The sequence below is a fragment of the Notamacropus eugenii genome, chromosome 5 (genome assembly GCF_028372415.1).
Source record: "Notamacropus eugenii isolate mMacEug1 chromosome 5, mMacEug1.pri_v2, whole genome shotgun sequence".
Taxonomy (NCBI): Eukaryota; Metazoa; Chordata; class Mammalia; order Diprotodontia; family Macropodidae; genus Notamacropus; species Notamacropus eugenii.
Genome location: NC_092876.1, coordinates 455,825,333 through 455,942,118, shown reverse-complemented (window position 1 = coordinate 455,942,118; position 116,786 = coordinate 455,825,333). Strand labels below are relative to the sequence as shown.

General features: G+C 39.9%; 1 protein-coding gene across 8 annotated transcripts; it reads left to right on the top strand.

Annotated features, from left to right (window-relative positions):
- Positions 1-24,786: 24,786 nt before the first annotated feature.
- Positions 24,787-103,236, top strand: MBTPS2 (membrane bound transcription factor peptidase, site 2). 8 transcript variants are annotated; one of them, XM_072615278.1, is made up of 11 exons: positions 24,787-25,079; positions 27,276-27,424; positions 28,008-28,146; positions 32,106-32,209; positions 32,617-32,744; positions 38,267-38,385; positions 39,308-39,488; positions 47,182-47,276; positions 49,952-50,147; positions 57,945-58,020; positions 59,469-60,591. In XM_072615278.1, exons 1-11 carry the CDS (start codon positions 25,005-25,007, stop codon positions 59,689-59,691), a joined length of 1,485 nt encoding a protein of 494 aa, XP_072471379.1. In that variant the 5' UTR covers positions 24,787-25,004; the 3' UTR covers positions 59,692-60,591. The 8 variants fall into 8 exon arrangements, with proteins under 8 accessions (XP_072471379.1, XP_072471382.1, XP_072471381.1 ...); XM_072615281.1 differs by lacking the exon at positions 59,469-60,591 and adding an exon at positions 58,518-58,664; XM_072615280.1 differs by lacking the exon at positions 59,469-60,591 and adding an exon at positions 58,326-58,469.
- Positions 103,237-116,786: the final 13,550 nt, after the last annotated feature.

Genomic DNA, 116,786 nt, shown 5'->3' with positions numbered 1-116,786 from the left:
CATTGGACTCTAAACATAAGATTGGCAGTAACTACTGAAAAAGAGCAAATCTTGGAATACAGTATTCCAAAAAGTAAAAGATAAAAGGTTGCAACCAAAAATAACTTACACTCCAAAACTGGGCATAATCCTACTGGAGAGAAAATGCATGTATAATGGAATAGAAGTCCTTCAGGTATTCCTGATTAAACAGCAAAAAGAGAAACAAAAAAGTAAACAGAGTTTAGCAGAAACTTGGAATTGCAAACACTGGAGTCAAGAGATACCTGGGAAAGTAAGTTTACATAAGCCATTGGTCAAATCTCTGCCCTTTCACCATCCAGCTGACAATGAAAGCGAAACAAAACCCTATTACAAAGATGCACATATAATCAAGCAAAACAAGTTTCTGCATTTTCTATGCCTAAAAGAAAAAAAATTATTACACATGTATGTATACATCACACACAAATATTTACATATATGTGTATGTATATATGTCTATATATGATATTTGACCAATTTAATTTTTAAAATATCATCCAATAGCTAACAATCTAAACAACCCATTTTTGAAGTCTGTTTTTTTCATTGAATAGCTGGCAAGGTTATGTCTCAAACCAAAATATAGAGGAGGAGTAGAGCTGGCATACAGCTCTAATGAACTTCATGCAGGCAACCCCAAAGACCTAGAGAAGGAAGGGACTTCAGAGGTCATCTAGTCCAACCCCTTCATTTCCTTAATTAGGAGAAAAATCACAGCGATGTTCAGCATTTATTCTAGGTGTACGCTAGCTACCTAAACAGATAACTGTGAGTTTGTCACCAAAGACACGTACAAAAGAATGCTGAAGGAAAAGTCAAAGAACCTGAGAGTGAATGCCATCCCTACTAAGTCAAACTGCCTGGGTCAAGTCACTCACTCAGCTTCTCCTGGCCTCAGGTTCTTCATCTCAAGGATGAGGATTGGGAGGGTGATAGTAGATGTCCCCTAAAGTCCCTTCCAGCTCTAAATCTATTATACTTTGTGTAACTCTGGCTACCCTGGCCCTCAAAACCTGAAGACCAGGTTGGTTAGATTTGTGCCCCTTCCCTAGGGTACTCTGGTATTCTTAAAGAGATTTGGGAGTGTCTAGGCTCTCTGACAATGGCTGCACCCCCACCTATGTTGTTCCCTCAATTGTATGGCAAACCCCAGTTTTATTAATCACTAACAGACAGATTCATATGTTATTAGAATAATTTGTTTCAGTGGCCTTGAAGGCAGCTGAAACAGGTGTTGTAGGACACTTAGAGCTTAGTCATATGTCAGAGACACCAAGGCTATCCACTGCATTCTAGGTATTGCTAGCTGACCTGACTGTTTTCCTACCATTGGACCTCAAATGATACAGGAAGAGAGAGCAAGGCTGATAGCTTTGCCCAACCCTGCCTCACTTAAATCCAGGTCACACGCAAGTCAAGACCTCACCAAAGATGTAATTGGTCTCTTCTAAAACAAAGAATGACAAGGGTAACAAAAAGATTCAGGTTTATACAGAGCAGCTGACTTCAAAAACTATAATAACAAATGCGCAAATATACTCTCCCAACCTGCAGAAGGGATGATCTCTCTCCTTCCTTCCACAGCCTTAATCTCTGAGGAGGGGAAGGGGATTAGGTTAATAGTTTACCTCAATTCCCACACAGTACAGTCCCAGTTCCAAGTCCAAAACTTACCTCTGAATAGAGTCCCAGGAACCCTGGCTTCTCCATCCCACCCATAATTCTGACTCTAAGGTTCATGGCTCGACCTCCTGGGTACTGTAGGGATCGCTGCTAACACTTAGAAACTGAGGACAAATGAGACAGAACAGAAGCAAAACCAACCCAAGCCCATTTCTTGGGGAGTAGAGGAAAGAAAGTGCTTCAGCTCTCAGGGGTTCAGTTCATGGTACCCATGCTGGGGGTGAACTATCATCTTTACACTTTGAACACAGCAGAGCAGCAGAGAGAGGCCACAGTCAGTCTTATCAGTTTTAAAGACAAAGGCAACTGATCAAAGGAGATTCCCCCTGTGCACATGGTAGGGGATGCAGAGGTCTCCATGTTAGATTTCCTGGGCATGCTTAGACCAGCCCAGGTTACACTTTGTATGATTTCATGGTACACTGTATACTTATGATTTATCTGCAAGTAGGGTCAAAATACGTATAAATAATAAATAACTGAACTATAAATAATATTTTATTATATAACAAATGATCTGAATTAATAGGCATTTACAATGATGTGGGACATTTTATTTAAACTTTAATTAAATTCTTCTGCATCCTGACATGACAATTTTAATTGTAACTGAATCTGCAGCATCTTCAAAATGTGTCAAAAAATACTATTCAAATTGATTCCAAGATTTTATCTTTGTGAAGAAAAAAATACTTTCCTTATTGGACACGTCACAGTTGAAATAATAAAAACAGTAACAATAACATTGATGGTTAACGTTGTGATCACATGTCAAGGTTCATAAAAGACTTGATATAGACTCTCTTACTATATATGTGATAACTATGTGATGTTACAAAATAAAATAAACTCAACTTACTTCAGATTTATCTTCAGTGTGGAAGAACATACTAGGTGCTTCTGGAAAAAAATCCTGACTAAAAGTATCAGAGTGAGGTAAACTGAGGGCTTTGACGCCTTACTATCTAAGCCTACGAGTCTATGTAGGATCCTATGTCTTTGCTTTGTTCCTTCTAGAAAGAAAATGTACTTGAACAATTCCAAAGGACTTCTAATGAAAAATGCTATCCACCTCCAGAGAAAAACTGATGGAATCTGAGTGGAGATCAAAGTATACTTTTTAAAGTTTTCTTTTTTTTCTTTTTCTTTTTTTTGGTCTATGTTTTCTTTTGCAACATGTCTAAAATGGAAATAAGTTCTGCATGACTGCACATCTTTATCAAAGTGCTTGGAGGGGAGAGGGGGATGGAGGGAATTTGGAACTCAAAGATTATTTTAAAAATGAATGCTAAAATTGTTTTTTCATGAATTGAGAAAAAATAAAATAAAAATATTCTTTGAAAAAATTAAAATTATAATGCAGTTGATACATTATTCATTTTTAATAGATTGGTTGATTCTAGAAGATATGACTTGATAACTCAGAGTGATAGGGAGTGTATATTTTAGGTCCCTAACTGCTTCATAGTGTGGGTGTGTTGTTGTGATTAAGAGAGCACAGAGGAGCTGACTGTTCTTTTTGTACCATGATTAATAGAGGAAATTTACTCAGTTCTGTTCTCCGGCTGTTCTTTGCCAGCTTTTCCCAGGACATCATCTCCCTTGAGTTCATTATGACTAATAACCACTGCTGTATGTACCATCTTCAGCCATAAGGTCAATTATGTTGCTTTGCACAGTTATCTGCAATACTCGCAAGTCTGAATAACAAAAATTTTAAAACTCTATTGTTTTAAAATAGCATTATTCCATTTTGAAAGTGAGGAAACAAGAACAGTTAGTCAGGAAAGAAGCAGGACTGATTTAACAAGAGTATCTGGGGAACCCACCCACAGAGCTTTTGCCACCAATGTTGGAAAGAAAATAAATTTGTGTGGAGACCTTCTTATAAAAAGGAAATGAAAAATAAAAGGAGGACAGAATGAACAAATTGTGCCAAATGGTGCAGAAGTGACTGAGAATATAGCTGTCTGGGCCTAGGATGAGGAGGAATGGTGGGCACACCATTCTCAGGGTATGGTCCTGCCCTTGAGCTCTTTCCTCTCCACTACTCTACAAATAGTAGAGAATAATAAGGATCCCATATAGCTCCGATGATGAGTCAGTCTCACCAGGAAGCAAAGGGCATCATTTGAGGTCCCAGCTACCTAGCATCAAAAGAGGAAAAGAGATCAGAGGAGGAACCAGTGGCCAAGATCCTGAGTTCCCTCCATTCATTGAGCACCAATGCCCCTGGAGATCTGGGATCAGATACCACTTTCTAGTGGGTACTTATAGGGAAATCTAAATCCAAGCATTTTAATTGTGTTTGTGGAACTTTGGAGTTTGGGACAATAGGCTGGGTAAAGGACTCAGTCTCCTTATCTGTAAAATGAGATGGAGAAATAGCAAACTACTCCAGTATCTTTGCCAAGAAAACCCTAAATGGGGTCACCAAGAGTCAGATACAACTGGAAAAACAACTACACAACTATAAAAATTTCCCAGAAGGTCTTCTGGGGTAAATGTGGAACTGTCACAGTCAGGTTCCTATGATTCAACCTGATAAGGCAAGTGGCCAGTAGCATCCCCTGGTGGTAAAAAATGAAGAAAAGATAGAGGAGTAAGAAGTATTAAACCTGAAGAAGAGAGAACAGAGGTGGTACTTAAGTATTTAACTACATTAAAAAAATGCTACATACAAAATGTTGATGAGAGTTTCCCAAATTTTACCAAAGACAAAAACAAAAGAAAAGAGCTATAAAAAAATTGGAGCATGAGAAATTTAGGTTGGATATTATAATTTCAGTAAACCTCATTTTGAAGAAATGATGTGTCCCTGAAATACTGCATATAAAAAGAATTTTTGTTTATTTTTATAGAATCATATTTTCAACATACTTAATGAGTCTCAGGTATTGCCTTCTAGTGGTGGCAGCTGCCTTTCTCAAACCTCTCAGCTTCTAGAGCCTTCCCCTTTAAGATTATCATCCATTTACTCTGTATAAATCTCATATGTACCTATGTCTTTAAATATCATCTCCCATGATATACATACATACATACATACATATATAGAGATATATAGATAGATATGACTATAAGCTCCTTGAGAGCAGAAAAGGGTAATGTAAGGGGGTAGTAGGGTTGCTGGACCCACGCTGGCCAGTGTCCCCATTATACTTAGACCTCTAACACTTCGCACTATGTCTGGCATATAATCAGTAATTATAAAATGCTTATTGGTTGATTTACTTAAGTAAACTCTTAAATGACTCCTCTGATCATACACATTTTGTATTTATTTTGTGATTACTTCTCTTGAAATAGGACATGCTCCGTCAACATTTAGCCAAAGTGAGAGAGTGTCAGGTGTAGAGGCAGAAGAAAGGCCATTGGTGTACCCTACTAGATTCAGGTGCTCCAAAAATAATTACATTAGTAACTTTGCCAAGGAACTTAGGGAAGGCAAATAATGGGGAAAGGGCAAGTGTACTTCATAGCAAGTCAGTCTATACACAGTAAATGAACCGTGTCATGAGATTAAGTATAGTGACTGCATGGGAGAGATCATTTCAGACTGAGAGGAGCAATGCCTACCGTGTTTCATCATTGTGATAATGTGTGGCAAGTTTCATGGGTGTCTGTGTCAATCTAGGTTCATACCTTGTGCTCATCCAGACCCCATACCCCACATGCAATAGAACTGGGGACAATGATGAAAGCTGTGGTCAGATCCAGCCTAGAGCTGCCTCTCTGAATCGTACCTGATAAACTTACTCTTCAATTTTCATCTTGTCTAGCAATGGGCAGTAAACATATGTATAAAACTAAGGCAACACCTCACCAGGGTGAGGAATGAGAATTTCTAGCACATCGCCACCATAAAAGAATGCGATCTTGGGCAGAGAAGTTGCATGAAAGAAATGGTAATTTTGGTAAAAACGGTAATTTTGCCAATATCTACTACTTTCCTCCATTCTCTACTGATCTCCTTAGCTTCAATCTATGACAAATTCCTTCTAACTTTCACATGGTCCTTGGATTTGGTTATGCTGTGAAGTCTGGCTTTAACTGGTATGGCTTCCTCTTTACTCTCCCAGACCATGATTTGAGCCAGGCCTTCCTTCCCCCATAAGTTTTTTCTGCTTGGAGCTGTTAATCACCCTTAATCACCACTGCAGTAAGCTTCTTCTCCCCCTCCATCCCCTTCCCCTTGCTGGTACTGACATGGGATGTTTGAGAAGAGCATATTTTTGTAAAGGTATTGTTCTGAAAGTTCTATCTAGAAATAACAGGATAGACTGGTTAATGTCTTATGATCTTTTATGAGAATCATAAGTACATATAAGCATTGGAAGATGACATGGACAGCCATGACAAAGGTACCCAATGATCAACAATATGTCCATGGATTTAATTCAATCCATTTGACCCTTCTTCATTAACACTGCACAGAAAGAAGGAACCTGAATCAAGGATGAGATGAAAACTGTGATTTCCCATCCCTCTTTAATGGATCTTCCAAGCTATCTATAGCCCAGTGACACTTAAAGGTTATAAATGACTCATCTCTGGTTTTAAGCACCCCTATCTTGAATTTAACTGTCAGATCTGGTTACACAGCTGCCTTCATCGGGTGCTGTTTCATGCCGTTGTCATGGAAGTGTGACATAAACCTACGGCCTAAGTGCAGGTGGGAGCATAGCTCCGTCCTCATTGACAGATTAGTATTTCACTTCATCTGTGCTCACATGTTCTGTAGTGGACCAAGAGATTCCCAACTGGGTCTTTTGAGTCAAGTAATTGAGAATTAGTCACTATCTAGTACTGAAAGACACCTGTTCTTTAGTATGTAGTCAGAAAGTTGTACTTGTCATGCAAGAAACTTACTTTACAGTTAACATAGTAAACACTTAATAAATGTTTTTTATTCATATATTCATTTAACAACTGAGATACTTGTTCAAATCTTTATTTGACAGAAGCTCTATATATTAAAAATAAACGAGCCATGATAACACTTTCATCCTAAATCTCTATCTGCTCATTTTTTCCCATAAAACAAAATATTGCTGAAAACCTCTTGGTAGTCGTGATTAGAATGTAAGTTCTTTGAAGGCAGGGATGGCCTCCAAGCAGTGTATTTAGCACGTGAAATATTTATTGATCCAATAGTTAATAGGGTCTGAGGGAGGGCTTCTTTTTTTAATCAAAACCTCCTTTTATATGGTAGGAAGCTGAATTTCATATCAAAATTGTAATCATCATTAGGGAATGACACCTCGGTTTACCAGAGCATTTCTTTCTGCCTACTGGGGGAGAAAACAGACCAATGTGCCAAGCATAGAACTCAGAAATGTAGCGTCCACTCTTTAGATGAATAAAGACAGACTTAAAAAGTGGCAAAAATAATAATGATTCATGTTTGGGCAATACCAATATAACAGAATGACAATAATATTTAAATTACTTATTCACTACCATAAAAATCAAACTAAGGTTTACTTTTTAGAGCAAAGAAAAAAATAACAAAATCAATCTCACAGAACAAAAGGTCAAGAATTTCGAGAGAAATCATGAAAAAAATGGGAAGAGGACCTAGCAATAACTGATCTCAAAGCAGTATACTAAAAACAGCAATCCTCCAAACTGTGTGAAACATACCCATGTCTTTCCCTTCCCCCTTGACCGGAGGGAGACTTTGTGAACTTTGGAAGGTCAAAGGATTTGGACGTCTCCTTGGGATCGTTACAGGGTCCCTGTGATGACAGCAGCTGGCTGCCATGTCCTTATCAGGCACCAAGGACAAACTAGACACATTGAGGAAAGACAACATTGAAGTCTATCTACAAAGAGCTCAGCAGGAAATTACTCTGTGCCTAAGAGGAATTTCATGAGGACCTCACAAGAGAAAAAAATGACTTCGAGAAAATGGACTTTCAGGAGCTGTGAGTTTCCCCCTTTGCTAAATAGTCCCTAAACTTTCCCACAGACTCTGTAAGTAATTGTGAAAAAGAAAATTTTACAGACTTTGGATGAGGGGGATGTTTATACCAACTCTTTATACTATGCCATTTTAGGGGGAAAAAATTCCTTTCTGAAAACTAACTCACTCTTTCCAACTAATTAATATCAGCTGATAATCATTGGGTAAGCACAACAGATGGAGTTCATGAGCTATAATATTAGGAAGCCACTCCTTAGTGTGGCCAGAACCAGATTAAAATGCAATTGGGAAATACTTAACAAAATAAAAATGCAAGAGAACATAGATGATGTTGATATGTGGTTTTCCAGGTCAATAAGTGTCTCACAAGGATCCTCACATATGCTTTAATGACTTCATTTCTATATGAACTTGACAGCTCTGATGTAGATTATTATACAAGTTCCAAGTGGTCTCCCTGCCTCAAGTGTCTTCCTACTCCAATTCACCCTCCAAACAGTTGTCAAAATGATTTTTCTAGAGCTCAGGTCTGACCCAACATGCACATGCACATGCACACACACACACATGCACATGCACACACACACACACACACACACTAAACTCTAATGGCCCTGTCATACCTCTAGCATCAGATATAAAAATCTCCTGGCATTTGAAGTCTTTCCCACTGCGGCCTCTTTCTAGCGTTTCTCCAAGCTCGAATCACACCATGTAAAGGAAGCCTTTACGTGAAGTAACGCAGAGCCAGAAGGAGAATTCACAAACTGATTACAATTACGCAGTGAAAGATTTGAACAGCAATAAGTCACTGTTGAAAACACAAAAAATAAAAATCGATCACAAAGAGAAGTATGATGTGGGTAAGCTGACATTACTTTACATTCAAGGTCTTCAAAGAGCTTTACATACATACATACATACATACATATATACATACACACACACACACATATATATATATACACACAAATAATGAATCTGGTGGAGTGGTAGCACACATTCAAATTTATACTGTTCAAAGTTAGAATTATCTAAAATATGATAACTTGTTCCTGATCAGTGGAAATATACCATGTGAGTTCAAATAATGCTGCTGACCACTTCATGGGACTAATTATTCATGCTTAGCTGCATTGCAGTTATTCCGTACTAAAACCTTCCAAAGTGTTCACTATAGATGTTATCACTTCCATTTCTGGAAATAAAGAAACTGAGGCTGGTTCAGAGAAATTAGGTCACAGGCTCACAGATCACAGAATTATAGGATTGTAGATTTAGAGCTAGAAGAGACCCTAGAGGCTATGCAGTCCAACCCCCTCACTTTACAGATGAGGAAACTGAGGCCTAGATAAATTTAATGGCTTGTCAAAGATCACATATCTCTTAAGTGTCAGGGGTAGAACTCAAAGGCAAGTCATCACTGACTCCAAGAACTCTTCCCACTGCACAACGCTGGGAACTACCATGTTAAAGACAATGTCTCCATCTGTGGGATCATGTAACCATTGGGCACCCACAGGGTCTCATCTGCAAAGGACCTAAGAATTAAAACCACATTGAAGAAGACAGCGATGGATTGAACCATACCATGGTAGAATACGACCACACCGACAGGTCCACAGTTCGATTAAAGTGCTGACAGTGCTCATTTATTTAGTCTTTCATTTGTCAATGGAAACTTTACAATTATATTTTTAAACATTTTCCCACAACTTCTTCATGGAAGAGGCAAATATTATCTGCTTTCATATGCTGTTTTTATAGATAAAAGTGACATTTGGGAGATATTATGACTTCTGCTCGAGTCTCAGGGTAAAGGAACAGCAGAGCTAAGAAATAAACTTCGAAATCATGACTCATCTAATGACTAAAATGATGCTACAAAACTCTCCTTTATTTTTATACTTCACATAAAAACAAAGGCAGATAGGCTGTGCAGTGGGTAGAGAGCTGAACCTGCAGTCAATAAGACCTGATTTTGATTCCTGCCTCAGACACTTATTACCTGTGTGACTCTAAGCAAGTCACTTGGTATCTGTTTACCTCCATTTCCTCATCTGTAAAATAGCAATACTATTAGCACCTACCTCCCAGGGTTTTTGTGAGGATAAGATGAGATAATCTTTATAAAACGCTTTGCAAACCTTAAAGTACTACTAGATATTGTTATTAAATTACTTTAGAGAAATTACTGGTTATTTTTAGGATACCATACTACATTAATTTTCCTTTCAGTGCCACTAGTTTGCCATTTACCTTTTCCACATCTTATCTGGCATATTTTTAACAGATGACAGAGGTGATCCTTAAACAGTTGGATGAGATTAATATAAAAAGAAATCTGAATTCCTCTAACTTGTCTGATGTTGGTGCCCAAGTGGGAAAGCGGATTTCCTACACAGCAGCTACAACGAGTAAACTTTGCGTTATACTTTCTTGAAATAGTCATCCAGGTAACTCCTCCTATTCTGAATATCTTAATAATAACAAAGAGAGAAGAGCGAGACGAACTAGCATATTGCCAAACTGGACTGTATGGTCCCCTAGCAGAGGGGCTTTTATATCCCAGCAACACTTAGCAAAATGCTAATTACATAATAGGTACTTACGGGATAAATACATTCCAAAACAAGTCCTTATTATCTGATACTAATGCAAGGATTTTTTTAACTAGTCTTATGATTTGTCTTATAAAGTTTACTTACAGCACTGATTGGGTAAATTACCAATATGGATCAGAGTTAGATTAGATGCAGGTATCCAGATTCCCAGGTCATACTCTATAGTCACTAGCCCAAGATCCCTCTATTTAATGAATGGATATCCCTCAGCAAAATTATTAAATTGGTCAAGTTTATTTTTCACATCCTACTCTCTATGTAGAGGCAGGTAGGTGGCACAGTGCATAGAGTACTAGGCCTGGAATCAGGAAGAATCATCTTCCTGAGTTCAAATCTGGCCTCAGACACTTACTTGCTGAATGACCCTGGGCAAGTCACTTAACCCTATTTGTCTCAGTTTCCTTATCTGTAAAATGAACTGCAGAAGGAAACTGCAAACCACTCCAGTATCTCTGCCACGAAAATCTCAAATGGGGTCACGAAGAGCCAGAAACAACCAAGACAAGTGAACAACAAAATTTCCGTGTGCTATATCCTTGTATCTTCTCTCTAGTATTAAAAGGCCAGTGCCCTTAAATTTTTTACCCTGTCTATGTTTCAATTAGAACTTGAAAATGGGCATGACAGGCAGGTTCCAGAGTATAGGACAGGATAGGATCCTGATTCCTCCCTTTTTCTCTCTCTTACTTATTGACACCTTCCCCAACTCTCACACACATACACACACACATACACATACACACACACATGAATACACACATACACATACATATATACATACACATACGTACACACATACACACACACACCAATCAACAAGTCCTATAGATTTTCTTTAGAATATCTCTTACATTTTTTCTTTCCTTTTTATTCCAACCACAGTCACTGAAATCCAGCCCTTTGTCCACTCCTTGTCTCCAGTCTCTGTCATCCAATCTATCCTGTATAATTAATCTTCCTCCTAGATATCCTCAACTAAAAGTGATCTCTTCCTAGGGTCTTAACTAGGGCAGGGTAACTAGAGTCAGGAAGAGCTGAATTCAGATTTGTTCTTAGACACTTACTAGCTGTGTGACCCTGGGCAAGTCACTTAACCCTGTTTGCCTCAGTTTCCTCATCTGTCAAATAAGCTGGAGAAGGAAATGACAAACCACTCCAGCATCTTTGCCAAGAAAACCCCAGATGGGGTCACAAAGAGTTAGAAGTAACTGAACAACAACACAGACTTGCTGCTACTAGTAGTGACAAAGGTCAGTGAGACGTGAAACAATTATAAAGCTGCTGAACAGCCACTTCCCATTTCCCATATGTCCTGAGCATCATCTAGTCCATCACACCAGTGATCTTTATTCCAGTGGCCTTTTTCCTTGCTGCAAATCTAATCCTGCTGGTGCTCCTGCAACTTCCATTGCTCCAGAAGACTTTTTTTTGCCTTAAACACTCCTAGGCCTTCTGAGACTTTTCACCGCTTACAGAGTCACTTACAAAGGGAAGGATATAAAAAATTCATGGCCAACATTCAGATAGCACTTGGAAGTTTGCAAAGCACTTTATATGTGTTATCTTATTTGATTCTCTTGACAACCCTGTGAATACGATCATTGGCCCCATTTTGCAGATAAGGAAACTAAATTTGGCAGAAGTTAAGTGAAGAACCCTCAATCTAATTCAATTGTATCTATGTGCTCATGACTGAAAATATAATCAATAAAAAGATAGTCCCTGCCTTGATGGAGCTTAAAATCTAAAGGGGGAAACAACTCACAAAAGGAGAAAAAAAAGCTGGGGTGGGGAGGGTGGGGAGCAGAGAGTAGAGGGTATCCAGCACATCTTGTTTTATGGAGTTGAAACCAGGTAGAGCAGCAAATGCAAAGTAGAGTCCTCTGAAAACCCAAGTTCTGCTCTCCATAAAGGAAAGCAGTGGGAGGAGTTTGGTACTCCACCCTGAAGCTCTCCAAACCCAGGGGAGAGGAGGTTCCGGAAGGTGGAGTCAATAAAGGCTAGAGAAGCCACCGGGTGGAGTTTAGAAGAAATGATCTGATCCTGGGAGAGTCATCTTGTTCTATGGAGCTGAAACCAAGCAGGCAGCAGATGCTGTATGAGCCACAGTGGTTGAGTTCACATTCCACATGGGGAGTTTCAGCACCCAACACAAGTATGTTTCAGTAAAACAAGAGCCTTCCTTCTTGATCTCGCACTAGAATCATAGTTGTCACCCAGAGGCTTTCTGCCTTGTCTGGAGTGACAGACAGAAATAACTTCTTTTTTCAGATCTAGCACCTACCCTCTTCACACTGTGTGTTGGGGAGAGAGGGGGCACAGGGATGAAAAAGGGAAGACCCAAGAATTACCAAGTCATTCTAAAACATCCATTTAGGTCTGAGCCTCCACCTAGCTAGGAGCATCCAGGAAGTTCTCCAAGCAATAAATGAGTCACTCGATCCATGGAGTTCATAGAAGTTTCCAGGGGACCCCAGGAGACATGCTCCCTGAGAGGCTCATTCAGCCTCAATAATCCTCTATCTCTCTCTGTTCCAGTTTTATTATGACACATCTGGATCTTCCTTTTGTCCCTATCAATTCTATGATGAATCGTATATGTTTGCATATGTCAAGTTCCCCTGGTAAATTATAAACTCCCCGAGGCCAGGGACTATGCTGACTTTCATCTTTGTATCCCCAGAACCTTAATGAGTACTTCAAACAAAGTAGAGACTTTATAAATGTTTTCGTTTAATTTCTAAAATACTGGTTTCATCATGTCACTTCACCTAACTCAAAAACTTTCAGTGGTTTTTATTACCTTCAGGATAAAGTCTAAATATTTTCATCTAGTATTCACTGAGAAGCAGCATGGTGGAGTTTAGACATGATGAGCTTATCCTGGGAGCGGCATCTAGTTCTATGGAGCTGGAACCAGGCAGGCAGCAGATGCTGTACAAGCATAAAATAATAAAATTGAGGATGACCTAGCATGGTACATTGGATTTGGACCAAGGACCAAGCTCAAATTCAGACTCTGTTACAACCCATGTGGCCTTGGAGATGTTATTTAACCTTTTTGTGAATAGTCCTTATCCATAAAATGAAGGAAATGGATTAGATGATGTTCAAGGTTATATCTGCCTCTAAATCATAGAATCCTATGAAGCCTCCTATAATCTGGCCCCAGTCTGTCTCGTTAGTTGTGTCTCCTACATGAACAGTCAAAATGCTGTATTTGCTGACTTGGGCATGTGCTTTCTAAAACTAGCAGTTGCCTGCCTTTGAGCCTTTGCTCACACTGTTTCCTTTGCCCAGAACACCCTCCTCTCAGGGGTATGCTGGAGCCAACTCCAACTATTTTATGAAAGCCAAATGTTAAATTTTCAAGATGATTCTTTACACCTTGGAAATGCAAATTATATAAAGCGGAGCTTGATTTGTAGTTTTTTGATTGTCTAAACTTAAGCAAGTAACAGCAAAATATTAATATTACAGATTAAACTTAAAAGAGTATCATGTGTACATTTTTTTTTCCTTTGGAAAGTTAGATGTTAAATATTTATAAGCAGACAGATCTCTATCAAGCCCCAAATCAAATCCTTGCCCCTTCATGAAGCCTTCTCTAACTACTCCAGCCTGAAGTTGGCATGTTCCTTACTCTCAATTGCCACAGCACTAATTTTTTTGTCATTCATTTCACGTAGCATTTATTGCCATATATTGCTTTCCGTAGACTTTTTCTCATATTTTCACATATATTTAGATAGACTTATTTCAAGCGCATGTAAATATGCATGAAAAGATACATATTTATCCAAAACACAAGTTCATACTTGAAACAATATTCTTTTTACGTATGCCTATATAGTATGAATCTCACAACTGTGACAAATGAAAAGTCTGAGAGATATAATTTCTGAGTAATTAGTAATTAATTTATTAATTATGGCTACCAAATAACTAATAGATTGAGGTCAGTGGCTTTCTCTTGTAAACCAGATGAACCTTGGGGGCCCATGAATGTTTAAATACCCCTGGAGACTAGTGTTCCGAACCATTGGGTGTTCCCAACAATGGATGTTCCCTGGAGGAAATCAACTCAGCATGGTTAACAATTAATGAGAGAATGAATATTATAATAAGAAGCAGGCTTATTCTAATGATCTAGGGGTGGAGGGAATACTCTGATCTGGTCTCTCTTGGACAGACGCTCATCTCCACACTCAGATCTTCCCCCTCCACGCAATGTATACACAAGGATCTATCCTCCACCCAGACCACTTACAGTTGAACAATGGGCTAGAATTTAGGGTTAGCTAGAATTCACCTGGATAAGATGGTCTTTACCCTTTAGCCAGAACTAAACTTTCCAGTTTTGGTGGGGTCCTGTCCAAGATCAGGAGAACGTTAACCCACTCTCATCATCCTCCCTATCATTCAGAGGCTGCTTTAACCTAGTCTCTAAATGAGGAAATAGAAAAGGAAAATCTCAGGATCCCCCCTCCAATATATTGGTAACTCATTATTAATAATCATTTCTCTCATAGTCTCCAAAGAATTAAAGCAGAGAGTCACATACAAAGGGTAATAAAAAGGTGCACATTGTACATGAACAGGGTAGAATACAGGACAAACCAAGAATTGTGCAGAAGTGGTGTAAAGGATGTCATCAAAATGGTAGATGATCAGAAATAAATGGGTCAGTCATATAACCAAAGTGAGGAATAACCAATGAACAGCACACCATTGGAGAAAGAAAGATGAGCTTGGAGTCAGGAAGACGTAAGTTCAAGTCTCACCTCTGACAAACTATCTGAGCTACTCTAAGTAAGTCACTTCTCTGTGCCCCCAACAATTATCTATAATTTCAGAGAAGGCACCCATCTATGTTAATAGATATAGTTTCTCACTGGGACATCTCTACATTGATAAAATCACAGGTCCAGTTGAAGCAAGCAAACAAGCAAAAACCCTTAAGAACAATCCATGTGCTCTATTAATATCCATATAATCAATCAATGAATCCACTAGGAATTCAGAGTTTATTTTATTCCAGGTACTGTCCTGGGTGCTGGGGATACAAAAACAAAGAATTAAGCAAATCTTGACCTCATGGTATCCAGAGATTTAGAGGAAGACCCTTGCTCCCCAACCCCAATTTGTTGGGTGTATCTCACCCCCATGGAAACTTTAAGAGTATAATAGACCAAGGCAACATTAGTTGGCAACCTGCCATCCTTGGAAGTGGCTAAGTGATACAGTGTCTAGAACATTGGATCTAGAATCTGAAAAATCTGAATTCAAATCCAGTCTCAGACACTTACTGTGGAAAAAGTCACTAATCTCTGTCTGCCTCAGTTTCTTCTTCTGTAAAATGGGGAATCATAATAATAGCACTTCCTTCCCAGGACTGTCATGAGAATAAAATGAGATGATGCTTGCACAATATGCACTATAGTATTTGTATACTATGTGAGGATTATATTCTTTGAATTCATTCCCGGACTGAGCACTAACTGGACTCAGTTCTGAATTACATTCTAATACTTGGCCAGAATAGAATTTGTTAGATCAGCCAAACATTTTGTTAAATACACCATTTTGTCTGTTTATATTCTGCTTCCAACTTAAGGATTTGACTCCTAGAAAATATTTGTTTGAAACTAGTCCAGATAATTTTAGCTTCACAAAGAAAATCATTTTTCCTAATAAATGACAAAGTTTCTAAATAAAGAATGAGATTTCTTCACCTAAGAATCTCTTCTGAGAATTCTGACACTAAATTTTTAAATGTAATGAATTACTAATGTGGCACATATTGAATTGGTAGGAGTTGGAAAGATTTTTTGTCCTAGAAAAGGGAAGACAGGGGAGTCCTGTGCTGTTTCTGATGCTTAGACTAATTTAGTTGTCGCCAGAATTTAAAAAGGAGCTGCTCGAACAAGGCCTCAGCTGGCAATTAAATCTTGAACTAAATGAATTCATATCCTGGAACCCAGGCTACTTATGTTTTTTCAATTACATCTTTCCAATAACCTCAGATGCTTGCCCCTTTGACCTTTCTGTTTTCATTCACTGGGTGTATTGAAATGTTTCCCACCTTTGTTCAAATCTCCTTCCTCGTGTTGTTCATCCTTTGTTTTTGAAGAGAACCTGTGACATCACCAGGGCAACATCTTGACTTGCACATGGATTGGGTCTAAGTGAGGCAGAGCTGGGCAAAGTCCTCACTCTCTCCTCCAGTCATGGAAATCCAGTGGCAAGATAAAAGTCAAGACAACTTGTGATTGCCCAGGGTGCAATGCGTGACCTTGTCTTTCTAAATTAAGGTTTTTCCCAGGTCTCAGTTTATCTGAGGCAAAGCCCATTCAATGAATAAGGATGAGGTAAGAATTGAGACATCAGAATTGGTGGTCCAATTTGCCACCACAAAAATATCGATATGGGAGAGTTTCTGGTCAGAACAGAAAACAAGTCCTCCTTCCTTATATTCTAACATCAAAATACTTTTACCGGTGTTTTCATGCTATATTGTGTAAGCAGGTATGATTATCCCACCCTCCCTACCCTGAAACTGTCCCTGAAGTCACCAAATATTTTGTGTACTGTCCTTTGGAAAAATGATAACATGTAGCAGACTCTGTAGCAGACTCAGACTTGTATCAGTTAAGAATAATTCTGTAAGGAAGACTTCAGAGAGGCCTGGAAGGACCTGTATGAACTGATGCTGAGTGAAAGGAGCAGAACCAGGAGAACCTTGTACACAGCCACAACCACAGTGTGCAAGGAGTTTTTCTTGTAGACTTAGCTCTTCACAGCAATACAAGGACCTAAAAAATTCTCAATGGACTCTTGAGGCAAAATGTATTCCACATCCAGAGAAAGAACTATGGAACTGGATCGCAGACTATTTTCTCTTGTGAACATTTTGTTTTGTTTTGTTTTCATGGTTTTTCCCATTCATTTTAACCCTTCTATTACTCTTCTATGACTAAGGTGAAAATGTATTTAATAAGAATGTATGTGTAGAACCTACATAAGATTGCACATTGTCTCAGGGAGAGAGTGGGGAGGGAGGGGAAAAAAGTCTAAGATATACGGAAGTGAGTGTAGAAAACTGAAAACAAATAAATTATTTTTTTTTTTAAAAAAAAGAATAATTCTGTAAGTTGTAAACAAATAACATGGAAATCAATTTCTTTTACAGGCTATTCCCACCTTCCAGTATGGGATAGATACCTTCATCCTTTGTATGTTTATCTGCTAGGAGAGCATAATTGTTATTTAAATTACACATTAAATTAGTGGAACTATTGCAGTTAATGGATGAAGTGTCTCTTCAGATATGTAATCTATGGACTCATTTCAGTGTTAAAGCATATGTTTATGTCACATGGCACTTAAAGTTTGTAAATTGTTTAATATTCATAGATGCACAAGCAAAGAGAAGGAAGAGGCCTCAGAGATTACATTGTGCAGATTCCTTATTTCATAGATGAGGAAACCCAGAGAGACCCAAATAGGACAAACGACTTTTGTTCAAAGTCAGTCAACTTGTTAATGACAAAGCTAGAACCTTATCTCAATTCATCCTAACCACAACCAAATAAGGTAACAAAAGTATTATTATCCATATTTTAAAGATTCCCAAACCAAAGCTCAGAGAAGTTAAAGGACTTGCCCAAGGTCATTTGACTAGTTAAGTAGCAGAATTCTGAATCTAACATCTTCTGAGTCCAAATTCAGTTTGTTTGTTTTTTTCAAGGATGGCATATTATGTCTCATTTGTAAGATATCTTCCCACAGTTCAGACTGCAAAGACTAACGAAAGGGAATTTGGGGTTTGTGACATATAAAATGTTTGAGAGACATAGTTTTGGGGTCATTAATCATTTTATTAATCATCCTAGTGGATAATTAATAAAAGGGGCCAGTAGCACTCTTCAATGCCAAAGATCCCTTATGGAATCCACTCAACCCTACTATTCCCTTGAAAAAGTGGATATTCCTGAGGGTGGGTATCAATTCTGATTGGTTAACAATTAATGGAGAATGAATATTATAATTACAGATGGGCTTATTCTAATGAGGGTCTGGGGGACAGGACTGATCACTCAGTCTTAGTCAAAGAGGTTTATATATACCCGTATCACCCTATCTAGTATAATCTAGCCAAAAGAGGGAATCTACTTTTGTCCACTCCTGTCTGACTAAAACACAGTAGATCAGAATACATCAACTCACCTAAGCTAAAATTTCTCTTCCTTTTCAACAGATCTGAATTTTCTCAGTGGGGTGCATCTGCCCAAGATTTCATCTCTTTATCAGTCCTGTCCTTCAAAGGCTGATTGAATAGCCTACAGGAAATGAGGAAATAGAAAGGGGGAAAACCTTAGTCCTAATTCAATAACTGGTTATTAATATGAAAGAAATAATAATTACTCTCAAGCTAAATAAAATAGGTTCTAAGAGGTATAGAATTCTGTTTCCATTAGAAGGTAATTATTCATTCCATGCATATATTTGTATCACAGAATTGAAAATATTAATTTTTTTCAAATTAGACTAGAAAATTAGTTGCTATATTAATTACATGAGGCTAAAGCTGATATTAGTGGTTCCAAACCTCTTTATTCTCCTTTTAGATCAAAACTACTTTACCCTCAACTAGAGCTGGGCAAAATCTCCCTAGGTCAAAGGATCTTACTTTAAGTATAAGTAAATATAAGTACATAATGGAGTACATAAGTACATAATAGAAATAGCAAGAGAACACCTAGATGTCTTCAATGAGTTCAACTCATCATATTAAGAAAAGGATACTCAAAAAACTGCTAAATGTGATCGATGGATCACTTATGGATCACTTATCAGTGATCTTTGAAAAGATGTAAGGAACAAGAAAAGGGTTACAAGATTGGAAAAGGAAAATAATAATCCTGGTTTTCAAAAAAAGGGGAAAGGATAGAGTCTTTAAACTATAAGAATTGAGTTTGATTTTGATTCCTGGAAAAAATTCTAGAACAGGGATTCTTAATATGGGAATTATGAACGTGAGGTTTTTTTTTTTTAATATATGAATAACTACTTCAGGATAATTGGATAATTCAGGATTATATTCCTTTGTGCATTAAGAATCTGTACTTTAGAACATATAATTAAAGTGACAGTTTGATGGATTCTAAACTGACTGGAATCAGAGTAATTGTTAATGGTTCAATGTCAACGTAGAAGAGTTCTCCTGTGTAGTAGACTAGGAACCTGGGCTTAGCCCTGTGCTAATTAACATATTTATCAATAGCTCCACTAACGGAAACTTGCTTTGCACATGCCCAGATCACCTGACATGGAGACACACTGCTTCTCTGTGTTTCCCCACCACATGGGTGGAAACAGCCTCCTTTGGTCAGCAGCGTAGCCAGAACAGGCTTCATCTTTAAAAGGGGCAGACTGTGATAGACTTGGTGTGTTCTTTCCTATTGTATCCAGAGGATGAAGATCATACAGAGAGTTCACCCATAGCTTCAGTACCATGAACTGAACTGGAAAAAAAAGATACCTTTCCTCCTCTCCTTTTAGCTGGGAAATGGGTCTCCAATCTTTTTTCTTGAAATCTCAGCCCCATTTTCATATCTCTGATTATGCCTGACCAAGTCGTAGCCTTAGATCACTCTCTGTATTCATCACCTTTATTTCTGAGCTTGTGCTGCTGAAAGAAAGTGGAGAAAATCACACAAACATTCTGAGTGGTTCCACTACAAATTTTTGGTGCACACCCTTAATTGGTTTTCCACTGTTGCTAGGTAATCCTACTATACCATACTATTCAACTCTTCACAGAGGCACTTACAAACTTTTTCACCCCTCCTCAAATCTCCCATAGGTTTTCCTCCCCAACTACCTCATCTGAGATCCTTGTCTCATATTGTACCAAAAAAAAATTGAGGCAATTTGCCATGAACTTCATCATCTCCTCTCTCTCTCACCTCCTACCATTCAGGTGCTTTCTGCCACTCCCTCCTCCTTTACCCTCGCCTCACATGAAAATGTGACTTTTCTCCTTACCAAGGTTAGCCCCTCTACTTATTCAAGAGATCCCATTTCATCCATCTCCTCCAATGGAAATCCTCCCTCTCTCAACTCCACTCTTTCACTTATTTTCAATCTCTCTCATTCCTTTCCTAATGCCTACAAACATGCCCACATCTCCTCTATCCTGAAAAAAAATCTTTATCCTTCCATTCTTACTATCATCCTACATCTCTTCTGCCCTTTTGTAGCAATATTCTTCAAAAAGTCCCTCTACAATAAATGCCTCCACTTTCTCTTCTCTTGTCTTAACTCCTTACCATCTGGCTTTATCATTCCACTGAAATGGCTCTCTCCAAAGTTACTAATGATCTCTTAATTTTGAAATCCAATGGACTTTTCTCAGTCCTCATTCTTCTTGACCTTTCTGCAGCCTTTGACACCATGGATCACCTTCTCCTCCTTGATATTCTCTTCTCTCTCAGTTTTCAAGAAAGCACTCTCTCCTGGTTTTCCTCCTACCTGCTGGAGTACTCCTCTGTGTCCTTTGCTAGATCTTCCTCCAGATGATGCCCTTTTCACGTGGATGGGCCCTCAGGGTTCTGTCCTGGGCCTTTCTTCTCTTCTCCCTCTATACTCCTTCACTTGGTGATCTCATCAGCTCCTAGGGAACATCTCTATGTTGATGATTCTCAAATTTATCTTCCCTGTTCCAATTTCTCTGCTGACCTCTAATCTCCCAGTGTATCCTGGGTCATCTCCAGTCATCCTGATAAATGTCTGGTCACTGGATTCAGATAGCTCTGGAGGAGAAGTGAGGCTGGTGACCTGCACTTCCTCTCTCAAAACAAAGTCAAGTGCAAGTCATGTCATCATTTGTCTTATGGCACAGTCTTCTTCGGCAATGAAGAACGAACACAACAACAAAGTGATTTTCCACTCCAGTGGCTTCCTGTTGACTCCAGAATCAAATACAAAATGCTCTGTTTGGCATTCAAAGCTTTTCATAACCTAGCCCCATTCTACTTTTCCATTCTTCTTACACTTTACTCCCCAATATTTACTCTTTGATCCAGTAACACTAGCCTTCTTGCTATTTCACAAACAAAACACTCTATCTCTCAGCTCCAGGCATCTTCCTCAAGTGACCCCTATGCTTGTAATGCTCTCCCTCTTCCACTCTGCCTACTGACCTCCCTGGTTTCCTTAAAGTCCCAACTAAAATCCCATCTCCTGTAGGAAGCCTTCTCCAGCCCCTCTTCATTTCAATACTTTCCCTCTTTTAATTATTTCCTATTTCTCCTTTATGTAGCTTGCCCTGTAAATATCTGTTTGCATATTTTCTCCCCAATTAGAATGTAAGCTCCTTTAGGACACAATCTGTCTTTTGCCCCCTTTTGCATCCCTAGCACCTAGCACAGTGCCTGAATGATAACAGACACTTAATCAATGTTGATTGATAGATTTGTTCAATTTCGTTTGTCCTCAGTTTCAGGTGCAGGAGGCAATCCCCACACAACCCAGAAGTTCAAGCCATCAAGACCTTAGAGCCATCATTCTAGATGGGATGTTATGGTCAACCAGCCTGACACAGAACTTCTGAGAAGCTAGGGTACCTGGGACTCAAACCCAAAGGATGTTACAGACTTGAAAGTTGAGACTGTGCTCTTTATAAGAACTGAGTTAAAATATTAACATAATCCCCTTCGCTCCCCAGAGACTGAAGTGATACAGGGAAATGGGATTATGCCCCATGTATTAAAGAATGTTTGTATATTTGCTAATATACTCTTGAAATAAATATTCTTTTGTAAAAGTTAATCTGTTAGTGGCTAAACAGAACTGGAGTTTAGGCCAGCTACCCCTACAATTGGTGGAACTGCATTAAGAGGGGCTGGATCCTAGACAGTGAGATGAACCTAGACATTCCCAGTCTCCTTTAAGGATACTGGAGACCCTGGGGGAATGTAACATACCTGGTGGTCAAGCAGTGGGGGCTAGAGTAGTCATTGTCACAACTAGATAAAGGCATAGTATTATCCCCATCAAATTATCAGATGCCACCTATCTGGGAGAGCTACTAACATAAGAGATGACAGGCAGGATTTAAAAGAGTAAAGGTTAGAGCACTGAACTGAATCTAATGAAATTTATTCAACTGGGGAGAGCAGTAAATGGAAGTCTTACAGTTGGGAACAGAAAAATCAACTTTACAGATAACGAAGGTTAGGCATGAGTTGCTGATAGCTGATCTGAAGAAGAAAGAAGCAGGACTGCAAGTGCATTGGGAACGCAGGATGATGCAGCAGGGGTTCCTGAGATCTTGGGTGGCTTCCTACCATAGTTTCCAGGAGAGTCAGAGCTTCCAAGAACAGAGAAATGATGGTTCCACTGCCCTCTGCCCTTGTCAGATCTCTGGAGTGCTGTGCTCAGTTTTACAAGCCATGTTTTAAAAATGATTTTGATACCCTAGAGAATGACAAGTAGATGGCAAGTAGGATTAGTGAAGGACCTTGAATGCATACATAAGAGGATAGGCTGAAGGACTTGGGTATGCTTAGTCTGGAGGAGAAAAGGCTTAGGAAGGATAGGAAGGTGGCCTCCCCCCTTCCAAGTTTCCTTGTTACTGTCAATGACACCACCATCATCCCAGTCACCTAGGAAGGCTTACCACCTTGGTGTCATGGACTCCTTCTTCTACTTCACCATGCTCACCCAATCTTTTGCCAAATCTTATCCCATCTTCACAGCCTTTTCAATATACCCTTCTCTCCACTTATCCAGCCAGTAACTTAATTCAGGCCTTCATTACTCTCATCTAGATTATTGTAACAGTCTTTAAATTGGTCTCCCTGTTTCTGGTCTCTCTCCACTTCAATGTACCCTCTACTCAGCCTCAAAGGTGGCTATTGTTAAGCACAGGTCCAATCATGTCACCTCCGCTCAATGAGTACCAATGGTTCCCTGTTGCCTCCAGAATCAAATATAGTCTTCTGTTTGGCATTAAAGCTCATTATAACTTGGTCCCTTTCTATCTTTGCAGTCTTCTCTCACATTCCTTCTCTCTTAGAGGCAGTTAAGTGGTACAGTTCCTGGAGTCAGAAAAACTCATCTTCCTGACTTCAAATCTGGCCTCAGACACTTACTAGCTGTGTGACTCTGGACAAGTCACTTAACCCTGATTGCCTCAGTTTCCTCATCTATAAAATGAGTTGGAGAAGTTGCCATTTCCACAAACCACTCCAGTATCTTTGCCAAGAAAACCCCAAATGGGGTCTCAAAGTTAGACACAACTAAACAACAAGAGAGGTTAATTGGGATGGGTAAAGGTGGAAGTGGGGATGTAATGAGGATAGAATTTACTCACCCCCACCTAAAGACAGAGGGAGCCTGGGGGAATTATTTGGAGGGAGGAGTTTGATTGGAATAAAAAGATCTTGTCCCAAAACTTCATTTTCTGTGCCATCCAGATGGCACAGATAAGCATAAGGAATAAAAGTGAGAAAATTATTGATTAGTCCTAGGCTAGCAGAACAGTCTCATAAAAGAGCTATCTAATATGTCCTTTGAGAAAGAAGCCCCAGCAGCCAAACCTACCACCACCACCACCACCAAAAGAAAAACTTCTGAGGGATGTCAAAAGTTCAGCAGAAAAGAATAAACTCAGCAGCAGATGACTATAGACACTCTTTAGAGAAGCAAAAAATATTGCAACCTCAGAGGAAGAGTGCTTGAACCGTGAAAGGTGATGCATCTAGGATCAGGAATCAATCAATGAACATTTATTAAGCACATGGGAAGTGCCAGGTATTGTGCTAGGAGCTGGGGGATATTAAAAAAAAGGCAAACAGTCCCTGTTCTCAAGGAGTTTACAATATAATACATGCAAACAGACACAAAGCAAGCAAGCTGTATTACAGGATAAATAGGAAATAATTAGCAGAGGGAAAGCACTAGACTTTAGAGGGGTGGGGGACCGCTTTCTGTAGAAGACTAGATTCCAGACTAGAAGAGTGAAGAGATGTGTTACTTTCAGACAGCTCATCGTTGTCTTTCAGTAAGTTGGCAGCTCTTAACACATCTGAGGTCTAATACTGTACAGGAGATTAGATACAGTGTCCTGCACTCGAGATACATGTCTGTTCAACTGTGTCAAAACGGGCCAATAAAAAGACATCCACTCCTGCGGAGGAAGCGGTTTAACTGGGATCAAACTGCAGGATTCCTTCAAGGGATACAGTAACTGAGAAAGCAGAGATCTCTGATGGATTCTAAACGCACTCAAGAAATTCCACTATTTATAGGCTGTCTAACTAATCTTTTTGCCAAACTCCGTGGAAACTATGTATCGGGCCACAACTGGAGAGGGTAATTGACATAAACGAATGTAGAGCGTGCCTTACGGGAGGGGGAGGAAGAGGAGCTGTCACGAGGGAGAGAAAGACTACAGTCACGCTAAGGTTAATTTCCCCGGACAGGCGAGCTGACGCCAGACGCATGCGCGCTGACGCAGCACGGCGAAAGGAGGAAATACTTAGCGCGCTCCTTGCGCCGCTCCGTGTTCCCCAGCCAGAAGTATCCGGTCGGAAAACGGAACTGCTGAAGACAAAGAGACCGGGCACGCTTTGGTTCCGGCCCAGATGGCCTGTCCGTAGGAGCTCCGCGGCTAGGAAGAAAGGTCGGCGGAAGGCGGAGGGGAGGTTTGTCCTTCCTTCCCGGCCGCCGCTGCCATGATCCCGATTCCTCTGGTGGTGCTGGTGATGGGGGGATGGTGCGCCATTTACCTGGCCGACACCTTGCTGAAGGTGAGAGCCCGGGCCTCTCCCCCTCCTCATTCTCAGCTCTCCAGTGCTGGAGCCGGGGTGTGAATTGGGGCGGGGGGTGGAGGGGGTGTGTGGGGTCCTGCCCCCCTCCTCCAGCCCCCCCTTCCTGTCCCCCCCGTCCTGCCCCTCAACCTCCCCCTCCTCTCCCCCTCTTCCCCGTACTTGGGCTCACTGCTTGCCCCTGCCAGTCCCCTGCGAGAGGGGGAGGGACGTCCGGACCCTGCCGGGGGTGGGTCAGTTTCCCTGGGCTTTGTTTTGTTAATTTCACTATTTGTCAGTTTCCTCGGAAACGTTCTTGCTAATTCAATTTCTTAGCTGTGTGATGATATTGACCAAGGCACCTCACTGTCTCCGGGGGGGATGGTAGAGGCAATTGTGTTGGACTTGGAGTCAGTAAGACCTGAATTCAAATCCTACCCCCACACACTTAGGGTAGCTGTGCTGTCCTAAGTACATCTCTGAGCCTCAGTTTCTTCATCTGTAAAATGAAGATAATAGCTAACATTTCTGTAGCGCCTTCTATGCGCTCGGCACTGTGCTAAGGAATTATTTCATTTAATTCTCACAAGCACCAGGGGAGGTAGGTGCTGTTTGTTATTATCCCCATTTTGAAGATGAGGAGTCTGAACCCAACAGAAGTTAAGTGACTTGCCCAGCTTCACGCAGCTAGCAACTACTTCATGGCGTTGTAGTGAGAATCAAGTGAATTGACATGTAAAGTGTTTATATGAATGAATCTTAGCTTTTATTGTTATTTTATTTTATGCATTCAAAAACATTATTCGGAGAAAAGATCCATAGGCTTCACCAAACTGCCAAAGCGGGTCCATGGGACAAAAAAAAATGGGACAAAAAAAAAAGAACGCCTATTCTGGTCCAACACCTTCATTTTACGGAAGAAGAAGCAGACTCAGAGGTGGCTACTTCGTGGCAAAGTCAAAAGCCAAAATTTCCTCAGTCTCCTAACAACGAAGCAAGAGAATTAAATCCCAATGTACATAAATATCATGATTGCAGATTTAGAGATAGAAAAGACTTAAGAGAATCTCTGCTCATCTTGTTTTATTGGTGAGGAAACGGAGGCAGAGAGTTTAAACAATTTGCCCGCATTCATACAGGTAGTATCACTGGTGGGATTTGAACCAGGGAACAGAGAGCACTCTTTACACTGTATCAGTTTTTAAATGGAATATGATAGTTTGTTATTTAGTCACAGTAATAATGAAATGGAAGACTGGTACAGTAGAGACAGCCCTGGCTTTAGAGTAAAAGGACCAGGGTTTGAGTTCTTCTCTTTTCATTTTACTACCTGTGTGACCTCGGGGAAGTTTCCTCACTCCTCTGGATCTCAGTTCCTTATCTGTAAAAAGGGAAGGTTGCTCTAAATGACTTCTCCAGTCCCTCACCACTCTTAACTATGAATGCCAACCAACACCTTCCCTGTGGTTATAGATTTTTCAAAAGCTTCAGCGACTTTCCTCCAAATGCCGTAAAATGGTCAGTACACTGGACGCAGGGTTACAAGCTCTGGGTTCAAGTCCTAGTACTTCCTAATTGAATATAGATAATGCACTTAAGCTTTCTGTGGCTTAGTTCATTTCTAAAATAGATATGATAACATTTATATTCCCTCCATCACGGGGTTATTGTGAGAAAAATCTAAACCTTAAAGTGTTCAAGGACGTTATTATTGAGCGCTTATTAAGCTTGAAAGAGCCAAATGCAGTCATAATTGAACCATTTCTGCTTTGGAGTATGTCAGTCCAGTGCAGAGCATTGGAAAGAATGCCGGCTCAAAGTCAGGACTTCTGTGTTCAGTTTCCTCATCTTATAAAATGAGAGTGTTAGACTAGATCAGGGATGGGAACCTGCATTCTCCTTTTATTGAGAGGATTCCTATTATTATCTTTATTTATGATCATTTATTTATTAAGCAGATTAATAACGATTTGTTCTGTGAAGTTTGGACTCTGTCAAAAGACTGCACGTAAGGCCTGGAGGGCCACGTGTGGCCTTGAGGCTGCAGATTCCTCACCCTGTGATATCTAAGGCTCCTTCTAGCGCTAAATCTATTATCCTAATCTTGGAAATCCATAGGAAACTCTCTATTTAGTTTTCCTAAATATATTAAAAAAGTTAGTTTGCAAAAATCACACAATCACTTCTTCTTTCTCCTAGGCATCGGATTCTTTGAAGACTTCTTATGAAGAGTGGCTGACATCTTATGGGTTGAGCATCTCCCCTTTTCACATACGATGGCAAACCCCTGTCTTCAATCGTCTCTTTTACGATTGGGGACGTTGGAAACCCAGGCTGCTTTACCAGTGGTATTCTTTGTGTGCTATTTTTGGCTTTAATTAATGATAGGGACAGTTAATTTGTTACTCTCATAATTTTGTATATAAAAATATAAAATATAAGAACATGATGATTTAAAGGCAAAATGCCCAGTCAGCAAATGTAGTACAATGGAGGTCATGTGTGTAACAGGACTAGATTCTTGAATACTCATTACGTTCAGGTAATATATGTACACATGCATTGCCTCTGTTTAGTAAAACAAGTGAGATGTATGTATAAATAAATCCAAGAATTACAAGAATGGGGAGAATATATTGTTTGAATAAAGTGTCAAGCACTGTTCTAATTGTTCTTTCTGCTTATGTTGTAAGAGGTAAACTTGTCAGGTTGTTTTTCAACAAGACTTAATGTTTTTGGTGTATTATTTAGCAGATTTGGTGTGTTATTTCGTAGTTTCTCCTACCTCAGTAGACATGAGTAAGGTGGATACAAGAGAGACATAGCCACGTTTCCTATACTTGCCATTATTTTGAGTTGGTAAAATAGCGATGATTGAACTTAGTGGTATTGGTGAAGTCCTCCATGTTAATCTGAATTTCATCTTGACAGGTTCAATTTAGGAATGGTCTTTGGAATAATCGCCATGTTCAGTTCTATTCTCCTCCTTGGAAAAACCTTGATACAAACTTTGTCACAAATGTTGATGGAAGCCCCTTCACCTCAGAGTGAGCGTATGCTACAAGTTGTGGTCTGTGACTTTTCTTTTCCTTTTTCTCTTTACTTTCTCGAAATGTGTAAAGAAAATGTTTCCTACTGCTGCTTTTCACTATCAGTGCTCCAAAGATAGATGTGAAAATAGTTTAGAAGTCTCATGACTTTTCCAAATCCTGTGATTTACCTAAATGTGTATAGGTCTCTTTGAAAATGAGAGAAATTAATGGGAGAATTTATGGATTTAATAGAAATAATTAGTGGTTAATAAAGACTAATAATAAATCGTAATAATAATAACTTTAGGTTAATAAAAATAAGAGTATTAGGAACTTGACACTCTTGCATTTTTCACAAGATTGCTACAAAAGGTAGAAGTTTTCTTTTACTCTTCAAACCCACCAAGAAGTTGAGTTAATACTTTGGGGAAAACACATTTCATTCATTCATGTTGCTATTTAAAGATTATCTTTGAAAAGTAGTATAGTGAAGAGATAGCAGGGCTAGTATTAAATCACTGTATGGGAAAGTCGCAGTTTCATTGTTTAGATTTTATACTCCCCAGTAATTAGAATCCACTTACATCCCATGAATCAGTGCCGTTTTTATTCTTGGTAAAATGCTTTTCTGAGTCAACATTGTCCGGTATGTGTTTGGGTCTCTCAGTGACATCTACTCACACTTCTCCAGCGCTTGAAGGTTTGTAAACACTTTTCTTTCAAAGCATCCCTTGGAAAGTAGATGTTGCAAGTTTTATGTTCATTTTACAGATGAGGGAATTAAGGCTAGAGAATGAAATGACTCTTCCATACAACTATTAATTATCAGAACTGTGACTTGAATTCTGGGCTTCTGAGACTCAGACCGTTACCTTTTCCATTGAGCTCTTTCTAAGGACACATTTTGTCTCTTTAAAGTATTGTTTTTACATGTATAGGTCATGTAAATAGTAGCAGTGATGCAGCTTTGCATTTCTCCTGAGTAAATGCCTCTTCCCTGTTGACTCTGCTGGTGTCCGTTTAGAAATGTCTACATTTGTTATCTCAATTTCAGTTATGGATCTTGTCTTACTGTAAGGGGGAGAAGATCCACATTAACTGAAAAATGTCTTTGATTTTTAGTAGCAGGTCTTTCATTTTTTTATAGCAGTTTGACCCTAGTCTTAAACTTGTTACTTACAGTCACTGGGAGTGGTGAGGATGAGCTTAGAAATTAGTTGCAGAAAGTGAAGTGAACAGTCTGATAGATCAGTGTTCACAGTAAGGACGATATTGGGATGATAATCAACTGGGAAAAACTTAGCTACTCTGATCCATACAGAGAGCCAAGATAATTGGAAAGAACTCATGCAGAAAAATGCTGTCCCCCTCCAGAGAAATTACTGAGGATCTCTGAATGCAAATTATAGTTTCCTACTTTATTTTTCTTGCTTTCTTATTTTATGGGAGTGCGTTTTGCATGATTTCACATGTATAATTGCTATGTTTCTTGCCTTCTCAGTTTTGAAGGGGGGAGCAGAGAGAGAATTTGGCACTCAACTTTTTTAAAAGAATGTTAAAAATAAATAAAATTTAAAAAAAGAAATGAGTTGCAGAGAAGTGGGCATATAATAGTAGTATCTAGTCAGTGGCTTATCTGGTTCAAGAAAGATATTTGATCTTCTCCCCTTATTTTCATGACTAGAGTGGCAAAGTGTCATTCATGTAAAACAAGTTACTTCCAAGGTTGGCCTGTCACTTTACTGAGCTTACTAAAGCATTTCATTGTGTTGTTGGAGCTATATTTAGGCAACTCTAGGCTGCCCTGAAAGTCCTGTGTATCTTTATTTTTTATGTGTGTCAAAAGTGTCATATCTGCAGAATTATTGAGCTCCTGAAGCTGCAGGAGCGTGTTTTCTACTTACTGTCTAACACCCTGTGGAATCAGGCTAGTGTTGTTACTGGGCAAGAATGTGGGACTCAGAATTGTTTAGACATCAGTACTCTAGTACAGCTAATTCCTAGTATGCTCCTGGCAGGGAGAGAGCGCAGGAAGGGTCAGATATCGTGACCTGCCAGCTGTTGTTTTTAGTATTGTCACAAGGACGTGCTTATCTCTCAGTAAAAGAAAGTATCAGCTAGTTGGTCATCTCTAGCTACCTCCTGTGCGACATGGAAAGTTGGAGAACAAGCATGGTTCTTCCCGCCTTCCTTTAGGGATCTTTTCCCTACCTCTTAGTAGCCCTGACCCCTTTTATCCAATGTCCTGATGCTTCCCTTAGCCCTCTGCACTCTGAAATCATCTTCTTTTCCATCTTGCCAATCAAAACTCCCATTCTCTAGCTATGTTTGATCTTAGCCAGGTGTTGGTATTAAAGAAATCTAGTTGAACTAATTTATAGTGATAAGTGAATGACTAATAGAGCCCTTTAATCCTCCCACAGAATCAGGAAAATAACACACACAGTGACACGGGGATTCTTACAGTGTCAGTGGAAACAACCACAACAAGCTGCACATTTTGTGCCATGACAAAGGTCTTGGACTTGGAGCTGGAGGACCTGGGGTCAGAGCTTGGCTGTACGCTTCAGTAGCTGTGTGACCTTGGACAAGTAACTTCATCTTGTCGAGCCCGAGGTCCTCACCATTTAATCAAGAGACTGGATTAAATGACCTCCGTTGTCCTCTTCACCTCTAATGCTGTGATCCTAAGTGTCATGACCAAGCTTGGCTGAAGGAGGAGATAAGAAGGACTATGGCTGTAGAATATTACGTAGCCTGGAAGGCGAGGTGGATGGGTGGATTAGTTTTTCTGAGCTGCCTTTTTTCCTTCCCTTCCCCCTTAATTCTTTGTTTCAGGGAATAGATTAGTAGGTAAGGAGTGGGGAAGGGATGTTCAGGGCATCCCAAAAGTCTTAGTGCAATTTTAAGTTCTTTAAGTTTTTTTTTGATCACCTTTACTTACCACCTTTTGTGTTGGATTGTGGGGTTTTTTTTTTAATTTTAGTATCACCTTCATTTCCAAATATTTTAAGTTTTAATATCTTAAAACTGCACCAAAATTTATGAGACAGCTTGTGTTTGTAAATGGAGGTATTATAAGAAAGATATATCATCATAATTCTTTTAAAATAATTTGTAAAAAATAATCTACAAAAGAAGGGGAGGTCCCACTTTCACATTTTTGCTCTGGATCACTCTCAGCCCATGAGATGCTCAAGTATTAAATAACCTGACACATATGCATGACATGACTCCTTTTAGTGTTCTCTCTTCTGGCTGGCTGGATAAAGAAAAATGATTACCAGTTACATATATTACAGAAAAATGACCTTAATTCATATAATTAAAAATATATATTACTTGCTTTATTTGCAGCAGTGAAAAACTAGAAATAACCCATGTGTCCAACAACTAAAAAATGACTGAATGAATACTAGAAATATTCATAGAATACTAAGATACAGAGCTATGAATGAGTGATGAGAATATGAAATATCCAGGAAGATAGGGAATGATACATAAGAAATGAGATCAGAACTTTATTCACAAAAATTTATACATGTAATTTCCTTCTCCCTGACTATACACAGATGTGGCATCCTTCAGTTAGAGAAGCTCCTGGAGGACAGGCCATTGTAACCACAGTCTGGAGCCCATAGTAGACACCTCCCAAGTGCCGTAAGGCCTAGAACTGTTTTTTATTTATCTTTCTGTCCGCAGGACTTAGCACGGCCTGACACGTAATAAGCTATCAAGAAATGCTTGTGATTGATTTTGTGTTTCTTTAATTGTTTCTGTTTAACTTACAATACATTTTTTAAATAAAGTAAAATTTATGATTGATACGAAAAACAGCCATTTCCTTTCCTCCCCATTTTAACTGTACGGATTGTTCAGAAACGACGACAGCCCTAAGGATACGATAGAAAGCCGAAGCAGGAACAGCTTAAAGTAACCTCTTGTTTGTGTGTTAGATCCCTTGTGCACTGCTGTGCTCTGTTGTTTGCCTGCACAGGTTCCTGGTGTAAACTTACCTGTCAGCCAGCTGACCTACTTCTTCACTGCCATCCTGATCAGCGGTGTCATACATGAGATTGGCCACGGGGTGGCAGCCATCCGGTAATGTACCAGACCTCTTCTATTGTGTGCTACCAAGCTCTTCAAGGAAGTATTGTTTCAGAGTTAACTCCTTAGATTGACATCTAATAACATTTTTTAAATTAAAAATTCAATTTGAAGTCCTTTGTTGCTTTTTAAAATTTGCCCTTTTACAGAATGGTATTCTATTTAAGGTAGCTAGGTCTGTGCTGCTACAGGATTTTGCAGTCCCTTTTGGCTTGTCTTTCACATAGATTGTCTTCGGTTTTTTGTACTAATGGCAAGAACAGAAATTGAGAACTTTTTGAAGTAAAAGGGACTTTTAGCCAAGGTTTCAGTTGGTGCGTAAAAGCTTGGTGTTACTTTAGTTCTGGATTTGTGAACTGAAATGACAGGACTAAATTCTTCTTCCTTTTTCTGTTTCTTAGAGAACAAGTTCGATTTAATGGATTTGGGATCTTTATCTTCATCGTTTATCCTGGAGCATTTGTTGATCTGTTTACCACCCACTTACAACTTATATCTCCAGTCCAGCAGCTAAGAATATTCTGTGCAGGTCAGTGATTTGAAGTATCAGCTTTATGAATTCATTTTGTATCTGTCCTTTACAGCATCACAAATGAAGAAATGATCTTTGTCAGAATTTGTTTCTTAGTGATTGTCTATGTAACGTAGCAGACGCTGCTGCTGTTCGTGAGGAAGGTTAGGAAGACTAAAGATTTGTTTAACCTGAAGATTAATATCTTTAGTATCATCCCAGGTATGATATCGTAATGGACTTTATATAAAGCAGCATGTTCTGTTATCTGACTCAGATTTATTTATATCTTTTAAAAATTTTATAGGTATTCCTGTAAAGTATACAGAATTAATTAGAAGTTCTGCGCTAGTTTTATTTCATATTTTAGATATGATTTGCTACTATTTTTATGTATACACATAAATATATGTACATATATTAGAAATGAGTTTCTTTGTTTTGGGTAGTGGGGAAAAATGAAAACTATCCGTTAAATCGTTAGTTTCTAAGATTTTTTCATTCACATATTTGGAGGCATTATTTAGATGAGTCCAACAGAGGGCATTCTTTCTTTGTAAAACTGATGCCAGTCAGAATCCTGTTTGCTGTAGATTAAATATGCTTTAGTTTAAATGTCCTTAAACTTGTCTTATTAATGGACTACATCCCATTTCCTTTCCTCTTCCTCCTCCCCTGCCCCCTTCCACTCCCTGTAAGCAGAAAGGTATGGACCCCTACTCATAATAAAATAAAATACATTGGATGACAAAGGAAAATCAGTTATATTGAAATAGAGTTATCAGAATATTTTTTAACACTCATGGACCCTGGGTTTAGAACCCCTGTTGTAGTATATTCTTTTGTTGTTGAGTTGTTTCAGTAACGTCCAGCTCTCTGCGACCCTATGTTGGGGATGCCCAAGTGGTTTGCCATTTCCTTCTCCAGTTCATTTTACAGATGAGGAACTGAGGTAAACGGGGTTAAGTGACTTGCCCAAAGTCACCCACTGGTAAGTATCTGAGGTCAGACTTGAACTCAGGTCCTGCTGACTCCAGGCCTGGCACACTATCCACTGTGCCACCTAGCTACCCCAATATGTTGTTATAAATATATTTTACTAATGAAATTTTGCTCTAGTGTCATTAAGCATTCCTAGTTATTAATTCATCCTTTTTACCAAAAGGCACAATTCTTAGGATAGTGATATACTTCTTTAGGAAAATATATTTCCAGCTTGTTTTATGTATCCTTCTGTAGCAGTCAGTTGGGTGGTCCAGTGAGGGGAGCACTAGGCCTGGAGAGTCAGGAAGACCTGAGGACAGATCCAGCCTCAGACATTTGCTATCTGGGGTATCCTGGGCAAGTAACTCAGCTTTTGTTTGCCTCGGTCTCCTCATCTGTAAAATGGGTATCATACCGACATCTGACTCGCAGAATGTTGGGAGGATCAGATTAGGTATCTGTGGAGCGTCTACCCTGTTCAAGACCTTTGTGTGGTTCCCCACGGGCTGTAGAATACAGCATGGAGTATTAAACACATCTGTCTGATGTTTAAGGCCCACTCTTAACTATTGAATGTTATCTCCCACTGCTCCCCAATATGAGCCTCTGCTCCAGACAAACCCTTCTGTGGCAAAACAAAACCAACTGAACAACTTCAAGGCTGCCCCCGGCAGAGCCTCTTCTCTCCCACTGGGAGCCTTCTCTGTCAGCTTCTGCTTCTGGGTGAGACCTTGCCCCTTGCTCCAGCCTTGTCCTCTTAAGTCTGGTGTGTTTAAGTCAAATACATAGCTACTTTAATTACAATTTGAGAGAATTTAGGAAATGTGACTTTGCATTTGAAGGACATCGAAAGTCTGTGTTCTAGGATGTTTATGGTTGGTTTGGGTTTTTGGAGAGGAAGAGGTGGTTTTTAAAGGTTTATTGATAGCTTTTATTTTTATATCATTTTTTTTTTAATCCTCTCCCTACCTCTCTCAGGGAGCTATTCCTTACAACGAGGAAGGAAAAGAAAAACCCCCAGCAAAACTAAGCAACACCTCACCCAAACAAATCTTATTTCATACACAGCGTTCCATAGCCGGTGTTCCACCTCTGCAAGAAAGGGAGGGAGATGCGTTCCCATGTCTTTTCGTGAGAGTCAGCATTGATAACTTGTGTTTTTACATTGCCTGAATTTCTCCTGGACTTTTTCTTTTAATATTCTTGCCTGGGTTTTTTTTTTTTTTTGACTAGGCAGTTGGGGTTAAGTGACTTGCCCAGGGTCACACAGCTAGTAAGTGTTAAGTGTCTGGGGCCAGATTGGAACTCAGGTCCTCCTGACTCCAGGGCCAGTGCTATATGCTCTGCACCATCTACCTGCCCCTTGTCTTTTATTTTTTGCCATTGTTTTCATGTCTTGCTGATGTTCCATTGGGCTTTTTATATTGAACTGTTCATCCTCGGTTCTCTATCATCATTTCTCACTGTTTTTAATTTTCTGTAGATTTTTCAGAATTCTTCCTCCTTCTCATCTTACCATCTTTTCTCAAACAAGCCATTGACATCTATCGTGTCCACTTCCTCACTCTTCCTTAATCCCTTCCAATCTGCCTCCATTGCTTTATGAGAATTGCCCTCAAAAACGTCATTTATGACTTTCTAATCTATATATTGTTTAGATTTTTCTCAGTCTTCTTCTTCAACTACTCTAGTATTTGATACGTTTGGCCATGTAAGTGTTATTTAGAAGTTTGGACATGAACCACCGATTCTTTTCTTTGGTAGTTCCTTTACAGGTAGTTTAATTTCCTTTTCTGAGATTGAATTATATAATCTCTCTATTGGATCTGTTAATTTTAATGTTTTACGTCTTTGTAGGAAACTGATTCCTTTTAAATGCTCAGGTTTCTTAGCAGGTAACTGTAGGGAGGTTCTGATCACTCTTCTTTTTCTCCTGAATTTGTTGTGATGTCTCCTGTTCATTTATTTCCTTGCTTTGATTTACTTCCCTCTATTTAATCTAGATTGGCTAAAAGCTTATCAGTGTTGTTAGTCTTTTCAGATAACGAGCATTTACTTTTATCAGTTCTATAATTCAGTTATTTCTCTTACAATATTCACAATATTCTCTTTTATGCTCATTTGCAGTTTATGGAGCTTAATATATACTTTGAAAATACACTAAGTTGTAAGTTATAGATATCCACTTCTACATACAGTTCTCCTTTTGATTTTTTCTTTGTATATGGAAGCATTCATGTTTGATCTGTATCATGTTTATAATGATTTTTAATTTAAACTTCTGCTTTAAAAAGAAAGCATTCTTTGTCTTTGCCTTTGCTGTTACTTTTTTCTGATCATCCTTAGAGGGCTGACTTACTTGCCATCTCCCTGAAGTCGAGCAGCTAGGTAGTGCCGTGGCTAGAGTGCCAAGCCCAGGATCAGGAAGACCTGAATTCATATCTTATGTCAGATGCTTAGGAGCTGTGTAATCCTGGGCAAGGCATTTCCACCTGTTTGCCTCAGTTTCCTCATCTGTAAAATGAGCTGGAGAAGGAAATGGCAAACTGCTCCACTATCTTTGCCAGGAAAACCCCCAGTGGGTCCCAGAGAGTCAGACATGAATAAAAGCAATTCAGTAGCAGCCATGAAGCCTTCTTGGATTCCAACAGCCCATAATTCCCTCAGGATACTTACGTTGTCCTCTGCAACAACTTACATGATTATGTACTTCGTTTATTTTCTCCTTTCTCTAACGCTGTAAGATTCTTAAGGACAGGGACCTGTGACCATGGTAACTTCCACAAGGGCTTTTGTTAGCTGTGGCTCAGTGGAAACCCCTTGGGCCAGTTTGTCATTTGCCTCCCCCACGCTTCATTCCCCACTGCTGTTTCTGCAGCGAGCGTTTGTTCTCAGAGAACCAGTGTTATAACTGAGCCTTCAGAGTTTACCTGTCCTTACATTTTAATATAAAATAACCCTCAATTAAAACTAAGGAATTCTGTGCACACTATTAAAAACTGAGGTCTAGAATATTATGTTGCTAAGCTGGTGCACTTGTAGGAGTTCCAAGCTGCTGAAGTGCAGACGTGCAGGATTTTGCGTCTTTAGTTGAGCAAGAAAAGAATAAAGGGTTTCAGTTTGTGGGAGAGGAGATGAAAGGATCCCTGAGGACCCTGCGCTGCTCGCCCTTCAGGAGGTCTTTAATTGGCGCTTTGGTGATACAGTGCACACAGAGCTTACCGTGGGGTCAGGAAGAACACGCACCAGCTGTAGCTCCCTGGAGAAGTCACTTCTCTCAGCCTCAGGGAGATCAGTAGTAGCGCCCCTCTGACAACCGTGTTTTGAGGATCAGATGAGGTAATGTATGTGAAGTGCTTAACCAACTTCAAAGCACAATTTGTGTGTTAATTATGTTAAAATACATATATACGGTGTCTAAGTAACAAGCAAATGGATGGGTTTAGCAGATTCCGTTGTTGGGTGTGTTTTTCAGATTTGGGCCTAAAATAATACTGTGTAGTTTATGACTTTTAAACATCTTTGTTGAATGCACACACACACACACACACACACACACACACACACGTACATACATACATACACACACATACATACACACGTACACACATGTACATACATACACACACACGTACGTACATACATACACACACATACATACACACGTACACACATACATACATACATACATACTCTATATATGTTGTTGGTCAGTTGTTTCAGTCATCTCCAATTCTCCGTGACCCCATTTGGGGTTTTCTTGACAAAGTCTGGTTTTGCCATTTCCTTCTCGAGCTCATTTTAGAGATGAGGAAACTAGGCAAACAGAGTCAAGTGACTTGCCCAAGGTTACATACCTGGTGAATATCTGAGGCTGGATTTGAACTCGGGGCTGCCTGACTCCAGGCCTGGCTGTCTGTCCGCCATGTCACCTACATAGCTTGTTTTTCCCACAAGTCTTATATTTCTGTCTGAAGTACATTGGTTAAAAATGAATTCACTGTCCAGATTCCTTTGGACTTAAATCCATTTCAGGGAGGAGAATGAAGGTGACGTTTCATTAAGATGTTAACACGAGGTGATAAGTTGGCGTTCTTCTATTTAAACAGCTTCTGTAAATGCGTCAGGCAGTTCCTTTCAGTTGCCACAAGTATGCCTAGATTAATGAGGTGTAATATTTATGTTTATCCGATTCATAAAATAAAAAGGCAAATTTTAGAAAATTGATATGAACACTTTTGGAAAAATTAGTTTTTAATTAAATCATTTAGTTGAAAAAATGTGAAGTCTGTTTTAGTTAAAATTATGGCATGTTTTCCGGTTTGAAATGAACCTCTTGATTATTTTCATATTTTAGCACCTTAATTAGAAGGAAACGGGGAATCTTGGATGATGTCAGGTGTATTTACCTTCCCTGTTAAGAGACAAGGAGGTTGCTCACCTTCTCAGAATTGTTTCCCTTGTAATAACTTGCACAGGATAATGAAGATGTCTCTTAAGATTGCCTCCATTTTGCTGCTATCTGCACTTACGCATAGATTTGACCCCCCTTGCAGGTGTCTGGCACAATTTTGTACTTGGAGTTCTAAGTCTGGTGGCTCTCTTTCTGCTCCCTGTAATTCTTTTCCCACTTTACTACACCGGAGTTGGGGCCCTTGTTCTTGATGTCACTGAGGTAAGGCAAGTCATGCTGATCATTTGGTTAGCAGCAGCAGCAAAAGTTCTGTCACCTTTTATGTGGGACAATATTTTTTAATGTGAACGGTGATTTTCCTTTGGTGCAGAAGATCAGAAATTACTCCGTGCCTCGTAGTTTAGCAAATTATGCTCTGAAGAACACCAGGTTTTTTTTAAAAAGCAGACTTATAAAGTGGTAGAATCCATCAGAGGCAGAATGTGATGCATGGTATTTATGGATAAACATAGACATTGATAAACATAACCATTGTTTAAATTTGTAGCTGAACTTTTCAAATGTGATGATTCGTAAGGAATAAAGAAATTAAACTGAAATTTGTTTTATAGTGGAGTTAGTAGGAGAGCAAGTTAATTCCCTAAATTCAAAAAATACTGTGAGTGCCATGTATGGTCTTTGTATAGATTCTGGATGGAAGAAAATAATAATTTCCAGACGGAGATAATGATCCGTGGATCATGAAAAGTTCTAGTTAGAAGAAAAAATTTTAACATTTATATCCACTGAGAAACGTTAAATGAAGGGTTTGAAAACACTCGTGCTTTCATAAATGTTTTACTCTCCATGCTTGTTGTTGAAGAATGCGTACAAGATAGAGTTAGAGAAAACTTTTCAGCTTACTACTACACTGTATTAAATAGATTTGATGCTGCTGAAAACTTCTAACATTGATTTAAATAAAATAATGTTGTTCTTTGATGCAAATCAATCCTAAAATTTTCTGTAGCAAGGAAATTGACTCACCTCTTTTTAAGGACTACATATTTAGTATATCTATGAATGGGCTTCACATGTTACATGTATGTGGTGTAAAAGTGAATCCCTAAAATGCTTTAGGGATTGTTTCCAACCAGTTTTTCTCCCTTCCCCGCTCCCCCAAACCCTCATTCCCCTTCTTAAGGACTCACCTGCTAATGGACCCAGAGGCCTCTTTGTGGGAGACCTGGTCACCCAGCTACAGGACTGCTCCGTTCATAAAGTGGAAGACTGGAATTCCTGTCTCGGGATCATCTCCCAGGAGCCGCAGATTGGTTACTGTATAAGTGCAGCAGCTTTGCAGCAGTTAAGCTTCCCTGCCAGAGGTACGTGTGTGCTGAATGTAATAAAAGCCGTCATATCGAGTGGTCACTTCTACTTAGAACATGTCATTTCTTTATGGTTTCTTTGTTCAAAGATAGATTTTGTAAAGCTCAGTGGCAATGTGCTAAAAAATATTAGTGGTCATTCTTCCCGCTAAATTCAGTGCTGACACCCAAGTTTCCTTCTTCATAAATCCATTTTTTAATAAATCCAGTTTTCCTACTTAATTCTCAAATCTCAGGATTACTAAAGTTACTTCTCTATATTTTCAAAAATATGTCTGTACAGTCAGCAGTGATAAGAAATGAGGTTACTGGAGTGAAAAAGTTGAACTTCATATGAGCTCTGTCAGAAATGTATCAAAACGTACATGATTATTATCTTAAGACCTAACAGTATAAAAGGTGGCGATGCAGAGAGCAGCAGTGTTCTTTTTATAGTTCTTCGTAGCTTAGAAAAGGCTTTTCATAAGCATTGTCTTACTGGAAGTTCTCAGCAGCTTTATGACCTTGGCAAGGCTCAGGTGACTAGGATGCTTTCTCACACAGCTAGGAAGCGCCAAAGCAGGGAATCGAGTCCTCTTCCGACTCCCGGACTTTGTTCCCTCTGCTACTGTGTCCACTGCTCGTGGAAGCGCACCATCCGCAGGTGGTCATTTGAGTGGGAGACTTAACTGTGTCCAGACATATATTGCTCTGATACTTTTAGTTTTGTTTTGTTTTTGGCAAGGCAGTCGGGGTTAAATGATGCCCAGGGTTACCCAGTGAGTGTCAGGTGTCTGAGGCTGGATTTGAACTCAGAGCCTCCTGACTCCACGGCTGTGCCACCTAGCAGCCCCCATTGCTCGGATTCTTAGGATAGCACGGTTATTTTGGGACTCTGCTGCCCTTAGGGTCCAAGTACAGGCAGAGTCCTTGAGGAACACGCAAGGCTGATTTAGAGATGATAATACCACATATACAGCTTATCACTTATGCAAGGCAAGGTAAAATGGTGACTACTCAGTGTTTAAAAAAATTCTTGACTACAAAGATACCTTATAATAAGGATGTTCTTCCTTATATCTAATACAGTTCTTTAAGGTTGATATTTTTATGCACTTTTCTTAATCGAGTAGACTCAAGGGTGACCCCAAAGGGACACCATATTCCTTAAGAATTCAAATAACTTAAAACTGTTAAGCTATCCTTCCACCCGATATTTAGATATCTCGATACAGAGCTCCAGTTAGGTGAAGCTTTGCTCAGAAGTTTTGTTTTCGGTACTTTGTCATTTTCTTTGCTTTCCTGTGATTCATCTCCATCTTAAACTGTGAAGTCTAAAGGGACTTATTAATCTAATAAGAAACCTGACCGATACTGAATTTAATGAGAAGTTTTATAAAGGGGCCTACATTGCCAAATGCAGTAAAACTCTTTTCTTCTCAGATAGAATTCAGGTAGGAATTTTCTCAGAAATCTTTCAAAATTTTTTCCTTATTGCTTTCATGGTTCAAATGCTTTTCGGTTGGTATTTTTAAATAGTCAAAAATGAGTACTAATCTTGCCATGCTGGTATAAAACTTTAAAAAATCATAGAATCTAAATCAAAATATGTTTCTGTAGCCTTCATTTCAGCTACTCGTGGATGACGGTGTTCAAATTAAATTTGGCATAATGGCGTAAGCACTAGATTAAAACTTGGAAAAAGTAGAGTTTAAATACCAGCTCTATGACTGTGTTACGTGGTACCTGATAAGCTTTGTCTCAATTTAACCACCTATTTTTTTAGATGGGGATAATTATTTCATTCATAGAAATATTGTCCATTCATTTTAAGAGCTATAAATGGCTTTAAAATTATATTCCAAAATAAAACTATTTGTGTGCCAAAAGGGTAGGCACTAAGGTAATAAACAAGCCTCATATAGGCATTGTGCCTACTTTTGGATAAAATGGAATTTTCTGCCCTCTTCAGTAAAATAAATTGTAGTTATTTCTTAATGTGAGTAGAGGGAAAAAAATAAAGACTCAGGTCATCTAAAAGCCATTTATATTAAATATAGAATAAGATTTTTAATTTTCATTTTAATATTGGTATATAGAATTGAGAGGAGGACATGTCACAGGGTTTCCTCTCGTTAAGCCTCGGTGGAAATGATTTCCCCATTTTGCCATCTTAGACGATCCTTCTTCTTGACTCTTTCTTCCTCACCCCATCCCCATTTCTTTGTGTTGGTATATTGGGAATGGGTTGTGTCATTTCTTAGTGTGATACAAACCACTAGTCTAAAATGGAAGTAATGAACTGGGCCACAGGTTACTTAAGACCCAAGTTCAAGTAGAAAATAAGAGATCTCTATTGAATAGTCAGACAGTACTTGGTTAAACTAAGAGGCATTCTTAGTGAGAACTTGAAAGGGAAATTTCTGGACTTAAATATAATCTCACTCTTAACTATTGCCATTCCTTACTCGTTAAGGAGTAGTCTAATTCTGAACAATCCTTAGAACTGGAGGCAAGCTAACACTGGGTCTAGGAGGATCCTCTTGGGTCTTGAATGTATCCATTTCAGAGTCAACTTTGGGAAAATTGAGTTTCTGGAAGGGCAACTCAAAGTGCTAAGTTCATTGTCTGTTCTTGGCATTTTGTAGTCCAGAACTGTGATTTCATTGATGTATAGAAATCCCAGTGAGTAAATTCAGCTCATACCAATGCAAATCTGCACCTCTGCAACGTGGTCTTAGAGATTTGTTTGGGGCACTGAGGATTAAGTGAATTGCCCAGTGTCATAGTGCCAGTCTATGTAAGATTTGAATCTGTCTTTATAACTCTACGGCCAGTCCTCTACCCACTTCTCTCACAATGCCTCTCAGCGGTTGCATATAATAGGCCCAACAGAAGACTGAAATGTTCCCAGTGTGGCCCTGGAGGTGGGATTGTTCTGTAGCTGCTGTGGGTCAGGGCAGCGTCCAGATCCAAATTCCTAGATCTTCTTGTCAGTTGGCAAGACCCTTCCTGGCATCCTCTTGCTCGTATCCTCATCTCCCATTTAGAGTTTTGAACAGAAATGAAAGATTCTGGTTCTTAGTTGGTTTGTTTTGTTACCTTGAAGGTAGTTCACATTCTCCCCTCTTTTTCATTGTTGGAAAGGCGTTGCATTTCATATGTTTATGGAGCTGAAATTCCTTTTTTCTTTTTTGAAAGCATTGTGTTGGCTAAGAGCGACATATTCAGCAAATCCAGCCCTCGATGAACCTACTATTTTAAGGAGAATGGGATTGAATACTAAAGGAGAACATTGAGATCCCTAAGTGGAGCTTTGAGTCAAATGTCACCTATCCCACTTGGACAACCTTAATCCCCATCTAAAGGAGGTGAGGGCACCCTGGCATCTGCCCTTAGTGGAGTGGGAGAGGACTGTTTTATTGTCCATCTTAATCTTTACCGAAGGAAGTAATGTCACACAAACCAGACTAACTTAACTTTAGAGACTAGTCAAACTGAAACTCCTTGGAGCCTTGTATGCTCACCTCATATGAGTTCTAGGTTGTTCCAGCACCCACATTTTCTCTATTATATGGCGTCTAGAGAGTATCTCAGTGCATAAGAAAATTAGAATCATTTGGGGGTAGGAAAGTCTCAGTAATATATATCCCAGGTTGATAGATACTTGATTTAATTTCCATAAGACTGTATAGTATAATTACTGTTTCTTAAAAGTTTCTGCATTTGGGCATCTCAAAGGATGTTATAGGCTGTCTAACGTAGGTCTGAGCACGCTTCGCTAACCCTGGCTTGCTTTTCTCTCTCCTGTCATCTGCCTTTCTTTGGTTCTCTACATAAATGCACACTGTTTTTGTTCCATGTGCCCGTGGCAGAACAAGTCAGCAGTGGTGGTACTCATTTCCTGTGGCTTACAACAGTGGTCCTGCACTATTGAAGTTGGCGTTTATTTTCTCCAGTCCACCCTGGACCAAATCGTCCCTGAAGAGTCACTTACAGGCAACTTCAGGAGCTCCCTGGGGACTAAGTCAGAATAGACCCAAGGGTGTATTTGAGCTAAGAATACTGAACTTTACCCAAGAGTAAAATTCTGAGCCTGATTAGTTTTATGTTTATCAGGGAAGATGGCCCAGATTAAATTATGACTTTCCAGAGTCAAACTAGATGGAAAAATATTTCTACGGCTCATCTCCAGCCCATTCTAATTTTTACTACCTGGGCCAGAATTAGAGTTACCTTTCCATTCATTTCAGTCAGTATTTATTAAGCTCCTGCCTTATTCAAGGAACTGTCCTCAAGCAGCTTATAACCTCGAAACATTCTTAGGAATTAGATATTAGCTGGAATATACAGGGACCACATGTCTAGGTATCCCTGTTTTAGAGGTTTAGCATTAAGGCACAGTAACTTCAGCTAGGTAACTTGGTTTTTGTACCACCAACCAGAAAATTTAAGTTTTAAAATCAATGATATTCATGATTCCCACTCTATCACTTCATAGTTGGTAGGAGATTCGGTATTTTACTTTTGACATATTTTTATACATAAAGGAAAGACTATATAGAGGTCACATAGTCATACTTAGTATTTTTAGCTGTGTGATTTTTTTAAAGAAATACTTTAGTGAAAAATACCAGATGACTTCCGTTACCATTACTATTCACTATTAAAAACTAGGAATTTGTTTAGGTCTTCAGCACGGATCAGTAACTCTATTGCCTCTAGGAATAGTGCTAAACCCCCTGGCTTTTAAAGTGCCTCATCGTCTGTGAGGCTTTCTAGCTTCATCATATCCTACTTCCTTTCCTACACTCTCCAGTCTAGCCAGTCTTTCTTGCTATTTCTCACACACACAACTCTTCCCTTCCGTCTCAGTGCCTTCACCTTGGTCATGCCCTGCAGCCGGGCTGATTTCCCTCCTCGCCTTCACCTTAGAGAATACTGTATTTACTTCAGCACTTACTTCCAGCATTACCTTCGACATGAAGCCTTTCTTGATCAGCCCCACCACAAGTTCCCCTAAAGTTTTCTTCCTAAACACACGTGTATTTATTGCGCACGCCTGTGTTTATACAAGCCGTCTCCCTCGGTAGAACGTGTGTTCCTGGAGAGCGCAGACTATCGCGTTTTTGCTTTGGATCCTCAGCACTTAGCACAGGGCCTGGAAACAGTAAATACTTGGTAAATTCTTGGTGATTGAGTGGTATTTGATGATTGAGTGGTGGATAGAATAAGGCAAGTCATCGTAAGCATAGTATATACTAGAGATGTCTGTGCCAGTAGATGCTTAGACGTTGGCAATGAGAATTTCAGGTAAGTAAGCATCAACAGCTTCCACTAAAGTCCTGCTCAAGTGCTTGATTTCATTTCAGCGTAGAAGTCCCTCAAGCTGGTTCTAGCATGGTGCACATTCTGGTAGGCCCTCTCAGGCTGGAAAGGCTTTGAGTCCAGTCTGGGTTGGTGTCTTGGCCTCTTTGTCTGAGAACCGGCCTGATCACGTTCACAGAATCTGGTGGCCGCAAGCTTGGACACTCACTCTTTTTCCTTTTTTTAGCTATAACAACCCTCAGCAATAACATCGTAGCTCCTAGAGGTATTTTAAACATTCTCAAATACTTATTTTTTTAGTCATTAATGAAAAAAATTACGTCTTAACAGCTAAACAGAGTGGAGATTGGAAGCAACTCTTGGCATACTTTGAAAATCCGAACATGACTTACCTGAATTATCCCAATAATTACCTATATCTTATACCTTGTTTTCATTATAGAGAAGTAGATAACCTGTGTAGATAGGGAAGGCTGGAAGAATGTCTTCCTAAAGTGGTCTATTTAAAGTGTGTTTGTGTGTGGTGTGTACACACATCCTGACAAGATCAAATGGACTAAGTCTTAAACCATTTACATTTCTGGTTTAATTAAAGTATTATTAATTCAGATTAATAAGACTACATATTCAAGAATAAAGCTGCTTTTGTAAGTGCTGGGTTTAGCCTTCCTATCAGTGTAAGAATCCAGCATGTCTACAATCTGAGACATTCTTCAGTGTCATTAACAGATGTTTCATTTTATGTCAGCATCTCTTGGCGTGAAAATATGAACTCTTCTTCCCTGCCCCAGCTCTGGCACTTAAAACCTCTCTGACCTTGCACTTCTACTTCTTCATCATTAATTCAAGAGGTTGAATTAGCTGACTTTGAATGTCTCTTCAGTCATTTTATGTAATCCTATATCACATTTACTAGCATAGCATCCATAATATTTTTCCAGCTCTTTTATGTATGTATATTTGGATACCATTTATTAACATCTGATACACATAAATAAAAGATCTGAAAAGGATGTTCAGAATCGTCTTCAAATGATCTCATTTTACTGATGAAAAAACTAAAATCAAAAGTTGTAGAGGTTGTAAGCATCCTAGCTGAGCACACTAGGAGAGCTCAAAATTTTTATGTGACTCCAAGGACTATTGAAGTAAAGCATTTGTTAATGATATTAAAAAAATTCTTCAATTATGTATTTTAGGCTGATACCACAACCCAAGATGAACATATAAAAGATATAACTTTCTTCTTGAAATATAGTCTTACTTGTCTGAGTATATTAATTTTCAGTTCAATCAGAAATTCTCATTTATCCTTTATGTCTAATACATTTGAAACTTTAAACATTTAAAGTCAGTGAAGAAGACCAGCAGGGATGAAGTAAAATCAGCCTTTTTCCCATGTGGACCAGCAAGCTAGCTTCTTTATCCTGCCCCAAATGGAAGTGATGTCTACTTGTATTTTACCAAAGAACATTTGGAAAAAATCCATGGAGATAAAGTCTCCCCATCAGCACCGCATTCTAAAAATGGTGACTGAGATCTTCCACATAAGTAGCCACAGACAATCCGGTTTGATCACAGTAGGCCCCTTTGAGAAAGTTCCCAAGGTGAGTGGGTTTATAGTGGCTAACTTCACAGGATCCAGGAATTGAAAGAGACTTAGAAGCCATTTAGTCCAAACTGAACCTGAAGAGTCCTCTGTCTACCAAAGCTGACAGCTGATCATCCAACCTTTGCTTGGAGACCTCTAGTTAGGGGGCCCCACTGCTTCCTAGGGCACCTTTTTTCTATTTTTGGACTGTACTGTTAGAAGTGTTTCCTGACATTGAGCCTGAAATCTGCCTCTTTTCATCTTCTGCCTTTTGTCCCTAGTTCACCCTAGGGCCAAGCATAGCAAGGCTTGTAGTAACGTAGTACTAGTAGTACTAGATAGGCTCTGGACGTTGTCTTCTACTCTGTCCTGAATTTAGCAGCAGTCTGGGCCTTCCAGGGGAAAAAAACTTGGATGAATAAAGTCCAGGCACGTTGGACCTGCTGTGTACTGGGCATGTAGTTATTCAATACAGACTTGTCAGTGACTTCATTGGGAGTGATTTGGCAAAATATGCTGAGACTTTAGAGCATAATTAAATGTCTCTAAATAAACCAAACCCTAGGTGTCAGTCCTATTTACCAATTAGAAAAATGGACATATACCTCATAATGTTAATAAACTGTTAAAATCAGACTGTAAAAAAAATCAAGCCAAAATATAAATTATGACATAGCAACTCTAGAAGTCATTCATTTTTTTCACTTACAAGCCATTTCACTTTTCTACCTTGAAGACAAATAACTTTATTTTAAATGTGTTTTTCGTGTAACTGGTTGTGTCTCTCCCTAGTGTACAAAAGGCTGGATGGGACAGTTGAATGTTGCAGTAACAGCAGCCTCACAGACATCTGCTTTTCCTACAGTAACCATGTGGACGCTCATTTGGTGAGTGGACTGATAAATATCTGTCAGAAACAGAACTCGGGAGAACCAAACCTGAACGAAGTGTTAGAAAAGACCTAAAGTGATGGCTTTGGCCATGGAAGATCTAATGAAAGTAAAATTACCAAAAAATGACTAAATTACTAAAAATTGCAAAAACATTGCCTTCCCCAAAATAGTACTTTAATGCCTTGTTGAAGGACGCAGATGACCCTCGCTCTTTAAAGATTTGTCACGGAGCTCAAAGTTTGGCCAGACCCACCCAGCTCAAAAAGGCTGCAAGCTGGACCAGCCTGCCGAAGTTTAGGGAGGTTTCTCACTTAGAAGGCTGCCTAAGGACTTTAGGGATTTTTTTTTTTGGGGCCACAACATCTTATGAAACCATCTACTAAGGAGGGGTTGTGATCTACAGTGAGGGAGACGAATTCAGGGATCTTTGGGAGAGTCTGAAGGATAAAATGAACACAGGGATTTAAAATAGAATTTTTATTCCTCTTCCTGCCATTTTGGTCACCTAATATTTAGTCAGAAATCAGCACTCTTTGCGCTGTCTCATACTTTAACAACAAATCCCAGCATTCTCATGCTTTGAGTTTTTTTGGGTTTTTTGTGTTTGTGAGAGAGAACGAATCTTACGAAGCATCACGAGATCACTGAGTCTTAGAGCTGTTGGGGACCTGGAAGGTCACCTGGAGGTGAATCCCTTTGAAATACAGAAATAGTTTGTGGGGCAGTTTCAGCAATCAAAAGTATTCTGTTGGGGAGCTCACAAACCTCCGCATGCAAAGGTTCAGACCAGTGTGGAATCTGACAAAGCAGGTCAGGCTGGCTGTCCTCATCGCATTCATTTAGCTTCTCCTGCTTGAAAGCAGGTTTTTTCCCCTTCTCATCACTGCTGATGACTTAGGGTCCTCATTCATTGCTTTTAATCAGATAATAAGTTTGAGGTCCAGGGCACCAGAAACATTCTTGTGCTGTGTAGTTTTACACAATTGCTGATGGAATGCACACGTATCTCTGGCCATCGGAGGCTTTAATGTTACAGATCCCAGTACCTCAGAGTAGAGGAGTCCTGACGAGCAACATTCTCAGGCGGGCTGGAAACAGATTAAAATGGGATTATTTCACAAAAGAAGTTTAAAATAGAGTAAAACATGTAATATTAAATTGAGATTTTCTAAGTTAATATGCAGCCCAGGTAGGTCCTTATGTGCAGTGCAGTGACCCATTTCTATTTGTGTTGGACACCTGTGCTTTAGAAGACCTGAATAAATCAGCCAGCCAGGTCTAGAACTAGAGGATGGTCCTGGGGATTCTGGAAAACCAGTGTACCAAAGACAGCAGGCTGACTGGTGGTAGTCAGAAATGAGCAAGTTCTTCCAGTTCCCCAGCCCCATGTTTGTAAAAATATATTCCTGTGTAAATTATACTATGTTTCATAAGATAAGATTAGAAAGAGTCCAAGCTTCTGTCACATCCATTGATGCAAAATACAGCATGATTTAGTACCTAGTCTTTCTGATTTGTTGTGACTGAAAACTGTGATCACCTTCTGGTGATAACTCTCTGAACTTAATTAAACCGGTGCTTCTTGGACAGACACAGCATTCTCTGCTAAGTCCGTAATCAAAGTCTTTCCAGCTTCATAAGGCTTCACTTGGGCTTCTTGGCATATCCCCTTTGTTTACCCAAGGTCACCGTCACACAATAGTAAGGCCTCAGAAGAGTATTTTAGTGTAAAATAGGAACCAAATATTTCAGGATTTAGTTTCCTGCCTTCCCGTAATCTCTTTCATGCCTCTCTGTGTTGTTGATTCAGTTAGAAGGAGCTTGCCTGCATTAACACCCATTTATTTTATTTGAATGATTTCTGTTAAGGACAGACTTAAGAACTTCAGAGCTGCAGCCTCTTTGTTTAACTCCCTCATTGGACACCAAGAGGGAAAAAGTACTTGCTCGTTGTGTGCTGTCTTAGATCAGGGGAGTTCCCGCAGTTAGATGAGTACTGGTAGCATTCTACTTATATGAAATATGTTTCCATTACGGCATCTGAAGTATTCAGGTTAAGACAGTTATGGTGTAACAGGCGTTACCAAATGTATAACTCTCACCCCCAAAACAAAGGGAATGGGGCAGACACGAGGAATGGAGGCTAATACTTAGATAGCTCAGGTGATACAGGAGTGTCCTCAATGCACTAAAAGAACCTGAAGACTTCCCACGTCTTGGGTAGTACCTCTGTGAAAGACTGAATAAAAAAACCTGAAAAAGTGTCCAGAGCTTTGAAATCACACGTCCTTAAAGGCAGGAGTTCTTAACCTGGGGGTCCGTGGACCCCCAGAGAGTCCTTAGATGGATATTAGGTGGTCTGTGAACTTAGATGGGAAAAAAAATTACATCTTTATTTACGTGAACCTTTTATTGAAATGTAGTATTCTTTGAATTGTGAACTTTTTTAAGTTATCCTAAGAAAAGTGTCCATGGCTTTATTAGAATTACAAAAAAGCTTAAAAGTATCAAAATACGAGATGAAAAACATCATCTTGTGTGAGAGAATGTAACTTGCTGTATTTTTCCTGAAAGTAAGTCACTTTTGTTTTTATAAGGAGACATAATTGGCATGGTTGTGACTCATACATGTGATCTAATTTTATGACTAATGAAAAATTTATTTCTAGCATGCCTGTCTGCCAGCCCGGAAAACAATTGAAGCCAATCAAGTGTGCAGGAGTAATGCAGACTGTCAAAAGGACTCTATTTCCAGCTTATGTGTAACGCCATCTTTGGAAAATCACACTCGGTTAATAAGAGTGAAACACTCCCCTCAGATGGACATGCTGTTTGTAGGACATCCACCCCACCTGCAGTACACAGGTTAGTAATTCTGTTAGGATCCTGGAGAATCCCGGAAGTAGCAGATACACTTGGAAAATCTATTCTGAAACGAAGTTTTTTTTCAGAAGCTGCTCTGAGAATGTGCTCAAAGCAAGCCAAACTAATCAAGGTGAGCAAACCAGAATTGTTCTTAGAATGCTTGCCTGGCCATTCTTCTCTGTATCCCTGGATGATATACAGTAGTGAAGAGGGGGAGTAAGCCCTTCCTTTTCCTGCCAGCTGTAGGTCTCCTCTATGTTCGTTTCAGAGTTAGAGTCTTCTGTGTTAGCTGGAGGTGTGGGACAGTCACCAGCTCATCTAGTTCCCCCATTACCCCTCAGAGCCACTTAAGAAACTAGTACCTAGAGAAAAATCAGATGGTCCTTACTCAGGGAACTTGCACTCTGTCGGGGGAGACAACATGTCTCTTATTCTAAGATATGAAACAATATGTCTCAGAAGGAATCTTTACAAAATTAGTCCTAGCGAATTTTGGAGGGGAGGCACCAGTAGCAGTGCATTCCGGATAGGCCTCATAGTGTTTGAGCTTAACTTTGAAGAGGATTTAGGAGGCAGAGGTGTGAAAGGATTGCATTACTAGCATAGAGGAGGGTTTTTGCAAAGTTGTGGAGATGAAAGCTAGGGTGTCACTAACTAAGGAAGGAAAGCCTAAGAATGAAATTCTGAAGACAAAAAGGAAAACCATTCTGGGGTGGAGGAAAAGGGAGGGCTGTCCAAAGAGACCATGTGTGTGTACAGGGAACTCAGCAAACAATTCAGATTTAAAGATGTGAATTTAGACTTGTCTCCATTTCCTTACTTCTCTCACATAGCAGCACACAAGATCGTAGCTTTAGAACTAGAAGGATCCTAGAAGTTGTCTAGTCCAGCACCGTATTTTACAGATGAGGAAAGTGAAACTCAAAGAGTTAAGTGACTTCTTCAAGGTTACACTGGAAGTGACAGCCAGGATTTGAAACCAAGTCTTTTGATTCTGAATCTATTTCTTTTTCCACTGTAGGACTCTCCAGAAATTCTCTGGTAACTTCCAGCTTTAAACACCATTATAAGAGCCCAAAGGTGCCCCACTTTCTCTTTTATCTCTAATGTATCATGATCAGAGCTGTGGCTTGTTTATTTGATAGGCATGTTCTATCAGCATCGTTTGTCCCTGCCTCACAGTAGTTTCTGGAATAAAAATCTCTCCCCATCCAAATCAGACCCTCCCTTGACCAATAGAAAAATCAGCCAGTCATGGTGACTGCATCTGCATGTAACATTCTGTGTTGGTAATGTGCCGCCTATCTGCCATGAGGACGGAGGCAGCCTTCATCTTCTCTTCTCTTTTACTGGTTTTCCAGTTACTTTGTCCAGCTTTTGATAGTGATCATTTCATTTACAGTATTGTAGTCCTTGTACATACTGTTCTTCTGATTCTCCTTTCTTCACTGTGCACCATTTTCTCTATCTTGCCATGTTTCTTTGAATTTCTCATATTCATCATTTTACTACACAGTAATTTTCAACAACATTCAGGTCCCCTGGTTTTGGGGGGATTTTTTCTTTAGCTTTTTCCCATTCAAAGATCATCTACCTTGTTTCCTAATTTCTAGTTCTTTAGAACCAAAAAGTGGTGTTTGTCAGACCTTTGGCTCTGGCTTTGACTTCCTTGAGGAAGCTCTAGTGGCATTGCTGGATCCGAAGTTATGGATGGTTTCAGAACTTTTTTTAAAGAAGATTAATTTGTAGTAAGGTTTTTAACTCTTTTTTTAACTCCTTTAACTCAATAACACTTCTCAGTACCAACACCACACAGTAACAGTTCTCTCCAAGATTACCAGTGGTTTCTTAATTGCTGAATCTAATGGGTCCTTTCCTAAGACTTCATTCAGCTCAGCTTTTCTGCAGCTTTTGGACACCGTCCTCCTCTTGGGCATGCTCTCCTCCCTTATGTTCTCTGATACCACCTTTTCTTGGTTCTGTGTTTGATAACTACAACTGCTCAGCCTCCTTTGCTGACTCATTACCTATGTCTTATCCATCCAGCATGGGGTGCCCCATGGCTCCTTTCTGAACTCACTTCTCATGGCTTTCTACATTTTTGGTGATCTCACTTGCTTCCCATCGGCTGAATTATTCGTTCTCCTCACATGATTCTAGCTGTGATCTCTCTTCTGAACTCCACGTCTGCATCACCAGTTGTTTGTTGGATATTACCACGCAGATGTCCCTTTGGAAGCATCTAAAATCCAGCATGTCCACAATGGAATTCAAAATGACCCAAAGCTCGAGGGGTAGCTAGCAGAGTGAGACAGTATCCAAAAAAGATCATGACAGGCTTAGAACACTGGGATGAATCAAATAAGACATAATTCAATAGGAATCTTATTGAATCTTATATCTGGGTTTAAAAAATCAATTTCATAAGTGTGAGTCAGGGGAGGCATTATTTGATAGCAGTCTGAATAATATGTGGTGGTTTTAGTGAGCTACAAGTTCAATATGAATCAGTCATGTGACAGCCAAGAAAAGTAATGAAGTCTGGGGCTGTATAAAGAGAGTTAGAGCTCCCAGAAACAAGGTGATGATCCTTCCGTACTCTGTCCATGCCAGACCTCATCTGGAGTAGTGTTTTCTGTTTGGAACACCACAGTTTACGAAAGCCATTATTTAGCTAAAGTGTTCAGAGAAAGCCAACCAGGATGGTATTGGGTCTTGAGTTCATAAAATAAATATTAGTTGAAGGAACTAGGGAAATTTAGCCTGGAGAAGAGATAACATTGATGGGGTATGATAGCTATCTTCAAGCATTTGGACGAACGTCATGTGGATGAATGATTAGACTTACTCTGTTTGGCTCCACTGATAGAATCAGGAGTAATGCTTGGAAGTCGCTAAGTTGCAAAGGTAGGCATAGGCTTGGTTTGAGGAAAATCACTTCCCAACAATTCTAGTTGCCTTGAAGGGAAAGGCCTTCTTTATTAGCAGGTTCCCTGTCTTTGAAAGTCTTAAAGCAAAGATTGGATGACCAGATTGTCATAGGGAGGATTCCTTTTCAAATATAAGCTGGACTAAATGGTCCCTGAAGCCTGTTCCAGCTCTGACATTTGATTTTTGTGATTTACTGTATTTCCTTGAAACCCATTCTTCCTCCAGTTTTCTCTATTTCTGTAGAATCGTGGGTGTCCATAGAAGGGCTCATGACTTGACACCATGGAGTGTATTATCAACCAATCAGAGTGAAAGAAGGGGTGTCATACCACTCTTGTCAAGACAGACATTCATGGGAACTGTCTTTAACACAGTCAGCTCCTTTCTCAACTATTCTAGCTCCCAAGGCCTCACCTCATGCTGGGCATTGGCCCTTCAGGGCAAGCATCACATGTTACTCAGGAAGCCTCAGCTGCAGCTATATGGACACCACTGAGAAAATGCCACATGCGCACACCCCAAAGTGCACTCACCCCACCTCTGTTCCCTGGATCACCTGTCTTAAATAAGGCCCTCAGGGCAAAGACCGGTGAGGAAGAAAGTCCCTGCCTCTCCCTCCTCATTTCTGCTGTGGTGAGTGAGTCACCCAGATGAGCAGACACAGATCTGTTGTAATCTGTATTACCCATCGCACGACATTATCTTCATTCCCCCAATCAAATGTTCCTGTTACTCTTCAGGGCACCAGTGTTTTTCCATTTCTCATGTTCATCATAACCTCAGTGTCATTTTAACTTCTCACTGTCCTTTTCCCTGGAGAGTCAGTTACTTAGCAGTTTGTCATTTGCGTAACGTCTTGTGTTTATATGGCCCCTTCTTTCTCCACGTGTATCCACCACCCTCATTCAGACGCCCATGGCCTCACACCTGGACTACATATACTGGAGCCTTTTTTAAAAAGACTTTTTTTTATTTATTTATTAACTATTTCCCAATTACATGTAGAAAATTTTTTTACATTTATTTTTTAAAATTGAGTTCCAAATTTTCTCCCTCTCTCATCCTTCCTTGAGAAGGCAGGCAGTTTGATATCAGTTATATATATGTGAAAGTTATGTAAAACATTTACATATTAGCCATGTTACAAAAGAAAAGAGACCCCCCAAAAAACCCACAAAAAAATGAAGTAAAAATGCATGCTCCAGTCTGCATTCAGAGTTCGTCAGTTCCTTCTCTGGAGGAGGGTAGTATTTATCATCATGGGTCCTCTGGAATCATTGACTTGATCAAAGTAGCGAAGTCTTTCATAGCTGATCATCCTCACAATGTTGCTGTTACTTCCGTAGTAACAGCGTTCTCCTAGTTCACAGGATAGTTCATCCACCTCTTAGAAGGGAACATTTAATTCCATCAAAAGCAAAGTACAAGCAAAGCTTAGAGAGATGCAGGATTCCTGGCTCAGTAAGAAGGCAGGTGAAATTCAGTTTTATGCTGACAGTAACAATCCAAAGTGCTTTTATGATTCCCTGAAAGCTATTTATGGACCAAAAACCTATGGTGCATCACAGATACTCAGTGCTGATGGAGGCACATTGATCAATGATAAGGACATGATCCTAGAGAAATGGACTGAACACTCCCACAGTGTTCTCAACAGACCATCATCAATCAATCCTGAGGCCATTGACCTTTTACCTCAGGTTGAAGTCAATCCCTCCTTAGCTGAACTTCTACCTGAAGAAGAGGTTTTGAGAGACATTAGGCTCCTTTCATGTGGCAAAGCACCTGGTGCTGATTCTATTCCACCTGAGATCTATAAGGTAGGGGGACTATTGCTCACACAAAAGCTGACTGAAATTTTCCAGGTTATGTGGCAAAAGGAGGTTCTCCCCCAGGAGTTCAAGGATGCCGCCTTGTCCATCTCTATAAAGGTAAAGGAAATAGATTGTCCTGTGACAATCACAGGGGGATCTCTCTCTTAGTCATTGCTGGCAGAATTCTTGCTAGAGTCCTTCTTACTAGGCTGATATTTTACCTGGAAGATGGTCATCTACCTGAGAGTCAGTGTGGCCTCAGAAAGGGCTGAGGAACAGTTGATATGGTGTTTGCTGCCCGACAACTCCAGGAGAAATGCCAGGAGCAGAACAGAGGTCTGTACATAACATTTGTGGATCTGACCAAGGCCTTTGACACTGTTAGTCGTGAGGGCTTATGGAAAATTATGTCAAAATTTGGTTGCCTGGAGAAGTTCATCAGTATTGTACATCAATTTCATGATGGCGTGTTTGCCCAGGTTCTGGATAATGGACAAAGCTCTCGTGCCTTCCCAGTCACCAGTGGAGTGAAACAGGGCTGTGTGTTCGCTCCCATGCTTTTTAGCATAATGTTTTCAGCCATGGTGACAAATGCTTTCAATGAGGATGAACACAGCATCAAGGTCAACTACCGTACTGATGCTAAGTTCTTCAGTTTGAAAAGGCTACAAGCCAAGACCAAAATGGAGGGAGTGCTGGTGCATGATTTTCTGTTTGCAGATGATTGTGCACTCAGTGCAGCCTCTGAAGCTGAGATGCAACAAAGTGTGAATCAATTCTCTGTTGCCTGTGCTGATTTTGGCCTAATAATTAACACCAAAAAAACACAGGTGCTCCATCAGCCACCACCACACCATCCATACATGGAATCATCAATTACAACAAATGGAGAAGTTTTGAATGCTGTGGATAAGTTCACTTACCTAGGTAGTGTACTTTCCAGGAATGTACACGTTGACAATGAGGTTGATGCAGCATTGCCAGAGCTAGCTCAGCGTTTGGGAGGCTCCAAAGAAAAGTTTGGGAGAGAAGAGGTATTAGACTGGCTACCAAACTGAAGGTCTATAGAGCCGTTGTGCTGACCTCATTGTTGTATGCCTGTACATGGACAAGTCTACCAGTGCCATGCCAAGAAACTGAATAGTTTCTATTGGAACTGTCTTAGGAAGATTCTAAGGATCACCTGGCAGGATAAAATACCAGGCACTAAAGTCGTTGCTCAAGCTGACCTGCCAGGTATTCAAACTATGCTTCAGAGAGTGCAACTCTGATGGGCTAGCCACGTTGTTCAAAAGCAAAATGTATGCTTGCCAAAAAGACTATTTTATGGAGAACTCACATGGGACAGGCGATCACATGGTGGCCAGAAGAAACGATAGAAGGACATTGTCAAGGTCTCGCCAAGAACTTTGGATTTGACTGTGTAGCATGGGAGACACTGTCACAGGACCACCCAGCATAGCGTGCCCGCATAAGAAAAGGTGCTGTACTCTTTGAGCAAAGCAGAATTGAGACAGCACAAAGTAAATGCAGGATGCACAAATTGGGGATGTTCATCCCAAATATTCACACGGACTATCTGTGCCCAATCTGTGGTAGAGCATTCTGAGCTCGTATCAGCCACAGTCAGACACACTGAGATTTCACTTTATCATGGTGTTGTCATTTTGGTCCTCTTGGAAAACGCAGGACAACAACCAATCAACCAGCCAATATTATAGCCTTTTAATGGATCTCCTACTTATGTTCTCTTCCCTCTCTAATCCTTCTTTCACATAACACCCAAACAAATAATTCTGAGAGACTTGTCTGACCACGTCAGTCCCCTGCTCAGAATCTTCGGTGGCTGTTTTTTGTAGCTAAGATAATATGCAAACTCCTCAGCCTCGCATTTAGAGCCTGCTACAGGCTGGTTTCTGCTTTTGTAGACGTTTCATATTGCCCTTCACCCTATGTTTTTGTTCCAGATCAACTATCAACATGTCATTTCCCATCTCTGTTTCCACTCCTGGAATGTATTTCCTTCTTATCATTTCCTCTTAGAATTCCTACCTTTCTTTAAGCTTAAGTCTTTAATCACCTGATGTTTTCTACCCAGTGGGGCAGCGAGGTGGCACAGTTGGTAGAGTGCCAGGTCTGAAGTTAGGAAGGCTCATCTTCTGGAGTTTAGATCTGTCCTCAGACACTTACTAGCTGTGTGACCCTGGATGAGTCACTTAACCTTGTTTACCTCATCTGTAAAATGAGCTGGAATTGGAAAGAGCAAAGCATTCCAATATCTGTAGTTACCAAGAAAACCCCAAATGGGGCCATGAGGAGTTGGGCATGACTGAAACAACTCAACATCCACCCAAAGCCCACCTCCCTCCTGAATTGACTTTGTATTTACTTGTCTACATAAGTGTGGTATCTCTCTCCCAATACAATGTAAACTCCTTGAGGGCACAGATTTTTGACTTTGTCTTTGTGTCTCTTGACACCTAATGCAAGACTTTGCGCATGCTTAGTAAATATTTGTTGAATTGGGTTACACTTTTTTCCAGATGTATACAGAAAATGAAAGGCAGGGCGGTAAGGGAATATGAGTATATAAGAATAGCACGGTCCTTTCAGAATGTGTTGAGAGCTAAGTCTTAGAATGATCTGGGCTTGTTGAGGAAAACTTAGGAAAAGATATGGCTTTTTAAAAGAGTATAACACTTATTTTTGTGATATTTTTTAGCACATCCAGGATACACTCAGCTTTATCCCATTTCCCACCCTAAATAGGAGGGTACATTGGGAATGACACCTGATGTTCTTTGGCTATATATTGGCCCAAAGCAGTACCCCAGGAAACAATGGAATTCTCTCCTTTTTTCCTATTTCTCTTACAGATTCTAACCCTCCTAGCTAAATTTGAGGACGAACTTCTTTTCGTGTTGCGTTTTTGCCCAGTCTCTGATTGGGAGGTTGAGCCCTAATCAACTTTGGATAAATGCGTATATCATTAAACATGTGCTATCTGTTAATTCATTAATAATATTTGTCCTCACCGCTTTCCTTTTTCCAGTGAGCCTCAGCAGTTTCATCCCACGATTCAACTTTCTAAGCATTGACCTACCTGTGGTAATAGAGACGTTTTTCAAGTATCCTTTCAATTGTTTCAGTTACTTTATACACAAGGTTTGTATGAAAAGTGTATTGCTTAGAGCCTGAACACAGAGTAGTTAGACAGCAGGGCATCAATGGTCCAATAACCCCCTTTGGATTTGAGTCCCAATTGTATCGCTTAGACCTGTGTCATAAGGCAAGTCATGTAACTTTTACGAATGTGTTTTCCTTCTTTGTAAAGTGGACAGAACAGTACTTGACTTCCTCACAAGGATCAAGTGAGATCATGTGTATTTAAATGGCATACAAGTGTAAGTTTTTATCCTTAAAATAGATAAAGACCTGACAGGACGCCCTGTGCCGAAGGAAGTCATAGGCCTTGAAAGTGTGCTTGAGTATAAGACAGGGAACAAGATTTCTAGAGAGAAAAAGAGAAGAAAAGATATTCTGGAGAATGCATAGAAGCTCCATTAGAGTCGGATGGGTGAATTTCAAACCTTTCCATTTATTTGGCTTATCTGATTTACCTCAGATGGGTAAAGCATCTGAGCTGTTAATGAGGGCAGAGATATGCTCTCTGTTCCCTTTGGGCCAGTTAATTTGGTTGGCTTTTTGTCAGGGCTCCTGACTGTCCACACACACAGTTGGCCTTTTGTCTGATGTGTGCTGTTAAGGGGGAGCGTGCTTCTAAAGAGGAGCCTTTGAGAGAATTAGCAGAATAATATTGATCTGTTGCCACTGCACTCCTTGAAAAATAAATCAGTCACGTGGTATGTCATCTTTTTTACATGTGAAAGATGAGGGGGAAAAATGAATGTGATGCCAGGTTGTAATAAGCTAGGTGGTAACTACAAGATATGTTTTCAAAGACACGTTTGTTTGTATTGGTTTTCTACTTTCTTGTATTTCTTACTTCAAAAGTTTAACAGAGAAAGAAAAAGAAAAACATTGTATAATCAGTCAATTCAAAAGCTTTAAAGGTACCGAAAAGACTATGTCATATATCCTGTAATCTTTGTTTGTACGTTTGCCATTATCTTAGGAGAGAATTATCCATCTACACCCTGCCTCTAAGAAGTTACATCGAATAATGTTCAAGAAACAAAAACTTGCCTTTGTCCTATCAGTGTATACAAGGTCAAAAAGTAACTATTTTCCACTTCTCCCTCCCCAACGGTTCTCCTTTTTGTATCATTATAGCCAGAATTATACAGGCTAGTGATAAAGGAAGATGTCAGTTGTCTTCTTTCATGAAATATTTCTTTAAGCTAATTAGTCTTAAAAGTATGTTCACTTGATTGTCAGAAAGACATAGCCTCTTCTGTATTGCAAAAGCTTAGGAGAAAGAGCGACTTCATAAGACCGTTGTAGTCTTACGTTCTGTGTATTGAAAAGGTTCCCTGAATTGTTGAAGCATGGTTTTCAATGGTTCATGTAGTGTGGGGTCCTTGAGAGTTTATTCTGCTTAACTGCTAATAACAAGATACCTGATCTCACTCTCAGGAGCGCTGGCTGTCATCAATGCTGTGCCCTGCTTTGCTTTAGATGGACAGTGGATGCTAAACTCCTTTCTCGAGGCCACCCTTAGTTCGCTGATCATAGACAAGCACAGTAGAGATTTGTTAGGATTTTTAATCCTGCTTGCTGGTAGTGCACTTTTGGCAGCCAATGTGGCCCTGGGGCTCTGGATGGTGACAGCCCGATAATATATACGTGTACGTCTGGACTCATTCGACAGAATCTGTGAGTTGTTATAGTATGCCAACAACAACAAAAAAAGACTCTTAACATTTGTTGCTGATTAAAAAAAAACTTCCCTAAAACTATCTTAATCAGCACCACTTAATGAGGTCCTGCTAAGTCTAGAGGTCTGTGCTAGGTATTCTCCACAATACCTTATGTTACCCAACTAACAGAAGAAAGAAGAAGGAGCTGATCTCTGACCTCAGGATTTCAGCCTGGTTGTGACAACATTTGTACGTTAATTTGGACTTCATAAGTTCATCTATAAAAAATATTTGTCGTGCCATATCTAAGTGAGGTTTTACCTTGGGGTAAGGGAGTGAATAGAGGCGACCTTTTAAGGAAGCAGGAGATAGTCTGTGGCCACATTAAAAGAGGGGGAATTTTCTAGGTTGGTCACAACTGAATCAAAATGTCTTTGGTTTGCAGTGTTTTTAATTTAGTGCTGAATTATTTGTCACAGGAGAGGGCTAGCCCCTGAGTCAAGAAAGCTCGGGTGCGTATGCTGAGTCTGCTACATCACTGGCTTTGTGACAAGACAGTTGTATGCGATGTGCTGACAGTAAGTTTCAGAATTGTTACTGATTAATACCAGTACAGGAAGTTTTCCTCACTCTGCGTTCCCTACATTTACAGATCTAGACCAAAAACTTTGTTTCTTTAAAGCAGCTCTGATTAGATATTATTCTCTTGATAAAATTTTGTTTCTATAGATAACGGTGTTCAGAAATGCCCCTGAAATGTTCAGTGTTGTGTGTGTGTGTGTGTGTGTGTGTGTGTGTGTGTGTGCGTGTGTGTGTGTGCGCGTGTGTGTGTGTATAAGAACTGATGACATAAAAAGAAATAAAAAAATCTAGACATTATTTTTCAAGCCTTGGCTGTTTCCAAAAATGTTTGGAGAGTGAAAAAGTAAAAGTAGACACTGGGACCTACCACAACATGTTTGTTTTTTAACACTTTATAACAATGGTTGACTCTTGAATGAGGTATCACCTTGTCTTTAAAAAGCAATCTTAATGGTGAGTTTAGTTGTGAGCATCAGGCAAGGGTCCTTACCTTGTATACTCTTCTATCAGTCTGTCTTGATAGTGTTTTTAAAACTACAAATCACAGTATAGGTAAGCTTGGTTTATGGGTACCATGTTCTTTCAGGATCTGACAAGTTGGGCTGGATCATGACTTTCCTCTAGAGTAATGGCATTTGTGGCTGCTTCACTAAGTCCTAGCCCTGATGTCAGAGTTATCCAAGAGGAGCTAGGTGGACATAGAGAAATGAGATCCCATTCCAACTCAAACAGATTCCTGAGTTTGATGTCAAAAACAAATCAAGGCTAGATCAGATTGGGTCTTAGGACTTCATTATGACTAAAAACCATTCTGGAAATAAATCGTCTCCCTAGGCCTTAGGAGAGGATTCTTTATTCTCCCCGGAAGAAGGAAGGTTGATGAGCCACTTGGGAAGAGTTCTTTGAATCCACTCCCCCCTAGACACTAGCAGTGTGACTGTTTGTCACAATACATGTATAGAGTGAATCTCCCTGAGTATTCTTCTGCCCAAATTATTACAAAGTTCCTGAGGACCAGGGTTCTAGTTGTTCAAGACAACTTGTTATTTATAGTTTCCCTTATCTCCTGAGTCCTCTCTTTGGCCTGTTCAGCTTATGTGAAACCCTTGACACCTGCAGGCTCTTCTCTTACTTCCCAGTTCTCCCCATGAACAGTTTCCTCCCTGTTGTAGGCTGCCCTTCTCATCCTTTATGGGTCACAATCTGCCCTGTGTCTCATGCATCTTTGCTTCCTTGCCTTTGGGATCTCACGTATGGGGAGGTATCTAAGGAAGGGATGCACTCCATGATTGGACCAATTTTTTTGATCTGTCACAAGTATGACAAACTAGGGGTTCTGGTATCCTTTGTTTCCAGTGATTTTTGAACTTAGACACTTTTAAGAACGTGCTAAAAACCATTTCCACTTTAGATTTACAGCCCTCTGGGGGTTTTTTCAACCCCTTGATGGGATCCCCTTGATGGACTCAGGCTCAGAATTATCCATCCTGGCTTAGAATATACAGAACTGGACAGCCACCTGGGGAATCTGAGAATGCCCTTTTTAGCAGACCACGGTCAACATTTTTGGTCTGGAAACAACAAAAGAATGCTTTTAAGGAAGTGAATGCAAATTCAAAGCCAAGCATGTAAGTGTTATATGAACAATGGGGAGCCTTACAGAGTCCCGTCGGTATAAAAGGCTCAGGCTAAAGTGGGTATTATACGTAAGTGCAATCTTTTATGGAGTCCCAGAAGTCTATCTTTTAATGAAACAACCTGGTTCTATTATTTCAATAGAAAATAATGAGGGAAGGTTTTATACGACCTCCAGGACACCATAAAAGGCAAGGAAAGGAATTATGTGTCAAAGGACCCTGCATAAACCAGACGATTAGAGAAATCAGGTTTTTCTGTTTCAGATAAATGCAAAGATAATGTCTCCTCGCAGTTATTGAGAATGGAAAGATGGAAGGCGATGGTGCGCTGTGCCAGAAAAACATCCCATGACGCCACTTTAAGAAACAAAACTAGAAAGAGATCGTTGTCTTGGCTCTAGTATGAAATTTGTTTTATTAGATGAGTTCACGAGCAAATTGTGTGAAGGGTGGTATTAGATAGAAATGTATGGACGGTGAGTATGATGAAAGAGGGATTTATGGAGTAAGAAAACATGCTTCTGTGTTTAAAATGGCAAAATGTACCATTGAATGGTCAGTGTGCAGAAGCTGTGTCAACTAGAGTTTTCCCATCACTTGTCTTCCTTTAGGGTGTGTCACCCATTTTTTAATTGCTTAGTGTGATGAGGAAATTGGATTCTTTTAGGGAATAAAGAAAATGATCTTTGTGCTGCCACCTCATTTAAGCAGGAAACTCTTCTTTTCCAACTCTATAGTGTTCTAACTATGGGGCCATGTTTACATCTTCCCTTTTTTCCTTAGAGGTGTCATATGAGGAATGTGTTTTCTGTAAACAATCTCAATGTGCAAAAACATAACAGAATTTTACATTTCTGGTTCTATTTCTATCGAGATCATTACCTTATTCCAAACAAATGAATTACGTGAATATATTGTCAAAAACATTGAACTCAATTAGAGTCATCAGATTGTATGTGTTAAATGTCCACTTATAAGTAATGCAGAAGTATTTGTTTTCTAAGAAGTCTTCTGACCACACTGTGTTAGGTGTACAGTGAATCCTTTTCTTAAACAAAGAAAAAAAAGGAAGAAAGAACGATACGTCCAGGCAAGGTGACGCATGCCTGTGTTCCCTGCCGCTTGAAAAGGCGTTCCGAGCTGTAGCAGGGCCAAAGACGATCAGGTGTCTGCACTAAATACAGTACCAGCATGGTTAGCCCCTGGGAGAAGGGGGCTGGACGGCTGCTTCGGCAGGGTCTAACCGCTCAGGTCAGAAATGGAGCAGGTCAAGGCTTCCATACTGATCAGTAGTGAGATTAATCCATCTGTGGCTGCTGAATTCCCAGCCTGGGCAAAATAAGGAGATCCAGGCTCCCCTCCTCCCGCTGAAAAAGTCACGCTTCAACCTGAAGATGACCTAAGTGCTTTGCAGCTGAGGTTAATCAATAACATGGAACCGTGTTTTGTACTTTATACAGACTTGACTCTATTTCTTTCTGATCGTATACACACATAATAATTTTCTGCCGATTGAATATCTTATAATCCTTTCGTATTTTTGTCTTCAATGAAACCGCTGCTGCTGAAATCACTGGTTCTCTGTGTTCGTTTCATCCGTTGTAGTTGTTGGTGCAGACTCAGGCCTGGTCTAGATTCTGGCCCTTTGCAGTAACTACTTTTATGTCTGTGGTTACGTATTTAACCTTTGGATATGGCAGAGTACTTTATTTGCACTTAACAAAATAAAAGCAATTTTTTAAAAATTTCAATGACATTAAATAATTTTTAAATTTTTCACTTTTTTAGGGGTTCTGAGCAAAGAGATTTGGGCTACTCGTTTTACCTTGTATCAAGTTCTTAAGCCTCCATATCTTAAATTACTTTCAAAACCTTTTCCACCCAAGTTCTGGCTGTATTTCATAAGGTGGGGTTCGCTGCAGTGATCAGAACAAGTTAGAAACAGCTGTAACTTTACTTTGTGCGGTGGGACCGCTGGCGATGGCGAGGGGCGTCACCGTGCCTGAATGGTCTTACCTTAACTGGTTCTGTACCCTCTGCTGTGGGCACACCCTTTTATATTCCTGAGCCCTTGTCAGGTGTGACTTCCGTGTTTATGATGGACAATAGAAGGAACGGGACTTTTCTGGTAAATGAAAAGGTAATTTCTAGTATTCAAGTTTATATTTTATCTTACTTGGGTTAAGTAGAGATTCTGTTTCATTCCCAGATTATTTGTCTGCTGCTGAATTGGATAGATTTGTCATTTCAAAAGAATGGGGCAAATTAAATAGGCTATATGGTTACATTTTATTTAAGAGACAATAAAGCTATTTTAATCTATGTATGTAAAATGTTTATTTTGCTTCTGAGGCTTCACTCATTTGAATGATCCATTGTATATTTTATCACAGCATGGCAAATGAATTCAATGAAAGGAAAACCTCTATTTCTGACCTTATTAATGGTACAATAGGTTGTACTTCTTAGGGTGGAGATAGAGAAAAATGGATCCAGGAAGCTGCAACTCTAATTACCCAGGTTCACCATTGTGTGATTAACTTTAGTATTAAAGGGGGAAGACGGCTTTATTTCATGACTCCGAGTTTCAGGAGCTGATGAACGTTCCGTAAATGTCATGTTCTACTGAGCTTGTTTGGTTCAGCAGAATAAATTGTGAAACGTTTGCAAGGATTACTTTGTCTTAGAAATAGTTTTTGGCGAACTACTTCACCTGGACTAGGTAGAGTGTATATTTTTCTTTTTTAAAAAAAGTTACATTGATATCTTTTGGGTTTATATCGCATTCATTTCCTTTAAAAAAAAAACAAAATTTAGTTCGATTTCATTTTTGTGCCTGTCACATACATTTCCAAATATATACTTCCTTCCCAATCAGGCCTTCCCTTATATAGGTAGAATATTCGAAAGCACCCTGAGTAATGTATTTGAATGGGAGAAGGAGATGGACACTTGTTAAATAAGCATTTTACAGGTATTTCATTTACTTTTCCCAGCAATCCTGAGAGTAGGTGCCATTACCCCTGATTTACAGCTGATGAAACCGAGGCAGACAAAGGGTTAGTGACTTGCGTAGGCCGCCCAGTTAGTAAACGTCTGAGGTCAGATTTGGATTCCGGTGCTTCTGACTCCAGGCCTCGTGCTCTACGCATCTGCCACCTAGCTGCCTCATCGCTGTGATCGATAAATACTTGTTTTGTTTTTTATTAAAATGCTTATTTGTGTGTAGCCTGATTTCTTTGGACTCCAGCATTGTTTAAGGCTCTGAGCCAACACTTGCCTGTATTACCCCTCTTTCGACAAACGTTTATTTATTATTGTTATTATAAGGTAGGTACGATGTATACCAGGGATACCAAGATAAAAAATAAAACAATCCCTCCCGCATAGAGCGTAGAACCTGCTCTGTGGTAAGTCACACAGTATGTTCAGAAATACAATGGAAGATAGATACGATAGGGACAAAGAAGAGGCAGACAGAGGATTCTGGGAACTTTGGAGAAGGAAATGATCATTGTAAGATGGAAAGATCAGATGAAGCTTCTTGAACAAGATAATCCTTCAATTGCTTCCAGACCTGGGTTCTGAAACCAGTTGTTCCTCACAGACAGCCAAAGCACATAGCCTGTGGAATATCATAACAGAAATTTTATTGGTAGGACAGGACTCCTTGTCTAGGCAGAGCGTGGCTTGTCAGAATGGACCTTTGTGGTGTTCTGAAGAACCAAGTCATCATAAAGGGGTTGGACATGTGGTGGTGGCTTTTCTCTTGTATCTACAGGAGACCTAAAGCGAAACAAGCAAAATGTGTAAATTTTCAGTTTTATGGGAATTCTCAAGAGAGAGATTTTCACATAGTAGAAGTAAAAATACTGAAAATGTAAACAGCCGTTGGAAGAAAAGGGCCATAAACTTGACAACTAAAACAGAACCAGGTTCTTTTTATTGGCAAACCGAAAAATAGGTACTAAGGTTAAAAATGAACAGGTATCTTTGAAAAAAAAAAAAAAAGGAGTCAAAAGTTTCTAACGTGTTAAAACTTTCTGAGCTTGATTAACCATTGCTGGGGGAGAAGGAGCATGGCCTAGAGTAAAATAACTTGAAAGGATGAGCCTAGTACTTTAGATTTCGCTTTAGAACAAGTAAGGATAGATGTGCAGACACAGGGCACCAAGTCAGCAAGCAAAGAAAGGCAGAAAACCCAAAAACCTCCTGACTTTAAAGATCATATATTCTAATGAGGGAGAGAACGTGCAAGTAAATAAATAAATGAGATAATACAGGATCCAGGGAGGCGAATCTGAGAAGTCATGACTGCTGTGGGGACAGTTAGGAGACTGCCTCCAAAATGTGGGACTTGAGCTGAGCTTTGGAGGAATCTAGGGAAGAAGAGGCAGAGCCTTCCAGGCATGGGGCAACAGAGTCGTCTTGTTTTATTTTTTTGGCCCATGCCTTATTCCCTGTAGGAATTGGCTCTCTGAAGCTAATTAGATCAGTTCCTTTCTTTAAGGAATTTCTTGAGTGAATGATGCTGAGTTAATTGGTTCCTGAGCATTTGTATTTCCTCTAGTTTTCTCCCATTGCCATAACCTTTCCCATTTCCAGAGTCCTTCCCTCCCTCCAGCCCCCCCCCCCCCCCATTCACTCTGGTTCAATCTCCTGCATGCCCTACTTAGAATATTTTCTAGGAGGTATTTTGTAGATATTGAACCTACATGTTAGGTCTGAATATTAGCATCTAACAAAAACAATAGTATATTCCCAGTTTACACTTAAAGAAATAAAAAATACTCTTTCTCACTTGGAAAATTTATCCTTTAACAGATGTGACAGTTTTTGTGTAAGAAAAAAATTCTAGTTTTGAGGTTTTTCTGTGCCGTTAATTCATTTTTCTCTCAGTGTAGCACCTAGAAATACATAGATTCCTTCCCATCATGCCTAGCAACAAAGTTTAAATCTTTACCATATGTATGCTAACATTATTGTTGGCTCAGTCACAACCTTCCCCCCTAAAAAAACCTTAAATACTGCAACGTGCATATGGAAGAATATAGTATCTAGTATTTTAAAATACGTAGGAGACAATTTTTTCTTTGGCCACATTTCATTTGCAGTACAGTAGACAATCATTTCTAAAAATGTTGGCTGTTTTGTCCCCAATTATGAATGTGTATATATATCATTAAATACATACATATATAATTTCAGTGTTTTTAATTGAAAAATCTGCTTGCTGCTTATGCTTTGTGATTTTTAATGCCTTTCTTTGTGTGTTGTTTGCCGTTCATCTTAAATGTATAAAATGCATGCCTGGGTGGTTCTCCGAGTTTTACACTAAGTGTGTAATCTCCATCTTCGTCTGTTTGGGTGTCCTAAGTCAGTAATTCTGGAATGCTGCGTTTCTGGGTCAGTTGTCCCATACACGTATTTGTAAGTTTGCTTTCTGACAATGTTCAGACGGAGAAATCTGAATATATGTCTTTGTTGTTATTTGTCTTCATATTTTTCTACTTTTAATAAATTTTCCATCTAAAACGCATTTGGATTTTTATCTCCATTGAACATCTTTGGGACAAATGTTGTGTATTTTAAAATGTTTTAAACTCACCCAATTCTAAACCCCCCAAGAGTTTGTGTGCTTATTTTATTTTATTTCTTGTACCATTTATCACTACAAAAATTGGGAGCCTTAGAGTATGAACTTCCTCAGTTCCTTTCCCCATCTGTTTCAGGATATTCACAGCTTTCTCACTCTGCTTCTATTTTCCTGGCCACAGATAAAAGTATGCCTTATTCTTCAATAAGACAAATGCCCTCTGACTGATACGCCTGCGATGCCACAGCCTCTATACCGCACTCTTAAGTAGTTCTTCTTTCAGTCCCCTCCCTTCTGGTAGCTTCCTTTCTGGCAGCTGACATGCTCACATATCCTCAGTCCTTAAAAAGTCTCCACTGGACAATTGTGTCTCATCCAGTTAATATCCTCCATTCCCACCAGCCCTCCCCTTAACTGCTAAACTTTTTAGAAAAAGGTTCCTGCATCTGATGCCTCCCTTTCAACACTACCCACTCTTCAACCTTCTGTTAACACCGCTCTTTCAAAAGTCACTGATGACCTCATCATCAAATCAGATAATCGTTTTTCTTTGTAGCTTTTTGCCACTGTAGATCACCTCCTCCTCCTGGATGATGCTGTTGGCTGCAAAGACGACACTATCCTGGTGCCCTTCCTCATCTTTTTCTCATATTCCTCCTGAGCCATTAATGGGGGTGTCTCCCAAGGTCTCCTCTGGCTGTCTCCCTTCTCTTGGCAATCTCACTCCCAGTGGCTTCCACTGCCATTTCTGTGCAGATCACTCCCAAATCCAGATCGCCAGTCCTGACCTCTCTCCTGAACTCCATTCTCACATCTTTAACTGCCGGCTGGCCATCTCTACCGAGATATCCCAGAGGCTGCTCAAACTGTGTCCAAAACAAAACCGATTATCCCCTAAGCCCATCTGTCCTTTCAATGTCTCTTTTTCTGTTGAGGGCATTACTATTATTTTAGTCACAACTTTGTCGACAGGATTTTTCTTTCACTGTTCATTCTTACTTCCTGTATCCAAACACCTGATCCATTCAAGGCACCATTTGCTTTCTTTCTATTTACCACAACCGTCCTGGTTCAGGTCCTCATCGCTTCTAGCCTAGAATATTACAACTGGTCTCATTGCATCTAGTCTCTCACCTCTTCAATTCATCTTCCCTATTGCTGCACAAGTGAGGTTCCTAAAGCAAAGTTGTAATAGTCACTCCATACTCATGAAGTTTTGGGTGGATCCCTCATGACTCCCAGAGGTTCCCAAACTTATTTGACCTACTACCCCCAGAAAAAAAGAATTACCCAGCAGCCCCCTGGAAATCTACTTTCTTTGATCCTTTAATGATTGCCCACTTCGGAAACCTAAGACCTAGATTAAAATACAAACTCCTGTTTGGGAACGTAGCTTCAGCCTATCTTTCTAGGATGATTATCAATTACTCCCCATATTAAAGTTCCAACCAAACTAGTCTACTTGGTTTTCCATCTCCTATCTCCACGACTTTGCCCAGGCTGTCCCCGATGCCTGGAATGTTCTCGCTCCTTACCTGCACCTCTTGGAACAGATAGCTCCCTTTAAGGTTCAGGTCCCACTTTCAAGAAGTCTTTTCTGATTGCCCCACTTACTGCTGGATCCCTACCCCAATCAACAAAAACTACCTTATTGTACACATCCATTTATTTATCTGTAAACATTCTCTGTACTCTCAGCAGAACATAAATTCCTTGAGGGCAAAAACTATCTCACTTTTCTATCTCTAGCACTTAGCATTCGTGCATAACGTGTAGGAGCCTGGCATATAGGAGGTGATATAGTGAAAAGGGCACAGCTTATTGAGTCAAAAAGACCCTAGTTCAAATCCTGTCTTAGTCACTTACTGTGTGACCCTGGGCAAGTCATTTCTATTTACTTCATTTTCCTCATTCCTGTAAAATGAGGACTCTAATATCACCTACCTTAGAGAATTGTGAAGATAAAGTGAGAAAACATGTAAAGCACTTTGCAAGCCTTAAGGTGGATATAAACGCTATCACTATAATGACTCATTGGTCGGCTGTTCATCTCATGAACGCACTTAGCACTGTCTGTTACAGTCCTCTGTTTGGGAGACCTTATCCCCCTGGTAGACTCTACGCTTACTGGATCCATGGACCATGAACCTAAATTTAGCATCTCCCTCGGTCTCATACAGGCTATGTGCTTAGTTATATCGGAGTTAAATCTTACATTTCGTTGAAAGCACAGATTATTTCTGGTGGAAATGTTTCCTCCAGCTTGGTTCCCATCACATTCATTCTTCACGACTCATGGAAGCTTGAAGCACATTGTGAAAGGGGGGGGGGGGGGGGGTGTGAGAATCGACATTGTTGTCCTTGAACTAAAAGGTTTGTTTAAGAAAAGGGCCTGCTATATGCTCTGTGAAGTGTTTGAACTAATCACAGATGCTGTCCTCATTTTTAAGTGGAGAAAGTAAGGAACTGAAAGGTTGGGCTTAAGTCCTGCCAGCTGGGTGTGTGCTGAGCAAGCTGCTCTAACAATTCTTACCGAAATATTCCTTAAGTTATGGAAAAGTAAATGCTGCTTTTGTAAAGATTTTGTAACTGATATTCAATGACTAAAGTCAATTTAAATAGACTTTTCCAAGTGCATTAAATGCACTTTTAAAGCACATTTCAAAAGCACAAAGAAAAGTTCTTCCCATTTTATATTACAGAAACTTTAAGTGCTATGTAAGCAGCCATAATAACGGCATAGATGGATCATAAATAATATAAATTTGCCTTCCTTTATGCACATATATACACACACACACACGATGATGCACAAAACATTCATATTTGCACTGTGGATGTATATTTATCTTATGAGACTGGGACAGATTCCATTTTCTTATTGCCTACGATCTTAAAATGGAATGTGCTGCCACTATCCCAGATCACTTCACCCATTTAAAAATGGAAATCAGTGAGGGTGAAATAGGCAGATATCTATAAATGGAGATTTGCTTCACAGCCAACACTTGAACTTAGGCATTACATATGTTACTAGACGCCTCCACCCCAAAAACTATTACTCAGATTATCATTTTAACGAACTTCTTGTGATTGTACTCACTAAGTTCTAAATCTGGGACTTAAGGGAGAGCTGGATTCAGAATTGGGTGCTAAGGCTTCAAAGCCATCCTCTACCACTTGCTAGCTGTACAGTCTTGGATGGTTCATTCCTTGTACCTCAACTTCCTCATCTACAAAATGACAGAGTTAAAATGGAGGACCTCTAACATCTAGATCTAAATCTACGGTTCTGTAACTGTAATGGAATTTGCCCTATATTTAGGAAAAGTACAAATAAATAGGCAAGGAGTTGGGTAAGTTTGGATTACTGTCTCTAGTGAAAACGTTCTGTGTTTACCACATATCAGGCTGCCCTTCTGGTCCTAATATTTTGATTGTTTTTCTTTATCATTATTACACTTTAATAATGGAATAGACGTCCCAGCACATTTTTTCATAATGTGACTGTGTAGATGGCATGGCTCAGTAAGCTAAGCAAATAAGACTTCCGTTCCCCATTCAGACATCTTGACTATTGTGTTTCATTCATTGTCCCAGTTCAGTTATTTCAGTTGCCTCGGACCCTTTGTGACCCCATTTGGGGTTTTCTTAGCCGAGCTACTGACATGGTTTGTCATTTTCTTCTTCAGCTTATTTTACAGATGAGGAAACTGAGGGACTTGCTCATGGTCACAGAGCTAGAAAGTGTCTGAGGCCAGATTTGAACTCTGGAAGAGGAGTCTTCCTGACTTTATGTCCTGCATTCTGTCCATGGACTGTACTGTCTAGCTGTCCTCTGTTCAATTATATGCCATATTTTAGGAAGAACACTGATAACCTAGAGTCCATCCAGAGAAGTGTAACCAGGATGGTGAAGGAATTTGAATTCCTACTTAAAGTTATTCTATTTAGAGATCTATACATATTTAGTCTAAAGCAGGGAACATCCAAGCTGCCTTTAACTGTTAGAAAGGGGTGGAGAGGGACAGGGTTAGAGAAGGGATGTAGGACAGAGATTAGGCTTGTTCTTTGGGGGTCCAAAAGGCAGGATTAAGTGCAACGAGATGGAGGATGCAATGAGGCAAATCTAAGTTTTGTGGAAAGAAAAGCTTGCTCTACCAATGACAGATCATTGTGTGTTCATCCTTCGTTGCTGAAGAAGACCATGCCATCAGAGAAACGATGACACGACTTGCACTTGACTTTGTTTTGAGTGAGAGAGGGCTGTGCAGGTCACCAGCCTCACTTCTCCTCCACAGCCATCTGCATCCAGTGACCAGATATTCATCAGGATGACTGGAGATGACCCAGGATAAGGCAATTAGGGTTAAGTGACTTTCCCAAGGTCACACAGCTAGTGAGTGTCAAGTGTCTGAGGTGAGATTTGAACTCAGGTCCTCCTGACTCCTGCACTGGTGCTCTATCCACTGTACCACCTAGTTGCCCCAACAATGACAGATATTCAGAGTTGGAATGGACAATAAATGGGAGAAAGTTCTCCTTCCTGGAAGTCTCAGTAATCTTGGAGGAGTAGATTCTCCCAAACTGAAGTCTTCGGACAAAGTCTGAATGACCACTTGACAGAGGTAGCACAATGGATAGCGCACCAGACCTGGTGTCAGAAAGACCTGAGCTTAAAATCCTACCTCAGAAACGTGTTAGCTGTGTGACCCTGGTCAAGTCATGTAACCTCCATCTGTCTGCCTTTGGAAACAGCAATAGTATAGAACTCCCAGGACTGTGAGGATAAAATGAGATATTTGTAAAATGTTCTGCAGACCTAAAGTGCCATATAAATGTTAGCTAGTATCATCATTATTATTACATTCCAAAGAGTCTATGACTCAGCCAACAATTATTAATCTCTGAGATACAAAGAAAGGTCAAAGATCGTCCCCATCTTTGAAGAGTTCGCAGTCTAAGTGAAGAGATGGTATACAAACAACTATGTATGAACGAGCTATCTACAGAATAAATTAAAGATAAATCTCAGGTTAACTCGGGCTTGCACTAGAGAGCCTGGGAAAGTTCCTACAACCCAGAGATCCTGATCTGTGATTTTACCTCCTTTGTTGTTGTCATGGGAACCTGACTCATGTGCTGTCTGAATGTGAATTGGGGGAAATGGGAAGGTAGTTTCCATTCAGAATAGATAAGGGTGCATGCTAAGCAGGTGAGTTTAGGATCATGTAAAAAATTTTGTTATCTGCTATAAATAACACGTACCAAGAAACAACTGTCTAACCCCCCTTCTACCAGGGGGTGTCAAGATCAGACACAAAGGAGAACAGATGAGGCAAGAAAGACGGCGGGCAGAGGAGATCCAGGTTCTGTCGGGGCTTGGCCTGCCCTAGTTTATATTCCCACAATTCCATAATGGGTGAGTTAATCAAAAGACAACTTTTAATAGTTGCTTACCAGCAACAAAATCTGAAAGGAAAAGCAGCAGCTCCTCTCTTCTGCTTCTATTCTTGAGGAAATGAGACAGGTTGTGGAGAATTTAGAGCTGGTAGGAATTTCAGTGGTCATCGTGTCCACCACATCCAAAAGAAAACCGCATGATAACATATCCTTAAAGCTGTCATCCAGCCTCAGTTTGAAAGAAGACCCCCTAAGGATGGGGGCAGCCAGGTGATACTGTGGATAGAACACCAGACCTGTATTAGCCAAAAACAATGTCACAAGTCCATGAGACGTTGTCTTGCAACTAAATTTATTACAAGAGAAGTGAACATGCATATGGAAGCCAAAACCAGAGCAGAGTTCACAATCTATACAGAAGTTTGTTTATTTATAGCAGTACAACAAAGGAAGGATGGAAGCACAGAAATCTCCTAAAGGGGTGTGGCAGGGGAAGGGTGAAAGGTGCAGGAAAGGTGGGGAAAGGATACAACCCCTCCAGAAGGGAAAGAGCAAGGTGGTGGCTAAAGCCACATTCTTTTCTCTTGGGAATTGCTAGACCATGAAGATAGAATGGCCTGCTGCACAAGCAGTGCTCAGTCTGGCACAGACTGACTAGTGCCTGTCTTGACTCCCAAGGATGTACAGGGAGTACAGCTTGGAGTGCAAACAGCAAATTGTGTCAGCTCAGAGGAGGTTTCATCCTCTACACATTCAGGGCCTCCTATGTACTCTGGGTCAAGAATTTCTAGAAAATATGGCAACTCAAAAGACAAGTTTAGAGGATCCCTTACATTCCGTAATACTTGGAGTCAGGAAGACGTGAGTTCTAATCTGGCCTCAGACACTAGCTGTGTGACCCTGGGCAAGTCACTTAACCTTGTTTGCCTCAGTTTCTTCATCTGTAAAATGAGCTAGAAAAGGAAATGACAAACCACTTCAGTATCTCTGCCAAGAAAACCCCAAATGGGGTCACAAAAAGTCAGACATAATTGAGCAACAAATCATGGGAAACTCGTTTCCCAGGGCAGTCAATTCTACTTCTGAGTGTCTCTCATTCTTAAGGAGTTTTTTTTCTGAATCCAACCTGAATTTTTACCTTTTTGCATTTGTGGCCCAAGGCTTTATCCTCTGAGCCCAAAAAGAACTACTCTAATGCCTCTTCCACATCACAGCCCTACGAGTACTTGAAATCTGCTCTCATAACCCCTTTAAGGCTTTTCTTTTTCAGATTGAATTTACCTAGTACCTCTAACCAATTCTTATGTGACATGGTCTTAGGAGTCAGCTTGGTGACCTAGTATATAGAGTGCTGGACATCAGATCATAAAGACCCGAGTTTGAATTCTGCCTCTGTCACTTTACTGGCTTTGTGACCCTGGCAAGTCACTTAACTTTTCAGCTTTCCACATCTGTAAAATGGAGGTAATGATGGTTCATACCTTAAAGCGTTCTTGTAAGCATCAAAAAAAATGAACCAGACCTTAAAGTCCCACATCAGTGTTACTTATTTCTACTACTGCTGTCGCTGCTGCAGCTGCTACTACTGTTGCTGCTGCTACTACGACTTGGGGTCTCCACTATACCAGATGCCCTTCTCTGAACATTCTTCAGCATTCCTTGAAATGAACACAAAACTCCAGATGTGGACTGACAAGGGCAGAGTCCACAGGAATTGCTACCTCTTCTTCCCTAGAAGATAGTCCTCTTATTGCAGTCCAAATCACAGCAACTGTTTGGACAGCCATAGCACACTGCTGACTCACGCTGAATCTGAAATCCATTCAAAGCTCCAGATTTCTTTCAGATGAATAGTTAGGTAACCACACCTCCCTTGTCTTGTTCTTATGAAGTTGATTATTTAAACTCAAGTGTAGTACATGACATTTGCCCTTATTGAATTTCATCTTGATTCAGCCCAGGGTCCCAGCCTGTCCAGATCTTCCTGGAACTCGATTCTGTTGTCTACTATTAGCTTTCCCTCTTAATTCTGTGTAATCTGCAAATTCAATGAATTTGCAATGAATTTGCGAATTCTATGTTTTTATCTAAGTCACTAAGACAATATTAAAGAGGACAAAATTTAGATTAAACCAATCATGAGTACCCTTGGAGTCCATTTCCCAATCATCTAATTGCATTGTCTCCATCTTTTCCATAACAATATGAGATCCTTTCATCGAAGTTAGCTGTAGCCGCAGCATTTCCCTGATCTACTGGTTGGTTACATTGCCCAGAAAGGAAATAAGGTTAGTCTGGTATAACCAGTTCTTGACAAAACTGTAATGGCTCTTTTTTAAATTACCCTTTCCCTTCTAGATATCTATTAACTATCTCTTCAATGATCTATTCAGGAATGGAGGTTTGAGTCAAGCTCACTGGATTACATTTTGCCCATTCTGCCTGGAAGGACAGACCTTCCTCTTTTGGAAACTTGGAATTTTCTTTGTTACTGTTGTTTAGGCATTTTTTCAATCATATTCCATTCTCCATGACTGCTTTGGGGGTTTTCTTGACAGAGATACTGGAGTAGTTTGCCATTTTCTTCTCCAGTTCATTTTACAGATGAAGAAACTGAGGCAAACAGGGTTAAATGACTTGCCCAGGGTCACACAGCTAGTAAGTGTCTGAGGATGAATTTGAACTCAGATCTTCCTCATTCTAGGCGTGGTGGTCTCTCCATTGTGCCATCTAGCTGTCCCTTCCCGTTCTCTACAGTTTTTCAGATTTCTCTAACAGAGTCTCAGTGATAACATCTTCCAGATCTTTCAGTGATGGAGGATGTTTCCTTATTTGTAAATGGGGGATAATAAAACCACCTACATCCCAGGGTTATTATGAAAATTAAATGAGATGATGTTTGTAAATCTCTTTACAAAGTGCTATATAAATGCTAGCAACTATCATTATTATCAAAATTACTCTGTGAATGCAAAGGTCATTCTCCTTGATAGAGATAATAGAAGGAAAATAAGAAGTGGTAGTTTTTTCAGCTGTCAGTTGTTTTAGCTCTATCCTCCCTCAACAACAGTTCTGTCCCTTATTTGATTCCATCTTTCTGTAAAACAAAAGAAAACCAAAAAAACCCCCTCCTTTTTGCGTCCTTAGCTTCCTCAAGTCATTTCAAGTCGTAGCACTTTCCGTGTTATTTTGACGGTGCCTGGCCCACTCTTATACTGGCCCTTTGTTACCTGCCTGCGCCAGCTTCTCTCTCTTCTGTTGCAGAAATCTCCAACAGTATTTCTTTTTAGAAGTTACTCTTTTACTTTGAGCTGGTTGGAACCATAAGCTCCATTCAAAAACAAACCCCCCAAAATGTCACAAGAAATCAAAAGAACTTTTAATAATTGTGGTAATTTTAAATAGTCACTATGCCAAGAGTTAAAACAGCTGCTCCAAAGAAGAATACATTCATAATTATCTGGACATGTTACATGTATGTACACATATAGAAAATACATATGTGTATATAAGCATATACCTATATACCTACATACTTTCATACATATGTAGATATGTCTGTGTGTATGTATGTTTAAAAAATCTAAGTAGCTTGGACAGAGTCCTGGGCATCCACATCGGTGTTCTTCAGAAAACTCCCCTTTTTCCCTCCTCTTTGAAATTGTTTCCCTTTGTGTCTTTGGAATGTCGTTCTTGAGAACTTCTCATCCCTCCTGGGCTGCCTTCCCTTTCTGCTCTTGCGCTTTTGTGGAGTCGGGTCCAGCGTTTCATGATCCCATGGACCACAGCATGCCAGGCCTTTCTCTCCTCTACTGTCTCTCAAGTTTGCATTCATTCTCCTTCTCCTCCTCTGCCATCCCCTTCTCCTTTTGCCTTCAAACTGTCCTAACATCAGGGTCTTTTCCAGTGAGTCCTGTCTTCTCATTATGTGCCAAAGTGTTTAAGCTTCAGCTTCAAAATTTGGCCTTCAAGTGAATAGCCTGAATTAATGTCTTTAATCTGATTTGCTCTCCTTGCTGTCCAAGGGACTCTCAAAATTCTTCTCCGGTGCCGCAATTAGAAAGGTCCGATTCTGCAATGCTCAGCTTTCCTTATGGTCCAGTTCTCCCAGCCTTGCATTGCTAGTGGAAAAACCATAACTTTGACTCTACAGACTTTTGTCAGCAAGGTGATGTCTCTGCCTTTGGTATGCCGTCCAAATTTGCCGTGGCTTTACTTCCAAGGAGCAGGAATCTTTTAATTTTACGGAAACTGAATTGGGCATTTTCTAAGACTCCTGGCTCCCAAGAAGCCTGCGTACTAGGGTCTAGGAGAGGCTACACCAGTGAAGTTGATTGGACGACATTTTAATAGCTTTTTTTAAAAACTGAGATGTGTGATTTTATTTGTATTCATTAGAGGCAACTTTGAGGTGTGGTGCTGGGCCCAACGGGTCTGGCCTCACTTACTAACTGTATGATCCTGGACAAACCTCTGTTTTCCTCAGTTTCCTCAACTGTAAAATGTGGTTAATAAGGTAGTTGTGAAGAACAAATAAGGTGATATTTGTAAAAGACTTAATCCAGCGCCTGGCACATGATGGGCGCTCCCTAAATACTTACCATCTTCCCTCCCCCTTCCCATTATTGTGACTGATTCTGGACCAAAAATAAAGGATCCACATATGCCCATAACGACTGAATTTAGGGCTTCATCAAATAAAGTAAAATCAGAGGAGAGGTGGGGTTGTCAGAGGTAAGGGCTGGAAAGCTGGTTCTGATGAAGCAAATCCACGATAATCCATATCCCCTCAGTGGTAATTCAGTGCTACTCCAGAGTCGACAAATTCAAGGTCATTGTCGTCTGCTCCCTTAGAGCCACTGGGAGCTTGGCACTGCTTTTCAATGGAGTCAACACATATAATATCAGAATGAGCATGGAATGCCAAGACCAGATACTCCTTGTGGAGTAGGATCAAGACAACGGCTATTAATGCCACCTACTAATAAATAGTGTTCTACATTTTTTCATCAAGCCCCAGCAAAAAAGCTATTTTCAAGGTATAATAATTGATAATTTTTTATAAAACTTTTTCCCCTTGAGGAAATAGTAGAGACTAGACATAAAAGTGGCATTTTAGTATAACTTGTGTAACCCTGGACATATCACTTAACCCCTCCCTCAGTTTCTTTAACTGTAAAATGGTGATGTATTATAAACAGTAAAATGTAACCACCCGGACTATGGTCAAGATCCAATGAAATAATATTTGTCAAGCACTTAGCTCAATGCCTGGAACATAGTAGGCTCCTAATAAATGCTTATTCCTTATCCTCAAATACCCTTTCTCAGGCTGCAGAGCCAGGAGGCATGCTTGTAAATATTTAACAATTGGCTTTGACAAGAAGTTGGGGGAGGTGCAGGCACACCATATTTTAAAAAACTTAATCTGCATTAATAACATTTTCTCCATCCCTTTCTTCAGTTTAAACAGTAAAATAAATACATCAAGCCCTGATTTGTAGCATTGGCTGATTTTCCAAAGTGTGAATATTCACACTGAAAATTGAACGATAGCCTTGTGAGTTAGCTAGAACCAGTTCCAGCAACCCCCACCAAAGCCATGAGCACAGCTGGAATCTGAGGAAGAAGGCACCTTCCGCCCACTCTTACCATGGTTTCTCCAGTCATCCCACATGTGTCTCCCACCACTTCCTCAGCGAGGCAAGTAAAAGGGAATCGGAATAGCTATTGCCTAAAAGGGAGTCATTTGTGACTGCGGAAAAGCAGCTCCTGGACAAAGTTGATTAACTGAGGCTGACTCAAGGGGCCAGGTGCCCTTGGGATTCCTTAGTATCAGCAGAGGGCACCAGGTAATGTACTGGTACCTTGGAACCAGGTAATGTACTGGTCTGACTCAGCTGTGATGGGAAATTGAAAAGGTGGAAGGAACTTCTAAGGTTCTGCCAAAGCTGAAGAAGCAGGTTGGTACCTGTCCCATGAAGCAGGTGAAAGTTGGACAGGAGAGAGGAGAGAAAGTTAAAGGCATGAGGAAAAGTTGACAAGAGTGCCAGGGGCTGCAAGCCAGTAGGCATCAAACTGAAAAACTAGTCTGAAGGTTGAATCAAGAGGTCAAGTCAAGGATGCAGACACCTGATCACTGGTCAAAGGTGAACTGAGGACCTGAAGGAGGGAGCACCTTTTGATGCAATCACTGAGGTTTTTGATAGTCTTGCTTTCCTGCTTCTTAAATGGAGATTCCCACCCCTTGCTACACTTCTATCTTGTTTCTATCCCCTGGGAGGACCATCTCCAGCCACCCTTATCTCTGTCTGGCCACTAGCTCCAGATGGCTGCTGAGGAGAAACTGAGGCTGGTGACCTTGCACAGCCCTACCTCCCTTAAATCCAATTCACTTGCAAGTCGTGGCATCATCATTCTGATGTCATGGTCCTCTTCAAGGACAAAGAACAAACAACAAAGAACAGCAACCACCCCTGGAGCAGAAGTGTCAAATCTCCAGCCTGTGACTTAGAATGTTGGGATTGAAATTAGGAGGAACTGAGTTCAAATCCTACCTTATACATGCCTGTGCACATGCACATGCACACACACACACACACACACACACACACACACACACCAGCTGTGAGACCTTGGGTGAGTCACTTAACCTCTGTCTGCCTCAGTTTCCTCATCTGTAAAATGGGGAAAATAATAGCACCAGGATTGTTGTGCAGATCAGATGAGATATTTGTAAATCACTCAGCACGGTGTCTGGCGTGTAGCTGACCCTATAAAATGCCATAAAATGTTACGATGATGTATGTTACAAAACTCCTGCTACATTTGGTGGCCGAGCCAGATTAAAATGTAAATGTTTGACAAAATAAATAAAAATACAGTAAAAGATAGTGCCAATATGTGTTTTTCCTAAGTCAGAAAGAGGTTATAGGAATCTTTATGTACAATTTAGTGCCTAGTCCCTCTGCTGGAGTTTGATACCACTGTCCTGGGGAATGCGATGGGATACAGCTACGTACAGATATATCCAGTGCATTCCCTGTCCATGGAATAACAGATTTAGAGTTAGAAGGGGCCTTAGAGATCATCTATCTAGTCCCAGGTTCATAGCTTTGTTTTACAGGTGAAGAAATTAAATTAACACTCAGAAGACATTAAATGCCCAAAGTCACACAGATAGTAAGTTATTCAGTCATTTCAGACTCTTCAAGAGGCCAAATAGGCTCATGGCTGGAGTGGTTTACATTTCCCTCTCCAGCTCATTTTAAAGATGAGAAAACTGAGGCAAACAGGGTTAAGTGACTTGCTCAGGGTCCTACAGCTACTAACTGTCTGAGGTGGAATTTGAACTCAGCTCTTTCCAGCTCCATGCCTGGTGTTCTATCCACTCTACCACCTCTCTGCCCCACAGCTAGTAAGTGGCAAAGGCTAAACTCAGTTCTCTGACTCCAAATCCCACATCCTTTCTATTTTACTAAGTTCCCAACACTTTTGGAGGGGGAGAGAGAAGGAGGGAAGTAGCCTGTCTTGTTTTTTTTAATTATCTAAAGCTTTTATTGACTTCTTGTGGTATCACAGAGTTTTCTTGTATTCTGAAGTCGTGTTGTTTTATAACTGTGATTCACACCACCAAGAACATAAATCACTGTCAGCTATTTGAATACTATGTGTAGAATACTTATATTTTTGTACACACCTGTTTTTAAAATAAGTCCTTGGAGAAAAGGTACTAAATACTTCATCTTTAGTCACTGATCTACAAGAGGAATGTGCTATTAGAACTCTTCTACCCTCTACTCAAGCATACCTAAACTATAGAGAAGTCAAGAAAAAGGAAGACAACTGAAGAATCTTTTTATGTAAAATTTATTGGCACCCTTTTGGGAATGTAGCCCAAAATGCTACATTTTGTTGGTAAAAACAAAGAAAGGAATTGGCTTTGACCACGCATACAAACCTTAAACAGTTGGGTGTTTTCTTGCCATGGGAACTTAAATGTGTTTTCCATTCAATCTGTTAAAAAAATGTTTTAAACTGCCCTGATTTTTTTGGGGGTGTGGGCAGGAGGTGGGGTAGGGAATAAATATCAGATTTCTTGTTTGTGCTGCATCCAACTATCCAATTTTAGAACATAGAATTCATAACAAAGTAACTTTGAAGTTAACTTCTTAAAAATCCCAGATGTCTGACCTTGTATCTTGTTTAATGAAACAGCCTGGTCACTCACTGATAAAATATTACTGTTGTCCTGTAGTTCATACAAGGAGGCCATTGTTTCTTCCCTGAGCTTTGCTGGGAACTGTATTCATTTTGCTTTTATGTTGCTATAATGTATATAGAATATTTATATGAAAATTTTAGAATTCAGAACATTTTTGTTTCACTCCATTAAGAGATTGTCTCCATTTTTCCTCATATGTGCTCACAATAATTCTCAAAAGGTGTCAGCTCAAGATGAAAACATACAAGCACTCACATTAATATGAAAGCATTAGAGCGGTACTTCTAGCTACAAATCTATTTCCATCTGTTATCTCTTTGCATGGGACTGGTGATTCCTCAAGGTAAGGGCTCAGCAGGATAAAATGCGGTGTATGTATATAATATATATATGTATAATATACATATATGTATATACATACATTATATACATATATATGTATAGAAAAAGACCTTTAAAAATGTAGCATTAAGTTATCCTTCATTAGAAATCCATTCCCTTCAGAGGGAAACAGCTGCCAAGAATGCTGTCTCACTGCATTTCAAATATGGCTTCTCATGTAACCAGGGCCTTGTAAGCTCCAAATCATTACGCTGAAGAACGGGGGATTCTTCACAAAACATATTAGATCATCTCAGAGCATATGGTATTTAGTGTGTTCATGAGGAATCTGACGCCAGGGTACTACTTTTTACATGTAGTAGAATGCTAGAGCACTGGTCCATTTTTGTGCTTTCACCAAACAGCTCTCCTCAGAGCACGAACTAACTTGGGTCAGGCAAAGATTGTGCACTTATTTTCACCAACTGAAAATCTTTGATTATTTTAAAACATTATTTTGAGAAGGGGTCCATGGGTGTCACCAAATTGCCAAGGGACACACACAAAAAGGTTAAGGACCCTTGTTTTAGAGCAAGGTCTATCACTAACTCTAGGGCTTTAGCCTAGAAGGAAAACATTGTTCCCTTTCTATGAAAGGGGGGATACCCCCATCTATCACAGAGGTAGCAGTAAAAATAAAAGGGGAGAGCAAATGTCAAACTATTTTCATTTTAAAAAAGGAAACTGACAGCTTCTTAGTAATTGAGATACTTTGCTTTTTGGTGATCTAATCCTACTAGTGAATATTTTAAAAATTTGTTTTAATCAACTAAAATCTATTTTCTTGCCCTCCCACCTTTCCCTCACCCCCAAAGTGAAATAATCAGAAAAATAAAACCCATATCAAACATGAATGGTTAATCCAAACACATATCCACGTTGGCCATGTTCAAAAATAATTTGTCTCATTCTGCTTTCTGAGTCCTTTGCCTCACTGTAAGAAAGTGGGTGGCATGTTTCATCATTAATCCTCTGGAATTTTGATTGGCAGCAAAAAGCACACTAGTATTCCATCATATTTGTGTACCATAGCTTGTTTGTGCTTTGGGCACTCCCTCATGTTCCCATCCTTTGACACCTCTGAAAGAGCTATAAATATGTTTGCACAGCTTTAGATTTTGTTTTGCTTGCATACCTCCCTAATCTACTCTCCTTCTAATTTGCCCTTGTCCCTCCTCCCTTTCCCTCTTATTTTCCTGTGAAGTAAAATGTATTTCTGCACCCACTCTGATGTGTGCATTTGTTTTTCTTTCTTCTTCTGACCAGTTCAGATGAGAGAGAAGTTCAAGTACCAACCCTCCTCCTCTCCTGTGTACAGGTCTCCTCGTGCATCCTGATCATAGGAGATAATTTTCTCCTATGAAGGAAAAGAACCCTTCTCCCTCCCCTCCACTCTCACAGTATATTCCTCTTCCCCTCTCTTTCCATTCTCCTAAGGTCATCCAGACAGAACAGAACCACTCCTTGTCCTTGTCTAGTTAACTCCCTCTGTGGACCCTGATGATGGAAGGAACCAGAGGGAACTCATGTACCATCTCCCCACGTTTAAATGGAAGCAGTTTATCCTTTTTTAGTCCTCTGTGACCAATCATTCTTGTTTACCTTTTTATTTTCACTCCTCTGTTCAAACCTCAAAGTTTCTACATAGTAATTGGTCTTTTCATCAGGAATGCTTGGAAGTCCTCTATTTCATTAAAGATTAATTTTTTTCCCTTGCAGGATTATGCTCAGTTTTGCTCCCTACGCTATTCTTGGCAGTAAGCCTATGCTTTGCCTACTGGATGGAATGTTATTGTTAGTGTTCAGTCATTTCAATTGTATCCAACTCTTCGTGACCCCATTTGGGGTTTTCTTGGCAAAGATACTGGAGCAGTTTGCTATTTCTTTCTCCAGCTCATTTTACAGATGAGAAAACTGAGGCAAATAGGGTCAAATGACTTGCACAGGGTCACATAGTTACAAGTGTCTAGAATCGTAAGTTCTCTGCTACTCTACATGGTAGCTACTAAACCATGGGAGATCCTCACTATGGCTCCTTGGTGTTGGAATTCCTTCTTTCTGGCTCCAGTATTTTTTCTTCCATCTGTAAGTTCTGCATTTGGCCTATAATGTTCCTGGGAGTTTTCATTTTGGGGTTTCTTTCAGGTGGTAACCAATGCCCCCTTTCTAGTTCCATTTTATCCTCTGATTTCAAGAGAGCTGGGCAATTTTCTTTTAAGATTTCTTGAAAAAAGGATGTCTAGGCTCTTTTGTTGGTCATGATGTGTAGATAGCCTGACGATTTTTACTACTTTTCTCCTTGATCTGTTTTTCAGGTCAGTTATTTTTGTGATATGGTACTTTGCATTTTCTTCCATCTTTTCAGCTTTTTGTCTATGTTTTGATATTTCTTGTTGCCTCATAGCATCTGTTTGGTCCATTTGAATTTCCAGGGAATTTATTGCTTGGTCAAGGTATTGTATCTCTTGTGCCATCTCATTCATTTTCCTTTCCAACTCTCTTTTCCATGGCTCTCATTTCTTTTTCATTTTTTTTCCTCAAGCATTCTCATTCTATTGCAAAGCAGTTTTTAAATTTTTTAACTCTTATTTCATCTTTTCCGGGGATTCTAGTTGAGTTTATGCCCAAGCTGTGTTTTTCTCTGAGGCAGAGTTTGTAGATGTTTTGGTGTCATTCTTTTCTTCTACATCCCTATCACCATGATAATTCATGACAGTGCAGTTCCTTTTTTTTGGTTTGTCCATTTTTGCAGCCTACTTCCTGACTTCAGATTTGATGTTAGGACTGGGGCTAGATGTTCAGTTTGGAGTGTGAGCCACAGCACTCCTCCACTTCAGGAAAAAATGGAATGTCCCTTCCTTCCAGGGTGGTAGGACTTTGGACCTCGCTATCTGAGAAAGGAAATACTTCCATGCTGTACATAGGTCCCTTTCTCAAGCCACCCAGGATCTGTGACCCAACATTGGGTAGTGGGCAGCAAAACGACCAGTTGGTAGCTATTCCTTTCATAGTGCTCCAGGATGGATCTGGGACCCCTTTTTGTGCTGATGCACAGTCACTCCCTGGGCAATAGAATATTCTACACACCAGCTGCTCCTGCCCCAACGCCATCCTCAATATCTACAAACCTCTTTGTCTGTCTCCTTATGCCAACCTGGGCCAGACAAAGGACTCACTGTGATTTTTTTCTGAATTTCTCCCCCAAGATTCACCTGGTGCATTTTATAGATGTCTGGAGGAATTGTGAATAGGAATGTAGCTGAATTGCTTCCTTCTATTCTGACATCTTCTAGAGGAGAAGCATTGAATATTTAATCCTTATTTGAAGTGGATACAGAAGAAACTGACCAATGTGTCGTATTAAAAAAGTCTGAGACAATTTCTGGGTAATTATTTTATTAATTTTGGCTAGTGAATAATTAATAAAAGGATGGTCATTTGGCTTTCTCTTATAAACCAAAGACCTCTCTTAGAGGCCTCTTGACACCTATATACCCTTGGAAGAATGGGTATTCCCAAAGGTGGTGCTCAACTCTGATTGGTTAATAATTAACGAGAGAATGAGCATTATGAGAGGTGGGCCTAGTACAGTGAGGAGCTAGGGGAGATGACTTGGATTATGTCCCTCTTACTCCCAGACCACTTCCCCTACCCCAGCCTGGACAATCTAGACAAAAGTATCAACCCCCACTCAATCCTGAATAAAACACAATGGGCAGAATTCACTTTGATTAAGTTCTTTTTACTCTTTAGTCAGAACGAAGCTTCCCAAATGGGGTGGTCTCATCCCCGATCTTAAGAGACTTATTGGACCTAATAAAGAATGAGGAAATAAAAAGGAAAAAATATTGAATGTCCCCAATATTAATAGTTGGTTATTTAATAATCATTTCTCTCACCAAGGAACGAGGTGTAACATCTGTTCATGTCTTAGACTCAATGACTAAGTGGCCTACCACTACCGTTCTGAAGGACTTCAGTCTGCCTCTAAAACTTGACCTTGATGCTGGGTCTTTTAGTTTTCCCAAACACTGGACAATAATTTTTGAAGTGGTTGCCATTTCTTTTTTTTTTAACTAACCAATAAACATTTATTAAGCCCCTACTCTATGCTAGATACTTTGCTATGCACTGTGGACACAAAGAAAGGTAAAGGACAGCCCCTACCCTTAAAAAATTCACAATCCAGGTCAACATGTCCAACAAGCAATTGAAGATGTGAGACTGGCTGTGAGCCAGAGAGATTAGGGCTGGATAAGTAGATCTGAGAATCATCAGCACAGCTATGATAATTCAATCTGAAGGAGCAGATGAGATCATCAAGTAAAATAAAGAATAGAAGAGAAAAAGGGCCCAGGGCAGAGCCGCATGGGACACTCATTGTTAGCAGTTGTGACCTGGATTAAGAGTCAGCAAAGATATTGACAAGGAAACAGTCAAGACATATAGGCTAGAACCAGGAGAGAACAGTGGTTTTCATGAAAACCTAAAGAGAAGAGGGTGGTAAACAATGTGTTAGCTGCAAAGACATGAAGAAGGATGAAAATGGGCTAAGGTTATTAGATATGGCAATTAAGAGATCATTGGTAACCTGATGAAGTGGTTTAATGGTGCCATTTGGGAAGCTGAACTCTAGGCTTAAGAAGAGGGTGAGAGGAAAGGAAATGGAAGCCCTCCATGTAGAGGGCCTTCTCAAAGAGCTAAGCCACAAAAAGCTAGAAGGTACTTTGAAATCTGGTAGCTCATTTTGTCTTCACTGTTATCTCTAAGGTAAATTGGGGCAAGAGCACAGGAAGAAAATCCAGTCCTCGAAACAAATGCAAGATAGGAGTAGTGTTGGAACATTGAGGCTGAGCAGTAAGAATGACCCTTGTGGCTAGCCTCTGGTACAGAAAGAAGGATCATTGGTGATGTTACTGTTGCTTTAATGATAATTTAACCATGAGTATAGTCGCAGCTCTTATCCTTAGCAAAGATAACCCTTATCATTTAGGTGTGACTTTGGAAGCATGGTAGCCCCCTATTCCAGAGTGGACAAAGTAAAGAGACTGTCTTTAAACCAAACCAAACAAAAGATTGTATGGAGTATAATTTGCACAGGATCAGGTAGGAGCACTAAGATAAAATGAAAAGCTGTTGTTTATGAAGTGTTTCTAGTGAGGCATCTCAGTGGATATCTTCCTGAGTCTGGAGGCAGGAAGACCTCAGTTCAAATCTAGCCTCATTACTAGCTGTATGACCTTGGGTAAATCATTTTACCTGTTTACCTTAATCCACTGGAGAAGAAAATGGTGAAGCACTTTAGTTTCTTTGCCAAGAAAATCCCATGGATGGTATGGTCCAAGGGGTCATGAAGAATTGGACACAATTGAATGATTCAGCCACAACAAATGAAGAACTAGTTAAAAGATAAACCCAAAAAGATCCGGGATAAGTTGTTGAATTTTTTCAGTAGTGTCTGACTCTCCCTGACTCCATTTGGGATTTTCTTGGCAGAAATACTTGAGTGGTTTGCCATTTTCTTCTCCAGCTCATTTTGCAGATAAGGAAACTGAGGCAAACAGGGTTAAGTGACTTGCCCGTGGTCATACAGCTAGTATCTGAGGCTGGATTTGAGCTCAGGACCTCTTGACTTGAGCCTGGGTGCTTTATTCATTTTGCCACCTAGCTGGGATAAGACAAAATCAGTTTTAACTGGGGAATAGTAGTGATATTTTGTAATTCTACGCAACACACATAAATATGTTTCCCTTTGTATTTTAGTAAATTATCCTTCTTAAATCATGTTCTGACAAAGCTTAATTTAGAGGCCACCTCCTCAACAAAGCCTTCCTTGTGTTCCCTGATGAAAGTGTTTCCTTTCTAAAACATTCTGCCTGGATCTCTCTTTTTCCCCTACAACTCCCTGAATTTTTATAATTGCACTTATTATTGTACAAGACATATTCTTCTCCAATGGAATAGGAGGCCAGTGTTATTGGATGAAGAGGACACGTTGGGAAATAAGGTGTAAGAAGGGTAGGAGGATGCCCGGTTATGAAAGTCTCTAAATACCATAGAGGGTATTTTGTATTGATCCCGGAGGCAACAGGAAGCTGCTTGAGTTTATTGAGTATGGGGGGAGAAGAGGGAGAGGATATGGAGACTCGATCAACTCTTACATACCAGGAAGGTAAGCTTCTTGAAGGTTGGAACTGGCTTTCATTTTTTTCATCGTGTCCTCAGTGACGGTGCCTGAAACAAAGTAGTCGCCTAATAAATGTGTACAATTAGATTGAATAACACCCTAATATAACCTTCCATAGAATGTAACAGAGGTTTGGCAGATAGGGACAGGAATTAGAAAATCCATGCCTTAAATGCTCTCCCTCCTCCTCTCTACCTCCTGGCTTTCGTGGATTCTTTCAAGTCCCAGCTAAAAAGTCACCTTCTCCCAAAAACCTTTCCTTACCCCTTCTTCATTCTAGACCCTTCTTTGGGTTGATTATCTCCAACTTATCCTGTATATATCATCGTTTTTGTACACAGTCATTTTCATGCTGCCCCTTTAGACTGAGTTTCTTGAGCACAGAGAGCGTCTTTTCCCAGCTCTTAGGACAGTGTCTGGTACCAGTAAATATTTGAAATATGTTTATTGACTGACTGATTGAAGGAATGAATGAAAGTAACACCGTCCTCTGACAGTCTTGAAAGGTGACAACACATGGAACCCCAGGTTAGAGAATCCATCTAAGCTATCAATCTATCAATAAACATGGCAATGGGAATTTTAAAAAAAGAGGCAAAAGAGGGTCCCTGGCTTCAAGAAAGTTACAATCTAATTGGGGAGATAATATGCTCATACATATGTGCAAAGCAAGCTAAATACGGGATAAATAGGAAAAGAGAAGTCACTAGGATTAAGGGGGATTGGGGATTTACTTCTAGTAAAAAATGGAATCTTAGCTGGGACTTTAAGGAATCTAGGGAGGTCAGTGGACAGAGCAGAGGAGGGAGAGTGTTCCAGGGATGGAGGACAGCCAGAAAGGATACTGGGAGCTGATAGATGGCATGTTAAGTTCCTGGAATGGCCAGAAGGCCAGTGTTACTGGATTGAAGGGGACAAGTTGGGAAGTAAGGTGTAAGAAGATTGGAAAGGCAGGAGGGTGCTAGGTTAGAAAAGTCTCTAAATGCCAAACGGAGCATTTTGTATTTAATCGTGGAGACACTAAGGTGGTGCTGGAGTTTATCGAGAGGAGGGAGGGGATATGGAGGCTGAGGAGTGACTTGATCAGACCTGTACTTTAGGAGAATCCCTTTTGTGACTAATTGGGGGATGGATAAGAGCTGGGAGTGAATGACTTGAGGTAGGCAGACCCACCAGCAAGTTATTGCAATAATCTAAGTAGAGGTGATAAGGGCCTGCACTAGAGGGGTCTCAGTGGCAGAGGAGACAAAGTATTGAAGAGATATTGAAAAGGCAGAGTTGAAAGTCCTTGGCAACAGCATGGATCGGGAGGGTGAGGATACCAAGGATTGCAAGATGACTCTTAGATTGAAAGTTTGAGGGACAGGGAGAATAGTGCTGCCCTCTATAGTAAATAGGAAAGGTAGAAGGTAGAGAGGGTTTAGGGGGAAAGATAATGAGTTCTGCTTTAGACATGTTGAGATTAAGATGTCTGCTGGACATCCAGTTCAAAATGTCTGAAAGCCAGTTGGACATGTGAGATTTGGGGTCAACAAATAGACTGGGGCAGGCAAGGTAGATTTGAGAATCATTAGGAAAGAGATGGTAATGAAATCCATAAGAGCTAATGAGATCACCAGGTAAAGTAGTATAAAGGGAGAAGAGAAGTGGACCCAAGACATAACCTTGAGGGATGAATATGATCTGGAGGATCCTGCAAAGGAGAAAGAAAAGGATTGACCAGAGAGGTAGGAGGAAAACCAGGAGAAAACAGTGTCCAGAATACCTAGAGAGAATAAAGTATCGAGGAGGAGAGAATGATCAACAATGTCAAGCTGCAGAGAGGTTAAGGAGAATGAGGATTGAGAAAAAGGGCCTTCGGTCTGACAACTAAGAGATCATTCGTAGCTTTGGAGATAGCGGTTTCAGTGACATGAAAAGGTCAGAAGCCGTATTATAAGGGGTTAAGAAGAGGGTGAGAGGAGAGAAAATGGAGGCATCTATCGTAGAGGGACTTTTTGTGGGGTTTAGCTGTAAGGGGCAGAAGGGACATGATAGTGGGGGTGGAAGGGTCAAGTGAGGGGTTTTTCAGGATAGGGGAGACATGGAAATGTTTGTATGCAGGAGAAAATGAGCCAGAAGAGATGGAAAGATGGAAAATAAGTGAAAAAGTAGGGATGACTATTGGAGGACACAGGGTGGAAATGGGATCATTTGAACAAGTAAAAGGATTAGCCTTAGTAAGGAAATCTTGGTTAGTCATCTAAGACAGTTAAAGGAAAAGATAATGGCAAATGGCACCTGTGTGATAACAGATGAAGAAAAGGGAAAAAGAAGCAATTCATGGCAAATGGCCTGAGTTTATTCTGTAAAATAATGAGGCAAGGTTCTTAGCGGAGAGCGGAAGTAAAGGGGAAAAGGAGTAATGGGAGGTTTGATGAGATGAAAAGATTTGGAAGAACTGCTAAGGAGAGTGGCATAGTGAAATGAAAAGGGAGGTACAGTAGGATTGCCTATAGCGGCACTGAGGATCCAGTTGAGGGAATGTAACAAATTTGCAGTGGATCCAGTGAGAACAGTTGTGTGATTTTTCTCCACCTCCATTCAGCAGCACATGTGTAGGCACAAAGGAGACAGATGGTGGGAGAGATCCAAGGCTGAGGCTTGGCTGGCTACAATCAGCAATTTGATAAAGGGGCTAGGAATTCAAAAGAGGAGGATAGCATACAGTTGAATTGATTCACCAAGGAGTCAAGATGGAGAGAAAAGGAGATAGTGGTTAGTACAAAGGAGATAGCCTGGAAGAGGATTGAGGGAGTCCAGGGACTGGAGGTCATGGTGTAGATGGAGAACTGGGTTATGTGAAGGAGGGCAAAAGAAGAGGTTAAAAGACAATGGATTATTGTCAAATAAGGGAATTTCAAAAATCTTGAACATGGAGGTAGTACATTTGTGGATAGCAAGATCAAGTATATGACCATCTTTGTGTGTGACTGAGGTGGGGTAGAGGAGTAGTAGTTCACGGGAGGTAAATAGGTTGAGGAATTAAGTGGTTAAGGTATTTGAGGAAAAATCACTATGTATGAAAGCAAGAGTTGGAGAAGAGAGAAAAATTGTACATATTAAACCCATTGAGGAAGAAAGGAGAATGACCTGGGGTGGAGAGGGCATGGGAGGCCTGAAGTAGAAGGAACAGTTGCTTCTTCTTTGGACAGAAGATTCTCCACATCCCGTTTGGGAGATTAGCCTGGCAACAAGACAGGGCAGATGCCTTTGTGCTAGTACAGATGGAAGTGGTTTCATTGGGGAGTATGAAAGATGCCCAGCCTATTGTTTAACGGCTTTTCCTCAGGGACAAGCTGTGCCCAACTAGAGGCAGAAGGTCCAGAGCACTAGGCAGGGGCTTCAGTGCAAGAAAGAATTGGAAAGTAAAATCACCCATACCCATCAAACTACTAAAAAATTACTTTACGGATCTGGGGGAAAATAACATAATTCATCTACAAGTACAAAAGATCAAAAATGTCAGGGAAAATAATGAAAAAAAAATGAGAAGAAAATTGGCCTCCTAGGACCAGAGCTCCTACTTATGGTACAAAGTAGTAATCATCAAAACTGTTTGGAATTGGTGAAAAAATAGAATAGTCCCTCAATGGAACAGATTAGGTACACAAAAAACTGAAAGAACTAAAGTAGAAGACTATTCAATTAGCCTAAGGACTCCAACTACCTGAGATAAGGACTATTTGACAAAAACTATCAGGAAAGTTGAAAAGTCAGAAGGAAATTGCTTTCAGAAAAGCAACATTTCAAACTATAAATGAGCTCCAAATGGATATATGACCCAGGTGTAAAAGATCGCACTATTAGCGGAGAAATTAGAGGAGCAGGAAAGATGCTACTTTTCACATCTATGGATGTGAGAAGAATTCATAACTAAAAAAGGGGTAAAGAGGAACATAAAATATAAAATGAACAACTAGTTACATAAAAGTAAATAGTTTTTCTTTCCACAAACAATGCAATTAGAATTGGAAGGGAAAATTGGAGGGGAAATATTGGTGGAAAATTTCTCTGAAAAAGGGCTGATATCCAAACTATATGGGGATTTGATTCAAACATATGAGCCATTTCCCAAATAGATAAAAGGTCAAAGGATAGGGAAAAAAAATCAGTTCTCAAAACAAGAAAGACAAGCTATCAACAACCACATAAAAATATTCAAATTGCTAATAATTAAATTAATTAGATTAGATTAATCACTGAATTGTAAGCTTCTTGAGGGCAAGGGCTATCTTTAGTGCCCCTTTTTGTATCCTCAATACCTGTCACATAGTAGATGCTTGATAAATGTGGATTGAATTAGAGAAAGGCAAATTAAAACAACTGAGAGATTTCGCCTCATACCTTTCCTACCAACAAAAACGGTAAAAAACAAAAAAGGAAAATGACGATTGTTAGGAGGACTGCAGAAAAACAGGTATAGTAATGTACTATCAGTAAAGCCATGGAGTAGTCTAGACATTCTAGAATGTGGTTTGGAGCTCCATCTCCCCAAAGCACAGAACTGTGTGCAACTTTTGAGCAAGCAATATCACTTCCGGGCATATTTTCTGAAAAGATCAAAGAAAGAGGGCAGAAAATTTTCTGTTGTAGCAAAGAGTTGGAAACACAGTGGACGGACACTCAGTAAGAGTAGAACAAATAATGGTATATGAATTTTAAACAAAGTATAAACCCATCAATTTGGTAATGATAGAATAAATGTTGGAATATTATTGCACTGTTAAAAATGAGAAAAGGGATGGATCCAGAGAAACCTGCGATGATTGTATCAAGTGATGCAGAGTGCAGTGAATGCAGTTAACACAATTTATGCAATAACAAACAGCAAGATACCAAGAAAAACAACTACAGAAGACTTAAGAGTTATGATCAATGAAATAACCATTCAGAGGTCCACAAGAGTCATGATGAATCTGGCTTCAGAGGTGCAGAATAAGACATACATTTCCAAACGCATCCAATATATGATTTATTTTGTTTGACTGTACTTGTTATAAAAGAAAGTTTGGGAGGAGCTCTTGTAGGGAGGAGTGATAAGTGATTTCTTTGCTACCACCACCACTAAGAAAAGAGGAATATATCAATGAAATATTTTAAAAATACTCAGAAGGGAGGTAGACACTGCCACCCCCACCCCCCACCCCCAGTAAGTCTAAACTCCTTACCCTCACCTACAATCAAACTTCACCCTCCATTTAAATTCTGGGGAAACTTCTTGTAACTACCTCCACTCAGAATTCAATTCTCTTGTGAATTGAATCTCTGCCCTAGTATTGTCTACCTTTGTAACACCCACTATTCAGAATTCACTTTCCTTTGTAACCTTACCTACACTCAACTCAAAATCAAGTTGATTCCATCAAAACCACCACAGAGTCCCACATGTACATAAATACAGCAGCTTTTTTTGTGGTGGCCAAAAATTGGAAATTGAGGGGATGCCCATCAGTTGGGGAATGGCTAAACAAGTTGAGGTATATGAGTGTAATGGAATACTACTGTGCTATAAGAAATGATGAATAGGAGGACTTCAGAAAAAAACCTTGAAAGATTATATGAACTGATGCTGAGTGAAGTAAGCAGAACCGGGAGAACATTATACATAGTAAGAGCCACAGTGTTCAAGGAATATATCTGATAAAGTTAGCCCTTCACAGCAATGCAAGGACCTAAAACATTTCCAAAGGACTCATGATGCAAAAAAAAATGACCGAGAAAATATAGGAGGAATCAAGGAGTCTTTTTCAGTATAAAAGTACCAATCTTACCTACATTAAATTGCACAGATTCTTAGAATTTCACCATCCCAACCGGTGTTATAATAAAACCTTACTACTCTGACAGAAAGAAGACTTGTGTGATCAAATTCATTTGAGGTAGATCTGCCCTATACCCTGTATTTCAGGGTTCCTAGCACCCCTAGACTTTATCAGTGGTATTCCTGGATCAAAGTGTTTGCCTTTATTTTTGAAGGTAACAGGGACATACCTAAGTAATGCTGCCAGGTAGGAAATAAAGAGATGTCTGCTGAACTGTCATATCCTTAAAAAAAATGCTGCCAACAGTATCTAAGCATGTGTATCTGCTTCCAGGGAGAGTCATCATCTTCATTATGTCATTGTGACATGGCTATGGATCACTGAAGAAAAGCAGAGAAGGATTTAGGATTTCACCAGTGAATGGGAGGCTCAAGAACTACTTTTTGATTGAGGAAATCTCCAAATCCACACCTGCCCTGTCCCCAGAATTGAGGTGGAGTTGAGTGACATCAAGTTAAGAACCCTTTGAAAACCATAGAGAGTTTAATATTTAGTCTTTCCACCTTTGGAACTTGAGACTCCCCAAAACCTAGACACCTTAGAGAGAGAGAGAGGGAGGGAGAGAGAGAGAGAGAGAGAGAGAGAGAGAGAGAGAGAGAGAGAGAGACAGACAGACAGACAGACAGACAGACAGACAGACAGACAGACAGACAGACAGAGACAGAGAGAGGTCTAGACAGAGAGACACAGAGAGAGAGAGAGAGAGAGAGAGAGAGAGAGAGAGAGAGAGAGAGACGGAGGGAGAGAGAGAGCACCGATATTAATGTTATCAAACTACTACCAATTAGAGCTGTCCAAAAATGGAATGAACTACTGTTATGGATACTGAGTTCCAATTTTCTTCTTTTTTTTCCTTTTTTGGAAGTAATCAGGGTTGAGTGAATTGCCCAGAGTTACAGAGCTAGTGTCTGAGGCCAGATTTGAATTCAGGTATTCCTGACTCCTGAGGCAGTGCTCTATCAACTGAGCCACTCATTTTCTGAAAGTCTTCAAGCAGAGACTAGAAAATGAGTTGTCAGAGGAGATTCTTGCAGCAAGTATGGGAGGAACAAAAATGAACTTTTGAAGTTATTTTGGGAGGGGCAGCTAGGGTACGGTGGATAGAGAACCAGGAATTCAAATCTGGTCTCAGATACTTACTAGTTTACTGGGCAAGGCATTTAACGCTGCTTCCCTCAGCTCCTCATGTGTAAAATGAGCTGGAGAAAGGAAATGCCACTCCTGTATCTTTGCCACAAAAACCCTAAATGGGGTCACAAAAAGTCAGGCCACAACTGAACAAAACAAAACAAACAAACAAAAAAATCGTGCTTGGGACATAGTAAACTTTTAGTGAATGCTTTTAAAAATTCATTCATTCATTCCAAGTATTAAGATACTAGAAGCAGTGTGATAGGATGGAAATACTCTCAGCTTGGAGTTGAGACCTTGCTTTATATTCTGGCTCTCACACAAATCTAATTGTGATGATGGACAGTTTACTTAAGTTCTCTAAGACTCAGTTTCCTCATCTGTAAAATGGAGATAATACTTGAAATACACAGTTCTATCTCTTGCCACTGGCTCTAACAGATTGTTCTCTCTCTCTCTCTCTCTCTCTCTCTCTCTCTCTCTCTCTCTCTCTCTCTCTCTCTCTCTCTCGTTCTCTCTCTCATCCTTAATTGATTTCCATCTTCTGGCTTTTTTCCTGCTATCTACAAAAAAGTCTCTTATCTCCCATAGCCATAAAAAAACTTGATTAAACTTCATTCAATTGATTCAGCTATCTCTGCTACTTATTATTCTATATCCCTCTTCTGCTTCCTGTCTGAAGTCCTTGAGGAAGTCCCATATACTAGGTGCCTTCACTTCCTCTCCTCTCATTCACTTCTAAACCCTAGGTAAGCTGATATCTGACCCCATCATTTTCCAAAGTCACCTGCTACCCCTTAATTCCCACCTTTGATGGCCTTTTCTCAATCCTCACCTTTCCTGACCTCTCTGCATACTTTGAGGTCATGGCTCATTTTGCCTTCCAGAATATACTCACCTCTCCAGGTGTTCATGGTCCTGCTTTATCCTGGTTCTTTTCCTACTTGTCTGTCTGTACGTCATTGTCCTTCGCTGGGTCTTCATGCCCATCAGCCTTGGGTGTGATTCAAAGCTCTGTCTTGTACTCCCTTCTTTTTTTCCTCTATACTATCTTGCTTAGTGATCTCATCAGTTTCCATAGGTTCAATTATCATCTCTACGGAGATGATTCAAGATCTATATATCCAGCCCTAATTTCTCTCCTGATCTCCAGCTAGTTACCAACTGCCTTTAGACATTTCTAAATGGATGTGCTATAGGCATCTCAAACTCACCATGTCTGAAACAGAATTCATTATCTTTCTCCCAAAATTCTGGCCTCTTCCCAGTTATTTTTTTTTTTTATTAAGGGAATGTAATGGGAGTTAAAAATCTTCCCAGCCTATTGAAAGGCCTCAGGTGGGGCAATTGAGGGAGACTTGATTAGGGGAGACTTGTTGTGTATGAAGGCCCACACCTTTTGCTAATTGCTAATAAGGCACTGGGTCACAAGGGTCTGTGCTCTCCAGCTCTGAAAAGCTAGGGTGAAGTTTTACTTAGGGGCTTAGTTTTTGGAAGAAGATTCTTGTGTCAGGTGAGACTCTGGGTAGCTGTTTTAAGGAACACCCCAGGTTCTGAAAACCCAAACGTTGGTGCTTCTCTGTCTGGTAATGATCTACGTGTTGCCTATGATCAGACAGCTGGAAGCCCTGTCTGTTGGCCCGGCTTGTATTTTCTTCGTTGGTATATGTGTTTGATTAAAGTGATTGTTGACCCTTTGAGAGTTGTTTTCCTTTTAGAAAAGCAGATGTAAGAACCTGTGCAGCGGCTGTCCTGTGGATGCCAGGGTGCTTACTGCTACAGGGAACCAGAATCCTCCCAATCACTCAGATTCACAATCTCTGTGTCATCCTTGGCTCCTCACTCTCTTTCTCATGTCACATATCCAATCCCTTGTCTAATCCTGTCATTTTTACTTTCAAATACTTCTCATATGTGTTCCTTTCTCTCTACTCATGTTACCACCATGCCTGTGCTAGATGCCAGAGGCAGCAAGGTGCACAAGGGAGGGTGTCAGACTTTGAATCAGGAGGACTCAAGTTCAATTCCTGACTCAGACACTTATTAGCTATATGACCCTGCATAAATCACTTAGATCTTCTTAGTCTCAGTTTCCTCATCTGTAAAATGAGGGTAACACAGCTAGGTAGTGGCACAATGGATAGAGTGCCAGGCGTGGAGACAGGAAGGCTCATCTTCCTGAGTTTAAATCTGGCCTCAGACACTTACTAGTCATGGGACCCTGGACAAGTCCCTTAACCCCGTTTGCCTCAGTTTCCTCATCTGTAAAATGAGCTGGAAAAGGAAATGGCAAACCATTCTGGTATTTTTGCCAAGAAAACCCCCATTGGAGTCATGAAGAGTTGGACATGACTGAAACAACTGAACAACAAGATGGTATAGTCGCATCTCACAAGCATGATTTGCTTGTATATTGTCTTCCTCGTTAGAATGTGAACTCCTTGAAGGCATGGACTTAGTTTTTATCTCACTTTAAATCCCCAGTGGTTAGCACGGTACCTAGCATGTAATGAGAACTTAATAAGTAAGTACTTAACAAATGTACTTGAATGATTGATTGATTAACTGACTGACGGACTACCAGGTTTTTGTGGAGAACCTGTTTTGTAAATCTCAAATCCTTATAGAGAAGTCTTACTATTATGATTCTATGTTGTTTTTGCCATTTTGTGGTTCAGTCATGGCCAACTCTTCTTGACCCCATTTGGGGTTTTCTTGGCAAAGATACTAGAGTACTTTGCCATTTTCTTCTCTACTCTTTGTCATTTTCTCCCTAGAATTCATGTTGGGAGCAACAATTCTCAATCTGCTTTCCGGATATTAGGCCAAAACTCTTTCAGGTTTACTCCAAAGCTTCTCTTAAGAATTTCATTGTGACCAGAAAATCTGCACATTTTGGAATGGGCAACGTTAGAAGTGAGCCCATCTAACAAACTCCCAATAGTGAGAAACATGCTCACCTTAAATAAAGAACAAGACCTGTCATGAAATCACGAAAGCTTTTATTAATCTTTACGTCCATTCCCCCTGAATTCCTAATTTTGGATCTCCCACGATACCGGCCCCTGGCCATGTGACTCTACGTTCTCCTCAGTGATAGGCCCTTGCTCACACAGCTCCTTCATCCTGTGCATTAGTTTCTGACCTCTAACCTGTCCATGCTAGGTCACAACCCCTATCACCTAGGAATGTGGAGCACAGAACTTTCTTCCTGCCCACAGGCAAGTAAAGAGAAAAGCTAAAGGCTGTCATTGTTGCTCTTCAGAGATAGATTTCAACTTAATCTTCAGTTTGTTTTTCTTTTTCTACCTCACCTCAAGAGTTCCTTTAAGGTAAGAGAGGGGAATTGTGAAATATTCCATTGGGACTGCAGAGCCAGTCAGTCAACATTGTTCAGTGACAGATCTACCGCAAAATTCATTGTTATTTTGTAAAGTTTTACTAACGCTCTTTCTTAAATTTACAACAATGATATTTCCCAGTGCCTCACTCACCATTCTCCCCACCCATCCCAGCCCTTACTTACAGCAAATAAGTCAACTTATGCCAAACAAATCAACACACTGTCTATGTCTATGCCTTATAGATACTAGGCCAAAGTTAGTCCCAAACCCAGCTGACCAACACCCATTGCTGGCTGAAGGATCGTTTCCCCAATATCCTGTTTCCTCCATCAGATTCCAAGTAAAGGAGTAGACACAGACCAGGCCTGGCTGTCCCTGCAGTACCCCTTGGTGACTGAATTTCTCTTTCCATCTGCTGCCCACTCAGCCCTGTGGCTTCTTCTGTTTTTCCCCCATATGATAATTTATCACCCTGTATAATATTTACCTCTATAATATATATTTATATAATATATAATATTCACCCTATATGACAGTTTACCACCCAATATTTATCACATATACATCATTTTATCACTAACTTATTTGGGAGAAAACTGTCTCCTGCTTCTTTCTCCTATTGTCTCATCCCAATCTTCAGCAACCTGACCTCACCCATGTCTCAATCTAACTCTGCCCAAGCCATCCACTGTGCCCTCTAAAACTCCCATTCTATAGTGAAAAAACTTCTCTTCATCCTATACCATTTTCTCTCATACTCTTTCCATCTATTAACCCATTCTAAGACTTGACTGTCCCCCACAACACTGCATCCCTGGCTATCATGCCCAGTCCTCATTGCACTTTCCCTCATGTATCCCCACAAATACCTACACAACAGTCACATAAAGTAGTAGAACGGGGGTGGGGAACCTGCAACTTCCAGGCTACATGAGGCCTTCTAGGTCTTTGGGTACTGCTTTTTGACTGAGTCCAACTTTTACAAAAAAAAAATCCTTTCATTAAGGGGATTTTCTCTGCGAAGTTTGGATTCATTCAAAGGGATGCACTTGAGGACCTAGAGGGCCGCATATGGCCTCAAGAGTACAGATTCCCCTGAAGAATATTCCATGTTCCTAGTAGTCACTTTCAGACACTGTTTACTTCTGTCACTAAAGTCCACTCAATCAAAATTATCTATCCAATCAAAATTCTGGTAGCTGTAGTATAGCAACTCACAGAGTCTTCTCATTTTTTTCTCAAAGAATTCAGTACTTGGTTCACCAAATTCCTCTCCTCTCCAACTCCTGCCCATATACTAGGGGACTTTAATATCCCATTCAAATGTTCCCTAGCACTCACTATGCAGTCTACTATCTTCTCAACTTTTTTAAGTGTCATATGTATAACCTCCAAAGAGGTAAAAAAAAATCTAATTTATGTAAAACAATTTACAGCAGCACCTTTTGTAACAGCAAAGACCTGAAAACAGTAAATGTCTATTGACACAGGAATGGTTAAACAACTTGTATAATGGAATATTTCTGTATAGTAAGAAATAATGAATTAAAGAATACAGAGTAAATTTATGTGTTGCAAAATGAAATAAGCCAAACCAGTCAAATAATTTATACAACTAAAGTAATAATAAAAACAACAACAAATATATAGACCTCTATTTATATGTAGTGAATGTATATGTACATAATTACTGTATAATTACAAGGACCTATCTTGGCCCCAAAAGCAAAAAATATGAGAGTAAACTTTTCTCCTTTCTTTGAAAAAATGAAGAACTATAAAAATGATAGAATATATTGTCAGATTTGATTGATATTTTGTTCAGTTTTTCTGGTTTTCCCCCCTCCTTCCTTTTTCTTATTTTTATTTTTTGTTATAAGGGGCGGGTTTCTGGGAGAGATGGAAAGGATGAATATATTGGGAAAGGTAAGTTTTGAGGAAAAATAAAATGTGTCAATATAAATTATTTTCTAAAGTTTTTTAAAGTAACAAATGAGATAATACACAAAACCCACTATAGAAACCATAGCACCCCACAGAAATATGAGTTAACATGGCAACTGTTAGTTAATACTACAAGTGTTTATTTTACTTCCTGATTTTCAACTTTTCAAAAAGTTTTCTTTGGATTTCTTTGGATATGAAAGTTCCCTATGCTAGTGCATATGACGGAGAGTTAGCTACTATCTCTCCCCTTTCAACCTCTTGCTACTCAATTTTATCATTGTCAAGGATATGGCAACTGATTGGTCTGTGGCTCCATCCCCTCAACATTCTAGTGACACCTCAGATGAACACTGGCCTGGGCAAAGCTTCCATTTTTCTGTATTTATTTTATCTTTGTCTATGTTGTTGTTCAGTCATGTCAATCATATCCAACTCTTCATGACCCCTATTTGAGGTTTTCTTGGAAAAGATACTGGACTGGTTTACCATTTACTTCTCTAGCTCATTTTACAGATCAGCAAGCTAAGGTAAGCAGGGTTAAGTGACTTGCCCAGGGTCATACAGCTAGTCAATGCCTGAGGTCAAATTTGAACTTGTGATGAGTCTTCCTGATTCCAAGACTGGCACTGTACCACCTAGTTATATCTCCAACTATATTTATATCTATATCCATCTATAGATCTATCTTTCCATTTATCTATCTGTCTGTCTGTCAGGGAGTGTGCCTCAGTGAGATTTTTGTCAAAAACTAAAGATCTAAGATCTGCCAGGCTAAAATACTGAGATATTCAAAGACAATGGGAAAATCTTTCTGTGGCAAAATAGAAATCCCTACCAATGTTTGAATGCTTGAATTGCACTGAAGAGGCCAGAAAATAAAAGGTACCTCAGAGGTATGGACTGCATTCACACCTTTGCTCCTAGTTATTCATCTAGGTAAGGTTTCCAAAAGAATTTCGGAGGCAAAAGTGATTGAATGAGACTAATTCTTAACCTGAAGTCCATGAAATTCTGTTTTAAAAAAATATTTTGTAACTATACTTGTATATTACTGGGTTTCTTTGTAATTATTCTATGTAATTATTTTATTCATTTAAAAATACTTTTCAGTCAAAGCAGCCACAGACTTCATCAGTCTGCCAAAATGATGCATAATACCCAAGTTAAGAATCCTTATCCTAAGGCAAAAAAGTGTGGTTTAGGAGGAAAAGGACTTTTAAATCTAGAATAACTTGTCAATGGGAGAGACTACCTCTTTTCCTCAAAAACCTTTGATCTGGACCTTCCTTTGGGGGAGTCAAAAGAAAGAAGTTTCTTCCAGTCCTAAAGGCTGTTGTCCTAGAATGAAAGAGCTCTGCATCACTCTGGCTAAACAGATCACATCACCCAGCAGAGTCAATGTCTGATGGTGGAAAGCAGTTATCAATAGCATTATTTAATACTGGTTAAAAAATAGAAAGGTCTATCAGTGGAACACAGGTACACAAAACCCAGAAGGAAGTGGACAAAGAGTAATATATTATTCAATAAAACCAAGAACTGCAATTACTGGAATAAAGATTCATTAATTTAACCAAAAGTTCTGGAAAACCTGAAAAGTAGTCTGGCAGAAATTGGCTTTAAAGAAATTTCTCACACCATACACCACAATAAACCCTAAATGTACATATAACCTAGATATAAAATGTCATATCATAAACAAATTAGAGGAACAAGGAAGGAAATAACTTTCATAATTTTGGATAGAAGAAGAGTTCTTAGCCAAATAAGGGATAGAGACTTTCATCATACATAAAATGGGAAATTTTGATTACATAAAATTAAAAAGCTTTTGCACAAACAAAATTAATGCAAACTAGAATTAGAAGAACAGTTCATAGGAGGAAGGAAACTTTGCAGCAAATTTCTCTGATAAAGATCTGATCATCGAGATATATGGGAAATTGATCCAAATATGAGAAATAGGCCCCAGTAAACAGTTAAAGGAAAGGAATGAGCAGTTTTCAAAAAAAGAAAGGCGAACAATCAACAACCGTATAAAAATGCTCTAAATCACTAAGAATGAGAGAAATGCCATTTAAAATAATTCTGATTTTTTTTACTTCAAGCCCAATCAGACTGTCAAAAATGTCCAAAAAGAACAATTTTAAAACAATTGTTATAAAAGTGGGAAGAGTACAATTGAACCAACACATTATTGGGGAAGCTATAAGCTGGCCCCACTAACACAGAAAGTACAAGAGCAGCACTGAGCCTATAACCCTAAAAAGCCCCAAGAAAGAGAAAAATTATCCCTCTGTAGAAAAATACCATTTTTGTTGTAGAAAAGAATTGGAAACAAAGTATTTTACTATCAAATAATGGAACAAATTATGGCGTATGAATATGATGGAACATTACTGTGCTGTACAAAATTATGAAAGGAACAAATTTAGAGAAACCAAGGAAGACTTACATGAGGTGATAAAGAATGAAGTTAGCAGAACCAGGGAAACAGTTTATTCAACAACAGCAACATTGTAACAAATGGTAACTTTGAAAGACTTAAGGTCTGTGATCAGTGTCATCACCAGTCATGACTCCAAATGACCAATCATGACACCAAGGACAGCTTGTGCTTCCTACTTCTTGACAGAAATGGAATGACCAAGAAATGCAGAATGAGAATTACATTTTCTGATAAGGCTGATGTGTGGATTCATTTTTGTTTGACTACATTTATTTTTACAGGGGGACCTTTATTCCATTTTACTTTATTTTGGGCAGGAAACTTTGGCCGGATAGATTAGGGATAGTCCTTTAAAAAAGGATGAAAAGAAAGAAAAGTGTCAATGAATCATTTTTTTTAAATCATAGAAAAGAAAATAAAGAAGGCCAGAAAGAGGGACAGACAAATATGACAGAGCTAGAACTACCATGTTCAATTTGAATTAGACTTTAACAAGAGTACAAAGTAGGGATTCACAGTTCCATATGCAATTCTCAATTTTGTTTTTCTTTGTATAGAGAATTATTCATGATTGCTCATTGGTGGAATTCATAACCATAAAAAGGAAAATTAAATTTAAAAAATTAAGAGACAAAAGTGAAATGTTCAGTTTAATACACATTTATCATTTTGTCTTGGCAGGAGCAGAGGAATGAAGTGGTTTGAAGGGAGTTGGTGGCTCCAGAGAAGGCGGAATACTTCTAGAAGCCATATCATTCCAAGAGATCTTTCCAGGGGATGGAACTTGGTAGAGGAGCCCCAATCAGGCAAGGAAGGGTATCAAGAAAGGGAAATAAAGGGAGTCAAAACAAGAACCTGAGCCAGGAAATCAAGTGACAAAGGAGTCAGTTACAGTAGGAATCAGACTTTTCAAGCTGTTCCAATTCTGGTAAATTACCTTTCCCTGGGGGCCATTATGTGTAGTCATATAGTTAACTAAGCTTAAAGATGCCATTAACCAAACAGGTTAGTCTAGTGAAAATTAAGTCATGAGTGTCTGATCACTTTCCTTTAATCTTTACAGGTTATTACCCTACTATGGTCTGCAGAATTTGAGCTGGCATATCATATTGCTGAATGGATGAACTTTATGTAATCAATAAGGCTTAGTTAAACGTGGTAGAACTTTAAGGAATGTAGCAGATGTGCAGGTATAAACTAATCATCGTTTGATTGGAATGAAACAACAACAGTCTGAAAGTTGTGAACAAATAGCTGTATATAATGCTACCTATCAAATTCTTATTCTCTTGATTGGAGGGAAATTAGTAATAAAAAAGAATATTGTAATAAGGACAAAGCCTACTTTGAGAATCAAGTTCACCATGGGATTTATTTGTAGCTGAATAATAATGTCATCTGATTAAAAAGCTCAAATTCTCTGAAATCTTTTATTATAACTCAAAGTATGTAATCCAAACACCTTGCTATATCAAGCCATCTGTTGTTTAGCTATTGAAACCAGAAAAAAGAAGGCATAGTTAGAGATTCTTTAATAGCCACTAGGATTAATTAAGAAACCTTGCCATAGAAAGGGGGAATCCTAGGGTGTCTGTGTTCCACAAAAAAGGATGTTTTGGAAAAAATCATTTGAGAAACTTAATACCTTAGAATGATTTAGCATCTCAGCCTAAAAGACAAAAAAGCTGAGAAATTCAAGCAGCTCTATCACAGTAACATAGAACCACCCACTCCTTTACCAATCAGATGTCTGGTGCTCCTGACAGCAGCCATTCAGGAAGTAACCTGATCATCAAGCTACTGAGAAGACTCCTCAGGGGACTGAGAGGTGGGGGAGGAACTGGCCTAATGATGGGGATTGAATATATCTTGACCCAGCATGTGCCAGACACAGGCAGTTAAACTACAGGAGAAAGGAAAAAAGATATGCTCTCTCATATCTGTCTCTGTCTCTCTTTGTCTCTCTCTGTCTCTCTGTTTCTCTCTCTCTTGTTTGTCTCTCTTCTTCTGTGTCTGTGTGTTCCTCTCTCTCTCACACACACACACACACAAGCATACATACCCCACATTTGTTTTATTTCTACCTCAGTCCAAACTCCACTAAGCTGTCAAGATGATCTTCCTAAAGGGCAGATCTGATCACATCAGCTCTGTTCTCAATAAACTTCAAGGGCTCCCTATTATCTCCAGGATCAAATATAAAATCCTCAGGCTTTTAAAGCCCTTCATAATCTGGCCCCTTGCCTATTTTTCTGGTCCTTTCACACTTGACTTTTTTCCATGTACTTTACAATCCAGTGACACTGGCCTCCTCACTCTTCCCAAGAAACATTTCATCTTCCAACTGTGTGCTTTTTCATACGTACATACATACATACATATATATGTCTATATATATACACATATACGTATACATACCTACATATATACAATATACACATACATACATAACCATACACACAATGTTTTATAATTTCTTGCTTTCTCCTAGAGTCATTAACTTCCATCTGCTTCATTCTCTTTCCTGTTTACCTTTTCATGTTTCTCTTGATTCTTATATTTGAAAGTCATATTTTCTATTCAGCTCTGGTCTTTTCATCAAGAGTGCTTGGAAGTCCTCTATTTCATTGAAATTCAATTTTTTCCCTGAAGTATATACTCAGTTTTGCTGGGTAGGTGATTCTTGGTTTTAAACCTCTCTTCTTTGACCTCTGGGATATCATATTCCAAGCCCTTCAATCCCTTAGCATAGAAGCTGATAAATCCTGTGTTATCCTGATTGTATTTCCACAATACTTGAATTGTTTCTTTCTAGCTGCTTGTAATATTTTCTCCTTGACCTGGGAACTCTGAAGTTTGGCTACAATATTCCTAGTAGTTTTCCTTTGGGGATCTCTTTCAGGAGGTGATTGATGAATTCTTTCCATTTCTATTTTACCCCCTAGTTCTGGAATATCAGGGCAGTTTTCCTAGACAATTTCTTGGAAGATGATGTCTAGGCTCTTTTTGTGGTCATGGCTTTCAGGTAGTCACATAATTTTAAAATTATCTCTCCTGGATCTATTTTCCAGGTCAATTGTTTTTCCAATGAGATATTTCGCATTGTCTTCTATTTTTTTCATTCTTTTGGTTTTGTTTAACAATTTCTTGCTTTCTCCTAGAGTCATTAACTTCCATCTGCTCCATTCTAATTTTGAAAGAACTTTTTTCTTCAGTGAGCTTTTGAATCTCCTTTTCCATTTGACCAAGTCTGCTTTTTAAAATATTCTTTTCATCATTGGCTTTGGGTATACTCTAGGGACCTGTAAGTTCTCAGTTCTTCCAAGGCAGCACAATCAAGGGAGAAGAGTTTACTCCTCTCCTGGGCTGCACTCTGGTTGGGAGCAACCACAAGTACTCTTTTCTACCCAAGATCTCCAGAGCCTCTACCAGCTCCACCAAGTCAGTGTTCCTCCTCACCCCAGGACTGCCACTCAGGACTGAGACCCAGATCAGCCACTTGATTCCCCAGGATCTTTAAGCCCAGGGCTCCAAAAGTGGACACTGCTGTCTCAGTGGATGCTGCCCTGGGGCCAGATCACACACCTCTCTCACCCAGGTGAAAAAGCTTTCTTACTGACCTTTTAAGCTGTCTTTGGTGTTTGTGAGTTGAGAAATCTGGGAACCACAACTGCTACCCTGAAGCCTACTCCAGTCATGTCCTTGCTACATGGTCCAGACTGGGCTGCACTCTATTCCTAGCCCAGCGTGATAGATAGACCTTTCCTGTTGGCCTTCCAGGCTGTCTTGGGCTGGAAATCTCTTTCAATCTGCAGTTTTGTGGCTTCTGCTGGTCTAGAATTTGTTTAGAATCATTTTTACAAGCATTTTATGGACTATGGGGGGAGAGCTATAGCAGTCTGTCTTTCTACTGTGCCTTCTTGGCTCTGCCCCCAACTCTGTGCTTTTTTCACTGGTTTCCTCTCTTACTTAGAAGGCTCTCCCTTCTCACCTCTGCCTCCTGCCTTCAAGTCTCAGCTCAGAGTCTAAAAGATGTCTTCCTAGTCCCCCTTACTGTTCATTCCTTCCTTCTGACATTACCTTCAATTTCAGTTGTTTGTATCTTGTTTGTCATAGCTATTTGCATACTGCTCCCTCCATTAGATTGAGAGTTCCTTGAAGGCAGGGACTATTTTTGCTTTTCTCTGTATTTCTAACCCTAGGCCTGGTACACAGTGTCTGAAATGCATGTTGACTGACTGACAAGGATCTTATCTAGTCAAAGGAAAGAAGATATACAACAATTTTTACAATATCAATAATAGCCCAAGACTCTAATAGAAGAGATATATCATATGGTTGATTAATTAGTGTATGAAATGTGCAAACTGTGCATGCTGATGTATGTAGAGAGTAGGGGAAAGATTTGGTAAACACATTCTCACTTCAGTGTGACTAAGGGTGAGGGAGGAAGAGTAGACATACATTGATTCATTTGGAAGTCCCAAACACAATGAAGGTATATTGAAATCCTTCTAGCTAAGTACAAGTTCCCATTAACAAGAGAACCTATAAGGAAAGAAAGAACAATAATAAGTGTATGCATGGTCCTGAGACTTAATAGACATAAATCCTTGAGGCAAAAGTGAGCCAAGCTGGGAATGAGATGACTGGCTATCTGTGGGAATGCCCATGCACTTGCCAAATGGCAACCCCATTCAGCACCCACAGGAGCCCAGAACTGGGTCTGTGTGTTGGGGAAAACCCCAAAACCCTTGAGCTGTAGAAGGCTATGCCATGATATATGGGGAACACACAATGACAGATGAAGCCACTCTCCTTTTAAATGTTACACTCTTTCCATAAAGCACTCTTTTGACCAATGGCTCTCTATTAGTTCTGAAAAAAATTAAAACTCCTCTGTTTAATATTTAAAACCCTTCACAGACTGGCTTTAGCCAACATTCCCAGGCTGATTACTCACACTCTCAAAATTTACATTCCAGTTAAGCTGACCTTCCTTGGTGCTCCATGTACATGCCATCACCCATTGAATGCCTTCTTTCCACATTTCTACCTCTTAGAAGACCTAATATCCTTCAAAGTTCATCTCAATGCTACCTCCTACTGAGACTTATCCTCTTCCATTGAGATCCCTCTTGATTCACCATACTGCTAAAACCATTAAAATTACTTTGTTTATATCTTATATCTACACACACACATGATGACTTGAAGAGAGCAGTTCCAGTTGAGTGGGAGGCACAGAAGCTAAATTGCTAAGGGGTGAGAAGTGAATGGGAGATGAGAGTGGACATAAACTGTTATGAACTCCTTTTTATAGGAGGATGGCTGTTAAAATATGTACCTATATAGCACAGCATGGGAGGGGATGGGAGGGCTAAGTGTTTTTTAAGAACACAAAATCTGAACATGCTTGGAGGCAGCAGGAAGAAGGACTGAAAATCAGGGAGAAACAAAAAGAAAATGACCAAAGGGGGAAGCTCCTACAGCATAGAGGAAAAAACTGAGGTCCTAAGAAGGAAAAAGGGATGCTTCACCCTGAGACTGGGAAAAGGAGAAGAGGACTGTATTCAGTTGTGGGTACCATAGTTTAGAGAGGACATTGTTAAGTGGGACAGAGTTTGGAGGAGGGCAATGATCAAGGGAATCTCAATTCCAAATAAGGTCGGTTAAATGAAGTAGAGATGTTCATCCCTGGGAAGAGAAGACTCAGGAAGGAGGGCCTGGGAAAGGGACATAAAAGCTGTTTTCAAATATGTAAAGAGCTGTCCTATGAGGAGGTATTAGATTTGTTTGTTTGGTCCTGGAAAACTGAGCCAGTAGCAATGGGTGAAGTTCCAAAGAGTCAGCTTTAGACAATGTCAGAAAAAATCTTCTTAGAAATTGGAGTCATTCAAAAAGTATCTCAGAAGTCAACAGCTTCTGTCTTATTGGGGAACTATAAGCAAAGGCTGGATGACTACTTATCAGACATGTTGCGGTGAGAATTGCTTTCTGGGTATGGGTTGTACTAGATCAGGAGTGAGGGACCTGCAGCCTCTGGGCCACATGTGGCCTTCTAGGTCTGTGGGTGTGGCCTTTTGGCTGAATCCAAGTTTTACAGAACAAATCCTTTAATTAAGGGGATCTGCTCTGTGAATTCTGGATTCAGTCAAAGGGCCACACTTGAGGACCTAGAGGGCCACATATGGCCTCAAGGCAGCAGGTTCCCCACCCCTGTACTAGATGGTCACTGAGGTCCCTCCTAACTGAAATTCTATGATTCTAATTCTCTGAAGATCCCCTCAACTATTGACCAGCAGATTATAATGACTTCTGTTGCAGGTATACCTCAGAGAAGGGCTCATAAGACCCAGTCAAGCACTTGACTGTTGCTAATCTCCTGACATATTCTTTTGATGTATATTCTTCATCTGAAAATATGGAATGTTCAGGAAGGACTAGCACCTCTGGCATGAGGGTTTACCAAGCCCTTTACAGGGCTGTTCATCCACCTTTAGTGTCCACCTTCACCCACCTCTCACCTGGGGCTCCAAGAACCTGTAGCGTGCATAGTGACCATGCCCCAGCAACACTGTCTCAGAGGATGCGCTGAACCTGGTTAAGGGTAACTGACTGGCCTCAAACCCATTGGAGAGTTAGGGGTTGTTGTTGTGGTCCGTTGTTCTTGTGTTCATGCTTGGTTTTCAAAAAAGACCATGACACCAGAGAAATGATGGCATGACTTGCACTTGACTTTGTTTTGAGTAAGGGAGGGCTGTGCGGGTCACCAGCTTCACTTTCTCCTCCTGAACCATCAGAATCCAGTGACCAGATATTCATCAGGATGACTAGAGATGGCCCAGGATGCCATGGGAGACCTTGGCTTTTTTAGGCTAAGGTCTTTTCAGGTACTCCCTTAGAGAGAGGTAACACTCATTCATTGAATAGGCCTCTTTAAGAAGTAGTCAGGGAATGACCCATGTAATGAGCAAAAGAAGAAAAAAAATTAATAAATCAAGCTGGAAGGGAAAGAGAAGCAATTACTATTGATAATCACTCTAAGCCAGATATTAAATGGAGCTTGGGCGGGGACCTGTTGTTATCCAATCTATGGGCTTCAGAGTGTATTGGGTTTAAGTTTTTGGGAAAGGAAGGAAGGAAGGAAGGAAGGAAGGAAGGAAGGAAGGAAGGAAGGAAGGAAGGAAGGAAGGAAGGAAGGAAGGAGGGAAGGAAGGAGGGAAAGAGGTAAGGAAGGAAGGAGGGGAAGGAAGGAAGGAAGGAAGAAAGACATCTAGCCAGTAAACCCCAAGTTAACTAGGCAGCCTCTGGCCATCCAAATTTACCTTCCTTTGTAGAGGAGAAGGAAGGGGAGAGGGACACAGAAGGGAGAGAATGAGCTGAGTTACTCAGCTACCTGGGTCCCCACTCAGACAGCTGGGTCTACTCACAGATTGTGTTCGTCTTTCATTTTTGAAGACCATGACATCAGAGAAATGACTTGCACTTGACTTTGTTTTGAGTGTAGGAGGGCTGTGCAAAGTCACCAGGCTCAGTTTCTGCTCCTGAGCCTGAAGAGTTAGGAGAATGTCAACCTAAAGCATGTGAAAGCAGTAGAATGGTTGGATGAGATCAATTTGTTCCACTGAAGGCAACTGAAGCAGGCATTGTGGAATGCTTAGAGCTTGTTCTGACATCCTAAGTGCCAAGGTCATTCACTGAATTCTGGGCTACTGCCAGTCATCATGAGTTTAGTCCTGCCCACTGGACTTAAGTGACAATGGAAAAGACAGTGAGAGTGATGACTGCATGCAACTCTGCCTCACTTAAATCCAATTCATGCTTGAGTCAAAACATCACCTCATGATGTCATTGATCCTCTCCATAACAAAGAACAAACAATATTCTTCATCTAAGAACTCAAGCATTTTGTGGTACAAGTCAAAGTTCAAGACTTTCCCTAAAAGCATATGCAGAACAGATGAGTACAAACATAAGCACACAGAGAGGCCATCCAGGTAACTAGATTCTCCAGAGCTTCATTGCTTTGCTACAAAGAGGTATTATTTCTCTCTTTCCAAATATGCCATCCAGCTATCACCAAATAACAGGATAACCTAACACAGCAGTTCACAAACTTATTTGGCTTACCTCCTCCTTTAAAAAAAAAAAAAAAAGAATTACTCAGTGCCCCTCTAGAAATCTACTTTCTTTAACCCTTTAACTTTTTAAAAAATATGCATTATTTCAAAAAATTTAATTCTTTAGAATGATGCATCTTAAATTTAATAATTTACTATAAATTTGTGGGTTTTTTCCTGATTTTGATGATGGAATATTGTGTCATGTATCAATATAGTACTGTAAACAAGTCATTACATGCACATATTTCTGTTGATGCATGCTGGACTTCCCGATGCAAGACACATTCACCTACCAACACTTGTTTGTTAAGACCTGTAGGTGGAATTTAACACTGATTGTTTATAACTTGCATTTTCTGTGTTTATTTGGAAAATTATGTAATCACTACACCTTTAACTTTGTTACACAAGAGTTGACACGTGTGAATGATTTTTCAAAATTCTCTTATCTTTTCTTTCCTTATGCTTCCAACACCCCCTTATTTTTATTCAATGCCCCCCAATTGCACCTGAGGCTATTCTTTCTGATGCCCCCATCTTTCCAGCACCCTCCAGGGGGCAGTTTTGCCCACTTTGGGAACTTATGGCCTAATACCAACCTAAAAGATTAAGTACTACAGAGAATCTCAGAATGAGAGACACATGAGTGCCTTTGTTCGACCTATTCACAACAGCTACTTTCTTGGTTGTGGCAACAATATCTTATCCTCTAAATCTCTTCCTCCCTTTCTGGAGGGGGATGGAATGGCATTAATCCTTTGTGGGAACCCTCTGTTGTCAAACAAGTCTCTCCTTGCTTGTGATACTAGTTCAGTGATTGTATAGTGTATAATACACGATTTGGAGCCAGGAAAACCAGGATTTATAGCCTACCTTAGAAGCTTATTATTTGTGTCATCCTGGGCAAGTGACTGAATGTCTCAGCCTCAATTTCCTCATCTGAACAATGAGGATGATAATATCCATAACATTTAGCTCACAGGGTATTTTTAAGTATTAAAGGAGACTATGTATGTAGTATACCCTGTTAAGTCACTCCCCCGACTAGCAATGACACTGGCAAATTAGGTTCCCAAATAGGGTTACTGCTACTTCAGGTTCTAAGGGTAATCCTTTGATTGGCTAGCTTATGAGTCATAACTGATGTTCTTCCTATTAACAATCAGCCAAAAGATTAATTTTCCTCTTAGAAAAGGCATTAAAGAACTTGGGATTGGCAGTATTTCTGGTCAGGGAACCATAATGTTGAAGTTTGGGGTACTTGGGACCCCAAAATACCAACAACCTGAGTCCTGCCCAAATGAATTTGACCCAAGCCTTCTTGAAGGCAAGAAGAATCTTATATCCACAGAAACACTGTGGGAGGGATCTGGGGGTAGTCTAGTAGTCTGGGGGGATTGGAGGAGGAGTTTAGGGAGGGGCTTGAGGAGGATTCAAGGAGGATCTTAATGGGACTAGAGTGACTACAGGTCGTAATCAAGAGAGTGGCATTCTGATGTGATCAAGGGTGGGAAACAACTGGAGGCAATAGGGAGATAACAGACAATGGAGGGCTGAGTTGGGAATCAGGCAGGGCAATCCAGGGGTAACAGACAATGGAAGGCCAGGCTAGGCTAAGGGTAACAAATTGTAATCATAATTTAAATGGGAAGATTTTTACCATTCATTACTAGGCCCATGTGACCTGCATGGGTCACATGAAAGTCTGAGTCACATGGAACCTGTGGTGGGAGGAGTCTGCTGAATGGGTGGAAGAGAAAGAGGCAGAGCTAGACAAGAGCTGAGAGGAAGTGAGTCATGAGAGAGGCCAGAGCTAGGAAGGATATAGGCAGCTGGCTAGTGTGAGTGAAAGAGCTTGTTTGTGATTTTGTTTAAGGGAGCTGGTTTGTGGGAAGCCTAGCAGGCGAAAGGCTTGGGGATGGTGTTATTCTCTGTATTGTTATTGTGTATAGATTTTTGTTACTATGATGGATTTGGCTTTCCAGTGTCTGGATAAATGTTTTGTTTCTGTCTTCTATGGGAAGAGTCTGTTATATTTCATGATTCAGAATTATGCCAGGATATTCATGGCTACCATAGGCACTGTGAATATTGTGCTAGCACTACACACATTTGGATATGAAAAGCCAGATTAAGCGGGAAGATTCAAGGAGAGTCTCCTTAGAACCTTCTCCTCCTAAAGTTTCCCAAACCCCAAAAGAAGCTTAAACTAAAAAACTGAGTCATCTGAGGCTTCTTCTCAGCCTTCTATGTAAGGTCCCCTGAATTACCATTCTTGCAGCAAGGAGGACATTGGAAAGCTCCTAGTTCATTGCAGTGTCCCAATTACTTCAGCAGTTCATTCAGAGAAAGTGAAGTTTCTACTCTGAGCCAAATTCATTCCAGTCAAGGTTGGAATTTGCGTGCTGCCCAAGCCATTGTTTCTAAGGTAATACAAAATAAATTATTGCAAAATTTTCCATTCTGCCTCCTGCTTGTGGTGGGGAAAAAAGAGTCAACTTCCACGAGAATACTTGAAAACATGCTTATCTTTTTGTTTTTAAACCAAATGAGAGGACAGGCTGGTCCTGTGTTCTTTAATATTCTTCCTAATTTGCTTAATTTTTATTTTTTAATGAACACATCATTCCTTTAAAGGGAAAATCAATTCAAACCAGCGAATATTTATTGAGAATCACTGTATGCAAGTCTAAGACCTGTCAGGAATCTAGCACCAAATAATGTTAAACACCATACTTGCCCTCGCAGTGCTGTACATTTTAGTTGGAGAGGCCACCCATGACTATATGAAAAGTGAAATATTACATGAGATTAAGATTAACTTCATTGATAGAGTTGAAGAGTTGAAAGGCATTCCAGAGGACATATAATTTAATGTTTAGTAAAAGCATGAATCCTTTCTATAATATCTTGACAACTAGTCACAATGTAGAGCCTCTGGAAGCAGGGAACCCACCATCTCATAAAGTTAAAGGCAGCAATAGAATATATTGTATTTCATGCATTATGATGACAAATTATTTGGCCTTTAATCACTGTCACTATAAAATATGAAACCACAATAAATGATTCTAATGGTTTTTGCCTTCTAGTTTTGTTTTATGTCTAAAATGTTTATTTTAATTCCTTGGGAATACAGATAGAAATTCACAGGAGAATATGGAATGATCCACAACAGGCAATCTTTTGGCTGGCATATGAAGTGGAAATCCAGCTGTGACCCAAACAACTGAGACTATTTGTAGCTTAAGAGAGACTGTGTTTAAAACAGAACATCACAGTTTCTCTGTAGGTTTGCCAACTTGTGATTTGAATTCCAAGTCACAGGATTTCAAAAGAGAGAGGTCTTTTATTTCATTCTTGTCATCTGGAATTTGTGCTTTGGTGGCTGGTCAGTAGGGTCAATTCAGGACCTGCATGTGTTTTTTCTAGAAATATGTTAAGTACCAGACTTTTGAGATGGAGGATAGCTGAACAGGTTCTGGGTCGTGTATTTGAAGAAAAGATAGATACATACATACATACATATGTGCATACATACATGCATGCATGCATACGTGCATACATACATTTAGATATCAAGCATTTATTGAGCACTTACCAAGTACTAGGTGCTTTATTAAATGCCAACTATACAAATAAAAGCAAGTAAAATAAATAAAAACCCTCAAGGAGTTTATATTCTGATTAGGGAGACAATAATATGTAAAGGGGGCTGGAAAGGAAGAGAAAGTATGCACCAGGGTCATGGTGGGGAGACTGTAGAAACTGACATGACAAGACAAAACAAAGAGCTCACCTATGGGAGGTAGGGATGGGAAGGATCCTGGAATAATAACATCGAGGGTCCCATGCTTAGAACATGGTCAATGTGACAGGACTTTTGTCAAATTTCCGAAGCATAAATACTTACACTGAAAATTTAACCATCAGTTCTCTTAAGCCAGTTAGAGCTGGTTCCAGCACACCCTTGAGAGGAATCCAGATTTTTGGTGGGGGTTAAGGTGGTCTGAGTGTGAGATCATGGTGAGAAGATGCAGGAATTATCAGTCAAAGAGAAAACATTTTCTTTCCACCTTGGAAAAGTTCAGAGTCTCTACCCAGAATAGCATTGTGATAGGGTGGGGATGTTCCACTTTGGCTGTGGTAGCAGCTAGATAAAGAATGTTTGGGGACTATGGAAGAGGGTGGATCAATAATTGCGGTGAAAGTAGTCAGTGATGGAATGAGAAGCTGGGAGAGAAAGGAGCACTGATGGGGCTAGTACCCCTCTCCACTGGGGCAGACTGGACAACTGGCACCAAAATGTGAGAGCAGAAAACTGGACTATACATTATCCCTTTTCCGCTCCTTTTCTATTCAAAAGGATGAAGGTGTAGTCCAGAGTTTTCTGGTCTTTACATTTGTTTACGTTCATAATTGTGAACAGGGGCTGCAGATGGGGGAGGAACAGTGTTTGCTTTTGGTATAGAGAAATTATAAAGGTTTGAGCCCAGGTCCCAAAACTCTAGACCTTCTACTGGCCGGGGGCAGAAAATATGTCAAAAAAAAAATCCAAAGTGTTCTAGTTCCTTGAAGTTATGTTTAACATTTCAATTTAATCAGTTTGGAATTTGGTGGGGGTAGAGCTAAATTGAGAATGAATCTCATAGTCCTGATTTATTGACTTTGGATAAACTTCCCAAAAGTTAGAACTAAACTAGATCCAGGGTTTTCCTCTTACCCTTCAAGCTAAAATGAGTCAGAGGACCATTTGTACTTCTGGGGCAAGGCTGGGCTGTTGGGTCATGTGAACACAGACATACTTCCCCTCTCCTTGCTCTCTGTAGGAGTTGAGGGGTGATTAGGAAAGCATAGAAAATGCCTGGTGGGAAGGAAGAAAGTGTGGCTATTGCTTGCTGCATTGTCCACATTCCAAAGGTAGAGGCAAGAGGTGGGAGTCATTTTTTTTCACCTTTTGGCACAACCCTCAATTTGCCACTTAGGTATGAACATTACAAAGATATACATGGTCATGATCTTGCCCTCTGAGCTGTGTTTCTTGTTGGTCTAACAGTATGTGGAGTTAGAGGTGGTTTGTTTAATGAGAAAGCTAACTACTTATTCCCTGTTAGATTGCCTCCATCTTTAAGTGAGCAGAGCCAATCTTTCCAACTCCACTTTAAAGCCACCCTCACCCCCACCATAGGGCATGATTTTCCCTTAGTTGGGTGACACAGTAGATAGAGTGCTATCATCCTGTGTCAAATCTAGCCTGAGATGCTTATTAGCTATGTGACCCTGGGCAAGTCACTTAACCCTGTTTGCCTGAGTTTCCTAAAATAAGCTGGAGAAGGAATAAACCATTCCAGTATCCTTGCTAAGAAAACCCAAATAAAGTCATAAAGAGTCAGATATAGCTGAAACAACTGAACAAAAACAACAAAATTCTTTCTTTCACTTTGCTCCTTACTTAGGAGCCAGCGGTCTATTAGAGAAAAGAGTTGAGGAAACTTGCTTAAGGCCTCTGAGGGAAAGAATGTGTAGGCAGTCTCTTTCCATTATTTATATCTACTTATTCATGCTTAGACTTTTTTTTTCAATTTGTTAATTTATTTTTAGTTTTGAACATTTACTTCCATAAGTTTTAAATTTTCTCCCCATCCCTTCATCCTCCCTCCCCAAGATGGCATGCAATCTGATACGGGCTCTATACATTCCTATTAACACATTTTTACATTAGTCATGTTGCATAGAAGAATTATAGCAAAAGGGAGAAACCATGAGAGAAAACACAAAACACAAAAAGAGATAGTCTGTTTCACTCTGTTTTCAGTCTCCATAGCTCTTTCTTTGGATATGGATGGCATTTTCCATCATGAATCCTTTGGAACTGTTTTAGGTCCTTGCATTGCTGAGAAGGGCTAAATCTATCAAAATCAGTCATCATACACTGTGGCTGTTCCTGTGTACAATGTTCTCTTGGTTCTGCTCACTTCACTTAGCATCAGTTCATGTGTCTTTCCAGGTTTCTCTGAAATCTGCCTGCTCACCTTTCTAATAGCACAAAAGTATTCCATTATATTCATATACCACACTTGTTCAGTCATCTCAATTTCCAGTTCTTGGCCACAACAAAAGAGCTGCTATAAATATTGTTGTACATGTGGATTCTTTTCCCATTTGTATGATCTCTTTGGGATATAGCCCTAGAAGTGGTATTG

Coding starts and splice junctions, on each gene's coding strand:
- MBTPS2 (XM_072615278.1), top strand. CDS start 25,005: ATGATCCCGATTCCTCTGGTGGTGCTGGTGATGGGGGGATGGTGCGCC. Junction 25,080..27,275: donor TGGCCGACACCTTGCTGAAG/GTGAGAGCCCGG, acceptor TCTTTCTCCTAG/GCATCGGATTCTTTGAAGAC. Junction 38,386..39,307: donor TTGTTCTTGATGTCACTGAG/GTAAGGCAAGTC, acceptor CCCCTTCTTAAG/GACTCACCTGCTAATGGACC.